At 45.2% G+C, this 133811-nt stretch overlaps 3 protein-coding genes across 3 annotated transcripts; 1 reads left to right on the top strand and 2 right to left on the bottom strand.

Annotated features, from left to right (window-relative positions):
* Nucleotides 1-23358: 23358 nt before the first annotated feature.
* On the bottom strand, nt 23359-26272 carry LOC140219614 (uncharacterized). The gene is made up of 2 exons (XM_072289543.1): nt 26172-26272; nt 23359-24286 (listed from the first exon to the last, which is right to left on the bottom strand). Exons 1-2 carry the CDS (start codon nt 26270-26272, stop codon nt 23437-23439), a joined length of 951 nt encoding a protein of 316 aa, XP_072145644.1. The 3' UTR covers nt 23359-23436.
* A 1840-nt stretch (nt 26273-28112) lies between these two features.
* On the top strand, nt 28113-76673 carry LOC126533497 (long-chain-fatty-acid--CoA ligase 4-like). The gene is made up of 4 exons (XM_072289542.1): nt 28113-29829; nt 33561-33624; nt 71055-71802; nt 72631-76673. The coding sequence occupies exons 1-4, from the start codon at nt 28428-28430 to the stop codon at nt 74062-74064; spliced, it is 3648 nt and encodes a 1215-aa protein (XP_072145643.1). The 5' UTR covers nt 28113-28427; the 3' UTR covers nt 74065-76673.
* A 25724-nt stretch (nt 76674-102397) lies between these two features.
* On the bottom strand, nt 102398-132583 carry LOC126533503 (neprilysin-1-like). The gene is made up of 22 exons (XM_050180675.3): nt 132497-132583; nt 131300-131421; nt 128724-128762; nt 127417-127476; nt 126663-126824; nt 125754-125840; nt 124728-124927; nt 123144-123302; nt 122520-122597; nt 120110-120237; nt 117666-117915; nt 116445-116543; nt 114428-114505; nt 112992-113098; nt 111340-111398; nt 110060-110111; nt 107979-108046; nt 106545-106663; nt 105621-105686; nt 105442-105552; nt 103748-103824; nt 102398-103296 (listed from the first exon to the last, which is right to left on the bottom strand). The coding sequence occupies exons 1-22, from the start codon at nt 132511-132513 to the stop codon at nt 103194-103196; spliced, it is 2241 nt and encodes a 746-aa protein (XP_050036632.2). The 5' UTR covers nt 132514-132583; the 3' UTR covers nt 102398-103193.
* Between the last annotated feature and the right edge of the window lie 1228 nt (nt 132584-133811).

Below are 133811 nucleotides of genomic sequence, written 5' to 3'. Positions count from 1 at the left end.
TCCACTGGGCATCATCTTAGGTCACCTGGATTCTAGATCATTCACGATAATAAAAGTATACGGCACACAACGAACAGTTATGTTTTTTTTTTTTTTTGCTCCCTTGCAAGTCTCCGTAGCATAGCGAGTTCCGGGTGTTCCTTTTTAGAGGCGCACTTATCCCCGCGCAATAAAACAGAGGGGCCACAAATCAAAATTCTTGCAGCGCACTTTAAATTGAAATATATTGACCACGGTGTAATGTAGCCATTCCTTCCGCTAGATTCTACGTCAGTCTCATGATCGACCATTCATGGCCGGCTAATCTAGATGAGAACGAGGGTACAGAGCCGCCTTGACCCTGACGAAGTTTGACACAGTTCACAGTTGGCACATTTTTCTCAACAGAAAAATGTGCGTTAGTCGCTTTTACGCGAAAAACGATGACTCCTTATCCAGTATGCATCAATGGTCAGCCTATCTCCTACAGGAGAAATCACCGGTTTTTGGGCATCATTGTAGAACGGGACCTCACTTGGAGCCCTCATGTTGCCCACTTAAAGAAGAAGCTCACATGTATTGTTCACGTCTTCAAGTTCATCGCCGGCAAAACATGGGGATCGTCAGTGGGCTCCATGCTACAGTTATATCGAGAACTGTTCATCGGATTCCTACGCTATAGCTCCCCCGTGCTTGCTAAAACATGCAAGTCAAATCTTCGAGAACTTCAGAGCGTGCAGGCGCAGGCACTACGTGTTTTCCTAGGCCTTCCGCGCAGCGCCTCAACAGCTGGAACCATTATAATGGCTCAAGACCATCCGATCACGACTTACATTAGCACCGAAACCCTTAGAGCCCACGTTCGTCATGTTTCACGGATGCAGTCAAGCTCTCTTGCGTGCCTGCCTGAACGACAACCACAGGCGTCCTTCTCCAACAAGGTCAGCATCCATCGTGCCTCCTTACCATCGGGTTTCACACCCTCTGCACGTTCAACTTCAGCGTTGTGGTGTTTAAAACAACCTCAAGTGCGTCTTACGATTCCAGGGATAAGAAAGAAGACAGACCTGCCTACTTTGGCCTTGAAGCAAGCAGCTCTGGATTGTTTGCACACTTTCTACTTTGATCGAGTACACATATATACGGATGGCTCTTCCACTCAGACCAGCTCCACTAGCGCAGTGGTTATACCATCCCGTTCACTAAGCATCCAATACAAGATTTCTCACTTGACAACATCGACTAGTTCGGACCTTGTTGCCCTCCAAGGTGCCGTTGATTATATTAATAACCAACCGGCTAATCGGTGGACTATATTCTGCGATTCGAAGGTGGCCTTACAATGTCTTCTGGCATCTCTTCGTCGCGGGTCATGTGAACAACTCGTGTCGGAGATACGAGAAATGCACCATCACATGATCGCGAAAGGACACGACGTCGTGTTTCAGTGGCTGCCTGGTCATTGCGGTATCTCCGGCAACGACCTCGCTGACGAAGCTGCTAGAAAAGCACACGAAGGAGCAACCCTTGTTTCAATACCTTTATCGCGGACCGACGCAGCCCAACACTTAGGCAAGCTAGCGCACTCTTTGACATTGGAGAAGTGGCACACACCTGAATTCACTCAACATCGCTTGCATTCCCTCGATCCCTCTATGCAACTGCGGCTGTAACCAGGTCTACCGCGAAATGAGGAAACAGTGCTGTGCCGCTTACGTCTGGGCGTCGCATTCACAGATGCTTATGCATTGCTGATTGGAATGGCTGATAGCGCCGAGTGCAATGCCTGCGGTGTCGAGGAAACCATAGAACACCTACTGTGCTACTGCCCATCTTATGAAAATGAAAGGCAAGACCTCTGCACAGCTCTCAATCAGCTAGATGGAAAGCCGTTCACCTTGAACAAGATCTTGGGATCATGGCCTCGCATATCACAGCTACAAAAGGCCACAAAAGCGCTGCTGCGATATTTGAAAGCGACCGGATTGAGTCAGCGTCTGTGATCCGGACTGAGTGACCGACTGATATCTCCAGTGGACTTTATTTTTTTAATCTTTCCGTCCCCCTTTCCCTTTCCCCAGTGTAGGGTAGCCAACCGGGCTCAGTCCTGGTTAACCTCCCTACCTTTCATTTATCATTTCTCTCTCTCTCTCTCTCTCTCTGTTGACAAGGAATGGTATTGGCATATGGAATGGTCATATTATGCCGGCCCTATAGGCTCAAGTGTAGGCACTATTTCAACGAGCAAAACATTCATATTCAGTTGGATTAGAAATGGTGTCATTATGTCTGATGTCTTGATCAGCAAAAAAGACCTTGGAAGCTAGGCGCGTACGCAGCGTCCCGAATAAGAGCTGAGGGTTGCGAGTGGAGACAGGGCATGCATCAAGGCCTTGTCAAATCTAAGGCAGCACTTAAAACAACAATATTTCATCTTTATTATGCTTGATTACGCTGTAGAATTTAGACACCATTAAACTTAATTAAAAGTTAACACTAACTATATACTAGGGTCTAACTTGCAAAACCACGATTATTTTTATCTTTCTTTGTCCTCTCGATATTGCTATAGTGTATGATCTTGGCGGGTAACGATCGAGGCGAGTACACTAAAGTGACTTCCTGTGGTTCTTGCGCATGCTGCACGCAGTCGCAGGTAAAGTTATAGCGCCTACGTGTTGACGTATAAAACTTGGACACGAAGCAAGGAGGAGACACCGTGGTCTGCATATATTGACAGTGACAAGGAACACGCTCAAAAAGAGTTTTGGTATGGATCCAAAACTAGCCACATACGCTAAGGATCCAGATGATACTGCCAATAATATTGTATTATACTATGCGGGAATGAAGATTTTCTTTTTTTTCCTTCTTTCTTTCTTTACTTACTTACTTACGTACTTACTTACTTACGTGCCTACGTGCTTACTTACGTACTTACTTACGTATTTACTTACGTACTTTCACTCACTCACTCACTCACTCACTTGCTCAATTACTTACTTACTTTCGTTCTTTCTTTCTTTCAATTAGTGGGCCAGTGCAGTGTGCGTGAAATGGAATCATTACGTTTTAAATGTTGTGCTCTGTCATTCAAAGGCGCTTTAGTCTTTTCTGTATTTCCTTTTTTACTCGCAGGCAGTACTAATAATTTTATAATAATAATAATTTATAATAATCTAATAATTTATTTATTTAATAATAGTTTGTATGTTCCCATATGATATCACTGAAGGGGGCATCAACTCTATCAGGAACAAATGAACATGCTTCTCGTGTATCTGGGTGTGAGCATCGCACAATTATGACAGTTCAAGCACCCCGACATTTCGCAAAAAAGAAAGAGAAAAGAAAACTAGTAGAGGGCATTGACGCGTGCGCATCCCTGTTTCTGTGCACGCTAGCCATATGCTCCTTTCTCTTTTCGCGGTCACGAGTACTTAACAGCGGGCCACTCACGCGCATGAAAGACACGGGACACGTGCGGAATCCATCAAGTTCCGAGCGGTCTTGTTACACTTGTGAGAACGGAACAATCCCTGCACAAGTTGCAAAGACGACATGCTAACCCGAACGCCTTCTGCTCACGTTTATTTCGCATCCCAAATGAAGCACGTGTTGACCTCCGTGGGCTTCCCGTCTGGAGAACGAACTTAACAGGCAAAAAATAAAGACGCCGAAAGCGCGAATGCGGCACTGTTATCGCAGAACCGCAGCGTAAGAAGGCAAAACGGGCGCTATCGCGAAGTTTACGGCTGAAAAGACGAATTCCCACTCGAGCTAACTTGCTGCTCACTAAGCCCTTTTCTGTTTGAAGCCACTGCTACCCGATGGCGTTTTTCAGGCACCGCGGAAAACTCGCACAGCGAATACACACCCCACAAACTTATCATGTCTCTGTACACGTCGTACGGTTGTGGGACCAGCAGCTTGCTCTTTCGCTGGTTGTTCTTTCAACCAACGGGGACACAGTTCGATAGAATGAGTAACTCCTGTACATCCTGCTTCAGAGAATAAGTGAGAAACAAACAGCTCTTAGCCAGGTGCGATAAGAACAAGTCTTGAGGAGACCACATCAAACGAGCCCTACAACGCAAGTACAACTGTTGTCTCTCGTCACCCGCAGTCGCCGTCAGGAGGCATCATCTGGTAACGAGGAAGAGACCGATACGGCCAGATTGCATGTTACAATTCTTCAAAATTCTTATAATGTTTACTAAATTCACAACCATTTCTAGATAATTAATTATTCATACCTGTAACCGCACACACTTTAAATCCCAACTGCAAGATACTTATTTCATTTCACCCTAATTTATATTTAAAAACATGCGGACAGTTCTTTCACCGCCCGATTCATGGCCGATCCGCCAGAGTGGGTTGCGCCATTTCACTAGAAAACAAGAACAAGGACAGTCATATCTAGCCGTACAAGGTAGATCTTCAAGCGGAAAAAAGATTTAGGAGATGTATACAAAAATGGTATGGATAAAAAACAACGTATATCATTCCTGATTAAGCAGGCTTTATGACTATTTGTGACCACCCCGTTTTAAATGGCATGCCATTAAATCCTCCTCCTCATCATCATCATCACCGTCATGGTAGCGGCGCGGTTAAAGGCGGCTCCATTTACTCCCACTAGAGCGAAAAATTCGGTGCAGTCGCAAACGTCGCAACGGGATTTTGAGAGGCCTCCTTTCACATGACGGAGGCAAGGTAAATGTGCACGTGGTAGCGAAGCCATCGGAGAAGCCTATGGGTCCAGAAAATGCGGTTTCATCAGCGGTGTGTGAGGCTTACGTCGTCTATGTGAGGAGAGAACAGTTTCGATGGAAAAAAAAACAATAAAGCTGACGTGACGCCAAGTCAGCTAAAAAAAGAGTGAGGTCCTTTTTGTTGTTGGCGCAATTATTTCTGTAGGGTTGCAATTAGGCGGTATATGTAAAACAACTTGCAATTCGACCCGAGTCCGCTGTGGAGTAGGTGTTGGAATATTTCGGACTCAAATCGATGGGCGCTTGAGGTTGATGTGACGGCTTTTTAGATCTAAAGCGTTATCAGATGCTGACTGATGTCAAGTGGCAAGTAAATGAAATTTAGGCATACTGCGATTCCTGTCTTGGTTTCGTTGCGAGAATCAGTATCCTGCACGATCGCGAACCTGTCTTGCCCCATTTCTTCCCACTGTTACGCGTCTTTGGCACCATAGCCATTATGAACTCTTTAAATTGTGTGCCTGTCAGCGTGGTGCCAGGCGTGTAATTTCTAAGCGAAAGTTCGCTGCAGTTAATAGTGCTCATAAACGTACGACCATAACTATTTAGTATTATAATTTGCAATATCGCTGCGAGCGCAGCATTCTGTTATCGTCACTGCGCTTCTTATGCTATGTTTTTCTTCTATAAGTATAAATAGTGCCTTAGAAGCTATAAAACAGCCAACGTGGGAAGGATGGGAGGCAGCCCTGTCCAGCTCAACCCTCAAGGACCAGCGAGCCCTCGTGGAAAGAGCTAGGGCGGCGGCCTTAGCCAACGGAATTCCGGAATAAGAATCCGACCACCCTTCTCATAACTCCCCTCTCATTTTTTTTTCTTCTTTAAATAAAACGTTTTCATCATCATCATCATCTTCTATAAGTAACAGCATAAGTTACGCTTGAAGTGCGACAGCAGCATTGGAGGTAGAGGCTTTGTTGAGATCTATATTAAGTATGGCTCAGGAAAACAATGTGAACAGCGTAATACCAGTAGACATTGCACGCAATTTCCTTTGTTTTTCTCGCAATACTGTAGATTGCACAGGAAACATATAAAGCAACAAGACGCATTAAGAGGGGTTTATTGAACTTTTCTAAAAGTACTCGTGATTTTTATCATTGTGATTACCCTATTTCATATTCTATAAAAATTTAAATTCTCAAGTTGCCCGTGCAAAATCACGATCTGTTATAATTTACTTTATTTATGTACAGGTGTACTGCTGTCTTAAGACCGAACAGGTGGAATTCTTTATAGACAATAAAATATTAGTTTTTCACTGTCCAAACATATAAAAAATAGAAACAAAACGACAGTCGCATAGAAAAAGAATGAATGAACACATTAGAATAACAATTTAGAACATTATAATAACAAGGTAGAACAGACACCACATCATATTTAAAGGGCGGACACCGCATGCTCAAATGTGGTGACTGTATCTGATGAAAAGACACTGGCAGGCAAGGCATTCCACTCCTGGACTGTGCGTGGAAAAAAATGAATGTTTGAAAATGTTTGTGCAAGACGAATAGGGAAGCAAGCTGCGAGAAAGACGGTGGCGAGATGCGCGTTCTGCAAACGTCAAATATATTATCGTGTGTCAAGGCGCAGTGACCCATCACATAAGTTGTAGAGGAATTTTAATCTTGCTATTTTTCTTCGTGGGTCCAGTGTGGGAATGCTCTTCTCGCGCATAAGTGTTCATGGCGAATCAGTTGCCTTAAGTTTATTGAAAATAAAACGAACAGTCCGCCTTTGCACCATTTCCAATTTATGTTTATGTTTATTGTAAAATGGATCCCATGCAACGCTTCCATATACCAAATTTGATAAAATGAAATTGTTGAAAGCTATAACTTTGAGCTCAAGAGGCGCCGATTTGAACTTGTGTCTACTGATGCCGTAGTGCGAGACCTCGTCAGGCATGGAATTGAGTAGCGCGGAGTCGGGCTCCCTGCCTCAGTTGGCTGTGTAGCTATCGAAAGTAAAGCGCCTGTATCCTGGTGCGTATCGAAGTGCTTTTTTGATTCTGTAGCACTTAACAGAAGCGTTAGGAACTTGTCTCGCTTAGTCAAAGACGCTGCAACACCGTTGTAGAACAGCTGACAGCCTCACTCTGCAGACCCACGCAGAAAGCGGAAGGGAGCGCCGCTGCAGCGTGCCCTGCGATACGACGTCATCACCGACGGTACTGTTGCATCGTGAACTGCCTCGAGCCATGAAGGATTGCGTCACAAGGTTCCGTCGTGCCACTTTCCTTCCCTTTCGCATACGAAGCAGAGAGGCGAGAGCGCAGGAGATGGGCAGTTTAGCAAACGGGTAAAGCGATATCACTTGCACTCCGCGACGGCCGCTAGTGCATGATGAATTGCATGTCAGGTGCCGCGTAGAGCGACCGCATCCCCCCTGCGATAACAGAAGCTAACGCAGACTAATTACGACGCGGCATCGTGCCTGTACGTGTCAGAAGCGTAACGGGAAGGTTTTTTGAAAATTCGCATTCACTAATACGTGCGTCACACAACTCGTTCGCAAGATGATGTTCCTGAGCACTTTCCTGTTCCTCGACGAGCTCGGTACGTATGCATAAGAAAGCTGGCACGCACGTAACCCCACGCCCCACACCCTCTTTAGCATTTAATAGCAGCCGGCCGCCAAGTAAAGGTTCGAAGATGAAAAGATAAGACGGTTGAAGGCTGTAACAAGCGAGAGCTGATGCGAGAATAACTGAAGAGGCGAAGTTCGTCCAGTGCCGTTTGCCTCCAGTCAAGTGGGATTCGTTCAATTTGCTTGGTGGATGCGCTTGATAGCTTCGACGTTATGAAGACACGCAGCAATTAGGCGCGAGAGAACGTCGCAGCAGCTTAGCTTCAGCTCGCTGTCGTACGGTGCTTGTTGAAGTGGCAGCGCACCGAAAACCTTCAAAACTTTTTTTTTTTTTGAAAGCGCAGATATGGTTCTCCTTGCTAAGTTTCCTTCCTTAAGTCGAGTAGTGGATAAGAATGGAAGAAGCTTTCCGGGTTCTTAATGCTCTGAAAAGCGTAGCGTAGCACAACCAAAAGTGGGGGATCCAAAGTGGTCCATGCCCATACGGACAGCTCACTTTGTACTACCCAATGCTGCGACGTCGGCGCTAGTAGTGTTTCTTTTTCCCGCAGCGCAGCGTATTTGATTGCCGGTGACACAATTCTGGCAAAGCGTATTATTAACCTAGTTTATTGTACAATATACGGAGTTATTTGGCCTTTATTACTAGAAACATACCGCACATATCATAAGATGTTCGTAGTGCTTCCGTAATCACATTGAAAATCGGCAAGTTGGTCGCGTAGTGGTAAAAAAAATTACCACAAAGAATATCATTATAAAGTATACAATCAAAGAGCAATAGGAAAACCAGTTATGAATGTGGTGCAAGTAGCCTCCAAAGCAAAACACTCTCTACAAATTTCCTTCTTGAGACATTAATTTAAGGCAGTCAGTATAATTTGAAATGAGAGGGGCCTCTTCGTTCACAACATGGTTGCTTGCTGCACAGTGTGGCTTGCACTTTGGGCGGTAAACATTCGCGTTGTATTTCGGACTATATTCATCGTTTTTTCTCGGTTAAAAAAAAGTAATAGAACTACACCGCGATTCTCATGGCCTTTCGAAAAACTGGTCACAATCGCTGATTAAAGAGGCTCGCCAGAAGGCCGCTAACAGAAGCATGACCTCAGCGCATTCAATCTGCGCTTTTATAATTGCCTTGCGTGAACAGCATTGATTTACTATGTGCATAAGTGTCCCGTTCCATAGACAGCGTGGAAATGCCCGTTTTTTTTTTTTTTGTTAACGAAAACGTTAGTGTAAAGAACTATAGGAACGCACGTATGCTGTATGTGTTGTAGTGAAAAAAAAAAGCCAGTTCAAGTCGTGAGGCAGGCGAAAATCTTGAAGCTGATGTATGTTCCCTGAAAATGCAGTGACCACTCATCTGATTACAGACTTTCGACAGCTAGGGCTCGTTCTAAATGCGTCAGTGGTCAATCGGATACTCAGATGGTGGACGGGATCTAACATCTTTAGCGCGCTCGGAGCGGCAGAGCGATAAATAATGGCACCATAGCCCAGTCGTGATCGAACTAGGCTCCTGTAGAAATTCAATAAACACTTTCTGTCGCTACCCATGTTGCGTGGGATAGGATTTTAAGTAAGTTCATTGTTTTTAGACATTTTGCTTTAAGATATTTTATGCATGGAATGAAAGTAAGCCTGGAGTCAAGCATAACACCTAGGAATTTGTGTTCCTTGTTCACAGGTATTTGTTGCCCATATATTTCGACAGTGGGATCTGCAGCAAGCCCTTTGTTCCTGGTGAAAAGAACGCAAGAAATTTTTGGGGGGTTCACTTTAAGCCCGTTTTCATAGGCCTATTTGGAAACTTTGTTCAAGCATTGTTGTACTTGTCTGTCACAGACTGTTAGGTTGCAGGATTTGAAGCCTACTTGTATGTCGTCTACGTCTATAGACGGAATAAAAACTAGATGATGGTAATGCTTTACGAAGCGTGTTCATTTTAACAACAAAGAGCATGCAACTCAGTACGCCTCCCGGAGGTACCCCAGTTTCCTGTATGAATGCACGCGGTAGTACATTCCCTATTTTCACCCGGAATGTACGGTTGTGCAGGTAGCTTTCTATAATCTTTAACGTAGTGCCGCAGATACCCAGCGTCGATAGGTACCGCAGGATTCCGTAGCGCCAAATTGTATCGTACACCTTTTCCATGTCGAGACACACGGATAAGAAGGATTGTTTACGCACGAAGGCAATCAAGAATGCTTGCTTCAATGCGCACTAGATGGTCGGTTGTAGATCGCACTGCTCTAAAACCCCACTGATATGGATCAAGAAATTTATTTAATTCAAGGAAGCGTAAAAGTCGAAGCTTCATCATTTTTTTTTAATTTGCGTATACAACTTGTGAGGGCAATTGGGCGGTAACTTGTTACTAATGCGGGGTCTTTGCCCTGTTTCAGAATCGGAATGATAAGGGCTTCTGTCCATGGTAGGGAGGTACCCCGCAGCCCATATAGCGTTAAAAAGTGCTAGCAGAGTAATTTGAGTATCACTGGGGAGGTGTTTAATCATGGCGTACACGATCCTGTCCGGTCCAGGTGCAGAGCGCTGAAATGCAGACTCTCAACTCGGAAATGTTAAATGACGCGTTAAAGGGTTCGTTCTGGCTGCATTTGCCGTCGATAGCCTTGCGTTCTACTTGTTTGTGTTTTAGGAAAGGCTTGGAATAATGATCTGAACTGGAAACGCATTGGAAGTGTTCGCTGAGGCCGTCAGCTTGGTCTTCCAAGCGGTTCGCTTCAGCGTTCACTAGGGGCAACGGATGAATTTCTTGTCCCTTTAGCCTTTTCAGCCTATTCCATACTTTAGCTTCTTGAGTATACGAATTTCTACCTGAGAGAAACCCCTGCCAGCTTGCCCTCTTTGCCTGTCGTCGCGTTCTTCTTCCCTGTGATTTAACCTGTTTAAATTTTATTAGATTTTCGGCTGTAGGACTTTCATGTAGTTTGCTCCAATTTATTTTGTCTCTTTCGTGCCTCTCTACAATCGTCATTTCACTAGAGGACCCGTCTTTTGGATGAAGTGCCTCTTGTTTGAGGAATGAACTTTTCAGCGGCGTCCACGATAAAAGCGGTCAAATATGAAACAGCATGGGCTATAGTGAAATTATCTATAAAATCCCGTGATATGTTGGTGGATTCCCTAAATCAGCTGAGGCCAGTTTCTAGCGAGGGAAGTGTGGAGGGAAGTCATGTTTCTCTGGGAAGTGATCCCTTCCGAATGAATATTTATTCACACATCATTTTAAATCAGGGAAGATAGAAGCGGATCCCATCGCAGGTCCATTGAGTACGAGTTATGATGTGCAATATAGTACGTTGGTTCCTTTGTATTTAAGAGGCAGGCGCCGGAGGTTAAAAGGAAATTTTCAATGAGTCAATTTCTCGCGTCGCATCGTGAGTCTCCCCACATCCTGTTATGAGCGTTAAAATCTCCCACAAGTAAGTAAGGCTCGGGAAGCTTATCAATGAGATTATAAAAGACTATCTTTTCGAGATGATGGCTCCGGGGTATGTAAATGGTACATACAGTGACCAACTTATTAAAAAGAATGGCCCAAATTGACAATGCCTCAAGGGGTGTCTGAAGGGCGATGCGTCGGCAAGCTGCCGCCTTGTCGGCTACTATTGCTACACCGCCGGAGGCATTAGCCTCGTCACGGTCTTTTCGGAAGATGGTGTAGTTTCACAGAAAATTTGTGTTGGTGGGTTTGAGATGCGTCTCTTGAACACACAGCAACTTGGGATTGAGTTTGTGTAGTAGTTCTCTAATGTCGCCGAGGTTATGCAGAAGTCCTCGTACATTCCACTATAGTATATGTGTTTCCATTCTGATAAATGTGTTTGGTGCTGTGTGTTTAAGAGACTGAGATTAGTTCACGGGCCGTTTGGTGGCGCCGTGACACGGGTTTTGTCTTTTTTAGAGCTGTCGAGAAAAGCTCGCCGCTCCCTTGGCGCTGGTGGCGCCGTCTGACTGGTCGTTATGTCCATCGCCTCTTGCGAGGCGCTGGACACGCGCCCTTCCGAGCTCTTTGTTTGACGTGAAGGCGTCAGCACGTTGAACGAGACCTTTGAGGCCACCTGCCCGGAGGTGGACGGCCCGTTCTGCTGGTGTGTCGGAGCAGTGCTAGCTGCAACCGCCGCGGGGGCAAATGGCGTAACTGCCGCCTCAGTGCTTGTGGGTCGGAGAGCCGCCGGAAGCCCCGTTGTGTCGCTGCCCCCTGACCCGTCACATCGGCAAAGGTGTTCTTGGGCAGGTATGAAACCAGCCTGCGTGCCTCCTTGAATGATATATTCTCTTTTTCTTTGATTGTTACAATTTTTTTTCTTTCGTCGAAGATGAACAGGACCGCGAGTACGCAGCATGCTCCCCGCCACAGTTCACACAGTGCAGAGAGTTTTGACATGATTCAGAGCGGCATTCGTTAGCACTGCATTTCGCACAAGTCTGACGGCCTCGGCAGTTCTGTGAACTGTGGCTGAATCGCTGGCACTTGAAGCACCGTAGAGGATTTACGATGTACGGTCTTACTCGAATTTTCACATACTCTGTCTCGGTAGTATCGGGTAGGTTGCTTGAGCCAATTGTAAGTATTAGGTGCTTGATATCAATTTCTTTTCCGTCGCGCCTTATTTTAATTCTTTTGACATTGATGACGTTCTGATCATTCGAACCCTCTAGAAATTTGGCTTCAGACAATTCTAGCAGATCAGCATCGGAGACAACGCCACAGGTAGTATTCATGGTGTGGTGTGGGTTCACTGTTACTGGAACACCCCCAAAAGATACAAGTTTGAACACTTTTTCACATTGTTTCTGATCGCGGATCTCTAGCCTTGGGGTTGCGCTGCTCTCTTCAAGACTGACGGCCCTTCAGGACGTAGGATGTTCACTATCCATGCATTGGCTACTGGCACACGTGGGGATCCCGGGCAATGAAGAGGCGGACACTCTGGCAAAGAGTGCCCACCGCTCGAGCGTCCCCCTCAGCCCTGCTGTAACGGCCGCAGACTTCTCGAGACACAGGCGGCGCCAGCACATCCTCGCCTGCCACCCGGACAAACGGGTATCTCTGAGCCGGCCTCAACGGCCTCTTCCACAGCACGGCCTCCTACGAAGGGATGCCTCGTTGCTGCTCCGACTGCGAGTTGGCTGCTACTGGACGGCAGCCCGCCGGCACCGTCTTGGGAAAGCCAACTCGCCAGCCTGTGCCTCCTGTGGTGAACCAGAGACTCTGAAGCACCTCCTGCTGGCCGGCCCTGCTCACCTGCAGCACCGCGGCCGACTTCTGCAAGAGTTCCACTGCCTGCGGCTCCCATGTGCATGACAGGAAGATATCCTCTTCCCCTGTCGTAATCAGCTACCAGCCTTCCTAAGTGTCGTCGAGTACCTCGACTCGTCGGGGCTCTCGGCGAGACTATAGGAAATTTCTACAAAGACGGATGGCCTAACGGCCATCCCACCACCCGGGCTTCTTGATTAGCCACTACTTCGCTTCTACATGGGCCACCTCCTATACGGTTTACCTCCAGCCTTCTCCTCCGGTCGAAACCACTGGGCCCTTACTGCCGGGCTACTCTGATGCTGCTATGACGACCTTCTGCCTTTCTCCCTCCTACCTGCTCTCTCTTTTAGTCCCAGCGCCCGACCCTGCTGGCGCTGAGCAATGCAGAAAATAGTGCTAGCCTTTCCTCCTTCCCCCACAAGGACCACTTCTCTAGAAAAAGATAACCACTAGCCATTTTCGAAGCTTTGTAACCGGGACCAGGAACTTCCGTCAGAGATTTCGAGACTGCAAAGGCTGAGGTCATTCTCACTGTCTTCTCGGGTTTACCAGAGTGGAGGACATGAAAACGGGGAAAGTTTTGTGTACGATTGCCAAAAAACTGAAATACATCTTCGGTGCGCCCTCGTTTCTGAGTGTGATCAGGAAGTGGGGGAAAGAAGTTTCTATGCAAATACATAAAAATTTGGCAACAGCGCCAACCGCCGGGTCAGTCCGGGGGTACCGTCTACGTGAAGCAGAGGCCAAAGAGGTGTGTTGCCTCCGCCGGAGGGCCACAATGGTCCGAACACCAGACATCGTCTCAACCCCCCGGATCCCCCTTTCCCCGGACACGAATAAGCCGCGCACGGCTACACGCGGGAGGGTCACACCCTCGTGTGCTCGCGTACGTGGTGTCGCAGCACACCAAATGCCTGCTTACGCAGACGCCCCTGCGGGGGGCGAAAGTGGCGGAAGCTGTCTCCGCGACGAATATGACGAGGACTACGCATGCAATATTCAGGGCTCACAATGAACAAGTTGAATCTAAGGCAATGCGCGCAGTAGGATGCTTTTGCGGACTAAGTAACCAAAGATCTGGAATTGCGAGGCGATACCTTACGTAAGATATATGTAAAACGCGTATAGGCCCTGCCATGGAATTCAGGCCCGGCTCATTTTCTGGCATCCCAAGTTACAAAACCAAGCCTCCGGTTCTTTCAGAAGAAGACGCTCTGCGTTTCACGTTCGACTTAGCTTTGTGGCAAAAGAAATTCTGTATACGGAAACATGTTTACGAAGTAGTGACCATATTCACGAAAAGTTTTTACGCTAGAAGTACTAGTTAGAGTTTACAGCATTTCCGTTAATTTGGACATATCATTAGCTAATGTGGCTAGCAAATGGCATAGAGCACTCGGAACTAAAAGGTTCCAATGATTTTCTATTCTCACATTTGAGAGTGTTGTACTGATTGGCGATTTCATTGGGGACGGTCACAGTACGTTTTCATTATTGAACCAAGTAAATTTTTTCGCACTCATTGGTCGTGGCTACGTACCCCTCATATTGTATTGGTACAAACGTAGCTAGTACCAGTGAATGTACAGAGTCGGCGCGTTGACTGGTGTGAATCAAATACAGTCCTTAAGATCAAATTTCACTTTTTTTCTTGAAATCCTAAACTAACTTTCGTTCTGTCATTAGCTTACCAGATAAAAGTTTGCCTTGCCTATATGCAAACAAGCAATATTATAGCCACTGATGCTCCGAAAGCATCTTTTCTTTTTTTCAATGTTGGTTCTGCTGTTTTCGTTTTCGAGATCCATAACATCGGGTAACGCAAGAGGGACGGAAAACAATAGGGCAATTCCGGACTGCTTATTTATATTGATAGCAGAACTAGATGCAAATTTTCTGGCGCTACGCAAACTGCCTTAGATGAAATCGTCCTTTGTCACTGTATGTATTTCCGCGTGTCCTTCGCGATCTCCGGCATTGAACCCAACTCTCTCAATTAATCGTGCTTCGATATTTGGCTCCTACAAACTTACGACAATAATTTCCTTTATTACATATATCTGGTCTGCCGGGCTTGTATATCTAAACGCAATGGTGGGCTTGTTAATCCCGACGTCGCCCAGTGGACCTGTGATCCTTACTTTAGCCGATATGGCTTAAGTAGCTATAGCAAGTTACGAAAATTTGGCTTACAAATAATTTCAACAAGCCATTTTCTTGGCTACAATTACGCTGGAATAAAGAACGGTTTCCTGCCATCAGTTTAAGTTTCACGCATCAGGTTACGTTCTCGCATCTCCGAACAACAATTTTAATTGCATAGAGCTCAGATGACTGTGTTCTATCTACGCCACACATGCAGTGAAATAGAATTGATGGACCAATGCTATACTATGCATTGTGAGGTTGGTTGTATCTTTCTTGAACAAGAGCTGTCTGAATTTGTTTGTTGATTTTGCCTAGTATGCTGCTACACCTTGGTTATTTCCTTTATTGATTATTACATGCGCATGACCAGTCGATTACTTGTAAAATGCACTTATACGGTGACTGATTACGATGCGTGATAAAATGTTAGTGTGATTTCTAATTATTACTTCATTACTGCTGATGTACTCACTGTCTATATATATGGCCGTTGAGGCTAGTCAAGCAGTAGTTTGGGACTGCTTTTATCTCACCGTGCTGTCTTTCTTGTACGGGAAAAACTGACATGAAAGCTTGATTTCCGTTTCGCTTGAGCCCGAATCAGTCCCATGCGTATATATATTTATCTATCTGAAATTATGCTGACGTCCGCGAATCCTTCTGGGCAAGGCTGTTCTTCCTGGTCGGCCTCTCTATACCGCTCACATGTGGAACGGTTTTTCCGAGACGACGCGAGCAGCATTTCCGTCGCGCTCGTGCCCTTAAGCGGCAGCTTTATGCAGTTCATTAAGGTTCTGGCGATCCCAGAGCAACTTCATGCTGTGCTTCCTCATTACCGGAGTATTACCGATGCCGGACAGGTGTATTGCGGTCGAATGGTGTGCAGGCCGCCTGACTAGGCTTGCCTTGCCGACTCTCTGAAGTGGGCGTAGGGGGCGTTCGCTTGCAGCGCTGTCCACTTGAGACCCTGCTGAAGCTCTGTACGGCCGTGGTTGTGTCCGCTTGCGGCTGTAATCTCCTAGAGCGCAATGTGCGAGCCTTGCCACTGTGTCGGTAGTTGCGACGTTTTTCGGTACACTGTGTCCATCAAAAAAAAAATTAAATGCGTGGCCTCTAGACTTCAGGGTGGAACCTCTCGCTTCGCGTCTAGCATGGTGCAGGAATTACGGCCAATTTCGTCACAAGGTTGATGCTTGTGGGGCTGGTTTGCGCTATTGTACATGCGGTGAGGGCGACTCTGGTGGTGACGTGGTTCTGCCCGACATGAGAAGTGTTGCCTCTTCGGAAGTTCACACCTAGATGCTGACAATTCAAAATTGTTCAATTCGCGTTGCATGATACGAAGCAGTTAATATATAACTGCCATGTGGAGGGCTTCTCGAAAAGAAGCTCTCGATATTTTCTAGAAGAGGTGTCTCACGTATATGCTGGCGCAGGCCGCACGCCAAGCTTCCTTCGCGGAGGCGACTACATTGCAAACAGTTGGAGGCGCTGTTGAAAAGCAATAACAAATATAACCAAGTTATCAGTCATCAACCTTTTTGAATGCCCACCTCAGATATAGTTAGTACTCAAAAGGGCATGCTCATACAGACGCCTGCAGCACCCACTCCTGAAGCTTATAATCTGCCGCCTACTGAGGAACTATGCAGTGGGTATAATATGAATGGTTCACTTTGATGACAGCCACCAGAACTCCAAGTCAGCGTCGGCCCCTGGCGAAACTTAGGCATTGGACTTGATGGTTTCCACAGACGGTTAGATCGGTGCTTCGGCTTAAAGACGCAGCGGCCTTACATCGATTTTACCTTGTCACCTCAGTCTAAGGGTCCCGTAAGATCCTCCAGTTACGATCGAGTAAGCTCAGCGAGGATAGTATGCGGAAAAAGGTCGTTTCTACAGTAGTACTAGCCTCACCTTAGAGTCGGCAGGCAGCTGCTTTTCTATTTCGACTACGTATATTTTTCCCCGTTAGCGTTTCATTTTTTTTTTTTACGAGACGTAATATTAGGATATACGAAGTTTCTACAAGAACGAGGAAAAGAAAAGCATGGGGGGAGAGGGGGGGGGGGGTTGCCGGCACTCTAAGCGAAACGCTTTGCCGTAGTCAAGCTCATTCGACCCAGCTCGCTCGCCCAGCATGCGCCACCCACATACGCAAATCGACGAGGCGAGCGCGCAGTTCACGTCGCGCATGTCACTTCCTCGGTCACGTGGTCATGCAGGAGCGCTCATGTTCGTCTTGCCAGACGCACGGCAACAGCTCCGCTGCTCGACAAAGCCGACAGAGCCCGCAGAGGAGACACACGGACGCCCTGCCGTACACGCTCTCCGTCTCTGTCATCGTCGGAATCTGCGACTAAAGGTATGCAAGCATTCGGGCCTACCAGACACTCGCTTTATATACTTACTAGTTCGATCTTTATTTATCGGCTTTGTTTTTTTTTTCTTTAGAGCTTAAGCAATTCCTTTTTTTCCATATCGCCTGTGGAATGTACCACTAATCTAATCATTAAACTGGATGAACGAAGGAAATAGCAATGATCTACTGCTTCGGCACGGATTACTCAAAAAGGCAGACGTAACCACTTGCGCGAAAAAATCGAAATTCCCGACCCCCTCCCCCCCCCCCCATGATGGACAAATAAACAAAACTTCCCTAATCAACGTTCTGGTATTTTAGGGCAGATATTGCGATTTCCGGATGGAAACCAGCGAGTTCTCCAAGGCATATTCATTTGGAACGAATTCGAAACAAGCGCCAGTTTTAATATAAGTGTCATCCAACTTGCGCTAATACACTGTTGTTGAACTTACGTTTATTTTTAACAAAATACTTTGATGGCATTGCAAGAAAATGAAGTAAAAGCTGTATAAAAAGACCAAGTTCATTTCTCCTCTTTTTCTAGAGTTCTTTATTTACGTCGCCATATGAATTCCTGCTTCCCTTCAACAATATTCAGTTGATACTCAGCAGTCCTATCGTTTCCTTTCTGCTATCCCTGTGTAGGTCTTTATGCGGGCCGAACCTCTTAACACTTTTTACGCTTTGCATCCCAAAATTATAAATGGAACGGCGATGTTCAGTCGGAGATTTTGCGAACGCATGTTACGAAAGTGGTCTCCTCTTAGGGATGTGTTCTCAGTGGATATGCCTTGCGAGCTCACGGACTTAGAATTCATAACTTGCAACGAAATACCGCAACGCAGTAAGTTAAAAGCAAATAATGTCCGCCGGATCAATCCAGCTTTAGCTCAGGCGCTACTCCGATGCGGCTTATTGCAATACATATAAAACCCAGGAACGCTTTTCAGAGATAACCACTGGGCCGATTTCAATGCAATTTTTGCACGTGAGGGAAAAAGGTAAGTTACAGTGACTACTCGAAGCAAAATTTTAATTCACGACATGAGCCTCTTCAAAGAAATTTTCAACAATTGAAAAGTGAAAAATACGGTAGCATGAAGTTTACAAATAAGCAGCTCTACACCTAGCAAAGGCATCGAAGTTCTGTAAACTGCAGCCATTAGAGCATGCAAAGGAGACAACTTTGATGTCTATTATTGTCTTACATATATTTCTTACATTGTTTACATCGGTTTTGCAAAAGTCTTACTCTCATTATAGTTATCTCTTTGAAATCCACCTGTAGTATCTAAACTTTGTCCGCTTTAGATGTACTGCCCATTGCAATTTACAGAATTGTGATATCATGTTTCATTCCAGAGTGACACGGTTGTAAACGTGATAGTTTCGTCTCCTAGAAATCTACGACTCTAAAAGAATTCTGATTTTATTAATTGAAAATCTGGGATATTCAATTATTAAAATCAGAAGGTAAATTACAGAAAATTGCCTTGGATTTGCATATTGAAGTACCGGAAAGAAATAATGCTCTACGCGTTGTGACTGGAATAATCATGTTCAAAAAGGAACGCGGCTCACACACAGCACATACTTTACCAGCTTTCTTGCGAGCAATTAAACACGAACGAATTGTTCTACGTGAATTCTAAAGCACACGCGAAGTCCATGTTGTTTAGAGGCCTGTTGGGAAGTCACCAGTAATATTGTCACGTGGTGGTGACGTTGAAGAACACAGTAGCAATACTGTGAAGGACAAAACTAACTTTTATTGGGCGAACCTGCGCCCACAAAAACAGGCTACACTTATAGCACAACGATAGCGGCGAACACGGTCGGCGATCGTCGAAAATCTGATCAGCGGGTCCAGCGCGTCGGTTTTTATACAGTATTGGATGAGATAAACTTTAATAAAAGTCCTGCAGGACGCACGTCAGCGCGCAGTGGGCGTCTCCCACGCAGGGACTTTTATACAGTAGTCATCGAATGTTCCAGACTAATCGTTGGGACCCGCGTGCCTTCCACAAAGTTCTACGCCGTTCGCGTCACGCGATGAAATCAGATAACACAAGGTTCGGCGACAATAGACAGCCGGGTAGAAGCATCGATAACTTTCCAGAAACTTCGGATACATGCAGGCGCGTCCGACGCTGTGCGATGTTTAGGTGGCGAAACGTGGTCGCCCGATAAATATAAGTACACGTGTCAATATTTTAGTCACTGGCATGCAATACGTAAACTAAAATAATTAACTAACTTTTTAAATGTTTTAATTGCCACGTCAATCAGGGGGTTATAGTTAATCGTAAGGGACGTAACAATGGTGTGTTTCCAGCAAGGTACACCCCACGCGTTTACTTCTTGGAGTGTCAATGGCGCTGGGACGCGTTGTCACGTGGTACACTTTAAATTTCGCGCGCTGTCTTTTTTGTCGAGAATAAAGCACCACACGAGACATACGCTGCTAAGATCATTTGTCCAGCGCATTAGCGCCTTATCAATTGGGTAAGGCAATCAAATGTTAGCTATATAAATTACAAAAAAAAGTATTTTTATTATAAAAGTATTATAAAATTAAAAAAGAACCTTCATGACTAGCATGAACAGCGGAGATAAATATAGAGTGGTCACTGGTCGCGCGAAGCTCTCCGTTAATGGTTTAATTTGTGCTGACATTTAGTTGGCACTGCCGGTTCATGATTGCAAAAGCGTAATATGCTTTACAAATATTTCCTTCCGTCCGTTATGCTGAATCCTTAGGCAATGTTTATCTTCTATATTTATATATTATTTCCTGTCGTTTTCTTTTCCTCTACAATGTTCTTTCATTTGGTCCTTATACTCATTTTTTTCTTGTGTAACCATGCGGCCAGAACTGAGACCGTTAGTGAGCAATTATTATTGAATGTATGGTGTTTATTGGCGCAAGGGCCAGGTATGGCCAAAGAGCGCCAGGTCCGCGGTGATGAGTTCGCAATGTAGTTATGAGCTATATGAAGTTGATATGACGTGGCTGTAAAAGGGCCTTAAGAAAGTCGCTCTAAAGTGCGTAAAATCTATCTGTAATGAGATTATGTCGATGACAAAGGACATGTTGAATGAATATTTGATTTTTAATGACACAAGGGCCAAATATGGCCAAACAGCCCCATGTCCGTGGTAATGAGTTCGCAGTGTAATTATGAGTTCTACGAGGTGTGTGTGTCGTGGCTGTAAAGGGGCCTTAAAAATAGTCGCTCTAAAGTGCGTAAAATCTCTATAATAAGATTATGGCGATGACGCATGACGTGTACTATGAACATTGAGATGCATTTCAAAAGAATGATACGATGTATAAAATATATCAGGTTATAAAGTATGCTAGAGCACTACTGCCTAAATCACAAGGCCGCAAAGCCCTTCAATCACAAGGGCCTGGAGGCATGTGCTATGCAAAACGATTATCGCAGCGGCGTCCTCTGGAGCAAGGATGCTCTACGATTTTAATGGGCTTACAACATGTAGAACGACATCACTGAAGAAGTTGAGGACTGCCTTGGTGTTAAAAAGCGGTTCCTTACCAAGAAACATAGCCGGGTGTAGAGGGATGTTATAACGGAAGGCAATCGGAAAATGTTTCTTTCTCTCCGTTTCGGCTTCCCGACACTCCAGGAGGACGTGGAGGACGGTCGGCCTCTCATCACATCTGCCACAGGTTGGAGGTTCACTTCCAGTGAGTAGATAATGATGGGTCCCAAATGTGTGTCCTATTCTGAGACTACAGAATAGGACATCTGTTCGCCGTGATTTTGTTGCGGAGGGCCAAGAACCTAACTGTGGCTTTATCACATGCAAGTTGTTATTTATTTCTGCTTCCCACATGCGTTGCCAGTGGTTTCGCAGTTTCTTTCGTATGTAAGGTTTCAGGTCTGTGAGAGGCACCGAAGCAGTAGTATTGACAGCAGGGGATACAATTGACGCGGCCATCTGGTCTGCCAGAACGTTACCTTTGATTCGCCTATGGCCAGGCACCCAGTATATAATGATATGCTGGTTAGATATGTACGCTTTACACAAGACAGAATAGAGTTCATTAAGTATGGGATTTCTGTGTGTATAGAGTGACATCAAGGCCTTCACGACGCTTAGAGAGTCTGTATAGATCGCTGCTTTTTGAAGTTCTGATTTTCTTATATGCTTCACAGCAGACAGTAGTGCGTAGGCCTCGGCCGTAAAGATACTTGTTTCCGGATGCAGTACATCGGATTCCGAGAAGGATGGGCCGACGGCTGCATAGGACACCCCGGCATTTGACTTGGAAGCGTCTGTGTAGAACTCTGCGCAGGAGTGTTTGTGCTGAAGTTCTATGGAATACATTCGGAATTCGACCTCTGGAGCGTGCTTTGTGATTTTTAGAAAGCATGCGTCACGTTCTATCACCTACCACTCCCAAGGAGGTAATAGCTTGGCTAGGTACATCAAGCGATGCGCGAGGAGTGGGACATGCATTTCATCGCTAAGCTCCTTCACACGCAGCGAGAAAGGCTGTCTTATAGAGGGACGGTTGCGGAAAAGTGTAGCACACGTCATATCGGTAAGGGTATTAAGACATGGATGTTCAAGATATGAGTGCACTTTAAGGAAATCTGTAAAGCTGATGTATGATCTCTGTAGATGGAGCGACCACTCATTCGATTCGGCATATAAGCTTTCGATCGGGCTTGTTCTCAAAGCGCCATTGGCTAAGCGGATACCTAGATGATGGACAGGATCCAGCATCCTTAGCGCGCTCGGGGCGGCAGAGTTATACACTACGGCATCATAATCCCATCGTGACCGAATTAGGCTCTTGTAGAGATTAATTAGACACTTCCTGTCACTACCCCATGTAGTCGTGGATAGAAGTTTCATTATGTTCATTGTTTTTAGACATTTTTCTTTGATATGTTTAATGTGTGGAATGAAAGTGAGTCTATAGTCAAATATAACACCTAGAAATTTGTGCTCTTTGTTTACAGGTATTTGTTGTCCACACAGTTCTAAGCAGGGATCCGGGACCAGGCTTCTCTTTCTTGCAAAAAGAACACAAAAATTTTGTTAGGATTGAATTTAAATCCATTTTTCCTTGCCTACACTGACACTTTGTTCAAGCCATGCTGTACCTGTCTCTCGCACACTGCGAGGTTACAGGATTTGAAACTTATTTGAATGTCGTCCACGTAGACGGAATACAAAATGGCCGGTGGTAAAGAAACACGAAGTGTTGTAATCTTAACAATAAAGAGCGTGCAACTGAGCACGCCTCCCTGGGGTACACCAGTTTCTTGTGCAAAAGTACGTGACAGTACATTGCCGAGTTTTGCCCGGAAGGTACCACTCGACAAATAGCTTTCTATTAGGTTTAGCATATTACTATGAATGTCCATTTCTTACAAATCTCTCAAGATTCCATAGCGCCACGTTGCGTCGTATGCCTTCTTCATATCGAGGAATATCTATAAGAAAAACTATTTGTGTACAAATGCCGTCACCGATATTTCCTTCAATACATACAAGATGGTCGGTTGTGGAGCGCCCTTCTCGGAAGCCTCACTGATAGGGATCAAGCATTTTGCTGAATTCAAGAAAATGGATGAGTCGCCGATTTATCATTTTTTCAGATACCTTACAAATGCAACTTGTGAGGGATATCGGGTGGCAACTTGCCACTGAGGAAGGGTCTGTGTTTTTGTCGTTTTTGTCTTTGTCGTTTTTGTCGATTTGTGTTTCTGTCGTTTTTGTCTTTGTGTGTTTTTGTCGTTTTTGTCGTTTTTGTCTTTCTGTGTTTTTGTCGTTTTTGTCTTTTTGTCTTTTTGTCGTTTTTGTCTTTTTGTCGTTTTTGTCTTTTTGTCGTTTTTGTATTTTTGTCGTTTTTGTCTTTTTGTCGTTTTTGTCGTTTTTGTCTTTTTGTCGTTTTTGTCTTTGTCTTTTTGTCTTTTTGTTGTGTTTGTCGTTTTTGTCGTTTTTGTCGTTTTTGTCTTTTTGTGTTTTTGTCGTTTTTGTCTTTTTGTCGTTTTTGTCTTTTTGTCGTTATTGTCTTTTTGTCGTTTTTGTGTTTTTGTGTTTTTGTGTTTTTGTCGTTTTTGTGTTTTTGTGTTTTTGTGTTTTTGCCGTTTTCGTGTTTTTGTCGTTTTTGTGTTTTTGTCGTTTTCGTGTTTTTGTCGTTTTCGTGTTCTTGTCCTTTTTGTTGGCGTCGTTTTTGTGTTTTTGTCGTTTTTGTTGTTGTCATTTTTGTGTTTTTGTCGTTTTTGTTGTTGTCATTTTTGTGTTTTTGTCGTTTTTGTTGTTGTCGTTTTTGTGTTTTTGTCGTTATTGCTGTCGTTTTTGTTTTTTTTTTTGTTTTTGTTGTCGTTTTTGTGTTTTTGTCGTTTTTGTTGTTTTTGTGTTTTTGTCGTTTTGTCGTTTTTGTGTTGTTGTTGTCTTTGTTGTTGTTGTCCTTGTTGTTGTTGTTTTTGTTGTTGTATTTGTTGTTGTTTTTGTTGTGTTTTTGTTATTGTTTTGTTGTGTTTTTGTTGTTGTTGTGTTGTTGTTGTGTTTTTGTTGTTTTTGTGTTGTGTTTTTGTTGTTGTGTTGTTGTGTTTTTGTTGTTCTTTTGTTGTTCTTTTGTTGTTGTTGTTGCTTTGTTGTTGTTGTTGTTGTTGCTTTGTTGTTGTTGTTGTTGTTGTTGTGTTGTTGTTGTTGTGTTGTGTTGTTGTTGTTGTGTTGTTGTGTTTTTGTGTTTCTGTCGTTTTTGTCGTTTTTGTCTTTTTGCTTTTGTCGTTTTTGTCGTTTTGTGTTCTTGTCGTTTGTCTTTTTGTCGTTTTGTGTTTTTGTCGTTTTTGTCCTTTTTGTCTTTTTTGTGTCTTTTTGTCGTTTTGTGTTTTTGTCGTTTTTGTCTTTTTGTCGTTTTTGTCGTTTTGTGTTTTTGTCGTTTTTGCGTTTTTGTCGTTTTCGTGTTTTTGTCGTTTTTGTCGTTTTGTGTTTTTGTCGTTTTGTGTTTTTGTCGTTTTCGTGTTATTGTCGTTTTTGTCGTTTTGTGTTCTTGTCGTTTTTGTCTTTTTGTCGTTTTGTGTTTTTGTCGTTTTTGTCCTTTTTGTCTTTTTGTGTTTGTCTTTCTGTCGTTTTTGTCTTTTTGTCGTTTTTGTCGTTTTGTCGTTTTGTGTTTTTGTCGTTTTGTGTTTTTGTCGTTACTGTGTTTTTGTCGTTTTCGTGTTTTTGTCGTTTTTGTGTTTTTGTCGTTCTCGTGTTTTGTCGATTTCGTGTTTTTGTCGTTTTTGTTGTTGTCGTTTTTGTGTTTTTGTCGTTTTTGTTGTCGTCGTTTTTGTGTTTTTGTCGTTATTGTCATTTTTGTCGTTTTTTGTGTTGTTGTTTTTGTTGTCGTTGTTTTTGTTGTTGTTGTCTTTGTTGTTTTTGTTGTGTTTTTATTGTTGTTGTTTTGTTGTGTTTTTGTTGTTGTTGTGTTGTTGTTTTTTGTTGTTGTTGTGTTGTTGTTTTTTGTTGTTGTGTTGTAGTTGTGCTTTTGTTGTTTTTCTGTTGTTGTGTTTTTGTTGTTGTGTTGTTGTTGTGTTATTGTGTTTTTGTTGTTGTGTTGTTGTGTTATTGTTGTTGTTTTGTTGTTGTTGTTGTTTTGTTGTTGTTGTTGTTTTGTTGTTGTGTTGTTGTTGTCGTGTTGTGTTGTTGTTGTGTGGTGTTTTTGTCTTTTTGTGTATTTGTCATTTTTGTCGTTTGTCTTTTTGTCGTTTTTGTCGTTTTGTGTTTTTGTCGTTTTTGTCGTTTTGTGTTCTTGTCGTTTTTGTCGTTTTTGTCTTTTTGTCTTTTTGTCGTGTTTGTCGTTTTTGTCTTTTTGTCGTTTTTGTCTTTGTGTCGTTTTTGTCTTTTTGTCTTTTTTGTCGTTTTTGTCGTTTTTGTGTTTTTGTCGTTCTGTGTTTTTGTTGTTGTTCTTGTTGTAGTTTTTGCTGTTGTTTTTTTGTTGTTGTTTTTGTTGTGTTTTTGTTGTTGTTTTTGACGTGCTTTTGTTGTTGTTGTTTTGTTGTGTTGTTGTGTTGTTGTGTTTTTGTTGTTGTGTTGTTGTTGTGTTGTTGTGTTTTTGTTGTTGTGATGTTGTGTTTTTGTTGTTGTGTTGTTGTTGTTGTTTTGTTGTGTTTTTGTTGTTGTTTTGTTGTTTTGTTGTTGTTGTATTGTTGTTGTATTGTTGTTGTTGTTGTTGTGTTGTTGTTGTTGTTGTGTTGTTGTTGTGTTGTTGTTGTGTTGTGTTGTTGTGTTGTGTTGTTGTGTTGTGTTGTTGTGTTGTGTTTTTGTGTTGTGATGTTGTGGTGTGTTGTTGTGTTGGTGTTGTTGTGTTGGTGTTGTGTTAGTGTTGGTGTGTTGGTGTTGGTGTGTTGGTGTTGGTGTGTTGCTGTTGGTGTGTTGCTGTTGGTGTGTTGGTGTTGTGTTGTGTTGGTGTTGGTGTTGTTGTTGTTGTTCAGCTTTAGCAGTTTTCTGATTACACTATGGGCTTATGTTTAACCAGTGCGCCGGTACAAACGCTTGATTGCTGTTCCTGGGTACTTCACTAAGATTACATAAATAGATAACTGATACATTATAGATAGACATATAAATGATAAGTACACTTTGCTCACCTTACTTCTGTTGATCTGATACAGTCCCCGCCACCTCGCGAAATGGCAATGTACTACTCTTCTAGAACTCGGAAGAATATTTTAATATCTTCATAGAGAAAAACATAATAGCTAGGAAGTGTGCTGACCAATTTTCTTTGCAGGCTCAGAGGCTGAGAGGAAACCACGAGAGGTGGCAAGAAACGACTTCGTCTCACTACCCAGGGGCTTTTATGCTGCGGAACGAAGATATGCCGCGAATGAACTGAATGAATTAAGCACCGAATCCTTCTTTCATATGGACTCTTCAACTTTCTCGAATGTCATTGCTGTGAAACGTGAAACCACCCTATGAAGCCAGACTCACGGAAACTGCGATGAGGCTTCACTTAGCGCTACAGCCTTCCGCTCACAGCTCAAAGAGAGATACAGCTGACAGAGAAACGATGTCCGCTTTCGCGGTCGACCTAGTTCTTTTCGTCCTGAAAGTCCTTGTCGCTGTTTGTGACGTCATTACCCTTCCTATCTATTTTGTACGTGAAGAGCCGTGGGTATACTGGAAGCAAAAACGAATGCGCTTCGCCAAGCCTATCAAAGAGGGTGACCCATCGTCACCGTACGTGCACCCGAAAAAGCTCCAGAGAGAATGCCTGAAAGGGGTCCAAACGCTGAACGAAGCTACCCGCAACGCCATTCGTTTGTACCCCGAGCGACCCGCTTTAGGAACTCGGCCCGTCCTGGGACAAAGCGAAGTGAAGCAACCCAGCGGCAATGTCTTCAAGAAGCTCGTTCTGGGCGACTACCAGTGGCTCACGTATCAGGAGGTTGACGAGAAGATTGACCTGACGGCTCGCGGTCTACAGTCAATAGGCCTGAAGCCCCGTCAGCGCTTGGGCATCCTCGCCGAGACGCGCGCCGAGTGGTTCATAACAGCGCAGGCCTGTTTCCGGACCAACGTGTCGCTAGTCACTCTGTACGCGACGCTTAGCAACGAAGGAATAGTGAGTGCCGTGAACAGGACTGAGGTGACGCACCTTGTCACCTCGGCGGATCTTCTGCCCCGGGTGCTAAGCATGGCGGACAAGATGCCGTCACTTACGCACGTTGTCTATATAGAGGACGCTCACTCTAGTCGTACAGCACCCTTAGCTCAAGGTTTTCAGGTAAGTACCCCGCGCGCCACATTATGGATCTCTGCTTAATCGCGGTACCATCGCGCCTGCTTCAATAACGCTCGCTGGTGGGCTACCGGTGAAGAAATTACGTGGTAGTGTTCCGGCATATACAAAGCATAGAAAAAGACATGCATATTGAAGCAGATGGAAAAAGAAAGAATGAAAAGCACAGGAGAAAATAGAACCCCGTTAAATAGAGAAAGGTGGGAATTTGCCTGTCACCATACCGTTCATTGAATTATCAAGAAATGCACACGTTTGCTTGTCAATAAACAGGGAACGACTTTTGTATGCGTTAGTGGACGACGGTGACGCATATGCGCGTGATTAGCTCATTTTCCTTCGGTCATCTTCTCTTACGTTATTCGGTCCTTGCATATATTCGGGAGCTAACGCTCAACGGCACTGTGTCCTGTCCCTCGTTTTCTTCTATGCACTCTCTATGTGCTGAAACACTGCCACGGAGAAGTCCCAAGTACACTGATAAACTGAATGTGTCACTCATTCAAATTAAACACGAATAAATAGTAGCCTGCTTGATCTAAGACTTGAATTTGACGATCGACAACTGTGCGCGCCACAACCGTTGCGATTTAGGTGTTGCTTGTCCCTCTGAGCAAAAGTTCGCCCAGCATTCAAACTTGGGGCAGTGTAAACTTTTTCTCCGCTACTTCAGCGGAACAATGTAATTTCATCATCAGAACGTGCTAGCCGTGACCTTAAAGTAAAAAGAAAGATCAGCGTAGTATAGGAATAGAAAACATTTGTTAACAACGTTTTAGCGCCTTCCGCGACGCTGTTCCCACGTAAAGAACCGATAAACTACAATGAAAGATGCAGGGTTTCGGCTGAATTGCCAGAAGGGTTTAGTAAAAGTAGAATACCTGAAACTTTACAGAGTAAGCTTTAGCTTGAGTAAAGCTTCTGTTTGTTAGTTCGCAGTCCACTGTAACGCAATGATAGCGCGAGCAAAACACAAAAAAGAAACAAAGAAAGACGTTCGTCCTGTCGTTTCCTTTTTCTTAACCTCCTACACACACTGTTATACCGTTACCTTTTACTTCAATGCCTAATGGTTAGACCCTCAGAGCATTCGGTTGCTGTGCCGGAAGACAGAGGTTCGATCCCACCATCAGTGCCCACACTCACATAGCGTTAGTCTTTCTTTTTACGCGATGCAAGAAGTAAGGCGTGCAGGTTATTTCGAGGCGTAAGAAGATGTAGGAGCATGTCTAGTGTGAGGTCAATGTTGTGGTTTAAAATCTAAATGTTGTAGTTTAAAAAGGCACCCGCTTATTCTGCTGAAGTAATTTGAAGAAAGCAGTTGCACGAAGCTACCATGCGCGCCTTCCATCGCGCAAAAAAAAAAGAAAGAGAAACGGATGTACGATTTCGCCGAAGGCGAATGTTTTCGGTCGACTCTAATTGTAGACTTCCGTTCTATCGCAGGTTATACCATTCTCTAGACTTCAAACCTTGGGAAGCCAGCACTACATGGAAGAGTGCCCACCTGGGCCTGAAGACATTGCCATCATCATGTTTACTAGCGGATCCACAGGAATTCCCAAAGGCGTCATGGTTACGCACAGTAATCTCTTGACGACGATCAGATCCTTCGGATTCCTATGCCAGGGTTACGGGGTCTCAGGGAGCGAAGACACCTACATTGCCTTCCTGCCGCTCGCCCACATGTTTGAACTTTCTTTTGAGCTATTACTGATGAGCGTCGGCGGTCGCATAGGCTACTCGTCTCCTCTCACGCTCACCGACAAATCAAGCGGCATCGCTCCGAGCTGTCGCGGAGACGCAACCGTTCTGAAGCCGACTCAGATGATTTGCGTTCCCCTCGTAGCAGACCGTATTCGAAAAGAAATCAACCAAACGGTTGCTTCCAAAGGCATCTGGTTCAAGGCGCTGTTCGACTACGCAGTTCAATACAAATGCTTCTGGTTGGACCTCGGTTTCAATACTCCTATCCTCAACCACCTACTTTTCAACAAGACAAGCCGCCTTCTCGGCGGCAAAACCAAGTTCGTTGTGAGCGGCTCGGCCCCACTGTCCGATCAAACGCGCTGGTTTCTGCGGGCCTGCTTGAATTGTGCGGTCGTCGAGGGTTACGGCCTGTCAGAGACCAGCTGCGTCACAACCGTCATGGATCAGCGGGACACCAGTACGGGTCGCGTCGGATCCCCTCTGCTCGGCTGCTACCTGCGCCTGGTTGACTGGCCGGAAGGGGGCTACAGTAACACCGACAAGCCCAACCCTCGCGGCGAGGTCGTCGTGGGAGGCCCGTGCGTTGCCAAGGGCTACTTCAAAGACGAAGAACTCACGCGAAAGTCGTTTCAGGAACAAGACGGCATCCGGTGGTTCTACACGGGCGACGTCGGCGAGATCTTTCCCGACGGTACGCTCAAGATCATTGACCGCAAGAAGGACATCGTCAAACTTCAGCACGGCGAGTACGTTGCACTCGCGCGCGTCGAGGCTGTGCTCAAGTCGTGTCCCCTCGTCGAAAACGCGTTCGCGTACGGTAACTCCCTGTACACCTACCTGGTGACCTTCGTATCGCCAAACTACGATCAACTACGCCGGTTGGCTAGAGGCCTCGCCAGGGGTCACTTGGTGACCATGAAAGAACTGTGCTACGACGCCGAAGTAGCTAGCGCCGCCCAGGAGTCGATTCTGAACTACGCGCGCTCGTGCGATTTGCAGAAGGCCGAGGTGCCGCTCAAGGTAAGATTGTGCCACGAGGAGTGGACGCCGGACACAGGACTCGTGACGCCTACGCTCAAGCTTTGCAGAACGCCGCTGCAAAAGTACTACCAGAGGGATATTAACGCCCTCTATGAGTCGGATGAGAAAGCATTGTGCACAGCACGAACCATCACAAATAACTGTACCGGAAATTAAACTGTACCTGTCGTGTTCGAGATACTGTTTCACATGACGTACGTAGAGGCGCCCAAGTGTTGATACTCAAGGGCCGCACTGAAATCACACTGACTGACGATGGCGTAACTACAGGCCAAGAAGTGAACGCCCACACAATATTACAAAGGGTTGGCGGTGACCAGACGTAAAAAAATAAGAGAAAGCGCGAGTGTATTGCACAACAGACATCAGCCCTACTACTCAACGTCTGATATATACATACAGGGATCCCGTTGGCCGGCAATATAAACGAGGCAATCACTAGGACTCTGATATCACGTCTTTCAAAGACGGAAACACTACCAGGGACGACGCACATGCAAAAGTGGCCGGACCTCTCCTTGTGGGACTTCGCCCGTTAGGCTGGAGAGGACTGCCGGATTACGCTGCTTGATTACGCTGTACATTGTAGACGCCATTAAATACAATTAATAATTAACACTAATCAAATACTAGGGTCTAACGTGCCAAAACGACGATTAATTTGATCTTTCTTCGTCCTCTCGATATTGTTATGTATGATCTTGGCCAGCAGCGATCGAGGCGAGTACAATGGTGATTTTCTTTGGCTTTTGCGCACGCTTCCCACAATCGCAGGGAAACTTATAGGGCCTACGTGTTTACGTATAAAACATGGATACGAAGCAGGTATGAGGCACCATGATTTGCATAGGTTGTATTCACAGTGACAAGAAACACGCTCAGCAAAAGTATCGGTATGGATCCAAGAAAGCCACATAGACTAAGGATCCACGTGACACTCTCAATCATATTGTTTTATACTATGCGTGAAGAAAGATTCTTTCTTCCTTTCTCTTTCTTTCTTTCTTTTTCTTTCAATTAGTGTGCCAGTGCAGTGTGCGTGAAATGGAAGCATTACGTTTTAAATTGTGTGCTCTTTCAATTACAAGCGCTTTATTCTTTTCTATTGTTCTTTTTCTGTACTCGCAGTCAATAGTGAATACGCAATAATTTGCGTGTTCACATGTGACATCGTTGAAGGGGGCACCAACTCTATCAGGAACAAATGAAGATGCTTCTCCTTGTATCTGGTTGTGAGCACCGCACCATTATAACAGTTCAAGCACCCCGACATTTCACAAAGAAAAAAGATGTAGTATAAGGCATCAGACACGTGCGCATCCCTGTTTCTGTGCACGCTAGTCATACGCTGATTTCTCTTTTCGTGGTCACGATCTTAGTGGTAGTTATTCACGCGCATGAAAGACATGTACGGAATCCGTCAAGTTCCGAGCAGTCTTGTCACACTTGCCATAACGGAACAATCCCTGCACAATCCCTGCCAAGTTGACATTCGCTCCCGAACGCCTTATGGTCACGTTTATTTCGTACCCAAAATGCAGCACGTGTTGGCTTCTGTGGGCTTCCCGTCTGGAGAATGAGCTTAGCAGGCCCAAAATAAAGACGCCGAAAGGTCAAGTGCGGCACTGTTATCGCAGAACCGCAGCGTAAGAAGGCAGGAAGCGCGCTATCGCGTAGTTTACGGCAGCAAGAACGAATGCCCACTCGAGCTAACTTGCTGCGCACTAAGCCTTTTTCTGTTTGAAGCCACTACTACCCAACGGCGTTTTGAAGGCACCGCGGAAAACTCGTGCAAGCGAATACACACCACAAAACTTCTCGTGCCTCTGCGTACGTCATTGGGCTGTGGGACCAGCAGCTTCTTCCGCTGCAATTGTTACTTCAACGAACGGAGATACAGTGCCATCGAACGAGTAACTTTTGTACATCCTGCTTCACAGAATAAGAGGGAAACAAACAGCTCCTTAGCCAGGTGCGATAAGAACACGTCTTAAGGACACCACAACAAGCGAGCCCAACCACGCAAGTGCAACCGTTCTCCTCCGTCACTCGCAGTCGCCGTCACGAGGCAACACCTGGTGTCGAGGAAGAGACTGATACGGCCGAATTGCATGTTACAATTCTTTAAAATTCTTATGAGGTTCACAAAATTCACAAAAATATCTAGAGAATTGATTATTCATACCTATAACAAAGACATTTGCAATCCCAATTGCAAGATACTTATTTAATTTCACAGTAATTTATTTTTAAAAAATGCTAACAGTTCTTTCACCGCATGATTCATGGCCGGTCCCCCACAAGGAAACAAGAACAAGGGCAGTCATATCGAGCCGTGAAATGTAGATTAAATTAAATAAAGGGGTTTTACGTGCCAAAACCACTCTCTGATTATGAGGCACGCCATAGTGGAGGACTTTGGAACGTTCACCTAAATCTAATTATACGGGTGTTTTCGCATTTCGCCCCTCCATATGTCTACACTATTTCAATGTTTGTCAGGCATGCAGGAGACTCGGGATGTTCCGCATTGCTAGTAAGTTCGCGTTGAAGCAAGGGTATTCCTAATTATGCCTGAATAATTAAGTTTTCATTTGGCAGGAATAGATAGAACAAGAATTAGAAGTGTGGCACACAGTTGGCACCAAACTGTGGCAACGAGAAAAAGGTGCATCAGCACCATGCGCTCCCCAACACCTTGCGCAGAACAATCACAATGCGCGATCAACATTGGCGCATATAACTGCCTCAGTACTATAGAGTGACTAGAGAACGTTGGTAGTACATACCGTGTCTTCCTGTAACAACCGGGCTATAGATACAGCTGTTGCTCAAGCTTCAAAAGGTGAATCTTGCCTTGTGCATCTGTCATAAACAGATGCCCCTTTCGTTAAAATTTTGATCGGCAGGGAGGGTGGGAAAGATCTTTATAGATTTATGTTTAGGATCGATGTATAACTCCGGTTGATAAAGTTAGTTGTAGTTCTTGTAGTGATGTGTGTTTCGCACAACGTAAAAGAGTGTTCCGCAATTTTTCAGGATCACGTTAAGGACATATGTGCGCGCGATCTTTGGCAAAAAAATAATTTAGTATCTTATGTGGCGTTCTGCATGCGCGCAATCTGCTATGCGTTCGAAAGCTTTGGTACAAATAAGGTTGTTGCGACAAACCAATCAATCAGTCAATCAATCGATCAACCAATCAATCAATCATATGAAACGCCTCATGGAGAGGACGGAAAGCACGGAGCGTGCAAGAAAACTGAACGTACCCCGCGCGTAGCCTGCGTAATCTCACGTGCTCCTCAGATGCATTCCCCTCGGTCGCGGCAGTCCCACGAACACAGCTGAAACCGACGCTTGTCCAGTTTTCCTTACTGAGTTCATGTGAAAACTTTGAACTGAAAGCTTTGACGCACGATGTAACACACCTCGGTAACACGGCGCTAAGCAAGCTTGCGCCATCGGAACTCGGAAATCGCACGGAACAGCAAAATACCAAATCGAATAAAGGGGGCGTATCATAGCAATACATTTTGCAAGCGCGTTTTTCCACAGTGGCGCCCCCCCCCCACCCCTTTCTTTTTCCAGGCGCGCCAACAAACATTATTTGTCAATATTAAATAAAATTCAATCGTCTTGCATTTGCGCATCACATCTATTTAAAACTAATTAGACATTACACTTTGTTTGAACAAAATAAAGCTTGATGTTTTTTTATTTCAAACACAATTTTTATTACTAGTGTTAGATAGTTAAAATCACTTCAGCACATCTTACAGCACCGTTTCCAACGTAGAAGTCGCACAATAAACCAAGCGCGCCCGAAAGCAACCACCAGCCACTGCTGTGGCGCGTATGGACCGTTTTCAGCAGCGGCGCACTGGCGCAGGCATGTTCCATCACGTGATCGCGCCGGCATGATCGGCCTTGGATTGTAGGTCAGCGAAGCGGCCGTACGGCTGTAGGCGTGGGCGACGGTAGAGGCAAGCGTCATTGTTCGGGTTGCACCGGTGGACAGCAGCTGGATCGACGTCGCAAAGCGTTGGCCCGTAGCTCAACGAACATGTAAAAGTGAACCATTGTCAATGTGACGTTCTATATGCACGCGCTGAAGCGCTCCCACACACGATCATCGCGCATGTGCGTCCCTCCTTCGCACCTTGCGATCGGCAAGCTCATGAAGGCGTCTTGCGCGCCGCCGCGTCATTCCGTTCGTCACTTACAGTTCCCTGCTTTTTTTTTTTTCTTTGTTTCTTCGTGCTGTATATTTACGCCACGATCTGTCCGAGTGGTTGCTCAGCCTTTTCCGCTTTGGTTTATAGCCTAGAATGTATGCGCATGTGCGCCGAGTGAAAAATCGTGTCCGCTTGTGTGTCGAAATCTCTCTCGCTAGAATTAGAGCCTCCCGCATATGTTAAGGTAAGCGCATGCCTCGATACTGGTGCAATGATTTCTGTGGAATTCACCCTTGCGGCGGGGACGCAATAGTTTCGCGTGGCTGACTTCGAAACTGCAGATTGTGCTTGCTGAATGTGCCAACTGGATGCCCCAAAACGGGTGTCGTTTCACAGTAATACCGCTGTCACATGGGTACTTTCGATCGCGATCACGCCGATCCAGATCGGTTGATGCCACAAAGTCGCATTCGATCGCGATAGAGCCTCGATCAGAATTCAGTCGGTCGTGATCCGCGCGTCGTGATCGAACTGCCCGATTGCTATTGGAGATCGACTTAAGCAGCTTCTAGCTCAGTGTTAGAAAACGAGATATAACGAGAAAGGAAGAGAGCCGAAGAGATTACCCTTTAAAAGGTTTTAACTAACAGTGCAAAATAATATAACTTTATATTTCCTTACTCACGTATAATTTTGTAAACCTCCGCCGGTATCGTCGGCACCACGCAAGTAGTTCTGACATTTGCAGATGATCCAAATCGGTAGATGTGGCACGTCTTTTACCTGAAATAAGAAATCAAATGTTATTTTTTTGAAAAAGCTTTTATACAACTACCATTACTACTTATTTGGCATGTTTATTATTTGCTTCGGACTTTTACACATTAAACGTTAGTGGTCAACCAACACGATCCCTATCTTTGGACTGTGTAGTAGCGATCGTTTTCTATTACGATGGAAAGTCCGAGCCGTATCAAGGCTCGACCTCGATAGAAATTGCCCATGTGGCAGGGGCATAGGAGCCTGCCACTCAAGCGTTTTATAAATGAGAGCTCCCGTTTCATATATTCAAACTCTTGATTGAAGAGCAACACCAGCTTAGCAATCCGATCAAAAGTTATTAATTATTGGCACCGACATCTACAATCTAGAAATCCAAACGATCAGTTTGATGCTGGACTCTATCTACGAGTTAACTTATTTCTTTCAAACATACGCGGATGTCTCGAGGAATAAATAAAATCCGCTTTCGTAAATCTTTTTTCATTACCGCAGTACATACAAATTTTTCTCCCCTGTTCCAATGGTCTACGAATACATAGTCAAGGCCGTCGACCGGGATGGGAAAAAGAGCCCACACAGAAACGGCCTTCCGCATGGAGAGTCCTGATGCAGCAGCGCTCCGAACTTTTCACCTACTGACGCGTTTCCTTGGTTACTGTCTCCATCATAATCCTTGTATCACAGCACAAGCTTTTCCTCCAAGTCGCCACATTGTGCAGAATTACGTTCCATGTCGCCCGACATCGCATAACGTTCAGCGAACGACCCTTGTCGGATGCCACTGTCTGGGTACGCTTTCGCGACGGAGCAACGGTGCTTCCGTTTTCGCGCCCGGATATTACAAGCGCGCGGCACGTTTGTGGCGCCATCCAGTTTTACTTACACAAACCAGCTCCTGCAAAGCATAGCCTCCGAGATTTACGTGCGCGCCGTGGTTTTTCTCGGAGGCCATGTGCGAAGCGAGCGTTCGAGTAATTAAGAGTGGAAGCTTTAGCTCGGGCCCAACTCCGACGCGGCCTCTTCAAATACATGTAAAACGCAAAAACACTTTTCTGAGATAACCCCTGCACCAATTTTAAAGAAATGTGTTGCATTTGAGAGAGAAAGTTAAATTCTAGTGACTCTTTGAAGCGGAACTTTGACTTAGGGCCTGAATATTGTGAAAAGGATTTTTCAAAAATTCGAAAGTTCGAAAAGAATAGAAGCAGGAAGTTTACAAATCAATAACTCCGCATCAAGAAGAGATATCGCGGTTCTGTAAACGGCATTACTTAGATTGTTCAAAGCGGACAAATTCTATATGTCAATATATAGTGTACGTGAATTCGTTACGTTGTGTACAAGGGATCTGCAGAAGCTTTATTTTCATATTACCAAATTTATCGAGATTCATGTATAACTTATCAATTTTGTCCGCTTTAGATGTAATATTAGATGCAGTTCCCAAAATTGTGATACCGTTTTTCATTGCCGAGTTACAGAGTTGTAAACTTGATAGTTTCGTTTTCTGATAACTTGCGATTTTTGCCAATTTTTTATAAAAAATTTACGACCTAATCGAAAAATCGAAACCAACAGTCACTAGATTTTCAGTTTTTCGTTTACATGCAACAAACCTCGTCAAATTTGGCGTAGTGGTTGCCGACAGAAACGAATTCTCCTTTTACATGTATTTAGATAGGAGCGCCCGAGCTAAAGCTTCCTCTTACCTCAGCATGCCGATGGCTCAAAAATGTCACCACTATTTATACAATAGGCTGCGTACATGAAAATAAAGAAAGAGAAAGTCACAGTGACGTTTCACTTCGTGAACGCGGGTGACCGCGCAAGCATACGGGTCAAGGTCGACTGAAATGGGTCACGAAGCTTTGGGCGAAAAGTGGTTCAGAACAATTTGTCACCTAAATGAGCAAGGGTGATTATGGGAGCAGCGATTGAAGCGCGATTATGTTTGGAGGGAACAAACATTGGGAAAGAAAAAAAGCGGCTTTTAATTAAAGCGAGACACAGCGAGATTTGTTCATTGAAAATAAAACACATATCAATTTTTTATATTCGTGACGGGTAAAGTAATTACAACTCTATTATATTTTATTATTATCAATAAATACCTTTCTCAGCGCCCATCGTAAGGGGGGGGGGGGGGGGCGTTGAGGCCGCTATGGCGCTATCACTTGCAATGCAATGCAGCACTTGAAGTGTGCAGAAAGGCGCACTCGTAATGTTCACCTGTTAGAATGCGCCCCCCTGGCACGTAGTGCTGCTTTGCTTGTCGATGTTTGTCTGAATTTGGTGACGCGGGTAGTAGATTCATCGTTTCTTAACCTGTTCAGTCAAAAGTAACAAGTTACGACCACTAGATTATTGGTTACTTAAGTTCTTTTCGTGGGACTGGGCTGGTCAACGGCTTTGGCGGCCGAAGATAGGACCACCACTCTACACCTAAAGCTTTCGTCGGCCTCCAAGGAAAGTATGTCCTGTGGAGGTGTACGATTTCGACACCCCGTACGGCTGACCTTTTTTTTTTTTTGCATCGTTTTCACCACTGAAAGCCCGACACGCCCATCAAGTAGAATGGCGGGGCATATGAATATACAGCTCTAATCGCAGGGACGCCAAAACAAGTTTCGCGACTTCGAAAACGTCTCTTTTTAACGGATATGGCGTCACATTTTTTTCTTCCGCCGGAAGTGTTCCCTTGTCACATAGATGGCGCTAAACCACCTGAACCGCCGGCGCGGCAGTAGAAAAAGAGACAAGAGAGGTGTACAAACACGCGCCGCAAGGGCGTCGCCAGTTTCTATGGCCATCGCCAGGTGGCGGAAGAGGTTTATGGGCTCAGTGACACGCGTCGTAAGCTTTCGCCGTGCTGTAAAAGCTCGGTTATTATAGCTATTTTTTTTTTTGGCTTTAAAACGATGTTTAGGATTTTACTAGTTTGTAGAGACTGTTTGCAGGCCTTACCCACAAAAATAAGTAAGTCGAGCTCTATGGGGCTTAAAAGTTTCTAATCGGCGGGAGTAATCTCGACAAGACTGACACGCAACGGTGATCGCAAGGGATGCGCGTGTATTGTTCTGGAAGCGTGAAAATTGTTACCGGTGGGTGTAGAGCGAAAAAAAAGAGAAAAAAATTTGGTTTCATGTCATTGTGGATAGCATTGGGCTTATGGACGTAGTTGATTCATGATCGCCTGGCTCTAACTAAATTTCACTGTGCGCTCACCAATTGTTCAATGATTGTTCAGCTCCCTATAGAACAGAAAAAACAAGTGCAAAATAAAACTGGCAGTTAACTTGTGAATACAATTACGCTATCCTAGAAACTGAATACACTTTCAAGGCTGCAGTGTACAATTAAATAAAATGCACCACGAAGGCACAACTGAGCGCAGGAAAGTAGGTGAACACGATATCTCCTCGCCTTTTGTTGCGATACAAATTCAAACCAGCTTTAATTAAATTATGGGGTTTTACGCGCCAAAACCACTTTCTGATTATGAGGCACGCCGTAGTGGGGCACTCCGGAAATTTCGACCACCTGGGGTTCTTTAACGTGCACCTAAATCTAAGCACACGGGTGTTTTCGCATTTCGCCCCCATCGATATGCGGCCGCCGTGGCCGGGATTCGATCCCGTGACCTCGTGCTCAGCAGCCCAACACCATAGCCACTGAGCAACTACAGCGGGTCAAGCCAGCTTTGATAGCTTCCTTAGTTTTTTTAGACTTGTCCTCCGCTTTTAGATTTCTTTCCTTTTTCATACTGGCGCATTCTCATTGATACGTAGTGGTGTAGCAAATGAATCAACCATAATCGCTTCCTTGTCATGAGAGCATGCAAACGCAAACGTACATATTATATATATATATATATATATATATATATATATATATATATATATATATATATATATATATATATATATATATATATATAGATTAACACAACAAAGATACCTTTGGGGAGACAGCAAATACTCTTCGTACATGCTAATAAAGAATTCTTTATTAATATTGTAACAAGGAAGAAGAAACAGATCTACTTATTGATCCTAAACATATCAAAAATATACTCGTTTCAGACGTGATTCATTCAACAATGGCGCATCAGACACCGCATAGTTCTCAACACCAATCCGCACCCAGCAAAATAAAATATAAAACAAATAAACGACACGTCTTAAGTCACGCGTAAATCCGCTCGAGAAACCCGTTTTAGGCGACGGTAACTATTCAGCCTGATTGAATATCTGTCTGGTGTACGGCACTACGATGCGGAGCTCTTTCTCAAACGTCGAAGACGTAAACGTACAGTTTGAATGCTCGCAAACGCCCGCCGGGTGCGTACTTTGAAGCACGGCGGAGCGGAGAAATGGGCCCAGATAAAACCACTTAAACTTCGTAAAGTAGCGACACTCTCCTCCTCCGCCTTCACTATTTCCTCGTTTCTCCTCTCTTTCACGCTCTCTCCTCCACCGTGGCGCCGCCTACACCGCTGGAGCGTAGCAACGGCGCCAACATGGGCTCCTCGCCACTCCGAGACGCTTCTCGAGCAAAAGTGGCGCTGATGCACGGCTCGAGGGCCCACGTGATGCTATTAGGCCAATAGCGACGCGGCGTGGAGGAGGCGGCATTCTTCAAAGCGTGGCGCTACTTTACGATGCCTAAGGGGGTTTAGGCCCAGGCTACCCCTGCTGCCAACTGACGCAAAGCTGCCGCAAGTCGAGACCGTCGCGTATTGCGCGGCGCATTGGCGAAGCGGCGTCGGTTGGCCCCCTCTCCTATTCTACCACCGCGACCACCGATGAACCGCCATGCTTCGAACGAATGGGCTTCAATGGAAGCTTGGCTACCGGGTATATTTACCTCGTACGGGTGCTATAGGGCGCACAAAGTCATCGGCCCTCGGTACGCCTAGACACATACACTGTTCGCATCGCAGATCGTATTCAATAAAGGGCTCGCGCGGCCGCGCCATACGCGGAAGCCGCCGGAGTCTCGTAAGGTACAGTCAACAGTAAACGTTTATGGGATGCGGTTTCCCTTTCAAATGTCGATTCCTGTACTGTTAAGGCATGACACTTCGTATTTAATGAACCACTGTGTAGGTGGCGAAGGCTACTACATGCTGGAACATTTAATTCGAGGCTGTGTGACCACGCTTCGCGAGAATTCAGCTTGCTGGCGGATCCTCCGCCCCGTAAACTTTTGAAGTTGACTGTACATCTCAAATTAGATATGTATAGCATTACCTTTCAAGCGTTCAGGCTAGGCTTTCATGTCGGTTCAAGGAGATTGTCATCAAAATGAACGAAAGTACACATTCTTTGTATATTTCTGTTGGCATTGGGCAGTTTGTTTTATTGTATTGGTTACTCCTTCCTCATTTTAGGGGTGGGGGGTGAGGTTTGTGGAGGGAGGGGGTGCGGAGGCAATGCAGCTTTTTCGCAAGTGCACAGGCGTTATTCTTTCGTTAGTGACTTCCTTCGTCGCTATAGTGAGTAGAGCATCGGGCTGGCATGCTGGAGCACCGAAGTTTGGCACTAGCAACAGACGCGTAATTCAATTATTTTTTTAAAGGATAAGGCATTCCGCATGACAGCAGTAGTAGAGTGAGCACGTATCATCCAAACTCAGGAAAGGTCCAGAAGGTACGCAAAGAAAGCTTCGATTTAAAAGACGCCTTGCTACTGAAGAAAGCTATTCGCTTTAGAACAAGCATTGCAGGCGATCCCCGTTATTTATTTATTTATTATTTTTGTTTGTTTATTATACCTTTAGGGTCATGTGACAATAAACAGAAGGGTATTGCAAAGCAATAAAAAGAATTAACAGGTACAGTGAGTTCTGGATAATAAGAATCTTCCTGTTATTACAATGATCGCCAATGTCCCACGAGAAATTTGGACGACGGTGATGACTCCGACAGTTGGGGGAGCCTGGTTACATTCCTGGGGAGTACGGGGAATGAAAGACGGAAAGAAATAATTTGTTTAACGTGAATCAATCCCTGCCTTACTATACTGTGATCGACGCGGCGTGAAATTCCCCACCGCCGCACTACGAGACCGCAGTTAATTGTAGTATGATGAGCTTAAAATCAGATACCTTGTCGGGGTTGGAAGTGAACCAAAGATGTGTGGGTTGGTTGGCTTTGGGAGCCCCCGGTAAAACCACAAATGAGGCAGTGCAGGGCGACGTGGGCAGCGCGTCTTTTGAAGTAATGAGAATCACACAGAAAAAAAAAATTGACGAAAGAATCGGCATCCTGGATGAAAATAAATGGGCGGCTAAAGTGTACAGGTATCTGTGCCTGAAAAACGTGGACGCAGATTGGAGGAAGATGTCAAGGAGGTTGGCGACCAAGTACAGAGTCTTTGAGAGTGTGAACAGACAACCAGGAGTCATCAATAAGAAAGCTCAACAGAGACAGCGAATTGGATGCAAAGAATCTGTACCATAACACAAAGGGCGGTTCCTGCTATTTGAGTCTCGAGCTGGTTGCCTAAGGACAACAACATGCCGGGAAAAATATTCGCAACAACATGAGGCATGCGCTTGCTGAAGCGAAAATCCGGAGACCACTCAGAATATCTTGACAGGATGTGAAGGTATTCAATAAGTGAAACCCGCAGGCAATGTACACCTTCCCGAAGCGCTTGGATTTAAAGTTGATGCAAACATCAACCGGTCAGCAGTCGAGATAAGCTATAGAAGTTTAATTATCTGTGGGAAAAAATGTAGGGAAGAAATTCATAGGGCCGGACTGGCTACAGGCATAGATACATATACAAGGTGGGTATAGAAGCTTTACGAAGAGGAATAAAATTAAGGATATGTGTATATACAAAATTCTAGAATGAAAGGCATATACAGCATGCCTGATTGACTCAAGCACGCTAGGCGACTATTTGTCATCGCCCCGTTTCCAAGGGGACTCCTTCTGGTTATGGGTCTGCTCCTCCTTTTCCTTCTCCTTGCCGTGGTCTTGGACATTCATATGAGACTTTTCTCACATTGGAGCCGGGGGCGCCTCCTCCCGCCAGCCAGTGCTACCTTTGCGGGTATATATAGGCTTCTGTCCTTCAGACATAGTGCGCTCGCTATCTCTGGCGCGTTGTTTGCGACTACGGTGCAATTCTCGATTGCGCTTCAAAGCAAAACCTGCGAAAGTTCGTCGCGGTCCACGCCATTCGGACGCCTTCTTTTGCAGAGCTGTGCAGTGCTCAGCTGCTGCTGCTTTCCGAGCTGCAGCCGGGCGTAACTTTTGACGGGTAAGTATGAATTCATACTCATTCCTGACATATATTTCTTTATTTTTTTTATTTAGGCGAATACCTGCAGCGTCACAGGGGCATTGTAGCAGGGGGGCACTACAGAGATACATTGGTACAGAAAGGACCGACTCCAGAAAGAAAATGTACATATACACAAAGCTCACATAAAAAAAGAGTAAGACTAACATCAGCAGGAAAACATACCAAAGGTAAGCGAGAAGGTAAGTTGTTGCAATAGGCAAACCATAAAGCAAGACACAAGCGAAAAAATGGGACAGGGTAATATGCAGCTATGAAAAATTTAACAATAAGAAAGACTTAAACTCGGAACAGCTTTTACATTGATTGATGGTCTAAGTGAGCCTATTCCATAGAGCTGAAGTGTGCTACACATAGCGTTTGCACACGCAGCTCTAGAATATGCACAATCTCAATTTGTCCTTTGAGCTAGAGATAACCTCCCTCCCCCCTACTGCCCCTTCCAATGAATTTCAGCTAATGTTCTTGTTTCACACGCAGTACAGGCTAGTCTGCCAGCGCTAGAGTGCCAAGAGGCAAGTGGTGAGCAGGGTCCTGGACCAGTTGGACAATCGTTCACTATCAGAACTGAAAGCTTTAGGTCAATGCTCCCAAAGAACATCCGCGCTGAAGGCCTTACTCGCGCTACTAAGTTTCCTGCGGTCTACGGGACTTCACGATAGACTTTAACAACGCCGCCCCCTACCGCTCCGTAATGTACGAGGTTTGTTTGTGCTCGTCTCTCTTTCTTTCTCTCTGTCTCCCCCTTCCAGTCTCTCTTTTTATCCCCCTTATTCCTTCCTCCCATGCAGGTTAGCCAACCGGAACTACCTCTGGTTAACCTCCCTGCCTTTATATGCATCATTTCTCTCTCTCTCTCTCTCTCTTGTGTGTGTGTGTAGTTTGTTTCGTGTTTCCCGGAGAGTCGAAACGTATGGAGCTGGAATGGGTGGCATGCAATTCGATCAATTCAATAATATAAAGTTAGTATAATTTTGTTGTTTGCCCCACAAGTAGCTAAGCCTAAAATCTACGTCGCTTCCGCCACCATTCTCGCAATGTACTGGGATTATCGCTGCCGCACCCAAGCTTCCTTCCGCCATGTTACAATAGTTTCCCTTAAGCATGCACTCTAAGGATTGCAATAACAGGCATGCATCGCGGCGGCAATGAATTATAGTGAAACTAGTCGTGAAACTGGTATTTCCGTTACTCTAACCCCGCCCTTCTACAGTATATAGGCGCAATTTCCGCCTTATCTTTGTCTTGATGCAAATGAAGTAGTCGAAAAATAAGTAAACGTGTTGCAGACCAAAACAATCGAATATATTTTCTGTCTCTTTTTTTTAAATATATTGTGCACCGCTTCAGCACGTTCATTAAACGAGGCTGCGGATATTCTAGAGGTGACCATGGATATATAGAGAATCGAAAAAGCGTTTGGTAGTATATATGGCAAACCTTTCAGTGTACGGCGAAACGAAGCAAGTGCAACGCAGAGAATTACCATGTACCATATAGGCCAGATTTTTGCCATACGAGCCCCGGCCTTTCCTCCACAGTCAGCGCCGTAAAGTTGCGAGAAGTTCGGAAATCGGCGATAGTTCACGTGAGGGCGCAATGCACAATCGAATGTTTGCGTCATCTAAACTGCGCCGTTCTCTTAGAAGGATATATAGCCGTTAAAAAAAAAAAAAACGGCGTGAAGCGGAAGCAGGGTGTGAGACCGGGCTACTTGGTATTCCATGCTGAAGTGACTACAGAGAGAGAGAAAGACAAAGGGAAAGACAGGGAGGTTAGCCAGAGATTATCTCCGGTTGGCTACCCTGTACTGGGGGAGGGACAAAAGGAATTGACTAGCGCAAGAGTAGACACGGGGCACGAAAGTCCCTTTTTGCCCGGGTCTAGTCTTGCGCTAGTCACTTCAGCGTGAAGCGGAACATGTGAATGAGTAAGACGTGGCATCCGTGACCAACTTTTCTATTTTTGTATTACTGGAACTACGCATGCGCCAGAAAGGAAGAAAACAGAAAAGAAAAAAAAAATATCAGCACGTGAGAAGTACTGCTAGGAATTCCCGTGAACGATGGGCCCTCATGCATATCAAATGCAGGACGCGAGCGCATTGCGCGCGGTCGTGGCAATCACGCGATATCGTCAAAAAAAGAAAACACCAATGCTTATTGCAACGCGCAGCGATAAAAACGTGATAATCGAACCGCACGGCGGCTCTCGCTTTCATCCTACGCAGAAATACATCCGCTCGGTCTCCCCAGTGCCAACCGATGCCAGAAGGAAGCGCCGGCAGCCATGCACTCCGAGTTGTCGCGTTTCAGTCTCTGAGCACTGCACGTCGTAAAGTTTCCTACGATAACCACTACAGGGAACAGTGGCGCTGCGATCCTTCAGCCACCACGAAAATGGTGGTTGTAGCACATGGATTGGTCTGATTTTCGCGCTCTTGACTTCAGACGTCTTTGTGACTTTTTTTATATGCTTTATCTACCTTCATTGAACAACATTTCTAAGCAATATACTCATACTTATTTTTGTAATGCAAAAGGCAGCAGGACTTTTACGAATAGGCATAATCGCTTACAATTGCAGTACGTGGTTCCGCTTCCCCATGAGCCTGTGACCATATGCTTTCAATATGGGGATTCTGTGCTAGAGTTCCTTGTGTTCGAATCCTACCGTCAGAAAAATTTTAATAATTCCTATTTTATTATTTATAACGTAGTACGTTCTTGAGAATGATGAGTTCTTCACATTCACGAAGCCGTTTAAAGCGAGTAGGACGAAGTTGAGGCAAATCCTTGTACAAGCCATCATCTGCACGCTGACTGGAACCACCATTGCGTGCAAGCTCCGGTCGATCCTGGCGCCACACTTTTCTCGGTAATCCACTGAGCGACAATAAAGTTTTCTCTCTCTCTCTCTCTCTCTCTCTAGTAAGTGTATGAAACTCCCACGCCGCACGTTACCGCACGGCGGATATGAAAATACAACGGAACTAGAAAGCTGTATGACGTGTCGTGTTGCCGCCTATAGTACGGTGAGCCGGTGCTAATAAACGTGCGAATAGACTGACTCTACTACGCCGCCGCTGCCGCAAAAGCAGCTCGTATATTTAACAATAATAATAGTCATGTGCGGGCTCAAGATCAACCGTATGATAGGAAACACACCTAGCGCTTGTGCAACATTGCAAACTCGCTTGGCCATCGAGATGAAATGCATGGAGGTTAGAATATAACTGATTCCATAACAGAGAGAGAAAGAGAGAAAACAACGGTAGGAAAGGCAGGGAGGTCAACCAGAACAGCATCCGGTTTGCTACCCTACACTGGGGGTGGGGGAAAGGGGAATAGAAAGAGGATGAAAGGGAGAGAGTAACCACTGAGTACGTGTAGGAGGGACACTATACACAAGGACACTGTAAACGGTCTGTTAAGTCCGTGCATTTCAAGTACCGCACTAGTGCACGAATCGCTTTTCGAGCCAGTGACGGGTGTGGCCACGGTCCGAGTATCTTTGACTCGGTGAAAGGCCTCGAGTCCAGTCTGCGTAAAGTTGCCAAGTAACGTTGAGCATAGGGCTTCATTACAAGTTTTTTGACGGGGAACAATGACGCTCTTCTCCGGGGGACTTACGTGTGGTGGTTAAGCCAGCGCGGTAATGATGCAAATGGAGGAAAGAAAGTACATTAAATATATATTTCAAGATGGCGTTGCGGAATGAACAGTTGACAGTAGCGCTTGTACCCTGTCCATCGCTTTTCTTTTCTCTCATGTCGAGTCTTATTTTTTCTTTGCTATCGTTAACCATGTCAAGCAAGGACCAATCAGATGCTCTGAAAGTCGTTTCTGAAGAAAAGGAAATTGTTCTTGCTTCACAGAATGATGAGGAAAATATTGCTGGCTCTCCTGTAATTGAGAGTATATAGATGGAAGGATGAAACGGCAACCGACAAAACAGATTTGTTGGAGATTAAAGTAGCCACAATCTTAAAATGGGTGTAGTGCATGTTCGCAACGGCACACCCCGCCACATCCCGCCACACCACACCGCACCACACCGCACCGTGTCACGCCATACTGTGCACTAGTCTATACGGACGCTGCACAGCCGGAAGAAAACTATCTGAAGGTGGAACGACAGGATCCGGAAAGACGCCAGGGAGACAGAGCGCGCTGCGTATACAGAAGAAAGTCGCCTGAAGGAGGCACCACGCAGCGTGGCGCCATCAGTCGAGGCGACGTGAAACCCGCGCCGCGGAACTCACGGACCGCATGCGTTCAAAAGAGCGCAGGCAACCTTGTCACCGCGCAAAAGGTGACAATGAAGTGTATTGGGCCCTGTATCTGCATTTTGAACGTCTCTATTACAAATGACAAGAAGTTCAGCGTACTAGAAGTTACAGTGTGAGCAATATAGTGAACAAACATTAGGAACAACTCAGAAGCAATATTTTTTGTACTTTGTTTGGGCAGTAACTAGCGCATGTAATGCGGTCCTTTACAAAAGGTTGAGGGCCAGACACGACATTTTCTTACGTTTTTACTGGTTGCCAGGATGATCTCGTTTCGTTATCGCAACTTGCCCGGATAACGGCTCTGGCTTTTGGCTCAAGGTTAGTTGAGGCCGCCAACAGCGGGAGCTAAAAGCATTTCATGCTTAATACCCGGATCTCCCTCAACTGCTTCCTTCTGGATTTATATGGCCTTGTGACTTTGCTAACGGATAATCTTGAACGAACGCATTGCCGCATAATTGCGACAATTGGGAATGACTTATGCGAGCGCGCAAAACACGTATTGCCTCGCTGTGCTTAAAAAGGTACGATTGCTTGCAAATTTATAAAAATAAAGACGCAAGCTGAAGGGACAGAGATTAGGCAAATCTGTGTAGTAATCATCATTCGCATGAGAGCTGAACGATGACAATGCCAGAGTTCCCTGTAGTAGTTTTTATAGAAAACCACATATGACTTTGAGGAGACGCGCCCACCCCCTTCCCCCCCTCCCCCTGCCCAACTACCCATATGCTGACTAGACAAATGTATAATTGCGTTCTCCTCAGCGTTATCTTCAATGTTGTATTCCACCAAAGTGCAGCGGTAAAGATGCGAGCCACTATCGACCAAATTTTCTATAGCGTCGCAGCACGAGTATCAGCCGCGCCGCTACTCTTAACCTCAGGTGCTGCCTTCTAGTGAGGGCTGCGGACAACGGCACTAAGTGGCTGCACTGATTGTGCGTGTGCGTGTGTTGTGTTTTAGAGCTCCAATGCAACAGCTAGACGCTGGCGCCCGTTCCTGCGGCAAGCGTCAGCAGCGGCGTAACTGAGCGAACGAGCAGAACGAAAGGTGAAAGCGAAGGTGGAGCGCAATGGCGGATGAAAAACGCGAGGTGGAAAGCGGAGAGGACAGTGCAGCGGTACCATGCGGCGGAAAGCGGAGGAGGAGGGAAAGGTGAAAGCCTGAGAAGAAAAACGTAGTGCGGCGACGGTAGCTACGAGATGGCGCCCAAGTAGTGCGCGTCATCTGGGAGGTTTGTTGGCGGCGGCTTCTGTGAATCGCGCCCACGCGTCACCCACGCGCTGCCTCTCGCGATCGCCGGATAAGCGAGGCAGTCGCGCCGCATTTCACTCCATTTGCAACCTGCCCCATGGGACAGATTGTCCGCGCCAGCCAATATTTCGCGAAATGCAAACACGTATAGAACTGCGCTCAAATTCCGCATTAGGGAGTATTTTAATCGTCGGTGAATTTTCTTTTTTATACGTGTTGTTGCCACATCTGCTGAGCTATTTGTTTTGGACGTGTTCTTACCGCACCTGCTGACCGGGATGTACGAAGGTTACTTATCCGAGGGGCAATGTGCCGTTGTTGGCTGCGTCAACAACCGCGCCAAGGAGGAAGCTGCTCATGCAAATGCCCTATACGCCCTGTGTTTGTGTGGAGTACATTCGACTGCAGAAGTTTCCTACGGCACCTGCGAAACGACACTTATAGGACAGGGGCCTTAAATAGAAACGCCTTCGCGCCCAGGAAGATTACTCGGGTGCATATTCGTTTTGCTGTCGTAAGCTGCGCGATAGTGACCGTCTTGGCTTCCCGCGCTGAGGGCCTGCGATAACAGCGTAAAAGTGCCGTTTACAACCGTTCGACGTCCTTATTTTGGGTCTGCTCACATCATATTCCGGACGCAAAGCCCACGGAGCTCAACCCGTGCCCAAAGTTCCTTTTCGGATGCGAAGAAACGGTAAACATATTCTTTTTCATTGATGTCACTCACGGATACGCAAATTATTATGCGTTCGCTATTGACTGCGATGAAGAAAATAATCAAGCGCCTGTGCGTGGCTGCTCTCGCGATGTAAAATATAATGCTTCTGTTTCGCGTATTGGGGCATGCGTGTCGAACTCGTGATTAGCGCAGCGATTGTCCCGTTGCGGCAAATAAACACGACTGAACGTTCGACACTGAACGGTTCTCGTGTCGTGTGTTTTTTGGTGTAGATGAATGAACCGCATTCGTGTACACGTGACCGCGAAAAGAGAAAGCAGCGTACAACTAGAGCATGAACGGAAACAGGGCCGCGCACGCGTCAATGCCTCACTTCACTTTGTTTCTTTCTCTCCGCGGAATGTGTGGGCGCTTGAACTGCTATAATTGTGCGATGCGCGCACCCCACTGCAGGAGAAACGATGTCGTTCAGTCGTTCCCAAGAGATCTCTGGTGTCCCTTTTTATTGATGTCGTTACACGGATGCGAAAATTATTGTGTGTTGGCTCTCTATCGACTGCGATGAAGAAAATAATGAAGCGCCCGTAAGTGGCTGCTCTCGCGATGTAAAATGTAATGGTTCTGTTTCGCGCGCACTGCCCCTGGCCCACAAGTTGGTTATGTTGCTGAGTGGGTTCGTTGTCAGTGTGAAACGCTCCTCATACTTGCCCCGTGTAGGAGGTCTTCTACGGAAATACGCAGGAGCTAGAGCTTTCCATATGCAAACCGTGAATATATATATATTGTATTCACATCGATCGTGATAAGCTAAAAGCAGACCACGATCGCGATGACAAAGCATGCGACATTATATATATATATATATATATATATATATGTATAAACAAGGTATAACACACGAGGTATGTTCTAGTATATTTGATACAGTGCCTCAAGTCCCTCTAAACGTATAGATACGCAAATCTTGTAGAAAAAGGAAGCTTAGGCAACTTCCCGACGTTGCAACTACGGTAAAGCAGACGACGCTGTACCTTCGTTGAAGCAGAGGATGGCACAGGGTGCTCTCGATAAATTATCTTCGTGGTATACTTCTGTGACCTGAAATGCGATCTCTTCAAAAGAAGACACACTCATCGGCGTTCAGAGACGAGAAGACGGCTGCAAAGCTTTCGGAATCAGGCGTCGCAGGCGACTGACAACCTCAAGCGCGCTGTGGCCCACTACCACCCGCGCTACTCGCGCAGTCCTGTCACCATCCTTACCATCGCTATCAATGCAATTTCTGTAAAACCACACGCGTCAGCGAACTTGCCGCAATTTCCTTCTTTCCTTTCCTCCTCTCTCTCCTTGTCATCTTCGTTTTCCCCTTTCCCATTCCCCCGGTGTAGGGTAGCCAACCGGACGTTATTCTGGTTAACCTCCCTGCCTTCTACTTTTCTCTCTCCACCTCACCGTCACAACAAAAGCACGGCGGCTGCCTCCAGGCGCTGGAACTTTCGGCCTAAACAGAGCAGGTTTTATTACGCAATGCAGATTTTTTTCAATGGCAACTTTTTAGCGTAGCGAACATGGTGTCTTTGCAGATAAGTTCTTCGTCGAGGCAGACGCACCTTGCCGCTTATTATGCGTGTACATCGGAAGGCATAGTAAGGATTAAAAGATTGTTAATAAACATATCGTTATTGGAACATTGAGCGTTGAAATTCGGCGATAATTATCTCGTATAAGGCGAGATTCCCTATATATATATATATATATATATATATATATATATAATAGGGACGTGTTAAAGTTTGCGTACTTCCAAACTTGTCATTTAGACAACTGCCTCCAAAATTTTGATAAGATATAATTGTCACTTTCTTGTTAATTATTACCCTAACACTACCGTTATTCGCGGCAAAGTGTGACCGCCTCGCTAAAGAACTCTTCTGCAAGAACGCTCAACTATGCGCATAGCCTGTTTATTAACAAAAAATCTTTATGGAGTAGACGAGAACAAAAAAAAGAAAGGAAAGCAATACGCTCTGTATATACTTTCATCAAGCGCCCGTTGGGCGTTGCGCTTCCGTTCCAACGCGGTGAAATCAGGTTTGCCTTGTTTGTTTTTGGTGCGACCAAAGGTGAAAGTAGATACGCCGGCACGTGTTAACCGCAGAGACGCAATCGCAGCGACGGAGACAACCGCGCAGGAGACACCGTGCCCTTGACGCATTTGCCGCACTGTGAAGCAATGTCCGGAGACCGGGAGCGCGGCCTGGCCCCGCGGAACTTGGATCCGGGCGATAAAAACGTGTGTGGACGGGCGTTCGCGTGTCGGCACAGCGGCACGTCTTGCGGTGTCGTATTACCGTGCGTGCCTTTTTCTTCCCCTCCCCCTCTTCCCCCGCTGCCCGAGGCAACTCGACCGTGGGCGCGGTATATGCGAGCCAAACTCCTTGACTGTGTCCGTCAGCCGAGCTTTCTTTCAGCAGAGTACAGTTACTGTGCTTCAACGTACAATAATTTATCTCGCGACCGCATTTTTCTTTGGCCGTACGTGTAAAAACGTAAAATCGCCCTGGAGAGTAAAGGGCGTACTGTCACATGAGCGAATCTTTGGCATCAATTGTCTGTAACGCTTGACAACCTTTTCATAACGGTTTATTTTCATTCTGAGGGCCCACAATACGTATCAATTGTCTTGCGACCGCTATTTGGCCGCGTTAAAACGCAGAATTGCCCTAAAAAGTAAAAAAACGACCTGTCATACACGCGATGCTTTGGCATCAATCGTCTATACCGTTTCAGAATATAATCGTAGGACCATGTTTTATGGCCGGGTCATGAAAAGAAAAAAAAAAGGCCCTACAGAGTAAAGGACGTCCTACCGTATTATACGTGGACCTCTGTCATCAATCGTTTAAAGGGCTTGTAAAGAGCTTTTCGCTTCGTCTGTTTCGTTTTATTTATTTTCACTTTGAGGGCCCCAAGTCATTTCACAATGAGGGGCTCAATTATATATGAAGGAAAAATACTGCAATAAACTTGGTAACGAACAGAAAAAGCACTGCGAGTTGCTGGAAATCTTAAATAATAGCGACCATAGTGTTAACATGACAGTGTGGAAGCAACGTCGATTCCACAGTGCAAGCACAGCAGGCACATGAAGTAAAGGCAACAGTCACAAAAATATGCAGGGAACTTATTGGTTGATGACCAAGGAAGGAACGACTAAGATGTGCAGCGCGCCTGATCATCGTTGGATAGTTCTCGTGTTGCACTCTGCCTCATGGATCATTTAAATATTTTATTGACCCACCCTTGTGTTTATTTCCCCCCCCTCCCCCCTATCCAGAAGAAAAGGAAAAAAATACAAAAGAAAAGGAACAAAAAGCTACATCAACAGCTAAGATATTTAAACTCGGAGACATTCAGCAATTAAGGTATTCAGGCCACGTGCACAGACATAGGTGTAAATTTCCTCCAGATTTTGCGTCAGTCTTGTAACACTGGGTGTGCGTTGGAACTCATCTCTAATTTCGATCCCAATCTTTCCGTCCTCAAAGAATGATAGCCACACGGAATAAAACAAAATTCAGCAGTATGCTATATGCCACAAGATTATTGACGTAGACCATGATATCGTAATTGAGCTTTTAAACTTACGGCTCAAAACACGGCTTAAAAATGAAACAGAATAAAGCTTCGAATAAGGAACCTCCGCGAGAGGCGATCATGTTGTGCACGTTCCCTCATATATGCTTTCTTTCCCAACGGATGCACTTTTCACAAAACAAACGGTATGCCTCCGTGTATCCCGGTCAAAATGAATACTGTAGGTTGAAAATGATGGGAAATTATTAATTAACGTTACCTATGATGGCAGGGAGGCCGAGGTAAACACCTGTTGTTATGACGCGTCTCGCCGTTCAGACTGTCAATGCACTACCCCCAGCTGCCGCTGGTACACGGGAGGAAGCAGGAACAGCTTGCGAGAGAAAGGTAGCTCAGAATGGTGGAACTGTGACAGCGGACTGCTCCCGAACCAAACAGCAGAGCTTCCTCGGTCGTCATTGGCAGAAGAACTTAAATGGCTTGACTTTGACGGCGAATCTGTTAAGCGGAGTTTCGCAACGGTTTTTCGTGCGGTGTTGACGGCTGGCCTGCTGCGGCGCGCTCTGCGTATAGAATGTCACTCAAAGAACAGTCAGCAATGCAACCTGGGTCGGGGGCCCCAATTTGGTTTGAAACGCAAATACCGATGAAAATAAAATAAAAGGTAGCACGTTTATGCTTCACTGAAATAGAGAACAGCTTCGTTGCGCGAATCATTTTAGTATTTCGTCCTTTATTTTTGTTTTGGCTTCGCGTTTTACCGGATCCATGTTAGACGTCAGCAAGGAGTTTATAGGTCTGCGGCGGAAAAAGCTGTCGGGGTGGTCGATATGAACTGTCACTGAAAGCGTAGGTTTTTTCGAATGCTCTTGAATAACCTGCACACTCCGTCTGCGCGAAGTGCAATGCAAGTGCTGGATTCTCTTAATTCCGTACTTGCACTCAATTCAGTACTTGGAAATCTTGAGTATGCATCATGACGCACCCGCAGCATTCTTTTCGCACTGAAGTCAAAAAGGCTGGTAGGTTTTACTTTAACGGTATACTGCCACGTACTGCAGCGTACTGCTGACGACCAGTGGCTCCTTGGTCTTCACAGGTGACTTTAACGTGCATCACCGGCTATGGGGAAGCACCAAGATTAGCTCCAGACAACAGAACGACGGCGACCCAGTGTATCGGCGGGGCACTTGCTGGGACTTCACTGATTTCCACACGCTTTGCTGCTTGCACACACAGTGTTCCCGCTTTCCTCTTCTTGTTTCCCTTTCCCTTTCCCCAGTGTAGGGTAGCAAACCGGACGCTAGTCTGGTTGACCTCCCTGCCTTTCCTCGCTGTTATATATCTGTCCCTCTCAAAGCGCATGCTGTTTACGGGCACCGAATCGACCGCGTGACCAGGGGTGTGCTCTTCTGAACACTGCAAACGCTGCCGTAATGTCAAATTATCTAGTGGCGACATTTTGAGCCAACTAAGAGGCACCGTAGCAGCTCTCTTGAGCCGACCAGAGCTCAAATCGCGATTTTGAAAACACGGTCGAATTTGTCACTGGCCCTAATAGAACCACAGGACGTCGATGAGAACGTGCAGACGGCCATGAACCACGCGTGCACAAACATTGACTTTGGTGGCATGGAAGCAAGTGACTCAAGGGAAGTGGCTCTAGTAATAACGACAATCGTTGAAACAAAAGAACGGACAATCGGAAAGAAATGACAGCGTATGGCGCTCTTGGTTTTAAAGTTGCGGCCCGCGCCTTATTGGTAAATAACATGGAGGTCTACAATTACTAAGGAGTGATTTGGGAGAGTTGATCTTAGTTTATGGGCGTGAATGCTACACTAAGTATCGGAGTTGCGGAAAGGTTGCGGGAGGTGCGTGTGGTTAGCGAAAAGAGGTAAAAATAGAAGAGCTGTCTACCGAATGAATATTGTTCGTCAAGAAACGTACATATCTCGAAAAGCGTATACGTAAAACGTCAAAGAACGTGTATATCCCTATATTCACGGTGCTTTGTGCTGCCTTCACGCCACAAACTGGGTCTCCTCTTAGAAAACAGCAGAAGCGCTTCTGGTCACTAACCAACACAAAGGTTAACTGACCTTTGGAATCCCGTGTGGATTCCGAAACGTCAACAAACCTTTCACTTGGTTAGCGACCTTGACTTGGTCTTTAACTTTGTCTTTGCGTTCTTTTTTCTTATATGTTACCCGACCAGAAGAGTTTTTGTCGAACTCCTGACTACGTCTACTGTTCGTGAGGGTGAGATAGAAATAGATTACAGCATTAGTGGAAGCTGGAGATATAAGTACAGCTCCAGAACCGTCACGCGATACGCCAGATAAAGAACTGGTGAAGGACGACGCGACCCTTGCTTACAACCATATAGAACAGCGAACTCCCTCATGAGTCGACTCAGTCAGATTGAAGCTGACCTGTAAGTCTGTGTGAACCCACGGCTGAGGAGAATTTTGGTGAGTCTGAGTCCCAGCGAGCCCGGCTTAGTGGAATCTCATAAGTTTGAGTCTGAGTAATTCCGGCTAAATAGGATGTTGATGAATGTCATTCCGAGTGACAGGCCCCCCAAGAAAAGTTGACAGTAACTTTAGCATACGCTAAAGAGGATGCAGGGGAAAACCTGAGCGCTCACGAGACATTGAATTACCTGACATTCTCATTCAAATGCGTTGTTACTTTGTTACTCGTTTTCTAAAAAAAAGGTCGTGGGTTCGAGTGTCTTAATTTACTCTATCTTAATTGACTGTGCCTTAATTAACTTCGCCTTAATTAACACAAAATCTTGTGGATTCGACTCCCACCAATGGTCGTGAGTTCGAACATCAATGGCGGCACCATCAATTTTGGGGCTGCTTTCGTCCCACCAAAGGTTGTTGGTTCGAGTGGCTTACTTTGCCTTAATTTACCGAGATCGCCTTAATCAACAACAAAGGTCGTGGGTTCAACATCCATCAATGGTCCCGGGTTCGACTACAACCGAAGGTCGTGGGGTCGGGTCCGACCAACGGTCACGGCTGGCACCACCAACTTTGGTGCCCTTGAATTCTGGTGCCATAACGCCGAACGGTCATTTTTTTTTCGATAAAACCGGAGAGCGGATTTTTCGACCCACGAGTAATTAACGGCTATCGCCTTAAAAAAAGAAAAAAGGACATTGTATTTTGTGAGCCAGTCTGAGCGCGGTAAACTTACTTCTGCGACCTATGCTTAAAATAGACGAGAACGCGCACGCACGTGTTCCGGGCTGAAGAAAATGAATTGCGGCTGGCGCGAGGGGCGAACCAATTAGCTACGCCTGCAGGCAGCTGGCCATTTAGTGGTGCCACAGCTGCAAAATGCTCGCCGCGAAGGCGCCCGTGCTCGCGCGGACCTCGACGAGCGGTGACGGGCCGCCAGATTTCAAATGCAGCGCGCGCTTCGAAACTGCCTCGAGCAATAAACTACCCGCGGTGTACACGGCGGCCATCGCACGACGCAGCGCCGTCACGTGGTTGAGACTACTACGCGCGCAGCTGGGCCTCGCAGCGAGCGAGATCATTGCGTCCCTCCTCGACGCAGCGAAGAGGCGCAGGCGACGCAGAGGCGGAAACCGGGCCGAGCGGCATACTATACTCCACGAGACATCGCGCGCTGCGGTGAGTGGTCTCGTCTTGCGTGCCGCCTGCTGAGCGCGCAAGAGATAGCGCGCGCTGCCCGTCTTTCCCATGTTCGCAGTATCACCCTCTGCGTAGCGCCCCACTCCAAGCTTCCGGTCTCCTGACAGCAAAGGTATACCTAAATATACGCCTCCAAAACTAACGCCTGTTTCTTGCTACTGACCCCCATTTCATTTTTCTTTGTCGTTTCTATACATTCACGTTTTTTCAATCGCTTGCCCATTTTACTTGTCCGCTTCAATTCGCACGTGTGCATTTCGACTACTCAGTATTTGTAGTTGGCCCTTGTCATTTCTGTGTTTTATTGTGCTGGTGTGTCGACACTTTCATAGATTTGTGATTGATTCTTGCTTCGTATATTCTGTTGCTTTCTTCGATCTCTTGTTTTCCTTGTCTGAGCACTTAAGTGTTCATCGTACCGAATGCCTCGTAGCGGCCGCTATATATACGATGCTAATTGATTCTAGCGCGCTGACACAGAATGCTCGTCATTCTCCGCATGTTTGTGCCCTATTCGTTCGTATAGACAGCCAAATGCAGCAAAGCCGGTGGTGAAACTTGCCAAAAGAAAGTCACATCGCTTTTCGCTGCTGCTAATATAAGACGGCGTGTCTCCCGTGTACGTAAATAGTGTACAATTGGCAAGAATTGCTCGAGGAAAGGGTGCTTCAGTTTCAAAGATGGGTAATTGATGGGTAAGCTTCCTCTATATCGCTTCTTTCTCTCCATGGCTAAAGATTTACCCGTTGCATTCCGAATACCGTAGGCTGTGGGGAACCTTTAGCGATTTCACAACCACGTCATACCACGTTTTCACTAGCCAGCCAATATTCGTTCAGTTTTGCGTACTTTCTTGCCTTGGCACCGATGTCGTTTCTCTTTCTTGACTACTTGGCCGAACCATCTTTCTTAGCTCTCTTGAATCGCGCCTGCCCGGTCCTCGAACTTGGACCACTCCGCCAACGTGGTCGCTTGTAACAACATTTTTTCATCACTACGCGAAATCATCTCTATATACTCACTTGACCTCTTGGCTACTGTGCAGTGTTCGCCTTCTTTATCGGAACTTGCTTTAAAGGCAATGAGGGTTTCCCGTAACTGTAGTTGTATTAGCGCTCCCGAATGTCCTGTTAACGGCGGTGTTTTGAAAAATGTTCCGTGCTCTAAATAACTTGCCATTAAATTTACCTCAAACCTTTCATGGCAGACTCATGTCAATTGCATAACCAACAGTACCGATCGCACGCTTGGCTGTCTACGGAGAAACTTTTCCAGGGCAGCTTCCCTTCTAAGGCTCCTTCTATGTAAATATCTTGTTCGTTCGAGGCTCGAGTACGCCATTTCGGTGTGGGATACCGGCATTGAACCTCTTATTCATACCTTGAATTCTGTCCAAAGTCTCAGCTCACGGTTCATTCTTTCAGGCTATGCACGCACATCTAGTGTATCGTCTATAAAAAACAGCATTAGGCCTTCCACCCCCTTGTTCACGCAGGAAGCTGTCTCGTTTACTTCCTCTCATAAAATCTATCACAATCTGCAAATAAATCACGATCTTTTTTTCGAAGCCACCCTACATATCGTAGAAATTTGATCAACAGAAAATACATTTTCCTTTCTCTCGTACAAATTTCTTTTATGATTATTTTATTTGAAGTCCCTCGAATGAATGGAACCACCTGCCCATCTCTATTGCCCACCTGACCGGTGCGATTGCATTTAAAGCAGCAGTTAAATATTATGTGTCCTCTCAGCAGCAACACTATGTTGTTCTTGTTCACGGTGCATATTTTCCCGCACTCCCTTCTATAACGCCTCCGTGCCTTGATGGCATTCAAATAAATAAATAAATAAATAAATAAATAAATAAATAAATAAATAAAGCCAGTGTACCTGATAGTGCCCCTCTCAAACACCTTCCAAATCTCAAGTGCTGCCACTATAATTGATTAATCGATCGATTGGTCTATTGATTGGACTGATTGATTGATTGATCTCTATGTCCCATGTTTACGCAGCGGGTTATTAAGGAAGTCTAGCGGCAAGCACCAGACGAATTTGAGCCACCAGTTATGTAATGCTCACGTCAATCAGAGTAAAAGAAGCGCTTAATCCTTCGACGCCCTTTGGAATGCGGTTTCAGGGGCCAGAAGTCGAATTCGCGGCCTTGTTCTGAACAGCAGAAACGCCACGCCACTGAGCTATGGCGGTGGGTCTCGGTCTTGCGTCAAGCCCAGCAGAGTGAAAAATTCCGCTTGTTGCGAGTTCATTTGACCAAATGGCTTGATAACCTTTTCACTCGATTATCGCGTATCTTGATTAAGCAGGGGGAAGGGGGGGGGGGGGCAGGGAAGTTTTAAAACATCCAACGCGTCCCGCACGTTCCCAGCAAACCGACCGACACACCCTGCACCCGTGCTGTTAGTCATTTCTTATAACTGCTTCGTCATACTTCCAAGCCGCTTAACCACCGACCGTGTAGAGAGAGTGATATCCAGCATGCTGTTTGTTGTTCAATATGGCACGGAAACATGCGCTCCAACGTGCCTTTCTTTAAAGGGTTCAATTCTCTCTCTCTCTCTTTCTCTCTCTCTCTCGCTCCCACGTGGGTACGGTGCAATCAGAAAGTCGCGGTAAACAGCTGTCAAAGTTGAAAACATCCGAGTGGCTGTGCTATAGATATAAAAGTAAAACGGCGTTTCACGTGTTTGTTCTTTTCAATTCAAAAAATCAGATTCTACGTCATAAAACAGGTAACGCATCATTTATGTACACTTATTATATGGTGGAATTGGTGGTACTATATCTTGGTAGAAGAAAGCGGATAGGGTTGAGTTTCAACGTAACATTGCGACGTTGTTTGCACTGATATAGTTTTGTTGCCACGTATTCTTTTCTTCTTGTCCTTTTGGACATGATCTGTTCCGCTCTGCTAGGATCCCTGGCCGTTAGAGTTGGCAGTATTCGAAGTAAATAAAATACAGCTCGTTGTGTTCAATCAAGTCCAGCGGGAACCTATGGCGTGGACTCCAGGTGCACAACAGCCGGGCGAAGGCAGATAGGACAAGTCGCGCCGCAGGCTAGAAGACGAATCCGATAAACAGGTTGCAGCTAGTACCACGCGAGCTGTAATACCAACAGGGAAAAAAATGCGTCTGGCAGTTGTTTAATGCACGAAGTGCCAAACGAGCGCATCTACTGAATAATGGATGTACTGAATCCACTGCGTGACGGTTGTTTACACGGCAGGGATTCCCTAGCGCGCCGAATTCCACATCTGAAGGCAACACCACGCAAGCCGTGCGAAACGTGGATGGGGTTTAACCAACCGGCCCGATGACGAGGACCCATCAGGGTGACGTGCCAGTAATATCGTTGCGGTTCGGCATGAGGAAAAGAGCGCCTGCAAAACAGAGATGACGAAGAAGTGGCCAGCGGTTTGCTCGAGCTACGTGAGCAGTGTTTGATATTCCAACTTAAAGCGATTGCCCCGCAAAATGTTTATAGCTTGAATCTATTTCTCTGCTCACTATCACCTTCCCTGAAATTGTTTCCGCAAATCCTTCGTTAATGTGGTCTTTATTCTTTCCTTCTTTAATATCTTTTTCATATCCTTGTTTCAGTCAGCCCGCCTGCTCACTCGCATAATATTCTTTCTCTTTTCAGTCTTTACTTTTGTGCCTACTTTTTTTTGTTTCCTCTCTTTGAAGAAGGATTTCCTTTATCTTACCTCCTGCCGCCAGATTCTTAGCCTATCTCCTTTAGTAGGAAACCCCATAAATGTGGAAGGAACGTCATCGTCATCATCATCTGTTAGCTCATGACTTTGTGTGTCCAATATTGTGCTTTTACATGCAAATAGTCGGTACACACGTTTGCGCCTCACGCTTGCTCTTGGTGAAACTGTAATTAAGATTAATTGCAGTCAGTGAAACAACACTGATAATATAGCTAATTAAAGCAACAATTCATAGCTGGAGTTCACTCGAGAACGTCCACACATAGATACTTTCTTTTATTACCGACATTGGTACTAGCTAGATGCGTTCTCGAGCGGGGTAGGCTCACGCCTGTTTTCTCAAAGGATCCTCGATTACAAGCTCTTCGTTCACGGCATGGTGATGTTGAAGATGGTGATTTATTGGCATCCCTTTCGAAAGGGGGCGGTGAAAAATAGCAGCCTTGTCTGCTTCAGCTAATCAAGGAATGGGTAGATATTTATCAGTCGAGCCTGTCTCGTTAACATCTTCTTTCGCCCTTAGACCCTCTAGATCCTACCTTGTGTATTGCTTGTGCCTGTAACGAATCCGGTCCTAGCTATTTCTTGATTCCCTGCTTTATTTTTTCCCTTCGAGTTGGGCATAGTGCCGTTGCTCGGCTGAAGATGACTCTATAGACTTCTCGGGAATTTGCATGGGTTGTCATCGAAGCGTAGTAACCCCACCTGCGGAGAGATGGCAGTGCCATCCACTGTCTCAAGTCAAAGTAGAGTGTAGAGTCGTAGAATACGGCACTGAGTCAATGTTCCTTCCTCTTTTTTTCTAGTGACGTGTTTTTCTATCAGGTTTCAACGCTTTACATGATAGAGTGCTGCCCAAATTGGTGTGCATCTATATGTTTTGGTATGCGTTGTCAAGTGCACGCGTCATCTTCATTTTCTGTCTGTAAGCGTCTCTTATTGCACTACTGGACGTGAATGATTATACACACATGCTGCTTTTATGCAGTAAGTCATCTAAAAATTATTATTAACGTACACTAAAGTTTGTTAATACTCCGTAATACGCTGCAGGTTTGTCTTTTAAACGCCGCTCACCGGCGGTGTACAGGTTTGCCAGATTTGGCGTTTCCTTGGGTGAAATCTTGCGCAATATATCTTGTATGAATATTGGACACTAGTGCTTCATATCAAGTGCGTATTATTTTTATCAAGTTAGGTTACGTTAAATTTTGAGGTGTGAACATCCAGTGTGCCTGCCGTCTGTCCCGGCTTACATACAGCTAGGGTTGCTTTTGTTGTCTTACTTATCTGGCGATGCAGAAATGTGCGCAAGGAAATGGGTTCCATCAACAGCAGAATGCAAAGTGGTTTGGGAATTTAATTTGCGCATCTTTCCCGTGACACAGATTTAGCACTTGTCCTGACAAACTGTCCTTCCGATGGCCGCATAGCTGCGTCACGTGACTTTCGCTGTCATATTCGTCCCTGTACACACGTCACATGTGCGACCTTATGTCGACGTGTCCATGGCTCGTCCCCACGTCGTACGTATGTACTCGCTGTCAAAGCGAAAACGAACCTCGTAGGCAACGTTTTTTAAGCACAGCCCATACATTCCAGGCTGGTGTGAAATGCCCAGAATGCCTGCGCTGTTGCTTCAGAAGGACGCGGTAAGAGCCAACTACTGACATCTCATGCCTGCATCCTTTCGGAGATTTGTATGAGGTTGCACGGCCCCGCTGCGCAGCGTAAAAGAATTCACACCCTTAAAAGTGAATAAGGGCGTGAATCAAATTCTATCTCACACCCCTACACCCAAAACGGGTGTAAGGTGTGAGTTATAGATGTATTCACATCCGTGTTTATCTTTAAGAGTGTAAATCATTCTTCAGTGCAGGGCATAAGGGAAGTAGTGCAAGGCATCGTGTCGTTATTTCTATAGGTCATGACTTTGGCATTGATAGAGAATTATAAGTTCTGGGTCCTTTTACTTTCTCACTCACCCACCGCGCTGGCTTAGCGACTAAGCCGCTGCGCTGCTATTAAGCACGAGGTCACGGGTAAAAATCTGGGTCGTGGCGGCCGCATTTTGATTAGGGCGAAATACAAAAAAATAAAAATAAACAAATAAAGGAAGGAAAAAGAAAATGCCTGCGTGCCGGGTAAATTGGGTGCACTTTAAAGATCGCAAGGTGGTCCGAACTTCCAGAGTTCCCCACCACGGCGTGCCTTATAATCATAGCACGGTGTCGACCCGTAAAACCCGCAAATTTAATGTTATATGCTTTCCAATTCCAGCGAATGCCTCTATATTATGACAGTGGGATGACCCCGTCAATCGGCAAGGGCACCACGACAGACACTGCGCTACTTTGCGCTTCCGGCTTCCACTTCGGAAAGGCCGGGAAACACCAATCCAACGATTATACGGCTCGGTGCTGCGTACAATTTAGATCGGACGGGAAGAAAACCCCGATTGCACCGCGTCTGTCTCACTACATACACGGTTATCCCCATATAGTACTAAGCACGAGCCCTCAATATGCGGCTGAGCCATGGACGAAGAGCGTCTCGACACCAGCTACTTTTCTCGGGGGAAATTTGATGCGCATAGAGACAGGCTGGCCGTGCCCAACGCGTCATAAAATCTATCTCGAGCATTCAATGGGAGACTGGCTTAGTATCTAGTCTTTAAAACATCTGCGGCGTGAATGCGAATGTGCTAAATGTATCTGCGAGAAAACGCTTTGCGTGGAATCATTACACGTATGCCTTGAGTGCCTGTACTGTATACCGTATGGCGCCCTGGGCAACTTGCGTTTAGTTCGTTGTACTATAAAATCGCCACCTGCCCTCTCCCTTTCCCTTTTTCTCCCATCTCTTGTCATCCCGGTGAGAAATAGCCGGTTATATATACAAGCTGTTCCGCCCTACCTCTCCTCGTTTTTATATAAAAACTGCGTAGTCTTCCTGCGCTTTGAGCGTTGGGTTCGGCAATTGTGTATATCAACAAAAGATTCTGGGTGTCAAGTCGGGAGTAATACATATTCGGAAATAATTTTATGTGAAATTATTTTCACAGAAATAGTTTCGGAAATAATTTGTGTTTTTTAGCAGAAACTATAGCAACGGGAAAAAATAGTAAAAGAAGTATTGTGGCTGAAACGTTAACGGCGTCCATAGACGTCGACGTTTCAGCCGCAATACTTTTTTCACTATATTTCCCGTTGCTATAGTTTCCGCTAAAAAATAATGTTCAGCTATGAAATCCAGTACTTTCAGAGAAAATTATTTCCGAAGATGCTGAAAGTCACTTTCAGACGATGTTCAGGCCTAAAGTAGGCATTGAGGCCTTCCAGATAAAACTAGCCTTCCATCCGGAACACCTGCTGCAAGCTTTCTGGAAGAGTTTGCCTTGCAAGTTAAAAGCGTTGCAAGTTAAAAAAAAAAAAGAAATTACGCAGACTCAGCGCAGGTGTTGGAACCTGTGTGACGCGAAGCTTTCGTGAATCGCTTGATCAACTGCTGTGTAACTAAATGCGATGCTTACAGTCGTGTTCACATTTATCATATGCAACGCGTGTTCTTTTACCCGTGTTTGTTTATGTATGGCACAGGTCGTCGCGGCTTTAATGTCATGCAGTTGTTTATGCTTATGCACTACGCCGGTGATAAGCTATGCCGGAAAGCAAGTAACATTTTATGCGAACGCACACTGTAAGGACGTTGACGCGGTGACGTCAGAGACCGAAGGAAACGTTCGATGTTTCTCGAGGAAATAAAAGCGAGAAGTGTACGCAGATAGAAGTACGACGCGAAGGACAGCGGTAAGGTTGACTAAGTCTGGGTCATTCCACGCGAAACGTACCGGACTTGGAAAGTGACCATCGGCGATTCTCTTGGAGAAGCATTGGGCTGTTTGGTGATTTCGTGAAAAACGTTTTACGAAAATAAAATTTTTTTGGTGACGTAGGTGCAGTTTGCAGTTTTCCCAAAGCAGAGAAGTTGGTTGGAGGTAACCGTTCTTCATTCGAGCGTGAAAGTAGACATGATGACAAATATTTTAGAATATTCGACTGGCATGGGTCTTTCGCGTGACGTAATAACTGAACACATTTATGAATTTTTCGCGCTTGTTTAAGTCAGCAAATAAAAGGAAAAGAATTGCATTTTCAGAAATGTTTTTTCCATAAACGTCGTTGACGTTTCAGCCACAGTACCGTTTTTTTCTATTTTGTCCCGTTGCTATAGTTTCAGCTAAATAAGCAATGTTCGACTATGAAATCAAGTACTTTCACAGAAAATTATTTCCGAAGATGCCAAAAGTCACTTTCTGACGATGTTCAGGCCTAAAGTAGGCATTGAGGCCCTCCAGATGAAAGTACGCGAAATACCTCATTGCACGCACCAACCTTTCAGATTGTTATCAAGATTTTATGTTGATATCTTGATTGAGATTTTAGATGTCACATTTTAGATCTTTTGGATTGATATCTAGTAACTTTTGTATGAGACGAGAACAATTTTTGAAATCAACATCCAATCTCACCGGTAGGCACTCCGAAACTGTTTGAATTGCAGAACAACAATGCACCACCTTTTACTTTTCTGGCATGCACATGCACTGTGGCTATTTGTGAATCGAACGCGTGCAATGTCACTCGACATCCGCATAAGTACATCGTAAACCGCGTATATTCTGCAGTGCACTTCTAATTTTGGGTCTTGGAGGAGTCGAGACAGCAAACACGGCATATCAGATGTGAGCTTTTCGCTGTGGCTGACATGGGCGACCTTAACCTCATTCGGTTCTACGCGGAGTCAGAATAATCCCACAGTCATTCTTTCTCCGCTGCTTCACACCAGAACGAGCAATGCGCTGGACCAGGCGCACGGACACTCATAGCAGACTGTAAGCCAGCAAACTGAAAATTTCTTAATTTTCTCCAACGCCATGCTGCACAGTTGGCGCAGAGTGTCGATGATTCAAGTTGTGGCATAACTAGTAACCTGCTGATACGTACTACTTATAAAACAATGAATCACCGCCATGCACAACCTCTCGTGTCTGATAAATATCCGCTCCTGACGACAGCCTCGAAGCAGTGATGGTTTACTTTCATCGCACAAATGTATTATCGGAAAACGTAGTTGCGGGGGCATCAACAATCAAACAGCGTAGACGAAAATTTTACTGTCACTTATCGCGCACGAAAAAGCATGTCCCCATATTTTATGCACAAAGGTTACAAAAGCATAGCAAGAATTCAAATGTGGCGTGCACGCGGGTTGCAGTAAAGACGAAGTAGTTAAAATATAATTATGAGGTTTTACGTGCGAAAACCACCGTCTGATTATGAGGCCGGCCATAGTGAGGGACTCTGAAAATTCGGACCACCTGGGGTTCTTCAACGTGCGCCTAAATCTATATACACGGATGTTCTCGCACTTCGCCCCCACCGAATAGACACATCCTATCGGTAAGGTTGGTTGTGAACTTAACATTTTTGCCCGCCTCGATTAAAATTTACTCGAATTGAAGCATTTAGATAACAGGCTTAAAGGTTGCTGCAACTAATGAGCTATCTGACGTATCTTTATCCGGAGGGTCTTAATGCACAACTGAAGTCGGAACATAGTCAAAATGTGTCTTTTTGGCAAATTCCGGAGCAACTTTCTGGAAGTATGCTTACTTTTATTCTCTAACATTATTTCTAGCAGAAAAAATAGCTACTTAAATAAACGGCAAAAAACTAGTTTAGCTGAAGCGTTAACAATCTTTCTGAAAAAAAAAAACAATTCTAAAAGCGCACCAAATTTTTGCTTTTTATTGAGCCAATTAAACGCGGGAAATTGATAAACGTCTTCACCTACGACGTTACGTGAAACAATCACGCCAATAGAATATTTTGAAATAAGATTTGTACCTACTTCCGCACTTGAGTTTGAATAGTTAGCTCCAACGATCGCTTACCTCTTCGGGAAAACTTCAAAGAGCATATACGTTTTTATACATATACGATTTTTTTTGTGTGTGTCAAATATTTTGACAAAACGTCAATAACAAAATACCCAACTAGCCCAACTTTTTCCAAGAGAATCCGCGATGGTAACTTTTTGATGTCTGGCACGTTTCGCGTGAAATTCACCCATTTCCTTCTTGGGTCGAAGGCCTAATGGAAAATGGCGTGCGCGAGCACAGGCTATCACAAGCACGTGCTTTCGTGTTCACTTCCTACGCGGCGTCCCACATGCGCCAGTCGTCTCAATGAGCTGCACGAGAGAAGAGCACGAGAAGAAAAGTGCGAGCGCGTGATTTCGGTCTGATAGTTAGACTTTCAGTATTAGTCTGTTTTGCTGGGAGACCGAGCTTCGCTGTCGACATCGGACGCGAAGTTCTTTTGAAGACATCCTCTTCCTCAGCGAGTTACCCCCATTTTCCGGTAAAGCGGTTTTTAGTCGTTTTCGTGTGTCGATCCCGAAGGCAGTGCCGTCGAAAACATGGGAGGGGCGACGCGATAGAGTGCTGTGTGCATTGCTTCCACCCCATTCTCACCCCTGACTCGCCCAGGCAGACATTGTCTCTGACCGACTTCGACTCGGGGTCCAATCGCTTTCCAACCGTTTATTTTCCCTGTGTCTGTAAGCTACTCGGCAAAACAGTAGCAGACGCTACACTAAGCAGCAAATCAGTCAGTAAAGTACCCGAGAGCTTGAAAAGAAAGCTTTTCAAATACGCTGAATGCACTCAAAACGCAACCCTGCCAGCCGCTTGTCAGCAGTATCCGGCTACAAAGCAGTTTGGGCAGCGCGTGCAGAGTCGCCGGACCTTCGTCACGAGCTCTCCGAGAACTGAAAATAAATTGAAAGAAGAAACAAGTTCAAGTGTGGGTGAGCAAATAGCTGTTTTTGACGACACTTGAGGATTCCCCTCAAGTGGGCTAAATGGGTTTCTTCATCCCTTATCCTGCTTCGATATGTACGTTACTCTGAAGCGGCGAAAGGTGAACGTTCCGAGCTCAAGAGGTACACGTGACTTTTTCTAAAAAAAAATGGACAGTTTTTTCCGAAGGTGAAGTATTTGAAAGTGACAGGAAAGGTTTTTGCGTTGCGCCGAAGGGCGCGATGAGGAGCACAGGCAACGTCGTTGTAGGCATCCCATACTTGACGGTGCACGGGTTGCGACATACGGAAGGTGTTAGCCGGCGCATAAGGAAAGGATTAGATGGATTTACCTTTACGTTTACGTTTACTGTCCGTTCGATCCGGTCGGACTAGCGTGTGCGCACCACGCTGCATTCTAACGCACAGCTGCGCATCAGGAACGAGAATGTATGCGAGCACAGCACCCACGCCAGCAGCGAAAGCTGCGCAACGCCTGTCCTGGCTCGGTCAAAGCCGCTCGATTGCATAACACGTTCGTTTGGCTCTTTAGATACGATCATCCCTTGGTATTAACCACATGTATGAAAAGGGAGAAGGGGGTGAGTTGCAAGGAATTGGGGGTTTCTTTAGGCAACGTGAGGGTACGTCAACTCTCGCGCGTACGCAGAGAAACACGGCCTCGAACAAGGTTTCTCGAATGTCTGGATCTGGTGGAAGGTAGAGCCACGAGCGCAGCTCCGTGGGCCCGGGTGTCGCAGGCAACGTACTCAGGGCTTATGTGTCGGTTGTGTTGTAGTCCGGGACAGGTCCGGAATAGGCAATCAGTATCAGAGTGCAAGGCGTTTTGTGCCCAGTGAGAGCGCCTGACGTCGCTCTTCGAGATGAGGCCCACTCTGTGACGCGAGGTCGATCTGCTGAGAGCCCCATGCGTGTCAACGGACCGATTGAGACGGACGGCGCTGCTTACTATACAAATTTTGTGGGAATCGTTCCTGCAGGGCCGATTGAGCGCGACTCTATGGGGCGTCTACTTGGCTTTGTTGTTTTTGCAGCCAAACGCAATGTACGTCTCTGGGGACCTATCTATGCAAGGGTCCATGCAGGCGCGTCGACCTTTTGACGGAACGACACCGCAAACCGTGACGGCGCAAAAACTCCTTAGCGTCTGTATAATTGCTCTCGCAATTAAACTGGCGCTAAGGGTATACGAATAGCACTGCTTTCTTACATGACATAAAGAAGTATTTATCGCCATTCCCTTATCTAGGTCGAAGGAACGCCCGGGGCGACGCATTTTTAGGCAGGCAACCATCACACATGTGTGATTTGTAGTTTTATTGCAGCCATTTTATTTCCGTCTGTTTATGCCAGTATACTTGTATGAACCGACAACCACGCTATGTTTTCACTTGTAAATTCTGTAGCTGCTTACAAGCTACGCCGCTCACCGCCGGTACGTTATGTTGGGCTGAAAATATCACAAAATTGCTAATTGAATCCGGTCTTCTCACCAGCACCCCGCTACAACGATAAGCCCCACAATTTACTGTTGAGAAGACATTTTACACCATTCGAAGGTTCAAAAGCGTAGAGCGTATCGCTTTTTCCTAAATACAACGTAAAACAGAGTTAGTTTCCTCAGACACCAGCCGCCCGCCACATCCTTTTATAATAGGTCTGCATCTTGCACACAAAACTCAATGCCATGCGCTTATGCACGCAAGGTAACGTTTAACATCAATGCTCACCATGCTCTAGTATTGCAGTAACCGCTGAAGAAATTATAAACATTCGCCGTGAACATCACTGCCAAGTATGGTCAATCGAGGCAAACAACACGGATAGTTTCGACAGGCGCACGACAGCGTAACAGCTTGTTTATTATGCCGTGCGCGCGCTAGACGATATCGCCTCTCTCGGTGCACCTCCAATCACAGCAGGCATGAGAAGCAAAGTGTGTACAGGATGCAAAAAATAAAGCCTGCTACGAATTGCGGTTTGGGGAGGCGATGTCGTCTGGAGTGTGCGCGGCAGCATAACGAACAGCATGCGACGTCGCGATGCGAATTGAAACACTGTATAAAAAGCAGTCATGATACCAAACACCGTAACATCGATTGCACTGTGTTGCTTCAAACGCTGCTCCTCTGCGCGGGATTTCATTAAGCACGCGAGCGGCACTAATTAAAGCTGGATTACTGATCGCTTTTACGCCCCGCTATCTTGTTAATCGTATGGCTAGATAAAACTCATTTTATATAATGAAGTTTCATTTCCATTCCAAAATCCTTGAAGTATACTATCGGAACATGCCCCCATCCAATGGCCTGTGCTTTCCCGACGACGTGGCTACAGCTTATGGCCATGTATGTGTTACGGTGAACTAAGGCCATGGCGCGCCAGTGATGGAGCTGCCGCTTCCACGGTAACCGTTTACCAGCATGAGCAAAGTAGTAAATGCGAAAGAAACGACTTGACGACCAATGTCCTCGTCTTTTTGTGGCTTTGTCCTTGCCCTTTTGCTCGCGCAGTTCATCGCGCACTATGAACTAAAGCTACTTGAAAAACACCTCGAATGCACCTTAGGTCGACACATTTTCGTGCAGTTTGAACGCACACGTGTCCTGTGCTTTCGTTTGGCCGTGGGTCTATAGTTCACTGGGAACCTGGCGATGTTTTGTTTCCACTCGCTGTCACACAAAACTAACTACTCATCCGCCGCTTACAGTAGAGAAGAGAACATATAATCTTAAAAGCATTGAAATCAAGCAGGAAATGTACGGAAAACGCACACTACTCTGCAAAAGAACCGAAAAAAAAAGACTTTCAGAAGTCAAACCATTCAATATTTGTGTGCACGCGAGTGCTACGCTATCGGCATCGCTTTTGGGTACATTTATCGGCTTGGGGCTCCATGTAGACCACGCACGACAACCAGAAAGGCCCTACAGCTCTTCTCTTTCACTATCAGAGAAATGCTGACAGCTATGCAAACAAGCCTAGGAAAAAAAAAAAAAAACATTATCTCAGTGGCACTTTCTTAGACATAACTGGAAGCAAAACAATCTTTTCACCTCGCTACTGCACGACCAGAGCGGTGCCATTGGCTTCCAAAATGCTGCAGGCGTGCGCTGACGCTTTGCTATCTCTTCTCCGAGTTTTATCTTAAAGTCACCTTCATCAAATTTCATGACGAATTTTATGCGCAAAGACAAGGCATTTGTATTGGCTCCTGTGTTGCTCCTATGCTTTGTAAGTTGTTTTTATCTACTATTGACGGTGCCTTCCGCCAGCATTTTAATGGGGGAAGGGGGGGGGGAAGGTTGGGAGGTCTTTAGGCATGTTGACAATTTTTGAATAGTTTTCAAGGAACAATCCATTGCATCATATCAGCCTAGTGTTGACATAGTTTTAGCGGCCTTTTGCCGTCTAGGGAAAGGATTGAGTTTTGCCCACGAGGTACCTTCCTGCAATTCTTTACAAATTTTAGATCGTAACGTCACCTTGCAGACGAGTCACACCTGCTGGATTTATTCGCCAGGGACAACAAAGGAATTACTGCCATATGAGTCGGCACATTCCAAGACACTTAAGAGAGCCATTATGAAACATTGCCTTGAATCCGCTCTTGTACGGTCATGACCTCACGCAATGCAGGCAAGCTTTAAAAATCAATTGGTTCGACTCTCTTCCGCTGGGTTTCCACGCGCGCTCAGTACTGCCGTTGCCGAGTCGCTATTTCAGAAATTTAAGAGCGACGAACACAGGAGAAGGGCTGAGCAAGCGCAGAGAACGGCGAGGCCGGAGGTCTTACCTTATGTGCACCGTGTAACCCACAACTTAAAGAAGGTTGCAGACAGACATGGGGTGCCAGTCGCATTCTCTGCACCATGCAAGCTCACCCGGCTGTGTCCTCGCATTCATCCCAATGGGAGCAAGAAATATGGCTGTTTTAAAGTACACGCCAAGCCGTACACAAATTGTGCTACTGGAGTCGTGTATGAGTTTGCGCTATCCTGCGGTAAGGCACATGTCGGCCAGACTGGGCGATGGGTAAATGAGTGTGCGCGGGAACATGAACTGTCGCTGAAAGGTAAAGACGCAGCACATTTGACTAAGCACTGCAATTCACATTCGTGTGAGACACGACTGGACAAGATACGGATTATTGAAAGAAGCAGGGACACTACGGCACGTGAATCGTTAGAGGCGTTTCATATTGAAGAGCGAGGTTCGTCTTGTACCAGCGACACATCAGTTTTTCTTTTGCATACAGAAAGAAGGGTCTTTTATAGCCAGCTGTGATTAGGGTGTTGCGCCATTGAATTTAAGGTCTACTCACCAATACTCAGATATTTATGGTCTACTCAGCAATATGAACCGACTAGTCTATCAACATGTACTTCTGGCTACTGCACCGTTTTAGGGCTATTGCCAATATATTCGACGCCATAATTCCGCCCTAACTAAATGTCTCTCTCTCTCTCTCACACACACACACACACGCACGCACACGCGCACCCACGCACACGCGCACCCACACACACGCACACCCACACCCACACCCACACCCACACACAGAGAGAGAGAGAGAGAGAGAGAGAGAGAGAGAGAGTGAGACGCAAGGAGATATTCTGATTTCAACGTTGCTATTGACTGGTCGTTTAAAAGTTAAAGCGTGTCGCGGGCACATTAACGACAATACTAATTTGTTGTTTTGTTTTCCACAGGATCGACACCTTTGACGCGGACCCGAGTGAACAACAGTGAAAATATTGCATCAAGCCAACTGGGACACGAAGACGGCGGAACAGCGTATTCGTGGGTTCACTGAGTAGCGTAGCGCCCCCTATCTGAGCTGCCACCAGGGAATGTCGGGAAACACAACCGATAGTACCAAATCTATCCGGTGCCTCACATGAAGCTCACGTTGAAAGCCCTACTTACATGAGTCGCTCTTATGTGCCTCATTTCTCAACAATAACAGGCTCCGCTGCCACTACACGGAGACACCATGCCTCCGTTTGCGATAGAGTCATTGCTCGGCCTCATCAAAGCGCTGATGGCCACTTATGACGTCGTGACGCTACCAGTCTACGTCATATTCCAGAAGCCGTGGGTCTGCTGGATGCAAAAGCGCGCTTGCTTCGCCAAACCACTGATAGAAGGCGACCCGACTTCGCCATACAAGCGTGTAAAAAGTTCGGAGTTAGAAATGCTCGAAGGTGTCGAAACTGTAGACGAATTTACCCGCAAAGCCATTCATGCGTATTCTCGCCGGCCAGCCATTGGGACTCGGCCTGTATTAAGCTGCACCGAAAAGGAGCAATCCTGCGGCAAGGTGTTCAAGCAGCTCACTTTAGGTGACTACGAGTGGCTCACGTACGAAGAGGTGGACCGCAAGATAGACCTGACGGCTCGCGGCCTACTGGCGACAGGCGTGAGGCCTCGCCAGTGCATGGCCATCTTGGCCGAGACGCGCGCCGAGTGGTTTATAACGGCGCAGGCTTGTTTCCGCACCAACGTGCCGCTTGTTACTTTGTACGCCACGCTTAGCAACGAGGGGATTGTGAGCGCCATCAACGAGACCGAAGTGACGCACCTGGTCACCTCCGAGGATCTTCTGCCCCGCGTGCTAAACATCGTGGACAGGATGCCGTCGCTTACTCACATCGTCTACATGGAGAGCGCTCAGTCCAAGTCGTCATTGCCGGCAGCTCAAGGCCTACAGGTAGGCGCCGTCCTAACGATAAATCGTTGCATGTTGTACTGCCCTACGCACATCAAACTATTCGGAAAGGACACACCAGACAAGGACGACAAAGACCAGTTGCATTGTGTATCGGCTTTGTTTTGTGTGTATTCTCATGGTTATTAACTGTACTAAGTACAGCTCAAAATAAATGACCCCAATTAGTCAATTTTCTCACAAGTGAATAGTTAGTTCCTTATTATGCTTATGTTCGCGTCGTTGAAGAGGCAGAGTAGCAACTAGGATGCTGCAGTATGGCAGTCCGGGAATCAGTGAGAAACTAAGCCTGTTTACTGTATTGTTGCGTGGATATATGACTATTTAAATGACGACTTTATACAGAGAGCTCTGATAAAAAGGGAAGAGAGCCCAGCGAGGTTGCGCTGCTTTTTCGCGGTTTAACATCTATTCCGATATTATGTATGCTCGCTGCTAAAACGCTTAAAATGCGGTAGACGGTGGTGCAAGGATCAACTTCGCGTTGTTGAGGCAGTATTGATAGCGTATTTATTGTTCTGGGACAGTTCATCCAACTTTCACTAGCCATGTTATGACTCAGCGCATCACTAACCACAGAAACCCTTCGAAAGCAAGCAGTTAACTTTCCCCAAAAAATGTTTCTATCTCAAAGATAGTGCAAAGATATCGCAGAACTCCCATCGGAAAGCAAGGTAAAATAAAACGTGTATCCAACTGTCCTGTGCACAGTGACAACCATGCTGGAGATTGGTTGCTGCAGTTTGATTGAAAACAACCATAGTAGAAAGTGATTTACAAAGACTAAAATCTTCCTTTCTTCCGTTGCAGGTTATTCCATTCCGAAGCCTTGAAACACTGCAAACAGACTATGACACAGAGCAAAGCCCGCCTACCCGGGATGACGTTGCCATCATCATGTACACTAGCGGCTCTACGAGCGCTCCAAAGGGAGTCATGGCCACGCACAGGAACCTTATGGCCACAATAAACGCCTTCGGCATCCTCTGCAGGAACTACGGGGTTGGAACAACCGAAGACACCTACATTGCCTACCTGCCTCTAGCCCATGTGCTCGAGCTCTCTGCTGAGACAGTTATGTTTGGCATCGGTACCCGGATAGGATACTCCTCTCCGCTAACCCTCACCGACAAGTCCCCAGCGATTGCCCCGGGTTGTCACGGAGACGCGATACTTCTGAAGCCAACCACGGTGACTTGCGTGCCTCTCGTAGCAGACCGATTACGCAAGGCGATTAACGAAGCGGCCGCTTCCAAGGGTCCCTTCTTCAGTGCCTTCTTCGACTACGCAGTCAAATACAAAAACTTCTGGCTGGAACAAGGCTTCGACACTCCTCTACTCAACCGTTTCCTGTTCAACAAGACTCGCCTCGCGCTGGGGGGAAGAGCAAGGTTCGTCGTGAGTGGCTCAGCGCCGCTGTCCAGCCACACGCACAAGTTCATGCGAGCCTGCTTGGGCTGCCACGTCGTTGAAGGATATGGCCTCACTGAGACAACCTCCGCGGCCACCGTCATGGAACCTGGAGACATGAGTACTGGCCGCGTCGGAGCACCTCTTTCGGGCTGCTACGTTCGTCTGGTCGACTGGAACGAAGGCCACTACAGCACGTCGGACAAGCCAAATCCGCGTGGCGAGATCGTCGTGGGGGGCGACTGCGTTGCCAAGGGCTATTTCAAGAAGGAGGAACTAACGAGGGAGGTGTTCCGAGAGGAAAGTGGAATCCGCTGGTTCCACACGGGAGACATCGGCGAGATCTTCCCCGACGGCACGCTCAAGATTGTCGACCGCAAGAAGGACCTCGTCAAACTTCAACACGGCGAGTACGTCGCGCTCGCCCGAGTCGAATCCGTGCTGAAGGCTTGCCCGCTCGTAGACAACGCGCTTGTGTACGGCAATTCGCTGCACACGTATCTTGTGGCTCTCGTAACGCCAAACTACGACAAGCTCCACGCAATCGCTCGGCGTCTCGGCAAAGAAGACTCCGCTACTTTTAGATCGTTGTGCGACGACGTCGAAGTGTGCAAGGCAGCCGAGGAGTCCATCCTAGAGTTCGCCCGCGCGAGCGGCTTGCAGAAGACCGAAGTACCCTACAAGGTAAAACTGTGCGCCGAGGAGTGGGTGCCCGATTCGGGACTAGTGACACCTACGCTCAAGGTTTGCAGAAAGCCGCTGCAGAGATTCTACCAGAATGACATCGACGCGCTGTACAAGGCGGGAGAGGAGAGTAGACTGCGCCACGTCTGAAAGTTCGCGACAACTTGTGGCAGAAACAATTTCAGATGAGGTTAAGTGAACAATGTCGTCGAAACTTCCAGTTTATCTTCAAGTTTTTCTTTGAATGGTCAAATTGGAATTAACTTTTTTTTTCGCAGGAAAGAATGAAGGCTCTAGGTCCTCGGAATTGTGTTACGAAATAGGCGAAGCGGTATTTGAATGCTGATCATTCCCACCACGCAAACGTAATCCAAAGGACCGATGGAGTCGTCAAGGAGCTCGCGCTGAAAGGCGGGGATTTTCGCAGTACAATCGTCAGTTATCATAGCCGATGTTTTGTTTGATTTTGTTGCGCCTAAAGGCAAGCCAGCCCGTATATATAAGGGCAAAACTGACGTTCGTTTCCCGATGCTGCATGTGTTGCAGAATACATGTACGTAGGTACTTCGTTGCTGATTGTACTTCTTGCGTGCGGAGCTGACTCAAAGTCACTGTTGTGTGAGAAACGCTAGGTTAATACAAGACGTTTCGCTAATGTGTGCGTACGCAGGCCCCTTGGCACTGACAGAACGTGAAGAGTGGGAGAGCAGAAACTGGCCGGCGTAGAGAGCAGGTGCGCAAAAATAATGCGCGAAGGTCGCGAACAGATATGAAAGGCTCGGGAAGACATTGGCTTTGATATGTACAGCAGTAGACTGAGAAGAAGCTTTAAATCGATCCGTCCGTAGCGAAAGAAGGCAGATTAAGTCTTCGAAGTGGACTTAATCACTTCGAAGATGCACTGCCTGATGAGCAGTAAAATTTGTACACGTTAGATACAAGGCAGTGGTATCCTTCAGTGTCAGGTTATTTGCAGTGGTTTAGTACTTAGCTCGGTGGACTCCCCTATAATGCATGAAAAAAAAATAAGGCGAAGTCTAAAAGAGATATCTTCGGAAATGTCTGGAAGTCATAGAGCATGTAATAATTTTGTTTCATGATGAAATCAGGCAGAAGTACTAAATAGTACTAGGAGCTTCAGAGAAACTTTCGCAAATGTTTCTGGGTTGCCGGACATCGCAACAGACGGGATAAAGCAAAGAGGATGACAGTGAACCAGTCGTGGCTGGTAAGCTTTGTTCGCCCTCTCATGCCTGCCCAACTGGGGAGATCGAACTACGCTGCACTTCTTTATTACCACTTCTTCTAATTGTTTCTTTGAGCCCTATAACTTCGTTTAATCACTTCTCTCGAAAGTTGGGCTGTGTACAATGCCATTCAAGCTAGAATTCATTCAACGTGCTTCCTGCGCATCGAAACTTACCACACACTTGGCAACAGAATACAAAACAAAAGTATAAGCTGGTCTTTCGAAAGACCAAGTTTATCGTCGAAAAAGAACAGCTTCTCTGCCGACAAATAAAGAGCCACAGTCGGAACGCTGCAGTCGTCCAAGTAAGTGGCCGGGCAGGTGTGCTCAGGTAGATCGTCCACAATATTAATGACCCGCCTTTGTGGCGCAGGGGCTTGGGCCTGTTGCTAAGCCCACGGGCGCGGTATCGAATCCTGGCCGCGGCGGCCGCATCTCGACTGGGGCGAAATGCGAAAACGCCCGTATACCGTGCAAAGGGTGCGCGTTAGAGAATCCCATGTGGTCGCAATAATCCCGAGTCCCCCACTACGGCGTGCGCCTTGTAATAATAGTGTTTCTGGCATGTAAAACCAGAATGTACTTTCTGTCGATATTAGTGCTGTTAAAATGACCAGTTCGTTGTTGGACTAATGATCAATGTGGCCAACTCAAGAAGAAAAAAAAAAAAACCTGCGAATGGTGTCTGTGCCTTCTCCTCGCGTCTCGTCGCACTTTTTCAGCCGACAGCATGAAGCACAAAAGTCAACTAGAAGCGCTTCCTGTCGACGTTATTTGCTCGCCACACCAATCACAACAGAATGCCTTTGGGGCCCAACCTTGGTACAGCTGCATTATCAAGTGAAGCTGCCAATGTTGGTAGCTTTCCCCTGCTTCGCATCTTCTGGAGTCAGTCAGACGTATTTCCCTGGGACCTTCTTCCCGCCTAGATTGTTACAGTTACAGGCCAGTAGATCTTAACTTGCCTTGCCAGAGCATCAAGAGGTTTGCCAAGTTGGTGAATATACTAAAAAGAAAATTTAAATTAAATTGTCGGGTTTTACGTGCCAAAACCATTTTCTGCTTATGAGGCACGCCGTAGTGGAGGACTCCGGCAATTTCGACCACCTGGGGTTCTTTAACGTGCACCTAAATCTAAGTACACGGGTGTTTTCGCATTTCGCCGCCATCGAAATGCGGCCGCCGTGGCCGGGATTCAATCCCGCGACCTCGTGCTCAGCAGCCCAACACCATAGCCACTGAGCAACCACGGCGGGTACATCTTAAAAAAAAAAAAAACTGCCATTGGGCGAATGCGTTGTGACATTCCGTATAAATTGTATGTGTTGTGAAATACACTGTGAAATATTAAGCTTGATGCGAGCTACGCGCAAATGCTATCTGAATTATATGTGCATATTTTTAATATTGTTGTCTTTTGTATGGCGAGCCGAAATTGAAAAGTTGGCATTGGCTATGATGTCAACCTATTTTACACACGTTAATATACAATAAATTCAGAAAAATAAAAGACAGGACGAGACTTGAGTTTATTTGTTATGGCCAGTTCAGCGTCTCAAATCGAATGTTGAGTTTGTGTTATACATCTTTGTTATAAGGAATGAATGCTGACCGGCTTCGAAACTTTCCCATTAATGCAGTCTCCTGTCTTGAACAATTTCGGAGGCCTTTGCAGAACGCATTCTTGAAAGAAAAAAAAATGTTTCACGAGGTACCACCAACACGGACTTCACGGAAAATGTAATACCTCGCTATCCTTTCTTATTTCGCATACTGCCAATCCTATACCGGATTATAGTAGAAGAGTCATGTACAAGAACACTGTTTCAAATATTAAATAGTAGTTTGTACATTACCTACCGGACATGTGAATATACCATAAATTGTTTAAAAAAAGTTAAGTGTTTAAATGTGCACGACACTCAGCCAGTTGACTCAACTTGGCTTTGCGAAAGTGAACAGCGCCGAAAACGAAGGCGGAACATTATAAAGCAATTATTAACAAGTGGGACACTTTGTCGCAAATGGCAGAATAAATAGCGCTAACAACATGCACGTGAATGCGCGAGCTCGATGTTGGATCAGGATGCGAGCACTCGACGCACGCGAGCAATAATAGCAACAAAAGTTGCTTAGCAAAAGAATAGCAAAGTACATGCAACCTTCTGTGCCCAGATAATAGGATGCAACGTCAAGGTATGTGATTTCTTTTCAGTTAATGCTAAGGATGGCATGGTTGTGCAGCACTGTGCCTTTTTGATAATCGCGCGTGCTTCAGCAATCAGGCGAGCATGCGTTCGACGGTATCGTCCTATCAGCCTGCGCTTCTCCGACAATGAGCTCGCGACGTCGCGTCTTGGTTGTTGACGCTATTTCTTGCTCCACGTGCAATAAAACCCCTCGGCCCACCGCGTGGTAGCTTATGGCGTTGCGCTGATAAGCAGAATCCGCCCACCTAGGAATGCGACGGCCGCATTCCGAAGGGGGCGGTGTGCAAGAAAACTCGTGTAGCATTGGGTGCAGGTTAAAGAACCCCAGGTGCTCAAAATGAATCCGCAGCCCCCTGCTATGGAGTTCCTCATAAGCACATCGTGGTTTTCGGGCGCGTAATACCCTAGAATGTAAATAACTAATAAAACCCTCCAGCTTCGAGTCAGTGCTTTGCGTCTGTCTTCCTCGTTTACAGTGGCACTGTTCCTCTTCACAAAGGCCCAAATAATGTCTACGAAACGAAACTGCGAAAACTACATTTAGGTAGTCGCGAACACGGGCGAATTGTTTTGAACTATATCAGTCGATGCCGCAAAGACGGCAAATTGTTTTGCTTGTGCTCTAGTTTATTGCTGATGCAGAAAACGCGGCTAGTTGGTGCATTTCCGAACGGGGACAAACCTAAACGCAATATAAGACGAGCGTGACGGGAAGACCCAGATGCGAAAGAGCGCTATTTTATTTTGTTTATTTTGCGTTTGTTTATTTATGCCAACGTGCGAATACCCAACGAAACCTAAATACGTACAGCAAAGGCCGAATTTGGAGAAATAGAGAAAACATGCAATTTGAACAGGGATTTACAGTTCAGACAAGACATATGAGAACTTTAGGATTTGATTGCATTTTGGAATGGGATGTAAAAACCGAGTGAAATGGATTTGTTCTGGGAGATTACTAGCAATACGCATACTGGATACATTGTTTTTTTTTTCTTTAATATAACGGATGAAAGGCACAAGTGATTTTCAATTCAAAGTTCATTTGCCGTCCTGTCTATGTTTGGCCCATAGCATCCGGTAGATGTCAAGATGAGACTTAACCATCGCCTAGCAGGATTATAGCCCTGTCAAGCGGGACGGTTAAGTGCACTTACGGAGAGTGCCACTCGGCTTAAGTGCACTTTATCAAATCTAAACGTCGCCAATAGAGTGTACTCCTAGAAGAGTGCACTCCGGTCGAAGTGCGATTACGGAATGCACTTTGCTGGTCGAGTACGTAGCCTCGCCGCCAGCGGCTTGAATGGTACAAAATGTAATGCGTAAAAAAAGGACACAAAAGTCCATTTTAAGTCTTGAAAAGCGTTTAACAATATCATCAGAACAGAACTCGCCCATATTCTGTTTTAGCAGGATCAAATGCAGTCTCGTCGCACGCCACCATGTTGTTCTGGATTAGCTAGACATTCGTTTTGGATGGCATTGACTTGCAACACGCTCATAACAAAGATCTCTTCGTTTTTTTTTTGTTCAGAAAATATACATTATGCTTGTTTTTATCTATAATACGATGTAAAACAATACCTTTCTAGAAGTTTTTTTTTTAATCTACATCTTCGAAAAAAGCTCTCTTAGTCTATCGCCATTTTTTTTTTTTTTTTACTGCGAGTGCGCTCTGTTTTGCCGTTTATCAGCACGTAGCCTAAAGTGTAACTTCGAAGGTTCCGAAGTGCACTCCCCGAATGTGCACTTAACTTGCCCGTTTTACAGTGGTATTACTCGCGCCCTAAAGCTTGTGACTGCATCCCCCTGCAGTAACTTCTTGTCACAACAGTACGTGTACTTTGTTCGGAGCATCGACATTCGCGACCTTGCGGCCAACAACGAGAGTGCTCATGCGAGTATATCTCTCTATTTTGATTGGCAGATAGGGTGGGGCCACACATTCACGCAAAGGCCTCTCGAACGATTCGTTTGAATGATATCCGTACGAGTGATAAGAGCAGGACGTTCAAAAGAATGGGAACAGAAATAATCAATTATTCTCGAAGCGATCCCGTACAGAAAGAGAGTGCTGTCAGTGAACAGCAACCACAAAAACACGTGCACTGAAAAGCATGAAATATTTTTTTTTAATCTAGGTAAGTTACGTGCCAAAACCGCGATATGGCTTTGAGGTAGGCCGTAGTGAGTGCCTCCAGATTAATCCTGGCTACGTGGAGTTCTTCAACCTGAACGTATATCTAAGCACACGAGCGTATTTGCGTTTCGAGCCCCCATCAAAATGTGACTGCCGCGATTGGGATAGAATCCGTGACCTGAAGCTTAGCAGGGTAATGTTCATAGGCGTTGGATACCACGGCGGGTGCACTGAAAACAAGGGCAAGAATTTGCAGTTCCTAAAGCGGTGTCTGAGCAACGAAAGCAAGGCACTAAAATCAACCTGTCTAGGTTCGTTGTACCCGCCGTGGTTGCTCAGTGGCTATGGTGTTGGGCTGCTGAGCACGAGGTCGCGGGATCGAATCCCGGCCACGGCAGCCGCATTTCGATGGGGGCGAAATGCGAAAACACCCGTGTACTTAGATTTAGGTGCACGTTAAAGAACCCCAGGTAGTCGAAATTTCCGGAGTCCTCCACTACGGCGTGCCTCATAATCAGAAAGTGGTTTTGGCACGTAAAACCCCATAATTTAATTTTTTTTTAGGTTCGTTGTCCAAGAAGTCATTATTGAGTCCAACTGAATGCACGACTCTATCTTTCATTTCTCTGTACTGTTTGATTATTAATTGCTGTTGATATTGTTACTGTTGCTATACTGATTTAAACATGAGATTTCTCCTTTCCACATAATTTGCTCTATATAAGTCGTAAAAGCATATTTCTGATGATCAATTGGAATATTTCATCCAATTTTCGGTTAATGCCCCCATAATGCATGTGAACTATACTTTCCTCAGTCAAATGGAACCTCAACGAGAACAACAACAACAGTGACATCAAGAAAAACGACAGGAACGAAGTGTCTGCTTCCGAAAAGAACAAGCTGGAAAGATTATGCAATGTAGGCTCCAACTAACCAAAATATATTGGTCAACTACTTGGCTTATATAAGCTGCTATGTCTACGATACTGCTGTATCAGCGCAATCCCCTTCTACCGCTGGCGCCTGTCGCCAGTGACGCACCCTCCTACCATCTCCTAACTCTCTCCCCGCCGGCGGCTCCCGAGAGACATAGCATGGCGTTCGCGAAGACCTACGACATCGCTGTTCGAGCGGAAAGCGCTGACCAACAACAACGAGACAACCGAAAAAAAACATCAAGCCGCTTCGCCAGGCGACTCACCAAGTTCGTTGCGACCAGGCAAGGGTAGAGAGATCTAATCCACAAGACTGCAGGCGTTACGTTGGGCAACACAGCCCCTCGTCATGCAAGCACCTAGCAGCTACGTGCAATTTCTGCCTCAAGCGCGGCCACATTGAAAAGGCCTGCATCACGAAGAAAAAAAAACAGGCGAAGGGGCCACCACAGCGACAGAAAAACGTGAGAGGCCCAGAACTGTGAATCACAGCTTCAAGCGTGTGCGTTTACTTGGACGATGTAATCATCAGTGGCACAACCAGTGGAGAACATGTAGCTCATGTAGAGCTTGTCCTGGAAAGGCTTGCTAGCGCGCTCCTCTGCTTGAGCATGCATAGGTGTTGTTCGTGGTATATAAAGTGAAATTTAGGTCACTTGGTCGATGCCGACGGCATTCACCCCCCCAGCGTTAAGGTGCGGGCCATCACGGAGGCACGCGCTCCAACTAACAAGCAGGAGCTGCAATTCTTTCTCGGGCTCCTAACTTTCTATGACTGGGTTCTAGAACACCGAGCGATGGTGGTCAACGACCATTAAAACATGCCGAAAAAAGACGTTTCCTGGAATTGGTCGCCAGGCCATCAGAAAGCATTTGAAGCCTTGAAGGAGCTGCTCCTTGACAGTACATCATGTGACAGTACATCAGTACGACGAGACATGTGACATGAGACATTGCATGTGATGCACCGCCCTACAGCGTGGGTGCAGTTCTCTCACAAAGAGACGATCAAGGCAGAGCAGCCGCGACCACATCCGCTTCCCGCACGCTATCACCTGCAGAGCGCAATTATTTATCAGCTTGATTGTGAAGGACTGGCCATCGTCTATGTTGCCACGCATTTCTGGCAGTATATTACGGGCAGACATGGGGCCATTCAAACAAATCATAGACCGCTTTTGAGAATCCTGGGGCCCCAGAAGCAGATTACAAAGACGCTGTCGCTCCATATGACCCGATGGTGCATTAAGATGTCGGCGTGTGGCTGCGATCTCGTGTACAGCCCCAGAAGCAAGCACCAAAACGCCTGCGCACTGGGCCACGTACCGCTCAGCGAAACCATCGTGAACCCACCTCACGTTGGCTGCGTGTGATGTGCGAATCGCTACCAAGGCCTCCGCCAACAGCCGACGTGGTTGCAGCGGCCACACAATATGACACAATGTTGTCCAAGCTGTACAAAGCTATACAAGAAGGCAGCGTTCAAAAATTCAAAGAAGTCAACTTCCTTCAACATTTTCGCCAGAAAGCTATGGAGTTGGACTGCCATCGTGGCTGCATCACACTAGGATCACGATTTGTCATTCCAGGCCCACTTCAACCACAAGCCACGGCTCTCATCAACGCAGGGACACAGAGGAGTGGTCACAACGAAGAAGTGCGCCCACATCTACATGTGGTGGCCAGGAATAAACAAGGATATTGTGACAATTGCGGCAGAGTGCACAGCTTGCCAAACCAATCAATGGGTACTTTATTAAAGCATCTTTTTGGGCGAGTTGGTGCATACTTGACATAAAAATTGTAACAGCGCTAACGCATGCATCCACAAAGTAACAAGGACGAGACACAAGCGCTGTATCTCGTCCTTGTTACTTTGTGGATGCATGTGTTCGCGCTGTTACAATTTTTATGTCAATCAATGAGCTCCGCCACGAACTCCACTTCCGGATTGGGACAGACCGAACGCACCTCGGCACACCCTGCACCTAGATTTCGCAGGCCCAATTGACGGGTCCTCATTTGTGGTGGTTGTCGACGCCTACAGTAAATGGGTTGAAGTTCGCTACATGAACAAAACAGCCTCGACCGCTGTCGTCGAAGCCTTGCGTTCATTGTTTGCAACGTTTGGACTGCCCCCAAAAATGGTATAAGACAACGAAACCGCATTCGGGTCGGAAGAAATCAAGAAATTCTACTATGACTGCGGCATCACGGCATTAAGATCTGCTCCGTACCACCCAGCCACAAACGGAGAGGCTGACCGCTACGTTGGAGAGCTGAAACGCACTCTCGCAGGGAACCCTGCAGGGCCAGTATAGCGGCGCATTGCACGTTTTTTGTTGCAAGCAGCATACAACCATGCAGAATACGATGGGCGATACCTCCGCACAGCTCATGTTTTCCTACGAGCTTCGAACGCACATCTCTGCTGTTCTGTCAGAACCGCCTTCAAAGGCCGCACGAGGAATCCAAGACGCTCCACGCTGCAGGAAACTCGAGAAAGGAAAGCAAGTGCTTGCCCGCCAGTTTCAACGAAAGCCTGAGTAGCTCCCCGCCATCTTGAAGAAACGCATCGGTCTGAGATCTTGGCTGGTCGACGTCAACGGGACACGGTTACTAGCCGACACTTCAATCAGCTACGCCACTTAAGAGCACATTCACTGCCATCTGACACCCTCAAAGGCAGCCACCCTCGGGCTTCTTTCAATATAGCTTGGCTATTATCAAAACAACATGAAGCTCCTGAACCGACACTTCCAACGGAGCCAGCGTATACGGCGGAGAAAATCAGTTACAGGTGCGACCCAGACAACACGGCGCCCGCCCAGCGAAAGCCGACACGACAGCGACGCCCTGCGGACCGCTACCAAGTTCAAGACTGAGGGGAGAAGAATTGCTATGACTACGAGACTGTTGTGTTAACGAGATCCCTTTCTTCCGCTCGCGCCAGCCGCCAATGACGCACCCTCTCCTCATGGGCGGCTGCCGGGGGACACGGAGAGCAGGCGTCAGGCAGAGAGCAACCGAAGATGACTTCGGGCCGCGCTGCGCGCAAGTCCCTCTTAAGTAAACTATGTTCCATGTTCCGAACGCCTTTTAACACGATAGCGTTAAGGGCACCGCGTCGCAGAAAGTCCGTCGGTGGCGTCCCGTGTCTAGCGTCGTAAGTAGTTTCGGCAAACATATTTTCGTACTACGCATACTCTCCTAGTGGCGCAAGGATGTTACTGAACTAATTGAATTGCTCAAAAGAATATACGCAGAAAAATCGTAAAGTACGACTTACACAGAACCTACAGACATGATAGCGTTGGACTGTAATTTGAATATACGAGAAAACATAATTTTGTTATGCGAAAACTAAACAAAAATCTGCCAGAGTGACGTCGGCGATGTGGTCACTTGCAACGGCTGTTGCTCTTGTAGGAACCCAGTGTGGCTCCTCGCTGAAGTTTCATGCATACACCAAGTATAGCGTCCGCCGCCAGCTTTACCCGGTAAACATTACGGTCATATAAGCTACAGTGGCCGGAAAGTGTGTGAAGCAGTCAGGGATCTTTGAATCCTATCGGGTTCCACTCTTAATGCCAAAACTTAGACGTCCTGCAAACTTTTATTAAGGCTACCGCGGACATAACAATCGCTTAATTTTTTTTATATTGCGAGCTTATGTTCCTTACATTCCTGCATTAGGTGACCAAGCATTGCAGTGCAGGTGTAAAGGAAATGTCTTGTGCGCTACTTGTCTTTAACTACCCATTTAGTTATCCAGGATTAATCCATTCTTAGTAAAAAAAAAAGGGGGGGGGGGGCATCGTATCACGTGCTTCCTGAACGGTCGTTTGCGAGTGTGCGCCGAGTCGGAAAGCGAGTCCAGGCAATCCATTCCAGCAAATGTTTTTCAAGAACTAGTCCAGTTGGGAAAGCCATACTGCAGGTGGACGCTAGGTCGTGATATGCAGTAGATTTCATTGTCACGCACACGTCCGACGTAGCTTTGGGCGCTTCGTTTTACGTTAACCAACAGTCTTGTTGCAGTCCGACTTTGGGACCCTTGCCTTCCAACCACCAAAGATAGCAATCTGACTGAACCGAACGATGCGATACACAAAAGTGCACATGTTGTCCACGAGACTGTAAAACATTACTAAAATAAGGAAGTAAAAGGTACCAATAAATGACCGGCATCTACGCCAAGGTTGCTCTACATGCTCAAAACGACTGAAGGCCATAAATTTACGATATGTGGCTGTGCCATGGGCATGACTGGCACTACGGCAGGAGGCATGTCGGTCACTGAAGTTCGCGTGGCCGCCATTTTGAGTTTAAAGAAATAAAACCGATTTCACCTGAAGGTGAAGCATTCGGGTGAGAGAGTGGACTGACCAAAATATTTAGCCCATGATTTTTGTGTGCAGCCAAAAATTTATTCCGTCAAATACGAAAAATCTTCGTCACTACTCGTCCTCGTTTTCAAACCACTCGGGAGGTTTCCTCTTGTGGCTGGCTGTTGACGTAGCCATGGGCGGAGGTTTGATTGAATTATGGCGCTCTGGTGAAACTGCTTGGAAAATCTCCGTCGAAGATACTTGCATATTCCTTTGACATGGTAATCTAACGTAAATGCAAAAAAAATACTCTTGTTTTCAGTCAAGCACGATAACTAATCATAGAGCAAGGATACAGAAACAGATAATATAATAGAAATTAGAACAAATTCATCAATTCATGTGCGCTTTAAGTGCTCAAACCGTTTATTTCTTGCATTAAAAGCAGATATGTTGCAATGAATTTTCAACTACTCCGTATAAATAAACCGATGCATTGACAGAAGTTTCAAATAATGCCAAATTAGGTGATTTTATATTCGTTATTTATACGATGCAAGGTGCGAAGAACTGACACAGCAATGACAGGACTGCATGCTGACTAGAAAGTCGTGTTCTCTTGGTCGGAATAAAGGCTTTTAATTGCAACACTGAGACCCTTCTTTGATATGAAATAATAATGCTGTTATCTAACAGTATCAAACCCGTACCATAGGATCACAATAGAAGTATCAGCTTACTAAATCCTCTAGGTACTTCTATTTATTTAAATAATTTTACTGCGCAATCTCTGATTGCATCTTCCCCTCTGCAAGCAGAGTACCATGTGGGTGGTTGTATTCATGTCGACAAATATTTTCAGCCTTCCACGAAGAAGCTTCTCTTTCTGTCTCTTCAGTATCTGTGCAGTCAATCGTCCAACAGAGTAACAGGTTTTATGTTCGTATTCATTTCGTGTTGTTAAATAACAACAGTGATGATGTGTGATAATCTCAAGAAGATAAAACAGTTGCCTTTATAAGCTTTTGTTACAATCACTGAAATTTCGACTGCTTGACAATGTTGGGTTCTGCAGTTTCTGTGTGCCTTCTACTGGCTTTCTTTTGCGCAGTAGAAATAATTTTCAATAGAAATTGAAATTTTGCAAACACGTAAAATAAAGGTTCAAATATATATGAAACAACCTCAAGAACGACGTTGTCAAAGCGGCCATAGCCGGTTTGTCCCTAATCGCAACCCGTAGCAATTTCAGTTTAGTTTTTTTTCCCCTGGCAATAAATTTGGGGGATGGCTTAGCAAAGTTGTTGGTGCAACAAGTGATGTTTACGTAATAGAAGTGTACCAAGACATATTTCCACACTGTCTTGTTTTCTCAATGGACCCTAAGTCCTACCATCCTACTTTCGCCATGAATAGATGAGTGATAGCATAAGGATAACCAGAAATAGAAAAAGCTGTTGAAGCAGAAAAACTATAAAAAGGAGAGACTGGTTTGGTGTTGCCGCACCGAACTCGTCCTCGAATTCTGTGTGGCAAAATTGCAGGCGTAAGCAGCATTGTATGAACTTGTAAATACTTTTGGGTTGACACGTTAAAAACTTACCGCCACTGCATCTGTCCATGCATTCCTCACAAGATGAGAACTTGTTGCTGTTTCCACCACAACCACTGTACACAAATCCACGACAGACCCCTGAGCTAGGGTCAAAATACCACATGGGAAGAGATCCCCTGCACACGCCAACCTCTGGGCCCACACTGCAGACTGAATGGGCTGGGTTGTTTGCTGTAATTATATATAGCAAAAAGAACTTTAAGATCCCAGATATTATTTTGTTACAATGGAATAAGACGACCGATAACGCTACGAAAGTACGACGAAGATCGTTATCCTAAGGCCGACGTTGCTTCCAAATCCAACACTTCTCCCAAAAGCACTAACTTCATTGCAGGAGCAAAACGTCGGGCTTACGACAGAAATTCTAATCGCTGCGACGAAATTGTTCCTGTTGCAACGGCGTTGCTGAGAATTCTGGCCGCCCTGTAAAGCTGCTCTGAGCAACATAAATCTGCCTACGGGACAGCAATACGTTTCTATTTAAACAAAATTGTTGAAACTACCAATAAGAAGACGCATTCACTCATGTTGCTTGATGGTGTAGCGCGGCAAGATCAATAAAATATATTGCATGCTCCTGCCTACGAACTTTACTTCATTCGAGCCCTCATTGATGACGTAAAATCCAGTTATACTCTGAAAGGAAGATGACTGAGAAATAAATCGGACGAAAGACCCGGAGACACAAGCCTGGGAAGCGTCTGGCTTGCTACCATACATCGGGGGTAAATATAGGGAGCTAAAACACAGATGTGATACAATTTAGCAAAGTGAGACGAAAACATTTTCGAAAACGCTCATATCACGCTCAGCGAGTGGCTCGTCATGAATAAAGTAATAGCAACTCTCTTGAGTTCGGCCCCAATAACCATTCCTATAAGTTTTATAAGCTCAAGTGTGAGCATGTATCCGCATTCAACTATGCCGGAGTTTAGTGCTTAATTTCAAGAGTATTGATTACTTCAAATAAGAACTACCTCAGGTCAACTTACGAACACTAGATGAAATTTTACATACACCTTAATTGTGCAATATAACTGCAAAGCACTTGTACTCACGTAAGCAAATTTCTTGGCATCTTTGTTCCGAAGAAAACCTGTTGAAGTTACCAAAGCATCCACTGTATGTGAACATCTTGCATTGAGTTGTGTTATAATCGTAGAACCACCTTAAGTACCGTCCATAGCAGTAACCAGTTGTCGGTGATCTATAACAGCGTGGTGGCGAACGAGCTGAAGCTGCAAGAAATGTAAACTTACTTTAAAGTTTAAGTTCCTGGCACAACAGCCCGGATACAACTTTGAGTAAAAAAAAACTAGTCCAAACAAATTTTTTGAGGATGCTGCTGTCGAGAAAAATGTTCCTGCTTCGGTATATGGAATATTCAAGCAGCTTCTGGTTGAGCCACCAGCTTCTCAATGAGTTCTGCCCTGTAGGTCAAATGCTGTCATACTTTCATACCTTCTTGAAATACTCCAATATTTGCATGGCTGTTCGTTACCTTGCGCATGTTAACGTTCGCATTTATTGTGACGCCTTCTGGGCCTCCTACCTCAAGATTTCTATGGAGGAAGGAAACAAAAACCTGCAGATCCAACATCCATATCGCAATATACATGAAGCGAAATCTACCGCAGCGGGAAATTAAATGCCATATGACTGACCATATTCTACACATCGATTCACAGCATAACCATTACTTTCCTGGCTTGCACGAGGCCATGACGAGAAGAACCTCATCACACGACTCATCCGACCATGCCTTACAATGAGTTCGGGCTCGGCCCATTCCTCCTGTCGCACTGTTTCCAGGATCCGGCCATTTTACTCAACGTGAAATTAACCTAAGAGACGCACCGGAAACTGGAAAGCGAGGCCCAGAGAGCTCAGGTTTAGTGAAAAAATTACGCCCTTAATGGCGTACAGGGTGTTTCAAGGAATACTTTAAGGAAGTTTAAATAATAGGCTTTCGGAGGTAAAATTCTTCTTGCACGAAGTGATCAGGGGCCATGGCGGGTCCTATCAAACGGGATGCAAGTGCGGTTTACGGGAATAGCTGACTAGAATTTGTTAATTAACTCTTTAATTATTCTAGGTGTTTGATTGTAATTATGAAATTTTAGTTGATCATGAGTCCATCCGGCATCGATTGTTAGATTTGCGAAATCGCAATTGCGCGCAGAGCTACAGCGCTGACAACTTCAGCTCTCCAGCTCTCCAGACGCGGGCAGCGGGCTCCGTGCGGCAGCATGCAGAGCGCCGCAAAGCCACGCCCACGCACTGATATCCCTCGGAGCGGTGAGCGTCAAACACATCCCGGTCTTTTTCTGCTGCCCGAATAGTGGATAACAGCGTCGTGTTCATCATCCGCTAGAACCTCCTCGCAAGCCCAAATGTGACTTGTCATCACGAGCGCCGCGTGCGGCCTTTACCTGCGACCCGCGAATGCATTGCCCGACGCGAAGCGCTTTGCTTTGTGTTACCACAGCGGTTGCTTATGAAAACATTTTTTTGCATTTGCACTCCGGAATTTAGGCACCGATTTCGCAAAATGATGCCAAATGCACTATCGGCGTCAAATGAAAGTTCAACAGTGGAGCGCATGGCCCAAGCATAAGTGAAGATATAGTGTGCGCCGTCCAGTCATCACCATTGACAGGCGCGCACATCCGGTTAGGCCGCACTGCGCGATCCCCCTCTGGTGAGATAATTTAGCTTCTGTTTTGGTTCTTACATTTGAAAGGGAGAAAATAAAAAATAAAAATGTAGCTAAAATAATGCAGTTTACGGGGAGTCTTGTCGCAGAGATCGCCGAAACCATAAGTGCTGTAGGCGAGAAGAACGTGCGCGTGGTGCAGTTTGCACCGTCATCGCAAGGTAGATTCGCCCGAGCGGCGCGGGCGAATCTTGACCGCGAGCGCCTGGCCCAAAGGGCGATCGTCGAAGTCGAAAATATCGCGGCAGGACGACAATACTTCGCAAAGATCTTCAGCCTGCGTAGAGGACAGGTCCGTCGCAACCATTTTCTTTATGCTGGGATCCACGCCCGAGGCTGGCGCGAGGGGTATGCTAAGCTCGCGAGAACCATCGGTCGATAACGCTGCCACGTATTGGTCGCCGAGACAATCAATGGTGGTGAGGAAAATACCTTGCGGTAGAACTTGCTTTGCAAATCCGAAGTTACAGACAGACATGCGAGTGTGGTTCGCAGTAATAGTAAGTATACTGTGAGGCACGGTGACGTCATACTGTAGTGGAATGTCGGGCATAGGAGTGACGAGGTACTCGCCATCAGGAACTGGTGGGAAAGACAACAGTTCAATGTGGGCTATGGACTTTGGCGGCAGGTGAAGAAAGCCGGTGGAGCGTAAGCGACATAGGGGTGCGTCAGAAGGTTCTGCGAGCATCGGCAACTCAACGCGAATGGCACTGGAAGAGCAGTCAATAAGAGCAGAATGGGCGGAGAGAAAATCGAGGCCGAGAATAAGGTCGTGGGGGCAATGAGCAATTACGGTGAAGAGGACAAGAGTGTGGCGGCCGGCGATGCTGACACGTGCCGTACACATGCCGATGATAGGCACAGTACCGCCATCCGCAACGCGGACGACGCATGCTGACGCTGGGGTGAGGAGCTTGTTCAGTCGTCGTCGGAAGGCAGCACTCATAATAGAACGATGTGCTCCTGTATCGATGAGTGCTGTGACAGGATAGCCGTCAACGTCAACGTCAAGAAAGTTTCGGTTAGTAGGTAACGTGAGCAGAGGCGGGCTCGTCACCGGGAGGCATGGTGACAAGCTCGGTGTGCCGACCAGTTCGGAGTTTCGTGGTGAGGGCGGGGATCGCTGACCTCCACCAGAAATGTTACGTGTGGAAAGACACAGACGAAAGATGCTATTTACACGCTATTTCCACTGGAGCCAGGCAGCCAGGCTGACACTCGCTCGTGCCAAGGGCACCGACCAACTTCGTCATTCTCGCGGCGGCTCGTCTCTTGAGCATCGCTCAACGATATCGTAATAATATTAATGCGTAGCATTCTGTGGGAAGTACCCCAGCTATTTTGGTAGAAAAATTGTGTCTGTAATGCAAAAAGCGTAACGCCTTTATCATAGGAATACCTAGGGCTCCCCAGAAAACACATGGGACCAGGGTGGTCCAACTTGAATTTGGGAATGGGTTAACCTAAATTTGGGGTTACACGGGGGTGGGCGAGTCTAAATTTGAAGTTAATATGGGGATGGGGCAACCTGAATTTGGGGGTAGGCCAGCTTGAAACTTGGGGATTGGCCAACTTAAATTTGAGAAACAAAGGCAGCAGCTAAGCAACAGTCGCGCCAAAGATTACTATACATTAGAAGATAATTCTCGGAATTTCTGTAGTTTTATTAGGTGAAGCTTGTTGATAGCACCTACATGTCCCAACGTCTTTTCCTTACTCATGCTGACTGGCCCCATTTATAAGTTAACTTCTGTAGGGAGTTCATAAGTTAACTTCTGTCTTATAAGTTAACCATCCATGCGGAGTGCTTGGGCGGCGATTTTTTTCTGAAGACTTTGGTCTCGCTCTCCGAAAGTGACGGAGAACGTTGATGCGACGTTCCAACTACCTAGAAATCTGCAGGACAGCTCGTCTGGCATACGGGGCGGGAGTGTGGATAAATATTTAGCCTCACGCGGGAAAAAATGGTGTTACGTAGTCATAAATTGCAAAAACAATCCGTAACGAAATTCAGCTTGCTACGTGTTAGGCTTATTTTTCATTTTCACGTCTGAAATAACATGGCAGCAAATCTAGAAACGTTCACTGTGGAAAAGGATAGGTGCATAATCAAGTCGCTATCTTATATTCCCTCATCTTTTAAAATTTTCAATACTTAGAAGCATTTCTCTCGGAAATCATACTTAGTTCAAGGGTATTCTCCATGTCTCAATAACTTCTCTTGTCATATTCGAGTGCTGATTGTCATGTTATCTGTGGTTAACGAAACTTATTCTCAAGTCTCTAAATTTATTAAGGCAGTTTATCGCGTGCGTACCATGGCCACGCACGTCTATATCTCCTTCCGTTCCTCTACCGCGGGTGCGCTTTAGAACCGCGGCGCTGCAATTATGGTTGAGCAATTTTCTTTTTTTCCCGCTTCTTTCTTTTCCTCCCTTAAACACGTTCTCTTAACTACTACACGCAGAAAACAAATGAACAGCGCCCGCATTCGATCAAATAAATGAGAATATATATATATATATATATATATATACCGGCGCAGAGGGCTGTACTACGAGTGCTATGACTGATTTATATATATATATATATATATATATATATATATATATATATATATATAGAGAGAGAGAGAGAGAGAGAGAGAGAGAGAAAATTATCAGTCATAGCACTCGTAGTACAGCCCTCTGCGCCGGTCTCTTTTCGAAAGTAGTCATATTAGGGTTATTATAATTAGACGAAGGTATTTCGCTGTCGTGAGCAGCACTCCTTGGGATAGTTACTCGGACGAGCTTCCCATGCTAAGCGTGCCGCGCCCGCCTCGCACCTGCTTAAGCTTTTCCTAGTCTTTAGAGCCGCTCTAGTTCGCTCTCATCGACGGGCGACCATTTTTCCCAAGAAAGTATGCCTTCCAACCACTCGGAATCGACCATCGCGGACAACATCAGTCTGTTTCCACGTAAGTACGAGGCTCTGGACAGGAGCTATGCCACTTCAATGTAACCTGGGGCCTGACGGACCAACCGACTGAGCTATCGCTCCGGCAACATCCAGGGGTCACGTGTTCAAATCCCCTTTTCTCTTCCTTTTTTTGTGTGTGCGTGTGTGTGCGTGCGTGTGTGCGTGTGCGTGCGCGTGCGTGCGCGTGCGTGCGTGCATGTGCTTGCGCGTGTGTGCGTGTGGCATATCTTCGCCACGACCTGGAGTGCGGCCTGATCCCGGTGGCCAGAACCGGTTACGCACTATCTCACCAGATCAGGATTGGCCACCCTGGTGCAGTACTTGGCCACAACCTCCTATATGTATACAACAATCAAGCCCCCGCCCTCAGTCCCCAGTAGCTGCGAAGCAACTGACCACGGTAGCGGTCAGACCTGTGACGCAGCAGAGGGTGCTAAGAATCCCTGGCACCGGACAGGCCGCCATTGGAATCTGAACCTGGCAACGTTTAACGTTAGAACGTTATCTAGTGAGGCGAGTCTAGCAGTGCTATTGGAGGAATTAGAGGGCAGTAAATGGGATATAATAGGACTCAGTGAAGTTAGGACGAAAGAAGCATATACAGTACTAAAAACCGGGCACGTCCTGTGCTACCGGGGCCTAGCGGAGAGACGAGAAATAGGAGTCGGATTCCTGATTAATAAGGATATAACTTGTCACATACAGGAATTCTATAGCATTAATGAGAGAGTGGCAGGTGCTTCGCTACCTAAACCACGCACGGGCAGGTATTATTCTAGCCAAAGTAGTTTAGCTACTCCGTGTTATCCAGAAAACGATGGCATAAGCCATCGTTTTCTCGATCAGACGTAGAAACTAAGGTGTGCTTGGTCTGCGTAGTCTGTGTTACCATTAGTTCCAGTAAGGAAAGTTGTGTAACCTGAGTTCTACGAATGCACCTCCATCTGTGCACCATTCTCTAGGATTGGAACATGAACATGCCCAGACAAGTTTGCCAATCTGGCTTTCAAACTATGCCACAAAGGAAAATCGTACAATGAATGCGGATAATGTTCTTCAGAAAACAAATTAAAACTAAGTAAATCACTATTCATATGTGTAATTATTGATGACGGCGAAAAATCACTTGGCGCGTTCATAGAACGCGCCAAGCATTTCAACGCGCTTGCTTGCACGGATAGTTCAAGGATGTACCATTCCGTTTACCGAGGCATCCTCTAATTTTGATGTGCTGATTGATGTGCAATGTATTTCCTTTGACTTGTTTCGCTCATTTGTATCATGTATCCAACCTTTTGTCTACGCAATAACTTCATGGCGTTTGTAAATACGCCTTGTTATCTGCCCTTCCTGCTTGGACCACATGAGGTCTGCAGTATTACGTAAATAAAAAAAAAAATCCAACGGTTAGAGGATCGAGCTGTTCAGCTAGGGGTTCTCCGTTCGAATCCTGCGGCAGGACACTTTCATTCGTATTTATGTATGAAGTCTTTCTTAGCGACTAACGCCACTTTGCCGCACAGTGTATGTTTGTTACTTTCGTTGCCGGTCCCCGGAGATTGTGCAGCCTAAAACTTCTTGCGTGGGCCGATCCAAGAAACAACTAAAAAATGGCTGCGATAGCAAGTATAAGTGTTGCGCTTGAACCTTTCGGACGTTGTTCTAACCCAGACGCGATATACAAGGGTGCAGCTCAATTTCTGGCATCATTAACTGATTTATTACACCCTGTAGACTTCGTAATGACCTCACACAGGCGCTACTACGCTGCTCGTATAGAGCCGCGCCAGCAAAATTACACCCCTTTCAGGTTCGATCTCTCATACTGTGTCGAATTTTAATATACAATAGTCTGATAAAATTGAAGATAAAAGATACATGCTCTGAGTGTTACGATTAGTAGCATTTGTTTGTGGGCGGCAATTCTCAAAATTTTAAGGAATATAGTCAAGAATGCAAGACCTGGAATGAACAACCTTAGTGATAGAATAGTGTAGGAATATAACCCGCATACACAGCATGATATATAGCATGGCATAGAATATAGAGCAAGCATATACCTAAATATATACAGAGCCTCACGGTGACGATGTCGACGGCGAAAATCCACTTGGAGTGTCATATAATTGCTATCGCAATAACAGTCAGCAAACGAATCATCTACATTCTTAGACATTACTATAATATTAGTTCTGTCGTCGTTGAAGACGCGGAGGCATATCTTCTGTGGATACATGTATGTGTTATTTTTAGCAACCTTCCAGAAAGACTTTGGATTAGTCTTTAAACTTAGATCAGCGTTATTTTGATAAACAAGTTTGTCTCGCGCACAAAGCTTTCTTGCCAGAGTGGTATCCCTTATATTTCGAAAAAAAAAAAAGAATTCCAAGCTCGTGTTATCATAGCGAGTACCAAAGCGCACTTTCTTTTGAAGAGAGCTATTTTCCACTCCATCGGGAACCAGAAAGGAAACTTGCCAGGCTATAGCCCTTTTGTGGCGTGTATCTATCGATCGCGTGTTTTACCAGCCACGCTAGCTTAGCGGCCACTCAATCGGCATCACTACATGCTAGGGCTTCTGATCATGTCAAAGATTCCATGTGTTTATAAAGGGCGAGGTAGTCCAGCTGTCGATAACAGTAAACTGGTCTGAAAAAAACAACCCACATGGGTTACAAAAACAAGCTTAAATTCAATCACGAAAGGTGGATGAAATGGATGAACCTTTGCTAATGGGTTCACAGTTTGAACCAGGCTGTCTACTAAAATACTCGATAGCGGTACGCCAAGTTTGTTCCCGATAAAATATTTTAAGGTGTGTTGCGTTAGCCAACGAAAGTTGATAAAAGGGATAGTATCGCAGCGGCCCGTGCTTTGATAAACCCAGTCAATACGGCGAATGTAAAGATCACCACATATTTAGATTCCTTTCTCGCTATAATCAGTATCCCTTGAAGAGCTGTCAGAACGTTCCGAATGAACAGCAGTTTCGAAGGAATTATAATTTCCGATAACTAATATAACTACAATGGTCACGTTAAAGAAGTTCTACCCAAACGCAGTCTTTTCAAGGCTGAAGATCGGCCTTCGGTATGCTTTCAGATTTTCCGATACCGGTACAAAGACTTCGCCACAAAAAATTTGACCAGTCACCGCATATCACAAGTCACGGTTGAAAACACCGTAATCTTCAGTGAAATAGTTTGCATCCAACACATTAGGATACATACATATTACAGTAAGACAATCAAAACTTGTTGCTACTCAGCTTGACAGAAATTCACCGGCCTTCGTGCGCACTTCACAAACATTCTGATAGTAAACTTTAATCTTACTTTCCATCGCAATCAAAACTGACAGAGGGTTCTCAAACGCAAGGCTGGCTCAGTTTGGTGTAAAATTCACGAAATCTGCAGCTCTCTGGCCAAAGCTCAGGATAATCCAACGCCTGGAGTGCCTCCTTGTTCTGAGATATATGAAAAGAAGTGTCTATAGGATGTGCGCTTTGTCCGGAACGTCACACAAGAGAATTTTACCCTCTAGAACGGGCACGATTATTTCCAGAACGTCATGGACCGTAGTGTCATGGTCAAGCCGAGAAGCGAACAAGGCTTTGGTCTCACGAGACACACTTTTTACCTTGCATTCTTTGGAAGTCTCTCTAGGAGCCTGCTTTGGGCGCCTGGATTTCCACGGTGTGAAGCCATCCCCGGGGGTTTCCAACGATGTCGCCAGAACGCCGGCAGCATCAAAGTCCACATTGTAACGAGCACTGGTGCACATTGCGTTCACGCATTCGGTGGAATATTCCACGAACCATGGCGTCGGGAAGCGCCAAAAACTGAGGCAGTCAGACGTTGCTGGGCTGCCATGTTCCTCGCATCAGTTGGCACGGCCGCGTTTGGCGCAGCAATAGACGAGAAAAGTGGGCGTGTGACATTGGATAAGGACGAAGGGCCTGCCACGCTATTGCGCATGCGCCATCACAGAAGGAACTCGAAACGAAAGAAGGCTCTAGCGTAGTCGTGATAGCTGTGAGCCCAAGTTAGAAGTCGTTTTCTGTTTTCATAGATTCACTTTTGTCAAGAGCAAACCCAGTTTGTCTAAATACAAGAAAACATGCGCACGACTTCAGGCGAAAGCACTTCACCGTTCGGTGCTGTCTGGCTGGAATGCTGCATCTGTTGGGCTTCCTGGGCGTGCCGCACCATGATCTTTACATTGCTTGGATGACCGCCGAATACAGAACGTGCACTAATAGTGCTCACTCTCGTTTCTATACAAACTTTGCAGTATAGGAATATTCACTTGCAATGAAAGTGCTTCTTGCAGCTGCCAGAAGAGCGCAAGAACTGCCGTTTCCCGTGCAATGCGATTCGAGCGCGACCCATACACATCTCTTGGGCGGCAAGTTTTTTTCAAGGAGAAGCTCGATGTTGCAATTCCATGATTGTTCACCCATGGCTACAGCGGAGTGCGTAATTAAACATTTACTAGCATGCATTGCGCAGCATGAATCATTAGATGAATTTCTAAAACCAAGCTAATTCAAACCCGTCACTACAATCGAGCTTCTAGTGACATCTTTAGCTCTTCGATATTGAAGGAAACAATGAGAAAGTAGGCGCTCCCATACACGATACACCGTTGTACGCTGCACTAAATCTGAGAATTCAGAAGAATTCGGGGCCGTATTCCTAAATTTTCTCACGCATCCGTTGATTGCAATTGGTCAGCTTCACAGCAATTGTCTTTTTATCATGCCGATTGCTAGTTTGACTAGCATGCGCAAGTTGCTGGTATGTGAGAAAAGATGATATAGTGAAAATGAAAATGAAAGCTGTTAAGCCACCACGGCGGCTGCGACAGTGAGTGTTTCGCTTTTTGCGAGCCTTCCTCAGCAACGCTCACGTGCAAGACACGTGGTGATTCTGTTTTATGTAACTATTACATTACCTGAAATGAATTTTCTTTGTTAAAGCTCGACACGTCAAACCCTCTCAAGGTAAAGCTCTGTCTCAAAAGAGCATGACGATAAACGGCGAATCATATATTTCCATTAAACGTACGGTGCTTACCTGTAATGAAGGTCACGGTGAGCACGACAGCAATGGCGACGGTTTGAGAGCACATAACTGCTTTTGTCATTAACATCTTGTAAATGATTCAAATCTGCCAGAGAGAACCACGTCTGCCTTGGGCCTCCTGTATATTCAAGTTCAATAAAGCGAATTCACTTCGGAGAAATGTATCTATCTACATAAAAGAAGTCAAAAGACTTTTTTTGGACATTTGACTGCTGCTAAAGCACAATTCCTTGCAACAGCTCACGCGGTTGGGCGGCACGGCCGTTGGCGCCACTCCCGACTTGCATTGTGCTCGTGTTCGTGCCCGTACAATGCTGCGTGACCCAGAGACAGCCACATCGCGCCTATTGTCCGAAGGAGGTACGGACATTTGCGCGCTCGAGCATACTGAGGCTGCACATTTCAATTGCGCAAGAATGTAACAATGCATACAGGTCGGAGCGCCGTTACTATGAAAGCAGGGTTTGGAACTCGAAGCAGGGTTTGCTCTCTACGTCAGTCCGCCCATACATGGTTGGCGTTACGCCGGGGTCAGCTGTCTATGCGTCAGTCCACCCGTGCATTGTTGGCCTTACGCCGGGGTTGGCTGTCTATGCGTCAGTCCACCCGTACATTGCTGGCGTTACGCCGATGACGACGGCTGGAGTCGTCATCAAAACATTGTCTGTAGGTGACTGCGTGATAGTCACTTTTGCTCTCGTCATGGGGTAAAAAGAACTTTTTCCGATGCGAAGTCATGTCCTTTCGGCAACTTGAACTTTGCAGCAGGACGCACTGAACACAGCACAATCGCGTTTCCTTCTCGCTTGTCTATTTGCGCGTTGTGTGGCCTACCCAAGAGAACCCGAGAGCGGTTGTGTCTGTGTACGTTTTTCTAGATTGATTCATGGAGTTGCACGTCCCAAAACAACTCCGGAGCTATGAGAGACGTTGTAGTGGCGGGCTCCGGAATCACTAGTCCCATAAAGTTTTCAAAGTCCAGCCGCATTTACAAGGTGAACTCAACATACGATAACCAACTTCCAACAAGACATGGAAGAAGCTGCTCACTTAACACTAGAAGACCCACTCCTTAGAGCGAGAATGAATATCTGGCGCAAAGCCTCGGGCACAACTGCCATGCCCTCTTCGGCAGTAATGGGCCTGGCAATCTCACCTGCTATAGAGAAAACACCCTTTCGTTGCCAATTAATTGAAGTGAATTGAAGTGAAGCCAATTAAGAAGTGAGAGCATGTTGTACAGAGCAAAATAAAGTTTTTTTAATTCATTAACGGATTCATTCATGAGTGCTCAAAATATTTTGACAAAATATTTATTTATTTCTTCTCTAAAAGATAGGCAGTGGTATTTATTTGCGTGGGTACACATATAGATACCATGACGAGTTGAAAACTAATGCGGCATCAGTTAAATGCTTATTGCTGCTAAGTTCGGTCAAGAATAGCTTGTGATTGCTATTGTAGCCTAAGAACCTTCATGAGCGCTAATAAGCGCAAGTGTGGATTGGCACCCTGGAGAAAGAATATTTACGAGCAGTATAACTGCAGGCGAAAAAAAGAGGGCAGAGCGAGAAATTAAAACCTCTCAAAAATACCAAACAAAGAATAACGAAAAGACGGCATGCAGAGGAGTAATGAGGAGACGTGAGCAAAAACGACATACGAGTGAAGGCGCTATAATAATGACAATAAAATATAAGAAATGCCCTTTCTGAGAAAACCTGCTGAGACATACGAGAAGAACGACGACATATGCGAAAAATAAAATTTCAGTACTTGCGGAAGGGCGTAAGGACAGCTGCCCTTTAAGAAGGCTATAATATGTAAGAACTACGCATAACTTTCCGACAGAACTAAAGCTGTCGCTCGTCGCATGTGGCTGCCGTAGCTGCACCTTATAGTTTGATGAAGAAATAATTCCCTGATGTGCGGGCTTTTCTTCGTCATGTTATTACAACAGCAATAAAATGTGCACGTGTTTGCCCGTGCGCGCTGACACCATGCTTGTTAATTTAATTAGTAAGCGAACGTTTACAAGTTTACACGGCCGATAAAACTAATAACCTTACTTCGTTTGCCTGTCTACTAATTTGCTACCGTGATCGATGCTGCGGCTTTCGGGCGAAATTGCGGTGTTTTCGCTGAGACCAATACTTTCCTTCCCGATTTTTGAAAACCTTTACAAGACAACGCACTTTTAAGGGAAACACCTCTTCGATATTCCCGCTATCAGGACAGCTGGTATTCGACATTTATGTAAGCAGAAAATTTTTAATTAGGCAACATCATCCTGCATGAGACTTCAGCTTCATTTTTACCTCATGGAACAAGACATCTCATGTTCTGTTGCATTCAGTATCCGAGAAGTGTTTATTTAGTGGACTGACCATGTGTTCATTGCTGCAATCATGTCCCTTAAAAATATTTTCATAGTGAAATCTACAAGCTATAATTGTCACTGTACAGATTTGGTATTTGTGTGTCAAGTCCCATGATGTCGGCGGAACACTGAAGTACAAGGCGCATCGAGCAACCTACTCGTTGATTCGTTTAGTTTCTCTCCCTTACAAATTACTGGGCACTTTAACGCACTGTTTTGTCAAAGTGTGCGTCTTAACGGTCACTAGAACGTGATAACATTGTTCCCTAGTGTATAGAGGCACCAGAGTGAGTAAACATCTGCTTGCCGGAAATTTTGTTTTTAAATTGCACTGCTCTCGAAGTAAATGTTCATAATCAATATTATCCCTTAAATCTTAAATCATGTAATAAAGCCTTTCATTTTAGACATAAACATTCCATTTCATGAAATTTCTACTCCCCGCAATAATGCCAGCATAGGCGCTGCGGGTATTGTCTGAAATAAAAAAAAATAATAATTGCAGAAGCTACAACTGTGTCCACTCCTGCTGGTACACTTTAACTGCAGAGGGTTGCTTCGTGGTTTTCAGTCCATAGTGCAATACATTTCCTGTGCTAGCATAGCCTTGCCAGCACAGCCCAAGAACCAGCTAGTATGCACTAGTTCCAATGCATTCTGGCTGGTCCTTGGGCTGTGTTGGGTTTACTGACCAGTGGACAGTAAAGGGCAAGCTAGAGTCGTGTATTATAAACAAGAAAGCATGCTAAACAAATATCTTGCATATGGCATACAGCAGGCTAGAAATAGAACCAACCTCGCAGTCCTGCTTAAATACCTGAGCTATATGCAGCCTTACGAACACTGCCAACTTGGTGCTCAGCAAGCGCATTCAGTTGTCCATACCAAACCGAATTCAAAGCGGTAACCTTTAATATGGAAGCCGTGAACATCCAAGGACAGCCCTTGTTGAAAACACTCGGAATTTTGAATTATAACCGGTGCTATTTCTTGCGGAGTGTCGCAATGTACAGATCAAGTCGTTGCATGCTGGAACACGATAAGGAACCCACTTTCTGCAGCGAAAATCTACAGGAAAGAGTACAAAAGAAAGTGATCAGTCTAACATTTTCGACGAACGGAAGGCAAGGCACTCACAGAAAGCTTGACTCACGATCATCGAAACATCTCCATATTTTACCACTGGTTTCCCGATCTCAAGAACGGCTCCTTCTAAGCTGCGGCGACCTACTAAGTAAACAGAAGGAATATGCTCAAGTAAAGCTCTTGCTAATTTACTAATTACTAAAACTAAGATTAGTTACTAAAACCTTTACTAATTTAAACAGAAGGCGTGTGCTGTAGTCCACCCTTCTCAACACAAAGAATAATTCCTTCCATTGAAGTAGACCGCCACTCATGAATCACTTGTCACATTGGTTATTAGGACACCCGAAAATCTGTCAAGAATAAGAATAGTGACTGTTGCGTGTTGCCTACAGCTGCACACCGAAGTTTATTCCTCAAGAAAGAACTTAGTGGCTGCAAAGAACGAATTTATTGATCCATACATATAGTCACCAAAGAGAGCAAGCCCGCAAGGAACTTGAAGCTTTTGTACTAGGAGATTGTTGTCTTGCCACCCACATGGACTAGAATTAGACGTGCGGCATGATCGGAGTGCCGTTAGGATGACGACGAAGTGGTGAGCATACTTGAAGAAGCTGCAATATACAGGAACGGTTTGATCTGTCTCGGTGGAAGTCCCTACATTTTTTTATATTATCGGGAGGCAACTTAAAGTTGCCGTAGTGGCCAGAAACGTATGAACCTTGGTCAACTAGTGTTTTTAATTTGTATACGCCATCTCTTACAAAACAACGTACTTTCCTGCATGTATACGTGAAAGACGGGACCAAGCAGACTTGATCAAACCACGTGTTTACTTGTAACGGATGGCAGCAATGGAAAATAACAGAAACGACCAGACGAGGATTCACGGTTGTTAATAAAATATTCTGGAGATTTGGGGCTGCAGAAAACTGTGTTCACTATTGAAATCTCTCTACCAAAGCAACGTGCTCATGTGTTCGGTCTCTTGTAACCGTCCTTTTTCCACGATCTTTTGTTCTGTGTTCGCGCGAACCTATCACTTTAGTCGAAACTTTTGCATTGTAGTCTGATCCATTCAGAGCTATTGTTCAACACACCTTAAGCTCTGATGGAGCGTTTTGCCGACGTCAGAAGGTTTCGCCGTTATGTGCGTCTTGGATGGGCATCACGCACGATGCCTTTTAGATATGTCTGCATTCATTTTCTTTCGTTCACCTCTCAACCACACGCGAGGTTGACATGAAGTGAGACCCGACACATCATTGCATACAATTGTATACTTGCGCGATCTTCCTTTACGTATTCTCAGAAAACGCTATACGACACCGCCTCTTGTTTTGTGAACCTTCTTATATACTTTTCTATTCTATAGGAATCAAACCTACCACGTTGTGCTCACTTCCATTGTCTTGCAGTTTTGCATACTGAACACAAAATGAGCGCCCTACCTGTTGGTCACAGTGTAGAAGAAAAATGCTGTTCGCAGGGACAGTAAAGTTAGCATTTCAAGAATGTCAACGCCAGGAATTAGTTTTTACACAATTCCTTCTACTGGTGCTGCAGCGAAAGTGGATTGCGTCTATTTTTTTTTTTTATGTGCGATACTGGTCAATTCACTGAATGGTGCTAGGTGACCTCTGGGAAGTGTATAAAATACCATGTAGAAAGTACCGTCGCAGTCTGACTTCTGGACCCTCATCCTGTATATTGTCTCTACACATTCATTGTGTTTAAAGAAGAAAAAACTGAGACTGAAACTGAACCCAGAAAAAAAGAAGTACATTTGGGAAGTGCCTCGATCAAGTAGAGCAGCAAGTTATGGCCATTTTTTTCTTTGGAGCCACTACGTACGATTCGAGTGTTTTTCTTGCTCCAAGGTAGTAGCACGAACACGTAAATCTATAGCACGCACTTTAATGTGTCGTTTGTTTCTTTTCGCTCTCTTTCTTCAATACCTTTCATTCTTTCAACCAAGACAAGCTTAAAAGCTACTAAACTGTCAAGCGTTTTTCCGAACGGCGGCTGCTGTACAGCGTGCTTTCCATTATTTGTCCCATTGCAACGTCTCTGCACAGCTGCCATTGAAAGACAGGAGCACTCGGCAGTCACCCGTTCAAACTAAACTCGCACGGGAGCGTTTTAATCCTCCAGGCGTGTTAAAATACCAATACACTCGGATAACACTCGCCACTCGCAAGCTGGGAGTAGCCTCCCATTCGTGGAAGCACCGGTAACTTCAACGTTTCTTTGGTGGGAACATTGCGTACGCATCAGTGCTCCTCAATAAAGTAAAATTTAAAAAAAAAGGGGGGGGGGGAGGTAACACACATTGCACTCGACGGAGGAGCTGCCAACTAGAAGCACATGTACCACAGCACCGTCGCGCCATGATTGGGCATAGCATGTAAGGGACACTGCAGTCTCTGGTTAAACATGGGCTTCAGTTTACAACTTGCGGTTTCACTCTCTGGTATGAACTCATCACTGTGCGAGTATTTGTGGGTCGTCAGAGAACGCTGCGGTCGAAATGGCGTCGGCGGGTGATTGCGCGCAATCAGTCCCACAGGCTGCACTGCTCCTCGCGCACCATGGCGTCGTCGGAGCCGCAGCCGAAGGCTTGCGCAAACTTGGGGAAGTTGATCAAGGGAACGTTCACCCTGCAGGTTGAAATGCAAAATAAAACGTGACATAAGGGTACACTCATTACACAGAGTGCAAAAAAACAAAGAATCTAAGCGCGCTCTGTGATTTGCTGAAGCACTGAATGTAATACACTTAAAGAACAAAGCATATACTCTTTCCAAATGTGCTTCGGGTGATTTGTTCTTTTCTTTCATGGCAAGAACAAGTAGCAAGTTTTTAATGTATTATGGGTACATGTCATTTTACTTTATGGGCGGTAAGTTCTTACCACACTGTGACACCTAATAAATGCCTCCTCAGACGCAATGAAAATATTTTTACGGACATGTAAATGCGAAATTGATTTAGGTCTCTAAGTGCGAACAAGGCCATTCGCGAGCTAAAGAGCCAGCAAAACGTCTTTTACTTGAGTCCGTTATTTCTACATTCCGCTAAGTTGTATTACAAAGACATATACCATCTTACCTATAATTGGATGGGCTGAATGGTCCGTGCGTCAGCTGCATCTTAAGAGCTCTGGTCCGCTTCAAATCGCAGAACATCTAAAAAAAAATAACGAAGTCAAATCTAAACAGCATGAAGAAAATTAAGTGAATTAAACATTTTTTGTAGAACCCACTGAATATGGCTGTCAGCTGTATTATTCCGAACTGCATTCCGTGCAATAATTCAATTTTTACAATCTGACGAATTTAATGGCATAGTTCGCTCTATTGTCTTTTACACATTCCTTACGCATTCGATTGGATTGATGTACAATATTTACCCATTACAGCAAGCAAGGGTTACGGTTAGATATCTCGGTCCGGGTGAGCGCCTTACGACGATATTCCGTAGACACAGGTAGAAACGCTAAACACGTGTCCATTTTTCTTCCGCATAATAACAACGAAACTAGGCACGCTCTTTCTTAAAGCAGTAACCGTAGTCGTAACAAGGCGGACGCAAGAAATGTGCAGGGACGATGGCTATATATAATCGATGTACGTTCGTCGTGCCACCTTTCTAGTAGCTCCCTTGTTAACACTACCGTTACTTCTTTAAGTACGAACCGACTTGTGCCAGGGACAAGTACTGCTGCATTCTTCATCTCTAGCCTTCTCTTCGTGACGAGCTTCACCATTCTATTGAATACAATAGCTGTATGTACACCCGTGCTCTTTAGGTTGTGGCACGCCTAGCCTTTGGCATTTCGGCGTGTCTTTTTGTTCCGCGTTGACAGCGAGGGACGCAACGCCAGTGGTCACCGTGTTTCCTGCCGCGCCGCAATTGGCTCTCCTTCCATCGTCCCGTGATAACACACTCCCCGATACGATCGTGGAGCGCACCTACGTCTCCCTCCTCCTAGTTCAAGCAACTGCACTTTCCTCCTCTCATTTTCTTCCACTCGAATGCACCCTATTTGCAAACCGTCGCTGTGTTTACGTTGCTCATCCAAAGAGAGGCTTGCATATGCAGCTAGAAGTTGAACGAGAATAAAATCTCACCACGGCAAAGGAACCTATCGCGGCGATTTCGACATATTGGTACACATTTGAAAAAGCGGCAGCTCCATAAAGAAAAAAGAAAAACTGGACGGAGACGACAAGGACGAGCGCTGGACTTCAGTCAACCAGTCCAGCGCTCATCCTTTTCGTCTCCTCTCTCATCTGAAGTCTCTCTCCTCTCATCTCTTCTCATCTCTCATTTGAAGAAAACGAGTAACAGCGCTGAACCACCCCTAGTTGTTCAGCGCTGTTGCTCGTATTCTTCAGATGTGTCTCATCTCCGTCCGTGCTTTTCTCGCGCTGCCGCCTTTTTTAAACCTGTCGTTTTCTTAGTAGGGGAGTATAATTTCCCAAAGCAAGACGTCAGCTTAAGAGACGCCCACGAAAAATGCTAGCTTCCGGGCGAAGCACATTTCAGGCTGTGTGACGCTGGATGTTTACTTTTTAAGATATTTCGCGACGCCTGCGCATCGATTCTAACCCCCAATATTGACCTGCCGCCTTCTCATTCAAACGGTTAGAGAAAGCGTGTCTTCGCGTGAGAAGAGTTAAAAATCGCCATCATTCCAAACGCTCCTTGTTCAACCGCTCATTTTCCCAACTCTTGAAACACATGTTTGGTCGTTCTTCGCTGTCTTCATCCCAGCGCGCTATGGTGCGAGATAAACTCACCGTGGCGAAGGCCAGGAAAAAGATGCGGTCAGAGGACACCTCCGGCAGCTGCTTGAGCACCCAGTCCGTGGCACCCAGGGATCGGCTCTTGCGTACGAGTTTGCGGTACACCTAGTTGAAGCCACAGCCACACTGTCAGAGCGGTGGTTCCGCAGGATCTCCAGCAAAATATGACTTACCCGGTACGCGATTGGAAGAGCGGCGTTGTCAAGGATGTTTTCGGTTATCGAAGCGTATGGGTTTATCTGCGAGAAAGGACGGACGTAACTTTCGTTTCCGATCACTTTTCAGACATATGGAGTCAACCATATTTTAGACATGTGGAGGGCCCAAACGACCTTATATAGAGCGATCCTTTTTCTTACTGTGCACTGGTCTTTTGTTTTTTTCTTCGTCTCGCCTGCATTGACCGCTATTTTCAGTCGTAGATGAAGCGCATTCATTCTCTGTCCCAGGCATGGATTGTTTTTCGGGAGTGTGCTGGTTTGGAGAGCAATTCCTTCGACGGCCCAAACGTTAGGCTTTCGCGGGTTCCGCTTGCATATTAGGGTGCCGAAAATCTCGTGACACTTAGAAGTGCGGCAGTCAAATCAGCGAGGCTCTATCTTTTTTTTTTTTACAGAAGGAAATCAGGTGCTGCAAATTTGGACCTGTTGTGCATTGTAAATGTGCTACTCCTCCGATTGTTGTCGACAGCATTGGTGACAGAACAATATAGGTACATTGCTATCGAGTAAAACTTGCGCGAATAAAAATATAACCAACAGGGGGAGAAAATACTAAGAAAAGGCGTTTATACAGCGCTCGACTTCGTCTTTTCTTTCGCTTGACTTTTCTCTCCGTTAAGGCAAATTTTTCCACGCCATTAATACAAGGCCAACTAGCCAAGCAATTAATTCTTCTCTACCATAGTTACAACATCGAGGGCCAAACGTTGCCTGTTTGCGCTCCTGCATTCCAACGCTTCAACTGCAATGGAAAGAACAAGAGAATCCTTTCGATCACAGTTTTGGCTGACGTCATCAGTGAAGCGCAGTCTCTCTACGTATCTTTCGAATGCTGGCCCTTGGTACGAACGCGATCGAGTGGCAATGTTTATTTACCTGTTTGCCGTATACTTGGCCGTACTGGTGGAGGAAGCAGTTGTGACGGCTCCTGAACTCCTCCTGTGTCAGTCGGTCCCACGCCTTCTTCACATTTTTGCGTTCTTTGTAGAAAGGCCCTGCGTGAACGCAACCGCTTTGCATTGCCAATAATTCAATATTCGTGAGTAACGCCTCGTAGTCTTGGACGCATCTACGACGCATTACTCACTAATATTTAGTTGATCATAGCTGGGATAGCTATGACCGACTGCCGTTCTCTTCACAAGATATGTGATGAAATTAGAATTACGTAAAAAATGCAAACAAATAGACCATACAATCACGTTTACTCGCTTTTCTTTTTTCACATGTGCATAAATGTTCTAGTGAGCACAAGTTTTTTAAGTTGTCAGACGACTGGTGGAAGGACGAAGACTTATTCCAGAAGGGGCTGACCGCCTATACATATGAAGAGAAGGATATGTAATATATCCTACGCTGACATAAAAGCGCCTGCGCAAATGCGCGCGAATTTGTCAAACAAGAGTCTGTTCAATCTTTATGCCGAGCTTAATGAAAACTAGATAAGTGTATTGCTTTACGCGCACCGACTACGCATAAGAACTGTCCTTGTATTACCTAGAGAGTGAGTAAACATATTTTAGAGCCATTAGCGGCACAGACACGCTCGTCTTAGAAAATTTTTTAGTGACGTTCACTCACATAATGCTGGAATGTGTGTGTGTTTTTTTATATACAATGCAGATTTCGCATAAAATGGTTATGAGCGTTTCGAAGGTGGCAGTTCTTTTCAAAGCAGCTCCTAGGTGACGTAGACATACTTTGGAGTTAATAACGTCAGGTTCAGAATTCTAGTGAGAAAAAAAGTTCCTTATGAAGTTTTTTTTCTTAGAGACTTCAGGGCAATTGCCTAAATGGCGAATTTGGAAGCAGTCACATCTGGAGGGAGTCACATTTCAATGCCCCCTGGTTTTTCTTCATTCTTAAAATGGCACCAAATTCGAGGTATTCATCATCAAATTTCAAAGCTCAATCGAGGCAATACTGTAACCGAGCGCTTCACGCAACCCGTACGCTCGATTCCGATATTGCCTGGATTTAGCGTTGAAATTTCATGGTGAATAAAGAAATGTAGGTGCGATTTTCCAGAATAAAATGCAGGCGCATGAAAATGTGACTGCCTCCATATGTGCCATTTAAACATGCAACTGTGCCTGAGACACTAAGAAAGAAGTTAGTTGATGGAATTTTCGTAATTAGTTGTCTGAAGCTAACTTTAGAAGCGGTAGTGAATGTCCGTCTCGCTTAGGAACTCCTATGCTAAAACGACGCGTTCGCCGAGCTTATAGATCTTTTAGAAAGTAATCTTATGGTCTAGAAAAACACCCCCTATGTCGGCTCGAAAGACGATAACATAAAACACGCACTGACCACTGGCAATGAGAGCCCGTGTCAGCTCCCTGACCAGTTGGAAGCCAAAACGTGCAGCGTCGACAGGCCTGCGAACACAGAACAAGTGATGAGATCACCATAAGTCAAATTCTGAAATGATGACCACAAGGAACAGTCGCCATTTTCAGTTCAAAGCAACGTTACCGAATTGGACTGGTTTTTTAATGCGCAAATTTGCTTCTCCGCACTGCACATTTACCCGACAAACGATGACACCGGTCATCGTTAGTTCGATTAGTTGAATTGACCCTATTTTCTCACTTTGTAAAGAAAACTAAAAGTGCGAATAAAATGGCAAGCGGGAAAAAAGAGGCGCACACTGCACTTGGCTGTATCATGTGCCTCTACATGGGAACCACTCCGGCATCAACATGATAGTTATCTGTAATTTCGTAATGCAGCTTCACAACAAAGAGACAACGAGGCGCAGAACAGCGCCATATGCGCTGTTATATCGCCATGAGATACATTTTAGTGAATTGTAAAATAACGAAGAGGTGTAATGAGACGGCGTAATTGTAAGGCGAAATGAACGCACCCGCATTGACGAAAAAAGTTTGCTACTTCGTCATTCGCTAGGACAACTGCCTGGCACAAAGATTGTCTAAACAGTTAAATATGAAGAAATTATTTCCTTAAAGACGCGAGAAGCGGGTGTTAATTAATTCACAGAAGAAGCAAGCTTATTGCTACGGGAGTTCAGGTCACAGGTGGCTTGTACTGGATGTGTGTGATGGCGCCGACGTCGTAAGAAAGCTTTTCCAAACTGGAAGGGGGGGGGGGGGGGGGGGGGGCTAAAATAGAGGAACACGCATGCGCGAATAGTAAGAGTTCGCATGCTATGGAAGAAAACTTGCAGTTGGTGAATAATCTGTTGAGACATGTGCGTGGGTGTCATAATGTAGGTTGCGCTAGTAACTGATGAATAAAAAAAGCTCACAAAAAAACGGAAAGCGTCGCTGTACTGTGCCGCAGAAAAAAGAGGAACTGTACGACGGATTCTGTTTCAATGCTGAAACATTCGTCTCTTTGAATATAAGGAATTACAGAATCTACGCAGATTTTGAGCACCTTTAGGTTTCAAGAGAGTTTCATACGGCAGATACAAAGGCTGCTTCTTATGAGTGATCATAGTGAACCGCGGCTTGTCTCGCACAGTGTTAAAGGCACTCCCGTTTTTAGGTTCGCAGTGGAAAAACATGGTTTAGAATATATTAAATTTGTGCCCACTCAAAAGACCTGACAGCAACAAAATAGATGTTAAGTTTTGATCTCTGAACCAAGTGGTTTAAAGAAGCGCCCCTTTACAAACATCTGTAAGTGTGAAAAAATAAATTCTGGTGTTTTACAGTGCCAAAGCCACGATATGCTTATCTACGTAAATTGGTTCAATGTGTCGGCATGTACACCTGGTAGCTTTTGTTGCGAGAGGCTTGCACACAACGACACTTTATTGTAATTGTGGCAGGCTGGTTTTCTCGCAATGCAGAATTTCCTCAAATAGGGCGGCCAGTACAGCCTCAAAATGATGGATACTCGGAAGCCTGAAAGAAATGCAGGAATGCAAGAATTGGCTGCTCATAACTTAGGATTTTCAACAATCTGAGCTACCAAATTTGGCCAGTTGGCACTGTGGGAAAGCGAACGTCGCGCTTTCCCAACGACGTGCCATGTGCCATATTTCACCTGCCATGTGTAGTTTTCCGCCTCTCAACAATTTTAAGATTAATATGCGTGGTCATTGTGACAAGTGGTCATTATCAGAGAAATCTATAATTAAGAGGCCACGCTCTAAATACACCAAACCCTTCGGCGTCCTGGGTACGCATCGTTTAGAGTTTACGTACGTGAGCCGATAAGCAAGAATGTTGTTTTCGATAAATGGTTTTGCCATGTTCAAAAAAAGTGGTGCCCCCATAAGGTGACCCATTTCAGGATTCTTTTTCTTTTTCAATGTTCCAAAAATTGTCTTTTCTCGTGCAAGCTTGAAGAGGACATATTTAGGGCCAGACATTCACCAACAAATGTGAACCTCCAATAAGATGTTCGAGAATACTCACGGTAGCATGTTGGTGTAGTATAATGGACTCTGGAGTATTCCAAAGGGCACGGCTTAAAGAGAGACGAGAAAGAAGTACGATAAATGAGAAAGACGCGCAAAAACGCACAACAATATTCCAACAGTAGAAGAATCAGTGTTTCAAATAGAATTACCTATAACAACAGCTTCTATGGTACTGTCATTCCATCCCAACGTACTGCTACCAAAACATAGATACAGCAACAGCTACTACTGTTCCGTCATTCCCATAGCAACAAACTTATGATAAGCCCAACAAGCTTTGAAGGATGATAAATATTTGCCTCAGTCAAAAATATTTTGATTCATGCTCTATGGGCCTAACTATGTAGCCTAACACTGTTACATACCCCCTCTATCTAACCGAACCTACGTTCGCAGTTTCCAACCTGTAAGCGCAACAACGCCGGATAAAATCAATCTATGTTCCAATAGTGTCAGTCGCTATCCAGTTCAATAGTTACATTTCCGAACACAACAAGCTGACTATGAACCGCCTGATGTCGTGTTTGTCGTGTATGGTTAGTTGCCATTATCGCGACAGCATTCTTCATCGGCAGACACTCGAGTGAAGATAAATTTGCCGTTACGTCCACACTACAACCACGTAGCCGCTATGGTAGAATTAATAGATTTCTAATTACTCAAATTGACTGGAAAGTTTGCATTTCATATTTGAGACAAAAATATCGTGGTGAAGCAAATTAGGTTTATTCAGCAGCTTCGGGCCACAGAATATTTCGAACAAAATTATCTTTGCTATTTTTTCCTTGTTTGCAAAGAGTAATGCTTTCCTATTCAGCACAACACTTAATTTTCTGCTGCAAGAAGCGTCTAACACAGCGAGTACGTTAGAAGCAAATGAATACTGAAGTGCATCTGCAAATACACAAAGCTGTTTCTGTGGTCAAATTGAAACTGTCGTTAGAATAATAAATACATTAATTGGCCTATGTTTGTCAGTGCACAACACGAGCAAACACCATATTCTTTTTTTTTCCGGAACAATGTGTACAGCTACTCACGTGCAAAACACCAATGCGCGAATTTCCTTTTATGTAACCTAATTCTTCCGACATTACATGCTTCAGTGGGACTAAACTAACGTCAATATAAACATTGTCTTAAGTATTCTTATGGTGATGTTGCGCTTCCGAAAAAAAAAAAAAATTAGAATGCGCATCCTGTCAGATTTAAGAATTTAATTTCTTTTTGCTTGCATTTCTTTTCTGTCAGCATCGCTGTTTCAGCGATGTTTACCTAGTGTGTTGAATTCCTGGTTGAAGAAGACTTGGGGTCTCAGGAACGGTGCCTCCCACCTGTTTCAAAGAAATACACCGTTGATATCTTTAATCCATTTCGTTGTTCTGCACAAAGAATACCTAGATCCTGCAGTAATGCTGCCAGTAGTAGAAATACAAGGCTAAGGAAAAAATATTGCATTTTATGAAGAGCAGGTCTTGATGTCTTTATTCGACTGTGTCTAGTTTCTGAAACAATCTAAGCTATATCGCGAAAGAGACAAAGTATTTCAGGAAACACTTCGAAAAATTTTACAAAATACCTTTGTCAGATAGCACAGTTCTAGTCAATGAGCTGGTTTAAAAATTTAAATGAATGATCAACTAATTGACCAAAAAATTACTAATTACGTTTTCAACTAATTACCTTATAGCACATATTGCCATTTACAAATTCTAGCGGGTGACACTGCAAGGCATATCCACTTGAAGAGAATTGTGAGGATGACACCATTTACGGGATATGCGCCGTTTAAATTGCGGTAAAAGCTCGCTGTCGTTCCACCTACTCTCTTAAGAAAACGTCGTTTTGGCCTTGAAGCACAAAAGTAAGTGAAACCCTAATGCATTTCTCCACAAACTTCGCGAATTAATCTCTCGAAACTGGTGCCATCCTGAGAATTCGTTCGAAGTGGATCCGCCTTGCGAACTCCCCGGTTAGAATTCCTAAATTTCAATATGTGCTGCAACGTAATTAGTTAGAAACTTAATATTTGTTTCCTAATTAGTCGATTATGCATTTACATTCATTGTGCAAGCAATGTAAGCCTGTGAGTAGACCAGCTCATGAACTAGAATTGTGCTATCTACCACAGGCTATTTAAAAAGAAATTTAAAGTGTTATCTGAAACACGTTATATTGAACATCCTTAGACGTTTCCATCCAAATGCAGGGAAACAGCGGATGCGTTGCGTGTCGCAATGATAGGCAAATTATTGCAGTGTAGCATTTCTCTACCACCTTTGTGAGCCCTAAATGCGAACGCATATTATGACAGAGGGAGAAAAAAATATGTCTGCCCCTTGTAATATGACACATGACCACAACATGGGTACAAATGAATTAGCCTAAATTCAGAATAGAGAATTTCACGCCTGCCGCGTTCTAGCATTGGCTCAATTTCTAATGCAATTAGTACAAGCATAAAGAGGTTAACACTTGATTTCACTGGCCATAAGCTGATAACATTTACTTAATTTTTTCAATACATTTCGCCATGCGCACGTTGTTAAATAATTTACATGAACTTTCAAAACCTCGCGAATGCTCAAAGTGAATCAAGTCTGCCCCAACATTTATGACTTCATTAGCACCTGTCAACTTGCTTTGGTGAGGAGAGTGCATCATCGACAACTGTTGTTGAAAACATTAGCCGCCTTAATCATTCAGGTTTCTTTTCCCGTGTTCAGAAAAATAGTTTGCACGCGTAAGATGCTAACGCTTGCGAGTTAACGCTTGTGCCAGCTAATTATTGCTTTATACTTAGTACCCTGAACGACAAAAAAAAATAATCAACTGAAAAAAATTGCAACTTGTGCTAAGGTGAGTCTTGCCGTGGCCTCGCAAACGCGGATCGCGTAAACAGATGCCGATAGCCACAAGGTACTCACTCTGGGCCAATCCAGTCTTCCACAAGCCACTGCCAGTAGTGGTCGTTCAGCGCTGATCGGGTGTTGTAGTAGCTTTCAAGAACTGCCCCCACTTGCACATCGGGAACCTAAAAGAAAAAGTTTTCCACATTTAACTCGGGGCCATTGTACGACATTTACTTGGTGCTTAAATGCACGGGTGTTCCACACCTAACCCGAACTTGTAAAGTCACTTCAGCGATATTCACTTAAGTTGCAGTACGCGACTATTCAGCAGATTTAAAACTTGAAAAAAAAAATATAGGAATGAAATAGAGCCTTGCGAAGCCCTGTGCTTCGGAGGAGCTACCGTAAATTTACGATTGCCTTAATCCATGGAAGAAATTTTAAGAATACGCTTAGCATTGTTTTCCAAATTTTGCTTCTCTTATACAAACATTATGGCTACACGGGACAGTCATATTGCCCCGTAGCGTTATCGCAAGATGAAGACATCACGTTTTGATCCGCATTTCTGGCAACTTACGAATTCTTGCGATATCCAGCTCGCCATATTACGATGATTAGTTGTTGATGCTTAACGTTCACCAGCAGCACTAGACGAGGCAGTGTAGATCTACGGGATATATTTCTCTCTTTGGATTCTTTTAACGTACAACATGTGCTTGTTCCACAAGCGTTTTCCTATTCTGAGCGCCACCTAAATGCGACCGCCAAGCCGGGAATCGCATAAGCAAGACCTCGCGTTCAGAAGCAGCGCGCAGTACCCTCTGACAGTCTCCGCGGTAAAAACACATTATTCTCAATGATGGAGATTGGGGTAGCGTTATCAGGTGTCACCTATGCAATACGGTTTTTTATGTAATATTGGGTTCCGTTCAATGAAATGTCCTACGATTCCTCAGTAGAGTCTGCCATTAGCAGCAAGCTGCGCCTGTAATCCTGAATCAGCCATCGTAAAGTGGCATATTCACCTTCGGAACGTACTGTTGCTCATCGGATGTAAATCACTTGTTCTTTATGCATTCTACAGATATTAATGTTACGGAAGGGCCTCCGTACGAACGAAATGCATGATAAGAATGCTCATTACTGGGCCAGTAGATGTGTCAGCACGGAGGAAAAGTGGCACAAAAAAACAAAAATTTGCTCGCCGTGTTCTTGTGTGGCGTCGTTCGTTTTATCGGTAATATTTTGACCATGCGATGAACCACTTCAGATGGATTTATTTAAACAGATTCTTCGTCGAACACGCCATATATCACAATAATCCACCGAACATGTAATACCAAAGTCTGGCAGTTTTGGTATCCAAAATAAATGAAATCTGTACGTAACGGTAGTAAGGTCACCGCTTACTCGGAGATGGTTAATGTGAAAAATCTTAGCTTTGCAAGTTCAGCCTATGTACAGTAAGAACACAATGTTAAAAGAAACTATCACTCTGCAAGACTCACCACGTGATAAAAAGCGGAAATGGCGTAGTCGTTCTCCACGAAAGAGGGGTAAAGAAAGTAGGGTGTCACGGATAGGATCTGAAAGAGCAAGGCAATGAACTGGTTAGATAATTCAGGGATGTCGTACACTTGAACCTTGCCCTTACTGGTAATTTTTTTTCCATCTCTGAGGAGCCGGAACTACCGTATGAATCCCGGGGATTTATGTGGCTTTGTATCTATCGCTTAATGTGGAATATGGGTAAGTAGGATAAACTGAAATATCATATAAAGGAGCATTCACTGTTACAACTCTGTAGTAATATCGTATTTTATTGTATTCAAGGTTACAACTAAAATTTAAAGTACCACTTAGTCGTCAGGAAGTGGCAAACTCAGCTGTTGCCTCATCCATGTTTGTGGAATTGGGGCCTGCAAGTTATGCTCATACGATGACCACATGCAGGCGCAAGGGTGTACCAAGATTAAACGTTGCAGGAAACGAGTAAATATTGCGCTACAAAACACAACTCAAAGCCGCTAAAAATGTTTAGCAAGATTTTGGGACCATTTAAAAAATACTTTCAAACCTAAAATGTTCGTAAGAGCAGACGACAGTCAATAGTTATGAAGAGCCTATTATTAGCGAAGACGGCCAAACCAGTAAGTGCAACATTTGCCCTTGAAGCCTCCTTTAACTTTGCAATAAACCACTGCAGGACTGTGCAGTGCTTGGTCCATATAGTGAGGTCCAGATAGTGAGGAGACTTCCCTAAATTTTCTAGCAGCCTTCACATCAAATTCAGCAGTCTGGTAATTTTTGCGATGAATCTATGATCAGGTAGAGATTAAATAGCGGAACTCTAGCAAGTGTTTAAAGGATACCTCCCAGCTCTCACTCTATTTTATGTATCCTTAGTAATGGTTTGCACGGATTCGTTAATTTTATCGTTGTACACTACAAGTAGGATAGAAATTTTAGGGTCACTCGCCGTTGAAGAGGCATGATAGTAAACAAGCGTTGAAAGGCAAAAAAAAGAAGAAAAAAAAAAAACTGACCTGAACAGCATCTCAATGTGCATCAACAAGGGCATGCCTACTTTCAGTGTGCACGAATATTGGTAGAATCGCCCGCAATCGCGCAGACATTTAGGGGGATAGTTCTGTATTAAGATGTATCATTAAGAGGTATTTGCGTCCAACTTAAACCGACAACACGACAATGTTAGTGTAGAGTGATTAATCCACAAACTTGAGCAAGACATAGCGAAAACTTTTTTTTGAGAACGAACAACTACTTTTGAATGCATTTTTTTGATAAACTCTTTTGCGCCAGTTCAAGCACTGAAAAGCATCCACGCTTGTAGATTGGGAAAAAGGAACCGTATCCATATTAACCTCTTACGCTTAAGTGGCTTGCAAGTAAACAATTAAGCCAGTTCCGATGCTGGAGATTATTAGCGAAGCGAATAGGCCAATTGCAAAGAGCACTTTTGAACGAACAGCTTTGTGAGTTTGGCCGGAAATTCGAATGAGAACAGCATATGAACAGTTAAGAAATAGCCTTCCAATGACTACATCAGCTACGATTAGACCCGAGTTTGCGGTGTGGATACACATATCTACACAATGCGTGATCGCTAACTAAAATCTTTTTCCCTCCTGTCGTGCTTGTGCGTTCAGTGATAACATAGCCAATATGCGTAGAACAGCGAAAAAAAACCTAAACTCTTCTTCCTGGCCCCCAAGGCCACCATCAGTGTCCTGTCTTCCCACACTGCAGACTGTGACATCACCCAGTCTTCCTGCGTGATTTCCTTTCCACGAACAAGGTTGAATAACGCCACCAATTAATTTTCACGATGACACGCGGACTTAAAGAATTTCGATTGTAATATAAGCATTATACGCGTATAAGAAGGACGACACGTCCGAGTTTGAGGGACTAATTAGAATCCGCCCGTGTTTCCTGAGCAGCTATTGGCGAAGGAGCGGAAGTTACGGCACCGAAAACGCCCACACGTGCGCGGCTGCTCACCCTCTGCTGTATGACTTGGCTGGACTTGGGATGGATCCATCGCGACTTTCGCACCACGTCGAGGATGCGCTCGCTGAATAGTGCGTACTTCTTCTTCACCTGCGAAGGCGTGAAGGCAAGAGACCACGCATAAGTGTAAACAGAAACCGGCGCAAAGAAGGGCCCAACGGGATGCCTACGCACTTACCGATCTAGTTGTGAGTTTGTACTGTTTTTTGTGGTAACTACATAAGGGTCACTTCTGCGAATGACATTCAGAGTGCGCGAATATTGGTAGGGCTTCAGTAACCTAGCAGAGCCTTATGGTGAGAGCTCTGTATTTGAACGTACGCAGCTGAAGCTTTGATACATTGTGTCAACCGTATGTGGAACTACGCAGGTAAATTCTGGCTCCATGATTGAATCGCATCGTCTGTCCTGTATATAGGACAACGTTGCGCGGTTTGAGGTTTCCATCACACTGAATATCGTGGATTTATTGGTACATGTATCAGTGTAAGTGATTACTCCAGGTTATAAGTAACTGAATAGCATACATAGAACTTCTAGTTAGCGTACGTTTGTTCAATTATACAGGAACGACCACACTGGTTATGTAAAGGAGCGCGAGGCTGTGCAGGCAGTGCTTGACATAGTGCATGCGCCTTATATCGTTAGCATCTTGCTGGCTTAACGCCTTCATTTTCGGTGTAAAAATTTGTATACGCGACTTGATTTTACCAGGTTTGTTACTTACGCCTTCTTTGTATAGTAGAACTTCCTTGCTACTCATAACGTTTGTAATAATAATGTACTTATGGATAGGCTTTGTGCTGGTGATTTCTATTATTCATATAAAATTTTGATTCTACATCTAATCCAATTTTAAATTGTGGTGACACACGACTAGATAAAGTATCATCCTATCACACTGAATTTCTTCTGTGGAGTATGCAGAGGTTAGAAATATAACTGATACATTTACCGACAGTAGACCATAATTTATGTCCGAAAGACTTAATTAGCAAACCCCGTGAGTCTAAAGGTAAGGCTTTTACTTTCTTGTAATTCCAGAAGTGTAATTTAGTATTGCAGAAGTATGATGTAGCAATTGAACTTAACTGAGTATACCCCTATGGTTACACATAAAAATATAGCTCAAATCCATGGACCGACATTTTAACCTCAGCCGACACCTTCATCAAGAATGTGTTCTATCGTGAGGGCACCGTGAACACGTACGTCTTTGCGCAGCGCGCTCGCCTTGCCGACGAGGAACCGCTGCGCGTAGGCGGCAGCCACGGCGTACTGCATCAGGTCGGCCACGCGCTCGTAGCAGGCGCGCCACCTAGGGGGCGCCGCGAACGCGCTGGTGCTCCGCCCTTCTTCATCGGCGTTCCTGGACAGGGCCACCAGGGGTCGGAAGGCATCCGGTAGGAAAGGCGCCACGTGCACGAGGAGGCGCCAGGCTGTATAGTCCGTGATGGCCTTCCTGCGGCCGCCAGAGGTTCGTTGAGGAGGCACGAAGAAAAAGCTTAAGCGGAGCGTCGCTTTCGGCGTTCCTTTGTAAGCTCTTTCTTATAAAGGTGCGTTTATGGTCCGACGGTATCGGAGCGTCGGCGTGAGTTGGCCGCGTCCGGTTACGTTGGCGGCACCAGTACGTCGAACCACCAGTCGAACTATAGATGCTGTTGTTCTCGTCAGCGTCACGTAGCGTGCGCGCGTTCACGCTACGTTGAACTATATTTAGCCCTTTAAGAGTATTATGACGTAGCGTACCGGGCGCACTTTGCATATAACTGAGTAGTAAAGCAAATGAACCGACTAGCAAACAAAATCAAAGCAGTAAACGAAAAAGCGCAGCTAGAAATATTGGGAGAATTGGTTCTAACTTGGTGATCGAGGAATTGTTTGCCCAGCGTTGACTACGCGGGAACAAAGCTAGAAGGTCGACTCAAGCCATAGACGCTATACTTCCACTAATATATGATACATTTGCAAATGCTGCGGTTTCGTGGTAACATCAACACAGGAGTTATAGGATGCAGTATTTAGTACAGGCCCACAGCAATGAAGCTAGCTTTGCGAGTGCACGGGTACTAAATTAAACTACTAATTTAAAATTGGCTGCATTTGAACACTTCATCAAGTAATGTAGTGGGGTGCTTCATGGTTTACTATAGTTCTGAGAACGAATTTGCGAATGACAATGAAACACATTTGTTATCCTAAAGCGCCATAGAAATCATGCTTTTACGCTGTAGGCGTTGCGTTAAATGTGAAGATCTCTACGTGAACTAGGCGGAAAAAAAATCTTTAGCTTTGTGCGTATATTCGGGCTTTAACCAATTTTTGAACAATTTTCAGCTATGCTTAAGGCTGCCTTCAGACAGTGCTCCTCGAGGGCCGCTAAGCACGTAATTGTTATGGGAAGGCCGCCTAAAGCATGTAATTATTATAGGAGAGCCGCCTAAACATGTAATTATTCAAGGAGGGCTACCTAAACACGGGGAATCGTTATAACAGAGCGCATAAACAAGGCAGTTATTATAGAGTGTATAACCACAAGAAACCAGCCGTGGGGTAAAAGAGGAGCCTATGGTGCGACGCCGGAATAAGTTCGGCTACAAATCCGGAGCATGTCACCCCCCCCCTCTCTCTCTCTCTAAAGTAATTAGCTGTTGTATTTGTGTTTGTAATTTGTGTTTGTACGCCGAAAACACTTTGACAATATCTGAAGTTTGTTTGTTCTTTCTTTCAGGTAGTGTAGCTCAAACATTTATTTACCCGCCGCTGTCTCTCCATGGCTATTGCGTTGTTGGCTACTGAGCAATAGGTCAGGGGTTTGATTCCTAGTATAGCGGCGGCCGCATTTCAATGACAACGGCGTGCAACATTGCTTGTGTAGTTAGGTTTAAGTGGGCCGAAAACAAAAAAACTCCTTAGTCGAAAGCACTTGATTATATTGCGTACCTCATCCCAATAGTGTGTCAATGGAGGTTAAACTACATATATAGCATCTTATTTAGTTACATTGTTCAGACGTGGAGTGCACTTTATAAATGAATGCCAGATTAATTGGAAAGTAAAAGCTTTCTGACCAACTTTTCATGTTTTTACAAACCTTTAACAATAAGCCCAGAAAGAATATGCCAGTTCTTTTTTATGATGTCTCTGAAAAATCTATAACAACAGGTTCACTTTTCTAGAACCCTACTTTTTCTCTTTGCTTTTACCTTCCAAGCCGCTAGTGCCTAACGATACCACGAGCCTAATTCGGGAATCTTTCCAACTAAATCTTTACTGTGACGATAGGCGACCGCCTGTCCATGCAAGTATATCGGGAGCACGCAATGTTTCATAAATACGGATCGATATTGCATATCTGTTTTGCGCGGCAGTATCTTGCCTTTAGCTTTCCTTCCAAGGCGATTTTTTGTCTCTCTGTTTATATAAAAGGTGTCCCAGCTAACGTTAGCCGCACTGTTCAATGAGACAAAATAGATTAGAAACACACAGTGCACGATACGCTTTTAAGATCTACGGTGTTTGGTCGTCAGACGTCTGTAGACCGAACACCGTAGCTTTCAAATTTGCATCGTACGCCTTCTTGTTTTTTAGATATTCTTTTTCGTTGAACAGCTTCGATAGTGTTAGCTGGTGCACACTATACAGCATGCACATACCTGGAGGCGTTGTTCAGTATGCTGGCCAGACGCGCGAAGAACTCTGGGCTCCCGGAGACCACCTGCGTGTCGTTGCTCACGTCCAATAAGTCTCCGGCGATGGTCTTCAGAAAAAGCGCCCAGTTCCACTGCAAGCAGCACAGCAGCGCGGGTTTGCCATGCGTGAACACGCGACACGTGCGATATCTTGCGACTTAAAAGTTACAAACAGGGATAAGGTGGCTTCAGAAATGCTGGCATGCGTTTCGATAGGCGGGCCTATCTTTAACATAGTGGACTTACTCCACCTGTCGGCCTTGATGTGTAATATATTGCAGTTTTCTCGCAGCGATGCCAAAGGTAATCACAATCAGCTGCTAAGAACCGGGCCCTAAGGAAATTAAATTTTCATGTGGCCGCGTCAGAGTGAACCCTATATAACAAGGCAGTCATTGTTGTCCATCACAATCAATGACGGTACACAGCGAACAGTTATTGAAGCCAATGAAAGCAGTTGAAAAACAGCTTATTTTTTATTTGAGATATCGTATTATATTATGAAGTAAAAGTAATATTTGCGATTAGGGAATGGTAAAGCAGCTTGGAAGACATGCGCGAAACTAAGACTGAAACCCGCGGAGTAGCGTGGATAAAATATGATGGCCAACATGTAGCACCTTTATGTGCGCAATGCAGTGAAATACCATATAGGAATACACTGCCGACGTTGTAAATGTGACCCCCTTCTTCAAAACATAGAAATAGCGCCCAGCAGCAAGCATGACGTTAGGTAACTCATTGTTCACGTCAGGCGTACACCCAAATTCCCGTTCCAGTCTGAACAACATTCTGCAATATTTATGCTTGTATAGTCGCCTGTGTTCGTCTTGTTTTTCTGTTTACATGTGAATTGATAGGTAGACACGCGTAAGGAAATAAAGTTGTTTGTCAGCTGTACCATTCTTAATATTGCACCAACTAGATCAAGCTTCCATCTCGGTCAACTGTATTTGTGACAATGTTCACGTTTTAACGAAGAAAAGGAAATGAATGTCTAAGAAATGACAACTTTCCGTCTGTTCGAGCACGAGCCACCAACAGTGTGCCATTAACACGGACACTGTTAGTGAGCGCCCGGTCCTGTCGCCTCCTTTCTTTCTTTCTTTCTTTCTTTCTTTCTTTCTTTCTTTCTTTCTTTCTTTCGTTCTTTCTTTCTTTCTTTCTTTCTTTCTTTCTTTCTTTCTTCGTTCCTTCCTTCCTTCCTTCCTTCCTTCCTTCCTACGATTTACTCAATAAAAAAGATTTTTCCTTGTTCAAATGTACCGCCAACCAGACCAAGCAACCACCCTTTTGTAGCATTCTCAAACGCCTAGTAGCTGCCGCGCGCTGTTCCTTCTGCCCAGCAACGATTTTCTTACGTGCTGCATCGAGTCATATCGAAACTGCATTTACAAATTTACAACACTGTCCCAGGGGTTCGTACGCAACGCTAGACCGCCATAGCGCTGCGAACATTTCTGTGGTCGACTGCACGAGAACAGACGTGCATGTTGCGTGTGCCATGTAACGTTACCATCAAACGTAATCCAACACAGCGCAAAGCATATAATTTTAGCCAATTTGGTGTTCCAAAACACTAGTGCTGCGGTTGCCTGGTTAACTACGTAAAGGTATATAGACTGCTACGGGGATGGGGTTTCGCGACCTTCGAGAGCGTCTGATTGGCGCTCGAACCAGGTTGACCATCGGGGAGGGTTCGGCAAGGAAGATGAGGTGGTGTAAAAACGACTAACAGAAGTTCAATGGGGCTCGCACCCGCGACTAACGCTTTATTTTTCGGAACGTGATGCCTTATACACTGTCAGATGTTTAAATAGTTAATACATGACCTGGAAAAGATTAACTATTTGACGTCACACCATGTCAAAGAAAGTGACGAAAGCGGAAACCTAACCTAATTAAGCAGCATCATTATGGTCGTCGCACATAGTAACACTATTAGGTTATAATTATAGGGGTCTGCGTTTACGGCTTTAACTAAAAGGCTGAACCGTTGATACAAATTTAGTACATTTTGCTTCTTTGCAAGCAGTTTTAGAAGTCTTTGGCTTTGGATCACGCGCACACATATCTGCGAACCTGGAGGTTAGCAAGGAATACAATCGCGAGGCAAAAGCTCAAGTTAAGCTGCACTTCGTTTATTGCCAAATGAGAACAAGAAAGCTGGGACATTTCTCTCAGTTAAAGTAGCCGGCTTAGACTTCATGTCTTCATGTTAAGTGAGTCTTCATGTTAAGTAAGAAAAAAATGAGAGACTGCGTTATTTAGCAGATTACTGCAAGGGAAGTGCGTAAATCAGGGATAGATGGAGCTTATGTCTTACGCACGTCGCACCCACAGGGTCGAATTTTGACCCTTCTTAGCCGCCTACCTTGTGAGACTTTGGCAAACTGCCAAGATTGACCTTGACGGCGTGCTTCCGCTTCCGTTTCCACGCGAGATCCGTTGCCTGTAAGAACAACAACAAAATATCGCCGCTGACCACGTCGTTATAGTTGATGTCTGCACTAATATGACGTAGCGTGACCGCCAATTAGGCTCCATCAGTCAAAGCGATGCAGCCATCGTACCAAGAATTCAGAGCTTTCTGATATTACAAACAACAGAATTCAAAACTTGTTACTTAGCGGTTACTCGATGTTCCCGTCCCAAATGAATCATGAATTGGAGTGAGCGTTTACACTTAGTTACCCAATATTTAATTAAGTGTGAAAAGCCTGTATTGAATAGTATTACCGCCCTAAACTTTTGGCAGATGATAACGTGAAATACGCTCGAACATTTTAATGTTAACGTAACCCTAGTAGAAAGAGTTAAGGAGGTCTTTTTCTTGGTGCTGTACAAATTTAGGCGGTTCAAGCACCACTGCGTACACAGCGGGCAGCATTAAGCACGCGCATGTCACCCATTAGTTCGACCTCTCAACTTCATCTACATCTACAGTCGAGACATCTTCTTTTTCCTCAAGTAGTATTGAAGAACACCAGTCACTCACCATGACGAGTTGTATCTCCATTTGCATCACGTTGTTCGGTATGTTTTCGTCGCTGTCCCGGAAGACGTGCATCATGTTGGTAACTAGCACGCGGTATTTCTCCAGCACGTTCATTTCCAGGAGCATCGCCTTTGACAACAGCGTGTGCGGTTCGTCCAACTGAGAAGTATGCGTAAAAATAAGCGACATAGATACAATGTTTCAAAAAGCAGAGGCACAAATGTTTTTTTAGAGTACATTTAGTAGCGTTTGACTAATTCACGCATGAATTTTTAGCGGATCATTTGTTAATATTCTGCATATTATTTTTCTGACTTTTGTTCCAGTGGCAGGTCTGAAGTCACACTCACAAGACCTGTAATTGATGACTGGCGTTCATTTTGTGGCCAGCCACTTCCCGTATCGTACGATAAATATCACGATTGCCCCGGCGTACGCTCTTGTGAATGGGTCTAGCGTAAAATGTTTTTTATGTAATTTTTTCTTGAAGTGAGACGATGCTTTGTGAAGACAGGCAATTGTTATGTATAAAGCTGGTACAACTCAAGTACTGTTGGCAGGTATTGAAGACCCTCTAAATTGTCTGCCCAAGCCTGCACCAAGCGTGATAACAACAATCGTGATTACGAACCATCCGTGTAATTAAATTCAGTAAAAATACAAAGATTCAAACTATGAGCTTCAAGACTGAGTATGATACCCTGAGAGCGGGAATATTTCGATTCTAGAAATGGTGTCTCGTTGCGTAATACCTATGTAGCCAGACCTCTAACACATGCGTACTGTGTTAAAAAAAAAACATTTTTAATATGTTTGAAGGACGTACTGCGCATGGTTGCTTTTGTGTAGCTTCTCGTTGTGTACAATTTCCATCATTATGATACTGCAATCCTAAACAGCGTTTACGTCTAAGTCTTTGCAACATCAGGCCTACGCGGTTCATAACTATAGATGTAGTTACTCTTGTAGAGGGCTTCAATAGTTTCAGACAGGCTCTGCCTAGTGAACAGTAGCCTAATCTGCAAAAGGTATTTTTTCGTGAGCATTGTTCGCTACCTCCCTGACGTTCTTGCTAATATCATGTTCGACATCACATTTGGTTGTCATCTGCTCTTACAAAATCTTCTAGCATACAAGGTCCTGTAAACATCAACCCTTAAAATTGCCTTCGCTCAGGAAATCAACTCTGTGTTTCTAACACTTCACCGCTCGAAAGCCCCCTAAACTCTGGAAACTGGAGTACATAGCCAACTATTCATTAAGCTGTTTCAGTATCTTCGCGTTTAGGCAGTTCCCGAGCTATAATGCTGCAAAGAGGGCACACTCGACGTCTGCCCGCGTGCGCTACGGCTGGGGAGATGGGGGTTTCTTCAGCAACTGCTCATCGCACAAATCGCAGAAGAGCACTTCTGCATTTGCAGTGTCTTCTAACGCATCCGAGGAGGCCGGTGCTGTTTCCGACTATGAGAAACCGAGGAAGAGGTTTTGAGTGGAGACGCGTTTGTGAATACTGGGGACACAGGTTCTTCAACTAGCTAACCTTCGCCCTTTCGTGTTGACGGGCTGACCCTTGCACACACTCACGTGGATCATGCGTCTGGATACGTCTTTAGGATGCACGGAGACGGTGGTCGAGAAGAAGGTCTGCAGCCGTAGCCGTCGAGTCAGTTCACCCACAAGCAGCGCCGGTTCGGGTGGCTTCGGGTTCGAGTGCGGCCATCCGGAAAGACCGTGCCGATCCAGCAGTCGGGCAAATGGAGCCACGCCTAGGCGGTTGAGCTGGCCTGTTTTTAAAAGCAGCTCCTCACGACATGAAGGTTTGCATCCTACACACTGTCAGTTCTTTGAGGCAGCAGTTATTGTTCCGAGTTAAACATTAATAGAACCATAAGAGGGCTTAACTGAATTAACAGAACTTAGAAATGGAAATGTACAGTCATTACTATGGAACCTTGAATTTGTCATAGACTTCGCGTTTCTGATAACGAAAAATGGAAATACAAATGGGTGAAAAGAACATGCAATTGTTGGTAGCTGACATGAGAACCTCAGGATAACACTTGTTGCACGCTAAATCGATGTTGATCTAACAGTAGGGCTACACCAATGGCTTTCCCTCTTTCGACTTTATAATGTGGCTATATATACACACATATGGCCACACGGGGCCAGTGTCACTCAGGTCCGTTGCGGTTGAGTCGGAACGTTTTTATTTATTGTTATTACTGAGCACAACATATTAAGCTAAATTGAGTGAGTGAACGATCATAAAGCACAGGCATGCGTTTATTCTGTTTTACTCAGGCTGATTTGGTTTAGTACTTACGGAGGATTCTTTATGACCCTTTTCTTTTCGTCTATGACAGAAGCCACTGTCACTAATGCATTTTCTCTAGGCTTGCACTAGGTCTACAGGAGGGTGGTAGCATCAGGCATGGGTATGTGAGATTTCAAAGAGATAGACAGTAACTACCGGCCTGATGACCGCGAAAATGAACATCTGGTGATACTAGTGCTAACAGATCGAGAAACTAAGCAGGCAACGTTTGTATAGCCAAGCTATAGCGTACAGAGTTGGCTATAAGGGTTTTACGTTATCCCCGTACTTACGCCTATCAATGCAGCCTGCAAGAAGAGCAGCAGCCTTCTGTTTGGGCGTCTGTAGCTCTTCCGGTAGCAGTGTCGCGTTCAGTATGCCTGCAGAAAAGTGAGGGGTGAAGTGGCGGCGCGATTTGCTTCCTGTAAGATATATCCGGTAGTATTGCTTAATGGCAAATAAGTAAATTCTGTCTGTAACACAAAGCGTCATTTAACCTTTTGAAAGGCTCGCACATAGCATTGACGGGTGCGTAATAAACAATGATTTAGAGAATATAACCTCCCTTCACTTGTTTTTATATTTACCTTGACTACTCGGCCATTCATACCTTTCTACCCGGTGTCTAGCGAATTGCTTGCCATGGACGAAGGCAGCAGCGTATTGCATCGGATCATGAGTTTCCCTCACCCTACCATCTTCGCAGAAGCCGAGACAAAATAATGACGCCGAAAAATTCACCGTTGAACGGCGCCCACCCCGCAAACGACAATGATAGGGTGTTTGATATTTAAGACATAGGCGGAGATCGGCTTCTGGCTCTCTATTAAGATAACTTTAGACCGGTCTGGCAGCCATTTAAGAAATTCGGGACGAATCTGCAAGGCTTGTCATACGAACAAACTTTCTTTAATTGGTCGAAATGCTTCGGTAATCCTACGTTCCCTGGAATGACTGACAACAAATGTTTTTTTAAGCATATTAAATTGATAAGTTAAACCTGCGCAACTTTGGCGCTCATTTTTCGTTTATGCCCTTCCCCTGCTGTAGTACCCTTGGCAAAGTCTCCTTGGAACATACTGCCGAACGGCGATCGGCCAATGAATAACTGTTCTCTTGAACAAAGCTCTTTGAATGCGCGGTCTAAAAAGCGATAAGCATCCTATAGCCCAACGCGTCCTTAGATGGACATGTGTACTCACTGAGCACATCCATGTCGAGCGCCCGCCTAAGTACGGTGAACAGGGACCGCTCGTCACTGTAGTTCGGCACGTGGTGGCGTCCCTTCCAACGTGAGCAGGCGTACTTGTAGAAATCGTCGCAAGGGTTCAGCGACCAGTCCACGCTCGTGTTCAGGAAGCGCGCTGCACATTCACCCCAAATTTGGGCAGCCCCATTAAGGACCCCCCGAAGCCGGTAGTGGTAACGTGGTTGAACAGCACTAACAAGATAATTTAATTAGGCAGCTATATAGCATTGAACGCACGCAAATATCCATGTATACGGTATATGAAATACTGTAGATTTCTTCTAATTCCACAGTGTGTATGTATATAGTAGGTGGGCTAACCACTTTACTAAAAGCAAACATTGTGGCGTGCATGGACAGCGAAGTGAAAAGAAAAAGAAATGCCATAAATACCTTGGTAGTGACTGCTGCAGGTAGTCACTTGATAAAACCAAAGTAGCATAATTATGTCTACAAAGCTCTATAAGCATTTTATATTTTATTGCGAAGAGCGATACGCCAACATTCTTTTTATGAGGTCGAAGAGCACACGCCAAAGCCAGTTAGGGCCCTAAATGCAGTGCAGCTTGGCCACCCAAAATAAACTCGCACGTAGCGTATGAAAATGTGCACACTCCATTTTGATGTTCGTGCTTTGATGACGCACTGAAACGTTTCGTAACAGCCGAAGGCCTATTTCCGAAGATACAAAACTCGTTTCCCCTCACCTTCGTATTCACATTGCTTGGCGTCGCAGAACAATATTCGCTCGGACGCGTGGCTCAGCACTGCGACGAAAAAAAAATATATATTTTTGTAGCATGCTTACAGCCTGACGTGTTTACCACGTTGCATTATAGTCAGGGTGTCTCAGTGCATGTGCTTCGGGCTGCGTATTAGGAGTGGGAACTTCAATCAATCATTTTAACTGATGGTGTATGCGCATTCGTTGTGCAGTATTGGAACAGTGATGGCCGGTACGTAATGGCCGAAATCGAATAGTGATCTGCCATATATCAGGCTTCATTGTTGTACATGATGGAAAAGAAGCAACGCAACTATTGCGCAGACCGTAGGCAAAGAAGACACACAGAAGCGCTGAAATTTTTGTGGCAGACTAGTTTAACTTTTTTTAAAATTTTTCATGCCAGTAATATTGATCGAACAGAGTAATTATTACTTTTTAATTCGCGCTAGATCAATTACCGCTCGTCGTACCGCACAGGCAAAAGCTATTTTCTGAAGAACATTCAATATTCCTGAAAGCCTACGTATTTTCCGCTGAATATGGCGCTCCTTGGTGAGCATGCAGTAAGTGAAATAGTTCCATAAATGCATTGAAGTACCACTTAAGAAATATCGACTTTTAAGTGACACACTGAAAGCTGCAACGGGGCAGACGCGTAAATTTCCCAAGCCTTACAATCGTACCTTTTTTTTTTCTGCTGTCACGTCGCAGACAGACAAAGCAGTGACTAATTTATATTTCAATTATTCTCGATGTTGAGATGAACAGAATATGTATATATACAATAGGGGACAAGTAATAAATCTCGCAGGTTTAAGCATGCTTTCACAAAAGAAAATACGATAGTTTTGTTGTCTTTCAGTTTCTAAAATCTTTTTTCTACGGTGCAGTAGTAGCAGTAGGGATCACGTGCTGCAGTCGCAAAATAAAGTGTAGATATTTTAACACAGTAACTACGCCAAATTATAATCAAGCATATGGAAAACTAAAATATCCTCATTCATTTTATTACCCATACCCTCACGGATATAGGTGATAACTTTAGCCGAAGAAACCAAGCCAAAGCAGCCGTAGCTGTATCACGCTTATCGAGCAATTATTTCTAGAATAGACAGGATTCTTCTATAGTAGGTATTCGTTAGGCCAGTCTCCCGGTTGTAGATACTTCTTAGCAGCCCGTGGTTTTGGGATAGGAATAAAAAAAGAGTTTCGCCTTTGAAAATTATGGTTGCCCAACTTCAGCTCGCTAAGACGATGCTGTACTTAAGAGGGTAGGGCGCCACTCACATCCTCGACGTGTCTTGTTGGAGGCTGGAAATCCAATGGCTGGAAGGAGAACGAACACGGGCGTTAGAATGTGCATGCGTGCAAGAGTGTAGGGATACGACGAAGCAAATGTTGATGAACTAACTGGTATGTTAACCACAATGCGTTTATTTTTAGGAACTGGGCCCATATTGACATTTTACCTTCGCTAGAACTGACTGTTTACAAAGGCAACAGTATGTCGATTCGGACATATTAACCAAAGAGACTGGTAATTGGAAAATAGCTCTTACGACTGTGAAAACAACTTTTGGGATTTCGGCACTGGGGATGAGATGGCGCAACTTTTTCTTCATAAGAGGTGCTTGCCATTGGCTGGACGTGTTTGCTAATGCATGAGTGGCACCTGTTTTAACGAGCAGTTCTAGTGCACGGCGCTTTTTGTGCATTCAAATCCACAATTTTCGCAGGCTCTTTGTTGTTTTGGTGAATACGTCTACTATCAAGATTGGGTTGTACTTGAAGTTACGATTGAACAGCCCTCAGGTGAAATTTCTTGGTACGGGATCTTCATTACGTGTGTCGGGATTCGCATTTCGCCAAAAAACATCACCGCGGGTTTCGTGCCTGCTCTGGAGTACGGCAGTTGCCATGCCTCATTCGAGGGCCTAATTTCCGATACCTTGTGCTGGACGAGGACCGCCTGCCATTTGTTTGCTGCTCTCCTCTAGAACACTTACAAGGTATTGGAGGCTGCACGTATGAAACATTGCTGCACGCTAGCTGCTTTGCGTATGCAGGCAAGGGTATTTGGCGATCTCCAACCGCAATATTGAGGGCATGGTGATGCGTCGCTCAGTGAAAGCCAGAAAGTAGTTGTCTCACCATAGCAGGAACGAGTCTTTTGCCGACCTATAAAGACGCCTAAGAAATCAAGGTAGCCTACTACGCGACAAGCCTGTTCATCAACCTTACAGTATAGGCCAATTAAGCCCTTAAGGGTACAAATCAGTTTATAACTCACACCCTTACTCTGTTACAGAAGTGAGGGCAGGTGTGAGATATAGACCGTAAAGCACCCTTAACAGCGTAAACCCGCTTATAGAGTAAGAGGAAGCTTTAACCCAGGAGATCAAATATTAATATATCAGAAAGGAAAAAAAATTTTTCTCTAGGCATCCTGCGTCGAAATTAAAGAGTTCCGTTGCATTTAAAAATCCAGTAAAATCTACAGATCGTAGGAAGCGTATTCTTAACTCGCGCCATCGCCTATAAAAATTCTTTTTTGAAGTCTTACAATTCTTAAAAACTCAAGCATCCTGTTTGCAAACTTGGAAGAGTACGCACGACGTCAGACTTCTGTAAACTGCCCTTATATAAGACATCTTTAGCAGACAAAATATTTTATACACATTAATCTTTACTAGATGAGTAACTTGCGAGCTTCACTTCTGCGATAATTTCGCAAAGATTGTAGCAAGCTTACGCAAGGGAAAACTAATTTATAAAATCTACTTAACTGAGTTTGCAGCTTTCTTCTTTACTGCAAATGTGCAAATTAGTATACCCAGTTTTGCTTAATTAAAAGGGCTTAATACAATTTTTTTATAGCTAAACCATTTTCTTGTCTGCTACAAAATTTCACGCGCATGTTCAACTTTGCTATGTATATCATTTTAGGGTATATTAGAAGGCACTGCTTGCCTATTTCTACTACGGTTACTGTTACTCCTTGAACATGCACAGTAGCTTTAGTTTTGCCTCGTTTTTGGTGTCGCCGGATGAAAAGCATCGGGTTTGTTTGCAAATGTACTGTGGTGCCATCTTTTTCTGCTTTTTCAGTTTTCCACAAGGGTCGCAATAGACGGCGTCAGTGTTCCTATTACAGATTCATTATCGCCGCAGACAACGAGTAGTTTCTTTGTCACCGATTCCGGACGAAACAAGCAGATACTACAAACCAACTTTCTCATGCTAACCAGCTAACATCCTGACCACTTTTCAAAAGGGTTATTTCAGTAATGCATATTGAGCTGTTTGGTCATTTTCAAGTCACAGCTTCAACTACCTCACGATACTGCGCTGATGAGCCGCGACACAGACACTGCAAAAGCTTTGATGCGTGACGTAACGAACGCATGGCGGCGCTGTCGTCCCCTTCTCTGATTGCTAATATATAATCTTTACAAACGATAATTTCCTCGGCAAGGTAGATTGATAGCAGTGCACAAAGTATTTTGAAAATATTAAGATAAAAGAGGTGCTATCAAAAGCGGCCAAGAGAAACCACGCTGAAGCCATCGTTTCTTTGCCAAAACTACTCGTTTTCTTCGGAACAATCACTATTCCTTATTATAAAACATTCAGCCGTCGTCCTGAGGTAGTCAATTCCTCTGTCGAAACGTTGGGTCCAACTTGAGTGCTCTCCTTGTTCGACCATGATCGATAATTTGCACAGATTGTTGTTCTGAGCGGTGAAATAGCAAACAATGAAGTCTTAACGCAGTATCTGCTATTTCTGCGCGTACTATGCCTGCTTCTTTACAAACACAAACTAAAGTGCGCATTGGTTTGGATAAGCACTCTGCTATACCGACCTTCCTCGATGCGCGCGAGGTTCATGGTGAGCACGGTGGCCAGGAGCAGCGCGGTCACGACGAGCACCACGAAGCTGTGCAGCACGAACGCGCGAAGCGTCGACGACGGCGGACGCTGGCTCCTGTAACGCACCGTGAGTCACGAGTGCATGAACGCCTGCTATACGCCCGCTTACGAGTCAAAATTTTAGCAGCAAATTCGTACAACACATTATCGCCAAAGAAGAAGCGCTGCCGTGAAATCGTGATCGACGCAGCAACGAGTACCGATAATTAGTAGCCACGCTAATTATGATGATCCCGCTACATGCAAGACGCTTGTGTGCTTGGTAAGGTGCGAGTACCGATAATTAGTAGCCACGCTAATTATGATGATCCCGCTACATGCGAGACGCTTGTGTGCTTGGTAAGGTGCGAGCTAACAGTTCGGTCTGAAACCGTGGTTGCGTCGACTGCCCCGGCTATTGATTGCACACTTCAATGTAAGCGCAAGTGCGCGGAATGATAACACACGTATTGAGATATAAACCTAGCCAGGGAATTTGGTAGTTGCCGCTCCTGCGGGCTTTGTCGCTTGAGGTATGTGCTGAAAAGCCATGCAAAAGTTCATTATTTAGTGAAATTCTGGACGCCTAGGTTTAACTGTCTGCTCAATATTTACGACATTCGGGATATTCATCAACTGGTCACTAAGGCATCGAGCAATTACCCCAACTCCCGTATTCTAGAACATCTCTCCACTCGACACATCACCTCGACTCGATAAAGTATCTCACTGCCGCCCCGCGACAGAAGTGGTCATTGAACTTCATTGACATTCCGCGTCAATTTTCGGAGAAGCGCAGCATAGTCATCAATCAGTCGAGGGGTGGCGCTATTCTCAACTCGGCGTAATTCGCAATAAAGCAAAGTTCGCAATAGGTGGTCAGAAAATTTGGTTGTGCGAGTTCATATTGTTTTTTTCTTATTTTCTTATTTTCTTATTATTTTTTCTTCTTTAACCTAGGTTGGGCATTAGGCAGTATAATAGCAAGAGCTTGGTGGCGCTACCCACGGCCGCCCCGTTCCAAAGGGGACGCTATAACATCAATCCATCCATCCATCCATCGGAGTGGAGGAAGAACTTCCGAGTAGAGGATGAATTGAAAATATAGGGGTAGAAAATGAGAAGGAAGCTTCAAGCAGAGACAGACTCACCATATAAAGGCGTCCATGCGTCTTTGTCATGCCACGGAAACGCCTTGGCACTGCTGAGAAAACGAGGCACCTCGTCGAACTATTTGTGCTGCATAGTGTAAAACGTGTATTATGAGGCAGCCGATACACCAGCTTCGTAACGAAAATGCAACTACAGGAGATCCGCACTGATTTCATAAAGGTTGCCATTTTGCAGTACAACCAGTGCAATGAGTCGTTGCATGTTATCTAGATCAGCTTGTCTCAGGCAGCATAGTGGAACCATATGGCGTACATGACGTCATGTTAATACTCCCGTTAGTCGGTGGCAGCCTGCACTATTAATCTCGTTCCATGTAAGTTTCAGCTATAACTGGAAAATTCTTTCCATTATTTAGACTTACTACAGCGAAACGCAGCCTCACATATCACAGTAATATAGAACAGTCTTCCGGATATCGACATCCTTACTTTTTAAATTGAGAAACTATAATAGCTGGAGCTGTGTTCCCGTGTATTGGCCGCTTATCCGGCGAAGTGTTCCACATACGTCCCTCCCTGTATCATCCGAAATATTGTTTTTTATTCTGATGTTCCTCGGGCAAGTTAGTGCGCGACAAAGGGAAGTAGGCGACTGGCGCTTCTCTGCAAGACAAGTACACTGCCTTTATGCATCGCAGTAACGTGTTCTCTGCTGACACATGAAATACGGCAAAATTTAAAGCTGCTGAGATGCTACGTTGTTGCCTTGACATTAAGCATCTCTTGTGTCCACTAGTTATATGAAATACTGTTGAGCGATAACGAGTTTTTTTTTTCGGAGATTAAATGATGATTAAAGTGGTGATTTGGCGGCAAATGCGAGAGGCATGCGCTAGTATTAGGTCGCACCTCTTCGAGGTCATGGATCCATGATTGACACCACGTTAATCACATCAAGAAGCGTTAAGAGCTCATTCGACACAGGTCCGGCCTCTTCGAGGAGCGAAGTGCACTTGACGGTGGTCCGGAGCAGACCACCGTCAGTTGCAATCTCGCTCTCTCTTCCTTCTCTTCCTATATATATATATATATATATATATATACACACATGATTCCACCACATGACCGGCTTCCCACATTCCACAGCACAAACATGCATTTGTTCCTCCTTTGACACTCCTAATGCTAACTCAATAAAATGGCAACTACGTATACTTATAAATACGTTTGGTGACAGCATTTACCTATTCCTGTTGAGTGCGTTGAACGAGGTTCAAGCGTCGTATAGCCTAGCCTGTTGTCCTGACGGGTGTCTAGACGATTACAGTAGGAACTGGTTGCCGTAGCTGCGAAC

The sequence above is a fragment of the Dermacentor andersoni genome, chromosome 7, assembly GCF_023375885.2.
Source record: "Dermacentor andersoni chromosome 7, qqDerAnde1_hic_scaffold, whole genome shotgun sequence".
Lineage (NCBI taxonomy): Eukaryota > Metazoa > Arthropoda > Arachnida > Ixodida > Ixodidae > Dermacentor > Dermacentor andersoni.
Note: the sequence above shows the minus strand (reverse complement) of the source record. Positions and strands in the feature narration are given on the sequence as shown.

What these genes read in the sequence shown, in the direction of transcription:
- LOC140219614 (XM_072289543.1), bottom strand. Translation starts at nt 26,272, where the DNA reads ATGACGTCACAAACAGCGACAAGGACTTTCAGGACGAAAAGAACTAGG. An exon ending in GCTGTATCTCTCTTTGAGCT is followed by an intron (nt 24,287 to 26,171) that starts GTGAGCGGAAGG and finishes AACGACAAAAAG; the next exon opens with ACAAAAACGACAGAAAGACA.
- LOC126533497 (XM_072289542.1), top strand. Translation starts at nt 28,428, where the DNA reads ATGGAAGAGTGCCCACCTGGGCCTGAAGACATTGCCATCATCATGTTT. An exon ending in ACGAACCATCACAAATAACT is followed by an intron (nt 29,830 to 33,560) that starts GTACCGGAAATT and finishes GACCGTTTTCAG; the next exon opens with CAGCGGCGCACTGGCGCAGG. An exon ending in GGCATGATCGGCCTTGGATT is followed by an intron (nt 33,625 to 71,054) that starts GTAGGTCAGCGA and finishes TTCTCAACAATA; the next exon opens with ACAGGCTCCGCTGCCACTAC.
- LOC126533503 (XM_050180675.3), bottom strand. An exon ending in TATCCAGACGCATGATCCAC is followed by an intron (nt 123,303 to 124,727) that starts GTGAGTGTGTGC and finishes CATACTTCTCAG; the next exon opens with TTGGACGAACCGCACACGCT. An exon ending in CGAGCGCGCTGCGCAAAGAC is followed by an intron (nt 116,544 to 117,665) that starts GTACGTGTTCAC and finishes ACGCCTTCGCAG; the next exon opens with GTGAAGAAGAAGTACGCACT.